A 124459-nucleotide genomic window follows, 5' to 3' on the forward strand; every position below is an offset into this window, starting at 1 on the left:
TATTTCCATGTTAACAGAAACTCTCTAAGTATCATTTTTCCCAAGATATTTCTATTTTACTAAAATCCAATATGGCCGCCGGCAGCCATTTTGTTAGGAGACCGGAAATAGTACTGACGCTTTACATTCGTTAATACCTTTCAAACAAAAAAAAATTCATGAAATTCGGTCAAAATTTACTCGAGATATTGTCAAAATACACCACGTTCACTGTACTTCCGAGTAGCCAGATAAGAGCTCACTCCAAGAGACCTAGCTCACGCTCCGGAGAACATAATTTCATAAATTTTTTTTCCCTGATTGGTACGGTCAATACCTATCTAATAAAGCTAAAACAGACGAAATATGTTCAAATGTGGCCGACCTACAAGCAAAAACTGCTTGCCGCCCTGTGCCTGTTCCACACCAAGGGGTCTAACTCACGAGTCGGTCATCCGATTTCCACAAACTTTTTTTTTGTCGATCGGTATTGTAAATTTTATTTGACGTATCACTTACAAGTTTAACGTTTAAATGTCCGGAGATATCTTCGAAAAACCGTAAAGCACTTATTGGGCCACAGCTCGGGAGGGGTCGATCCAAAATCACTCATCTTCGAACTTAGCCTGTCTTTTGACATTACCAAACGGGAAAAAGAAGAATTTTCAAAATCGGATGTGTTTTACTCAAGTTATCGTGCAGACAGACGGACAGACGGACAGACGGACATTTTTTTTCGCGGATTTGGCATCTCTAGACAACCACAATAGGTTTCCCCTTACTCAGGGAGTCCAATTCGACGTGTTACAAACGTATGCGTAAACCTATAAGACCCCAGTACTTCGTACGGGTCTAAAAAGAACTGGAAATAGCATCACAGAAGGTAAATAATTCTGCACATGTGGGGTTTTTTCTATATATTTTTGAAAGTAAAATTATCTTAAAATGTTATTTGTCGTTAAACACATCTGCCGCCACATCTAAAAGTTAAATTTAATTCTTAACAAAAACTAACTTGTAAAATTGACTTTTTATAGACGTTAGGGCGGGCATACATTTCCATACACAAATATTTGTCTTGATGCCATTTCGATCGTCTTTTTTAGCTATAAGTACAATGAAAAGTTTTCATAATTCATCAGAACGTCAAAATGTTGAGATCCAACGAATTTACTGTTTTTATATTAGCTTTAAGCTGTATTTTCGTTGAAAGCGATATTATTCCTTCGCCAGGTAATTTAAAAGACTTAAAACAGCCCCTTCTTCTGTTGGAACAGCCCTTTTCTTTGCATTTTCTCCAATATATTTGTAGCCGTTTGTGCAACATATCCAAACGAAGAGTTTGCAATTGATCTTACGAGATGCCAAAACACTTGTGAATATTATGGACGAACTTGGGATTGCCCCATCAATTATAAACCGAATGGTGATTGTTACTGTAAACCTGGATTTGCTAGACTCAAGGAAGATGGAAAATGCGTATCAGTTACAACGCACGCAAAATGTGTGTCCAGATTACCCATTCAGCCAGGTATATCGACTTAATCAAGTTCTAAATAAGCTTTATGAATTTATCACAATGAAAATAGAATCGTGCAACAAGCCCAACGAAATTTACACCGAAACAGTGTATGTGGGTGTATGTGATATAAGTTGCCGAACACATGGGTGTTTATCGACTTCCGTTTATACATATTCAGCCCAACCAGTAACCGAAGTGAGATGGGGTCCTCACTGTACTTGTGGTAGAAATGATGCGGAAACGTATTCTTATTCTTCACTAAAATACAAACGACTCAGTAACGGACAATGCGTAGCTTTATCGGATCCACAATGTGAAGCAGAATTTCAACCATCTCCAGGTATAAAATTAATGCCAATCTATGTCCCAGTCCCATTTAATTCAAAAAATATTTTCTTAGCACGTTGTGCAGCATTGGGACAAATATATATTGTAAATGCACCATGTCAAGCGTTATGCTACGGTGGACAGTATTGTCCTCCACCAGGTCCTACATGTATTTGTCCACCAAATAAAATTGGAAAACGTCACCAAACGTTTTATCAACCGTATTCGGGAAACTATTATCATATAGATATGCTCACTTGTTATAATCCAACAGCTTGTCCACCTGCAACAGCTGGTGGTGGAGGAAACGATTAAAAAATGAATCCGAATTTTTGTCTTTTGATTTCATACATTTTATGCGTATTGTTATGAAAATGAATGATTTAAACTCTCTCCCGGCAGTTAGGCATAGTTTAAATATCTTAACCGAGAATAAGTTCTGTTTACCAGCAGTAATAACAGGAAATTCTTCGAATAACTAAATCTTTTGAGTTCTCCTACAAACTTTCGGTTTGCTGAGAACATTCTCCTTTACGTCCTCTATTTTCGTCTACATAATACAGACGAAGAACCATTTGGGTCGTTTTCGAGGTAGAAATTTTACCATAAGCCAATTCAATATTTCAAAATGGGTAGAATTTGACAAATATACGCTCGCGCTTCTGTAAATTTCGGAGTTGCTGTATCTGTCGCTGAAGTTCTTGGTGTAAATCTTTTCACTGTTCCTCTTTATTCCTAATGAATTCTCGTAGCACTCCCGACAAACTATTGGAAACCTAAATTTTATTACTCATACCAACGCACTTTAAGCATGAGTGGTACACGCTAAATAGAGTGACAGTGTATCAAACGAATTTTGCCACTGTAAAAAAAATCCGGAGACATTTTTCATACTCTATTTAACAGCTCACTCGAAGCACTTTTGCTTGAAGTACGGTGGGGCTGTGTTCTGTTAGACTAATTTGCAAATCCAATTCCAAAAATACAATTCTCCGGCAGTTATCAACGCAAAGCTCAATTCAAGAATAAAATTTTTTGCGTACAGGCCAGGAGTTGCAATTACAGTCCAATTCTCCCTATTCAATCTACATGTTGACTCGGGCTATAAACTTCCCACTCGCCAAAATAAAAATTTAGAAGCAGTTCGGTAATGTAACGGCTCAAAACGCAATACTCTGAAATCATTTATCTCTTTCACTCTAACATTGTTGCCCATTGTGGCAGAGAATGAAGTGTGAGAGATGAAGAGTTTCACATTAAAGGCCTTTGATAGGACAAAACAAAGTGAAAAGACGGAGAAGGACACAGAAGCAAATGTAAGAAGTCAAGAATTTTGTTATTTTGTGAAGTCTTATGTGAAATTCGTGCTATTTTTCCCGGGAAATTTCATATCAATATTTAAAATAGCAAAGGCAACGACGCGCTGCTCAAATGTAGTTACAATGAAGCCATAACTCCTTACACCAAGACCATTATGTTGAACGATCGAATCTGTCAATTGTACAGCAACAGATCTGCTGCGTACGTAAACAATGGTAATTATGAAGCCGATCTATGGGACACCAGCAAAACGATTCAATTGACATAGTGTTCCACACAGAAATATATTGGGATGATAATAAACCGATTATTTAAAAAAAAAAATTGAATTCGAAATTTCTGAAGGGATATACACGACAAGGGTTGCCACTATTTTTTATGAATAGACATGATGAGGTCGCATATGGAAAAGGTGAGTTATTTATTATTATTATCGTCCGTTCCTGAAGGGCTGGTCGAGTTAGTCGCAACAGGTACATTGTATTAATTGAGACACCACAACAATAGTTCACGAATAATTTAGTTTTATTTTTATAAAATTTAAAAAAGAGTTTCATTACATCTAATATGACCGATTTTGAGAACCATCGTTGGTAATAATGTTAAACTAACACTTAACACAGACATTTACATTAAGTCGAATACGATAAAGTTTTTATTGTTAATTTAATTAAATATTTTCAACGTAAAAGATTTGTCATTCTTTGGTCACAGCTCTTCCTTATAAACGGGGTAAGACACTGTTGTATAGTTGCATTTTGCATGGACGGTAGAGGTGGCAATTTTTCTTTCGAAATTAATTTTTAATTAATTATGGAATGCATTTGCAATGTAGATGCCGTAGTGGTATGTGGTGTCATTGGTCTCGAACCCATCAGCGAATGTGTGGTAGATGCATGCAACGACGCCATGGTGCCCATCTACAATTAACAGTTTATTAGAACATTGTTTAATTGATCTTATCCAGAAGACGTATACTCTTAAGTACGCCAAATCCTCCAATTTCGTTAAATTTGCAAGTTCCAGGTATAGCGAATATACCAACAACCATCCGTATATGGAGCCAACGCAAAACACGCTCCAAGCCAACACAATCAGAATGTTGTACGCAAATATAAGATCGTTGACAACAGCAAAGAATATAAATGCAAACAAACGGAAGCCAATGAAAATCGCATATGTCCATAGCCAAGGTACAAACTTGTGCTCATGTTCCTTTTGACAATTTTTAAAATATAAAATTACAGACAATCGTTACTCATAGGAATAAAGCGTTGACTTTGTAGTTTTTGGTTTAGAGTTTCATAGAGATTAACGACAACAAACAATATGCTTAAATCACCTTAGTCTTAACGTTATCCTTACTAGTTATTGTATGCTTGTAATGGACGGAGTGAAATTGATTTTTTTTTGTTTGGTTTAAAATTTTTGTTTGTTTTTGTTTTAAAAAAAAATCTATTTACCATTCTACCGATGTTCACTTACCTTCCGTAGAGCCATTATTATTATCGTTGATGTTACGGTCACGACCATTGCGCCCAGCAATGAAAACATCGCAAACACTATAAGGGTATTACGAACTAACGAACAAACAGAATGGACTGGTAAGATAAGGCCATCATCATCATTAATTCTATTCGCTTACCATGAACATTTCCGACATACACGAATTGATATGAGATAAAATAATATCCGTAGTGAGTTGTGCCGGGAGCTGCCATAGCTAAGCAGTATATATCAAAAACGGCCGTTGCTATGGTGAAGAGAGCAATGAACTGCAACAAATCGAAAAAGTTTTGTTTCTTTTTGAGTGGTTTTTGTTACCGCATAGAACACCTGAATGATTATTTCTCTTCAAAGAAAAAGAATGGAAAACAAAAATTAGAATTGGTACTGATTAACCCTTAACTTTTATTACATATGGGCAGTATTTAGTTAATAGTGCCTGTGGCTAGCATGCAATCTGAGAAATTTAACGCCGAATGCAGGTATTTAGTAAACAAACCAATTTTATAACTAAATTGATTCTCGCACAAAAGAAAGTCAGTTCTTCAGATTGCCAATGCCGGATACATTATTCCAAAATATCTACACTTCTGATTTCGCCTTTTAGAAACGGCAATCGTATCGCAACACAATCATAACATCTGCTACTTCATTTGTTTTGTTATAAAAATCTATCACTTCAATACTTCTATCAGACATTTTGCTCTATATAAGAGAAACATATCCAGAGCTCATCGATTGTTCCTTTCGTCTTTGCCGATATCACATAACTAGCCGTTTCATTAAAGACTTTAAAAGTTGATGGTCACAATGTTCACTTTGTTCATAATTTTTTACACCCTTTATTGTGAAGACATCACCACACCACTGCTGTAATTTTGTAGCGGTAAATTTCTTTGATAAAATGAATTATTTGCACTTTATAGAATCATTATGAAAAGAAAGTTGCAGACTCAACTAACCAGTGAAGACACTCCAGTCCACATAGCACCTCTTTGCACATTTATCCAGTCAGAATTTTTGATAATTGGTTTCTGATACCATTTCGGTTGTACTGACTTTAGTGATCTCGTCGATCTAGACCTTTGTGACTGTATGTTATTCGAAGACCTTTACATCATCGTAGCGGAAATAAGAATTCAATGATTAACAAAGAAATTCCAACAAAATTTTCACACTTTAATAATTAAGCATACCGTGTTGATACATGAGAATAGACGGAATGTGTGGATCGTGACGACGGTGGTTTCTTTGCGTAATGCATTCCGATGAGTTAAAATATTTACGATTGACAATGTTACTGATCACAATTCGATTAGATAATTTGAAATCAACACATTTATTGAGTTATTTAGGTGAAAAAAATGGAAAATGTAAACAACAAATCTATCGTAACTATGTAACCCGTGTCAACAACGAAAACGTAAACGAATTTCCACTTGTCGATGTCGATCGTCTTAAACCAAATTGTATGTGTGTGAATGCCTAACCCATATGAATGAAGACAAAAAGCGAATGAATGAATGAATAACATGAATCACTCATGTAATACAATAGGAGTTATATTACACTTGTGTATAGATGTTTTATGAATCAAACCCATTCATTTAGGAATGCCAGCATCAACCGCAACCGGAATTCGTTAAAAATTTTAATTAATCAAAATCGTTAGGTACCGGTGCAATATTATACAAGTATACAAGTATTATGCAAGTAAATGGTAAAATGCTCAAAATGGATGATGTGATGAGTAGAATCAAAATTGGATTGTTAGCAGCATGCAAGCCCACAATGGTCAGGCGATGCCGGAAGGGCTTTTCGATTTTTGTATGAATGCCGAAGGCGCGTATCATAATCCAACTCGTCAAAATAAACATTTGGACATAGGTGTATATCATTGGGAATCTCGCGCCGCGTCATTCACAATAACTCACAAAGTGACATCTTACTTATACAAAATGTGTCAAAATGTAAATTATTGTTAATGACGCGGCGCGAGATTCCCTAGCAACCATATCATTATTTATGTGTCGATGCAAAGATAAACCCAAACTCCCTCTACGAGCTAATGCATAATGTTAGTCTTAACCACGCAGAGACATAAAAAAAGGATTTTTCGGTCCTGGTAGTTTGACCATAATAAAATTCATGTCCTTAAATTACAGACTGTAATACAATAGATACTTTCCATAATTGTTCAGTACGAGTGCATGTTGTGCTACTGATTGACTGGTTAAAGTAGGAGAACCGGTTGTGATCTTTGTCAAACAACGAAACAACAAAAAGGTACACTGTTTCATTGATACCTTCATGAATCAATACTTTAATTAAGGTGATACGTATACATACAAAACGTATGTCGCCTAATTGCTTTCAGTTAAGATAAATAATAGTATAATTACATGCAGTTACTTTCGTAGTTATATTTGTGTACCAAACGTTAATATAATGATTGGCAGCTATCATGAAAGTATTTTTACCTGTCGTCTAAGAGTGTCTATGTAATAGGGTGTAGCGGTTTTGACAAAATGTCTCAGTTCTTCTAAGGCTCAGCCGGAAATCCACTCAGCTGGTCCATCTGATCATTTTATGAAAGAAAAAAAAAAATCAAACTTTAACTTTGTGCTGCCGCCAGATCGATTTTTGAAAATTTCGTCGTTTTCGGTCCACGTCACATAAATAGATTTTTTACGGTGGGCTCAGTGTACATAAAAAGTTGGGTCCACATGGTAATCTAATCTCCAGACTTCACAGATTATTTCACAAAAAAGATCAGGTCTAAAAAATATTTTTTGAGTTCGTGACTGATTGTCAAAGTTCCCCGATGGTGATTTTGAGACTTTAATCTCGCTACAAAATTTGATGAAAATGTGCAAAAATGTAAATTAAACGTTAAATATGCTAAATGGGCCGCGGTGAGTCAAACACAACATCTGATTTGAATTGGGATATCTAAATTTATTATTTATCTGACAAAAAGTTGTGATTTTGGTACATTTTAGTACATGGAATATTGGCGACGAAAGTCGGATTACATCGAATTAATAATGTTTTAGCTAAGAATGTATTTCCTGGTTCTGACAATACGAAACCTTTAATTTTAAACGTTTTCTAAGTGTTAAATAATTTTAAATTTGAAAATGTAACGAGATGTACTCACTGGCAATAGAACTTGTCAACAGTACGTAAATGAGCTTAGAAAACGTTTAAAATTAAAGGTTTCGTATTGTCAGAACCTGGGAATACATTCTAAGCTAAAAAATTATTGATTTGATGTAATCGCTTAGAATAATTGCCGTGAGATGGACCGACCTTGTATTTTTCCCAAAACGATTTAAATTCAAAGTGAATGGATTCCATGGCCTGTTCCGTATAGAATCCGAGTGCCTTATTATACTTGTTACAAAATTGTAATACATTGAAGCGCAAGAACAATAGGCTACAGCATGTAGAGCTTTGTGTAGTTCGTCTCTTTTTCTCGTGTGAATATTGTTAACTCTTTGGTTTCATTTTTTAACATCACACATTGAAAATGGACAATAAATACTAAATTTTTGTATAAAACCAACTTTTTTTTTGTTGCAAAATGTTTGTAACTCTCTTAAAACTGCTCGAAGAAAGTGATCCTACTCCTGGTTCACAAGTTTAAATAGCGTGTGAAGGGTACTGCTATGAAGGTTAGAGTCTCTTTCTCTTGCAAAAGTAATAAGAAACCTAAAAAATTGAATTAATGAGATTTCCTGCTGTAAAACACTTTACCGAGTTCCATTATTTCATAAAAAATCGTTATTTCTCGAGAGGAAATCAGTTTCGGCTCCCTTAGTCGAGTCTTTATATGTCTTGTTTGGTATCAATCGAAAAGTATGGATGTCATCTTTATGAAACAATTGAAAAAAATAGCTCGGATCTATTAGCTAAAAAAAATACCGGGAAAACCCATATAACCATCGAAATTTCCTTAAAGTTCGTCGAAAACGGGATTCCAATCATATATCAAAGGTTCGAATATGGTGTGTAAGGTACTGTTGTAAAGGTTTGAGTCTCTACTTCTTAAAACTGTGCTTATAAAACCAAAAAAATACATTAACGAGCTTTCCTAGTAGAAAACATTTCACAAAGGACCATTTTTGACAAGATAAATCAACTTTTCTCGAGAAGGCCCGAGCAAAACATTTTAAATTTAGGAGAAAAATAATCTTTAGGATCACCCCAATCATTTTTAACAAGAAAAGCCCATGTTTACGAATTTTTCGAAAAAAAAGTTGTTCAACCGCACCGTGTAAGGTAAGACCTTTGTCAGTTCGAATAAATCTGATCTTAAAAATAATGAAGCTTAAAAATAACTAATGCCTGAGATATAAAACGCATATTTTTTGTACGTGTGTATTATAGAATCTGTAGAATAGAATTTTTATTTTTCCATTAGAACGTACAATTATTTTTTTATTTAAAATATGAATTTCAACAAACAGTTAAAATTATTGGCAACGACACGACGAGGTTGTTCCACCACATTTGCTTGGAATTGATACACAAGTTCCACGAAGTCCTTTTCCACTATTTTTCCAGCAATTTCCGTCGCCAACAGGAAAGTACCACTGTCCTCCTTTACAACAACCATCACAGCTTGACCATTGAATATTTTCCAATGATCTATCATTGCAACGACTCCATTCATCATAATTGCAATACGAAGTTACTGCAGTTAAGACGGAAAGAAAAACTAAAACTGACACAAGTTTGACGAAAGACATTTTCTTGTTATTACTGTTAATTGTACAATATACTTTGTTACACTTAAGTATTAAAATGTGGCGTAGAACTATTTATACTCACGATAAGCCTTTAATATTCTATTGATTATATGCCAAATGTATTCAAGACGCTCGTAATTATGCAATTCAGTGAGCGAATTCGGTAGTTTATTACACCGACTGTGTGCAATGTCGTTTGAACCAGTTTTATTTCATCTAACAATTTATCGCATCCAAAATGGGTGCGACAAAAAGGCTTCTCGTGCCCAAAATGCATAAACCAGTCATGTATTCAAACATTCACATTCAACAGCAGAGCGTCTCGTATATGAAATAGTCATTTGTGTACCTGTTTTGGACTATTGATTTTAGGCAATTTCGCGGATTGTAGGCCGAACGAAGTGAGGCTTACAAGCGAAAGTGCCTTAAATCAACCGTCCCAAACAGGTGCACATGTGAGTTTTCATGCAGAGGGCCGGAAACCCGAGAAAATTCGAAAAATTGCCCTCATTTTCGGCCCCGAAGCATGAAATAAAAATTGTTGCTTCTTGATCACAAATTAAATTTGCGTTCAGTTGGAAGAAAAAAAGAAGAAGTAGTATTATGGTGTACTGTTATCGATTTTAGATGTTTTAAATGAAAATTGTGATTTTTATATTTTGTTTATGTCCGTGAGGAAATCGGTCACTGAATTGCATAAAACGTTGCCATCTAGTGCGATAAAATCACTACATACGATTCCTGTTTCATAATAATGGTTATTTATGTAAGAAGAATCGTATGAAGGTATATTATCGCACTAGATGTCAGATTGCCAAACCGAGGCGAAGTCGAGGTTGGCAAGACGTCGTGTGCGATAGTATACCAGCATACGATGATTCGTGTTGCATACAACGTTTTATGCAATGAAGAAAATTGAATAAATACCGAAGATAATTTTAGTATGACTTCAGCAGCACGTGGCTTTTATCCCACTAGTGTGATAAAATCTCTTGCAAATCCTTTATCGCACTAGTGAGATAAAATACGTTCATACGACATTGACCACAGGCGGCGTAAGTGTATCGGATAATCTGGCACACGGTGCCAAAAGAACGCACTTTTAAACTACGGAAAGGGTGAACTCGCATACGCAAGTTTATTGCTGCAAATGCTTTTTAGCCATGTCATCGACTTAATGACTCCTTTTACAAAATTTTGGTATCGAAAAATCGTGTGCGAGTTCACCTTTTACGTAGTTGAAAAATGCGTTTTTTTAGCACCGTGTGCCAAATTACCCCACGCCGGCGTAAGCTACAAATATCATCACTGAATTGCATAAATAACTATTAGAACTCTTTTACAGGAAATACATTTATTTTAATTTCGAACGTAGATGAGCTACAAATAGTAAAAATAGGCAAATTAAAATATTTGCCACTCTAATTTATTCTTTTGGAGTAGCAAAATTAGTGTTTTTGTCAGTAAATTTATTCTTCTTTTCGGCAAATTTATTTTCGGCAAATTTATTCTCCTTGGGAGCAAATATATTTTATCATTTGCAAATTAATTAATTAATTAATTCTACCATTAGCAAATTTATTAATTTTTTCAGCAACAGAATTAATGTTTTTCTCAGCCATTTTGATATTTTAATTTTTTATACTCGATTCACAGCTCTGCTCCTAAAAAAATAGGCATTCCATTTCTTTCGTAAAGACAGGTCACGATTCCTTGGTGTGAATTAAAACACACAACATTCCATTTTTGGCACACGAATTCTATTTTTCCTATTCCCAGACCATCGAAATGCTCTGAAATAGTACATTATCACATACGCGCGGTGTTCGGATGTCAAAATTACTTAACAAGAAGAATAATTCAAAAATTACACTTCAGGTCTATGTTGTTGTCTCGTTTTCGCTTATGTGATAAAATAGAGTACACACTTGTCACTATCAGTCTCGGCAAGCCTCGACTTCTTCGTGACAAGTGTGTAATATATTTATTCTACCACTTTTGGCACACACGTTTTAGTGATTGGCACACGGATCCCATTTTTGGCACACGAATTCCAATTTTTCCTATTACCTTCGAAATATTCTGAAAAATACTTTCTACCACTTGACACACACGTTTTAGTGGTTCGCACACGCATTCCATTTTTGGAACACAAATTTCAAATGTAGCTATCTAAAAGTTGGCAGGCAAATTCCGTTATGTGCCAAAGTATAAAAAATGACTAAAAAAGAGCGAATTTAGCGCGTGTGCCAAATTCACCCGTTGAAGGATAATCTGGCATACGTTGGCTCGTGTGCGAGTTTGTCCAATGCCAACGCAAAAAAAGACAGACAAACTATAATCAAACTACCGATCTACACGATTTTTGCAACTACGTTGTGAATAGTTTGACGCGTTTCAATTCAAAATCGTCGCAGCTATTCCTGATTCTGAATTGATGTGGGGCCAAGACGTCAGCTCAATGGTTCTCTGGTGAGCGGCCGTTATGTCCCTTTTTTTCTATGATTTTTCATTCGTAAGCGAGAAGAGATATCAATCCACTTCCAAAGGATAAGTTATAGAGAAAAGTCTAAATTTTTTTTTACTGACATTTATTTTTTGACATTTGAATCCAAAATGGCGGAAAAAATTGGTCAAAGTTGAAAAATATTTTTTTCTCAAAGGAAAATCTATGAAACTGATAGAAAGACTGTAAATTCGCAAAAATTTTCTTCAAAACGTTTATAGAGAATTTAAAGGGCTACGTTTTTGTTTTTTTTTTTTATTGAAATCGGGCAGCTCGTTCCGGAGACATGTCCGTAACAGTGAAGTCACCACATGTTCTTCATGTAAAAATCCATTGAAATTATTATTTATTTAGAGTAAATAATCACACGTATTTCTATGACAATCGACCTAAAGTTGTATTTTCTGTAAATTTTAGTAACTCAAGGCGTAACCGAGTTTCATATGTTCACGGAAACATGCTACCTGTTCTAGAATTTAAGGATTTTGAAGGATCTTTGATTTTTTTTAAATTCTTTTCGGGATTTATTGAACTGTTGAGGTGGTAGTGGGTCAGTTCCTAAAACCTTACCTTTACATCGTAGCGGAAATAAGAATTCAATGATTAACAAAGAAATTCCAACAAAATTTTCACACTTTAGTAATTGAGCATACCGTATTGATACATGAGAATATAGACGGAATGTGTGGATCGTGACGACGGTGGTTTCTTTGCGTAATGCATTCCGATGAGTTAAAATATTTACGATTGACAATGTTACAAATTTGAACGTTTGGCCATACCTATCCATTTACTTTCATTGGTTTTTTTAAGTTCCAACAGTTCCACACTTCTATCAATATATTGCACACACACACTCTGTGCACATCTACGCAAAGCGGTAACCGTTAAATAAATTTGCTATTGAAAAATTTGATTTAAAATGAATTTCCACTGTTCAAGAGAGAAAAGAAATTTTAATTGAAATCTTAGGGGGTCGTTCATAAAGTATGGTACATGCTACGCATGCAAAGGAAAATATGATAGAAAGAGATGCAAATAGTCGTCACGCGTGACATACTTTGTCGATTGTCGATTTTGTCAATTGTCGTCGACATTCCGATTTTTTCATTCTTACAATTTGTGTGTTTATGCGACGCGACATGTGAATTTATAGAAAATCAAAAAAGTATTATCGCGGATCTATTTGCTGAAATACGATTGGCATGCAGGCCAAGAAACGAAGTTGGATTATCACAAAAAAAATGTCTACGACCGACGAGGAAATGACGAACCTAGCTTATTTAGCCATTACAGTTGATATGATTCATCCGAAATGAACTGGACAGTAATCATTACTGCCTAGTCCGTTATGATTCCCGGTGTAAACACAACGTACCGAGTGGGTACATGCTCTAAATCTAGTTGCACCGATTTCCAACTTTTAGTTTCGTTAACGACTGACAACATAATGATGTAATCAATTTTGTACTTCACACGTACCCCCACGAAGAAGTGATAATAAATTCGATTTAAAAAAAAAAATGAACGGAAACTTCCAATTAAGACCGCGTCTTCACCATTCGCAAAGAACCGAGCTATTTTCTCTTGAATCAAGCGCCACTATTCACACTCAAAAGAATTCATTATTGAATTCATGGAATTTTTCTCAATTTCTCGATCCAAATGAAAGACTTTTTAGTTAGTCGAACGTTTCGCAAACTTTATTGTTGCATCATCAGCGACGAATGTAAATAATTGAATTAAAAAGGAAAACTTTGGTCGTATGGACCAGTATCAATGTTTACTATGATACTGGTCCATACGACCAAAGTTTTCCTTTTTAATTCAATTATTTACATTCGTCGCTGATGATGCAACAATAAAGTTTGCGAAACGTTCGACTAACTAAAAAGTCTTTCATTTGGATCGAGAAATTGAGAAAAATTCCATGAATTCAATTTACCATCCCGGCAAAAACTCTTTCAGAGCAAAGTTGGACGCAGTCTACAGTCTATATGTGTGATAACTTCTAAAACAAGTGATATCGCTAGAGGTGACGCTGTCAGCGTCGTTACGCAAAATTAAATTTCACAGCCAATTAATTGAAATTAGCTGATCTAGTTTTCCAAACCATTCGCCATTTTTTTTTTCAGAAAAAATTTTAACCAACAGAATTTTGACTGAAAAATTTTCAACAAAAAATTCTGCGTCGCAAAGTGGCAGATGCTCACGGACAAACCTACGAGAACATTTAATCTGCCACATGCGACGCAGAATTTTTTGTTGAAAATTTTTCAGTCAAAATTCTGTTGGTTAAAATTTTTTCTGAAAAAAAAAAAATGGCGAATGGTTTGGAAAACTAGATCAGCTAATTTCAATTAATTGGCTGTGAAATTTAATTTTGCGTAACGACGCTGACAGCGTCACCTCTAGCGATATCACTTGTTTTAGAAGTTATCACACATATAGACTGTAGACTGCGTCCAACTTTGCTCTGAAAGAGTTTTTGCCGGGATATCAGTCGTTTTAGAAGTTAAGTCGGAAGTTGACGAAAATTAGAGGTGTGTGCCGGTTTTAAAATAGTCGGCGGCGGTGCGCCGACTGGTAAGGGATCGGCGGCAGCTAAATTATTTCAGAACGGCACATTGACTTAGTGTCAAACTTCGAAAGAACTCAGCTGATAACATTGTGATGCTGAGTTGCATAAAGTTGTTTTAGTAACACGCTAATACGTACCAATGATGAAATGGTCCATAATTGTGAACAAAAATAGTGTTGATAATCAAGGCTCCACATTTTGTCTCTTTTTATACACTTTAGGATATGCAAAAATTTCAAAAGTCTTTTTGTTACGCTAATTTTGCACATCTTTGATTTGAAATGTTTCAAGTATGTGCATGTTGTCAAAATTCGCAATAGTAAAGTCTACCTCTACACAGTAATCTTTGCATAAAATGCGTAATGTGCAGTGCCGCATCTAGTATACTCATACTCAGTGCTCCTGACCATTCTAACCTAGCGCACTTACGATCTATATCCATAGGATACCAATATTAGTTGTAAGACGCCGCTCAATGAAACACATTACAAATGCAAATAATATGAAAACCTAAATTCTATATAACTTAACGTGTAGAAACGCTTTCATAGAAGAGAACATATACATTTTTAGCCAAACGTGACCAACGTTTTGTCGTTAAGTTTGTATCATTGAGAAGGTGCCATTGATTCCGAATTGTAATGTAAGCTGTGTAGTGACCGCTATGTTGACTATTCCCTGAAAATTTGACGAAATTCGAAAATTTGACGAAATTTTAAAATTTAACGAAAATCGAAAATTTGAAGAAAATCGAAAATTTGACGAAAATCGAAAATTTGACGAAATTCGAAAATTTGACGAAATTTGACGAAATTCGAAAATTTGACAAAATTTGACGAAATTCGAAAATTTGACGAAAATTGAAAATTTGACGAAATTCAAAAATTTGACGAAATTCGAAAATTTGACGAAATTCGAAAATTTGACGAAATTCGAAAATTTGACGAAAATCGAAAATTTGACGAAAATCGAAAATTTGACGAAAATCGAAAATTTGACGAAATTTGAAAATTTGACGAAATTCGAAAATTTGACGAAATTCGAAAATTTAACGAAAATCGAAAATTTGACGAAATTCGAAAATTCGACGAAAATTAAAAAATTTGACGAAATTCGAAAATTTGACGAAATTTAACGAAAATCGAAAATTTGACGAAATTCGAAAATTTGACGAAGAAAGTAATTCTATATCTGCCACCATTCAAGAAATATCTCCAAAACCCCAATTGACCCACCCATTTCCAACTTTCGACATTTTTCGCAAATGCCCTTCTTTTCTACTCGTAAAACTCTGAGACTTTGCCGAAGAAAGTAACTCTCTATCTGCCACCATTCAAGAAATACCTCTAAAAACATAATTGACCCACCCATTTCCAACTTTCGACATTTTTCACATATGCCAATGTGTTCTACTCGTAAAACTCTGAGACTTTGCCGAAGATAGTAAATCTCTATCTCTCATAAGCCAAAAAATATTAGTCCTTTCATCCTACGCTCGAGTAGCTCAAAATGTGGTCACTCTGACCACTCTAGCTCAACCAAATCTGCACCAATTTTTCTAATTATTTTTTTGTTCGATTCGTGTGGCGAATACCTTTCATTTGATGGGTCACACGCCCCTGCAGGTTTCAATACAGCTGAGCTACAGCTGAAAACGCGTTCCCGACCCTCGAAAACCACACTCAGAAACCACTTCGAGGCCAATAAAACAAAATTCTGGTTTTTCCTGGGGTAGTGGCGTATCACATTTTCATTTTTATGCCCACCCCGAGGTTCCTGCAAAATTTCATGGAGATTGGCTGACTAGTTTCCGAGATCGACCGTCGATAGATAGACAGATAGACAGATAGACAGATAGACAGATAGAAACATACAGAGTAAGTTGAAAGATTTTGATTGTTTGGAAAACGTTAATTTGGTGCATTTTCTATCAAAATGACCAACTTTAAAACGATGTATCTCCGGCAATTTTAAAGTTACATAGTCGAGTGATAGCTCGTTTTGCTCGTATTTGAAGCGCGAATAAGATAGAATAGGATTTGTGGTGATACAGGCCAAAGGAAAGAAACTTAAATTCTCGCCTATATATAGTTGCCGCGTCTCAAAAAAATTTCTTCGTTCTTTTTTTGGAAGTTAGACTGCGTCAAGTCCTCCGCTATCGCTCCGGACATGATTCACGATCAAGAAGAACCACCAATATTTGGTCCTCTCAATTAGAATTCATTATTTCGCGTACGTTGTGAAAACTGTGCTTTCAGTTGTGAATTGGTTTCAACGAATGTAGACATAATGAGGACATTGCATCGCGCAGTTCGTATGAGAGGGTCAAAGATCAACGAGCATATTAATGAATTCCCTCATCATGAAATAAGTCAAGAGCCTGAAATCTTATTCATCTTTAAGACGGATTGGTAATATTCTATCAAGATTGTAACCTGCTGCCTAAAATTATCACGAATTCAACTACTTTGAGCTGATGTAAATTAATTTGCATGAGAAGTTTCTGTGTTTTGGCTGATTATACGTATTTTACGTATGTTAACCATTTATATAGGCGTAGCAATCGATTCCTACACCGAAGAGAAATTATTTTAAACGAGCTGTGAGAATCGAAGGATGAAAGAAAATTTAAAGATTTTTGAGGTTTATACGATTTCAGGTTTACGGGATTTTCAACTTTTCAGATTTCTCGCTTTTCAGTTGGATCGGTCATCGCGCTTTCTATGTTTTCAGAAATTCGAAATTTTTCCGTTTCAGTTATATATGTGTCTTACTGCCCGTTGCTAAAGCGTAATGAAGCATGCTACACAATTTTGGCAGCTACCTACGTTGTGAATGGTTTTTCGCGTTTCAATTCAAAATCGTCGCAGCTAACTGGAAGTAGACAACAAAATTCTGCCGTGTCGTCTAAGTTCTGAGTTCACTGAACCCTGCACGTGCACACACACACACACACACACATCGCGACGCGTTTCAGTCACACATGCACGTGCATGAAGATGGATATTGGACCTTGAACTTGGCGCTCTGTTTACACACAATATTCAGTGTCATTTTGTGAGTTGAAGGTAAAATATCCAAAAATTGACGAAAATGAACAACTCTTACCAGACGAACAAAAGTGAAATTTTTCGACTGACCCTTATGAAGAAAAAGTGAGTACATTTTTGATTCATATCATGAACTGCAGGAAATCGTGACTATTGTCACCGTGTGTGCAAATTATGTGTATCCAGTATACCGGAAATTTTTTTAAGAAATCGACAGGGAAATCGAATGATTGCTGAACAAAAAATCATGAATGTATGTAGCGGGAAATCACTTTTGCTCTTTCGGTTATCGGGAAACTTGGATCCTAGGAAGAAAACATAATTTGAACACGCAATTGTCATCGTAACTAATTATTGTTTGATCGAGAGATATGCCAAAATCTTGGTGATTCCTCGATTGTTGTGTTGACCAGCGAAATTGTGATAAAACTATAATAGCCACCGAATTGTGATAGTGGATTAAGTGCCAATGCAAACAAAAATAAAATGGTGTAAGTTCAATTGAAACAAAATTTCACATAATCCCGTTGAAAACCACTTTCATTTCAACATATCATTAAGGTCATTGCCAACTGGCAAAAGTATTGGCATCGCACACCGGCAGAAAAATAATTTCTTCCTGTGATCGGAATCGAAAAGGTTCACTCGAACACACGAATCTATCACTTAATTAATAAACAATTATCACAATTCGGTTGCTATTTTATAGTTTTTTCACAAGCTGGTCTAAATATTTAACGTTCGTATTATGGTTGTTGTTTACATTTGTCGTATGTCACTCGATCAGCAGTTCGCTAAATTCATAGTCCAGGTCATTGTGTCGTAAAAAACGGCTTCGTGCGCCTTAAGTTTTTTAAGATTTTTCTTTGTACCATGTTGTTTGACACGAAAAGTTGTAGAACAAAATTTTTTCCTGGAAATGGGAAATCGTTTTTCCGGTCGGAAAAGCTATTCATATGAAAACTTTCAAAGTCGAATATCTCAGAAATACATTGTCTTTTTGAAAAATTTCTTCTGTTTTGGAAGGTATGGCTCATTACCGATATTTCATGGAAGATTTTTTTTTTGGGGAGTCGGAATGGAGTCGGTATTAGGGTTATCCCAAAAAGTGTCGTTTGGCACCACTGACATACAAGTAGTTAGTTCTCATTATCTGCTTGCGGTGAAGCCACGACAGAGTAAAAGCGCTTGTTTGACTAGAGACCTGAATTATCTAGTAGCCTTCTTTATTTTGCGAATTAAATTTTTCATACAGTGTATTAGGTCCCTCATTTGACGTTTCAATAATGAACTGCTCCTGCCAGGTTTACTTTTACTCTGCCGTGGGTGAAGCACTAGATCTAGATAGCTTCAATGAAAATTCTGAAAGGACAGTTTAGCTCACATCTGTCTTGATCACAAAGTTAGTAACCAATTTAGAAACAATTTTTTTCGTGTACTATAAGGTAAATGATGGAGAGTTGACCTAGTGAAAAAGTGATCTTAAGTTGTCCGTGTAAATTTGTATAAAGAAAAAATGATCGGTCAACTCACCATCCAATAAACCGCGAGTTGTCTTATGACGTTTGTATATAGGACAATTCACGATTTATTGAATTTATATGAAATCGGACATCTCACGGTTCACGTAGGTTAACTCTGAATTTTTATAAATTAATTAACTTTGTTAAACGAAATCTTCAATAATTTATAAAATTTATGTTAATTAAGTAAACAAAAGATAAATCTTTAAAATAAAAGTGGTTCCATGTAACATAGTTCCAAAATCGATGAGAAATTAAAGTTCAAAGTTTGGTCTTGTCAATTTAGGTCAACTCTCCATCATTTACCTTATATGTATTTTACATGCATCGTGTCGTAAACCGTACTTTTCATGTTTCAAACACTACTTTCGACGCTTAAAGCATTAAAAAATTCATTACATAACTCGGGATAAAAAGATGAAATGTCTCGTTTTCGTGTGTTTATTGACATCGGCTGCGCCTTGGATCAACAAAATTCACACGAAAACTCTACATTTCATCTTTTTATCCCAAGTCATGTAAAATACCAATGCTTTTCTGATCTTTCAAATATGAGGAGGAAATTCGTGTGAAATGGGAGAAACATAAAACATAAAACATAATGAAATACATCTAGGTATCATTTCTCTGTTGTTGTCCCTTTGCGTAATTAGTCAAATAATATTAATTGTTGGACGATGTCCGAATGAAACAGTGACCTGTAGAGTGTGGTTATATTTCCAAATAAATTAGTCTCATAGAGGTAGACTACCTAGAGGAATTATGACCCAAAATTCATTGAAAAATTTTATCACACACACCACTAACACGAAAACGTCAACTTTGCTTTGCTTTTGACGTTATGAGTCCCTTCACTTTTGACATTAAGAGTCCCTTTTAACTGTCTGTACGTCTGTATACGGAGCTGTCACACACAGTCTCAGCCTATCTATCTCATCGAAAGTGATGACTTTGGTAGCTAGTTTTTAAGAATATTTTAATCAACAAAACACACGTACAAATGTTTGTGCTGCAAACTTCATCCGCTTCTCAAAAATCCCAAAAGTGTGTAGGACAGAACTCATAAAAACTTCATAAATCCTTGAACTCTACAAATTGAAAGAAGGTAGTCCAAAAAATACTTTGGAATACTCGAATTCTAGAACTGGAAAGATTACTCAAGTTCCTCAATAGATTCGTCCTTACCCGCCGCCTCGAATTCACAGTGTTACAAACGGCACATCAAACCTAATGAGATAAAAAATAAGTTGAATAAACACCGACTGACGATACATTGATCACACTATAACTGCAGTTAAGACTTTCCGCAACTCTCTGAACAGATTAGTCTTCTCGTTGAAGGTAACTGATGAAATTCGATTTTTTTTCTCTGCAGGTTTGACGACGAGCAATCTTCCGACTCCGAATTCTCCGACGGTTTCGATGGTCGCCTAGACGAAGAATTCAACCAAATGATCAAGAAGATGAAAAAGAAAGGCGACACATCGAAAGACACATCAGCGACTATGACGAAGCGGTTTTCGCGATCTCCGACATTTTTGCAGTGGGTCGCGCGGCCTGACGAAGTTGAGGGAACCACTCGCTCTGGTCCAAAACAGCAAAATTTATTTGGAACAGAATCGACCAAAGCCAGTGCGAGTAGTAAGCCCTCAACGGATAACGAAAAAAGATTTTCCCGATCCCCGACATTTTTAAGACTTTAGAATTTGACGCAGTTGTATGACAATGTAGGAAAAAGCGAATTTGTACACAATAAACTCCAATTGTAATTAATTAAAAGCTTGCATTTTTGATTTTTAATAGCCGCACCATCAGGAGCTGCAGGAAATTTCGACAAAAAAAGTGTCAAAAGTAGCAAAATCGAATGAAAACCGATCAATTTCGGTTGTGATCCGATAACAGTGTTTCGTACAACCAATGAAAATGTAGATTTTTAATGTTGTAGTGTTTCGTTGCAAACACCTCATGCACCTCATGCAAAGTAACCTGAAACATTTTCAGTTCATTGCAAGAATCGTAACTCTAATAAACGAATGTTTAAAACAGCATAACGTCCTAGATCTGCGTACCGCAACAGAATCAACACACAAGCTAAAATCGTGACACAGTTGAAGATCATGAATTTCATTTGAACAACTATCGTGGTAATGGAATTCCCAGTGTTGAATAGTTTGGATGCAAACTTCTTTAATCTCGTGACGAAATTTTACAAGTGCCAAGACAAGTGCTAGCTTGCCATTTGCATACCCTCTTGGCATTAGCCATTTGCTAATTGGTTAAGAGATCGGTAATGTGTGAATCGGTGCTGGCGTTTTTTCTCATATGATGGAGAGCGAGAGTGGAAAATATTTCAGTCGTTTCCGTCGTTGTTTTCAATCCAACTCACAACAATAAGTCTATTTGAACATTCTCCTAGAACGCTTCGACATTGAATTATTTGTCCTTTGAGACACAGCTGGGTTTGATTTACATTTATGCAGTTGTGCTGTTGCAACTTGTACATCTTGCTATGTTTTTCATTCATTAGAGCAGGAAGCTGTTACACAAAACAAATCTGATCGAAAATACTCATTAAGTATAACGCAATGTCGTATGTATTGCTCATTAAACACACCACAGCATTGCAAATATATTTATAATTATTACTGATCCATGTCATCAATGTAAATAAATATCTGTAACACTTCACCGTAGAGCTATGATCGTACCGAGTTCTGATTATCTATCATTTCACTCTTGAACTGCATTCATTGCATTGATATTATTTTTGCGGCATATTGCAATTAAGTTCCCAATCATACCCATAATTCTATTCAAATTTAGTCGAGTTTGCACAATTTCGCCGGTTAGTTGCGTGCATTTGCAAAGTGTATAACGTTCAATTTAAAAGTTAAATTTTAAAGTAGGTTTTGATATTCAATAAATCGTTGAGATCGTTTAGTGTGAATTAGAATATCTACACAAAATGATTGATAAGTTTTATAAAACCAACGTTTTGTGCATCGCCGACAAGCAACGGCAACATCAGGTACGAAAAGATAATTTTGTGATAAATTTGATTATAATCGAACGATGATTGTGAGGCCACCTTGACCCAAATATAATATTGTGATGACTGTAAATAATGATCTTGTTGTTTAATTAAAGAAAAAACGATCAATGTCTAAATAATAAATCATTTCATTGGAGTGTATCTAACGACGAGATGAATGGCATAATTAATACGCAGTAAAATGGCGCACTTTTAATTGACAAAATAGACCTCTTCGTTGACCTTTTGTTGTGGCGGACCTTATCAGTTCGAAGAGTTTTTAGTGATATGTATAGCTTAGAATAACTTATGACTGAGATATGCAACGCATATTTATGTATGTAACCTTGAAAGTAGATCGAAAACTAGAGTAGATCGAATAATAGTTTCCAGAATAACAGTTGAGAATTCATCGTAAGTTAAGACTTCCTAAGACTAAAGAAATTTCAAAAACCAAATTTTTGCTGCTCCATCAATTTTTTTCAATATTTTAGTAGGCTCGAATCGTCAATACTTGCGAGTCTCCGAGAACTAGTTCACGACAAATCGTTAGACATCTGAAGAGTTATGTTTCCGGGATAGACACATAGGAATCTCTTAAAAGTTACTATAAGTTGCGTATACTGATACGCAACAAAGCCATAGCCGAATTTATGGAGTTTTGATTGATCTATTTCAGATCATGAATATCCTTCAGCAGTTGATTCTGACCAAAGAAAAAACCGAAAAGGTTGACGAAACATTTACCAATGAAGTGAATTTAGCTCTAACCGAACAGCCATCCTCACTGCAAATGGAAAACACATACATACCGGAATTGCCCAATGGAACAGGTTCTTATTTCACAGAAAGTCCTTCGACCGTTTCGTCAAATTTAAATAAATTTTGTAGAAGACGGTCAATTTTTGGCATTGGATTTAGGTGGTACCAATTTCCGAGCGATCCTATTGCACCTGGAACATGGGAACGTTATTCGCGAGGAAGTTAAACGTTACCACATACCAGACGAATTGAGAACTGGCTCTGGCCTAAAGTTATTTGATTTTCTAGCTGAATGTCTAGTGGACTTTGTCTCTGAACAGGATTTAGAAGATGTGCCACTACCCTTGGGCTTCACATTTTCATTTCCAATGTCGCATCACTCGTTAGATTCTGGTTACCTGGTCACATGGACTAAAACATTTAACTGTCCGGATGTTGTTAATATGGACGTTGTTAAATTATTGCAACAGTCGTTAGAAAAGTACGGACACAATCATATTGAGGTGATGGCTATATTGAACGATACAACAGGAACATTGGTAAGGGGCGAACGTGATTTACGAAATCCATGATTCAAATAACAATTTCCATGTAGGTCGAGGGCGCACGTATAGATAATCGAACACGAATCGGTATTGTCCTGGGCACGGGAAGTAATGCCTGTTATGTTGAGCGCGCTGACCGTGTTCAGCATTGGGAAACGGAGCGTCACAACGAACATCATGTCATCATTAATATTGAGTGGGGAGCATTTGGTGATAATGGTTCGTTAGATTTCCTTAAAACTGAATTTGATCGTTCGCTAGATTTGAGATCATTGCTGGCTACGTCGTTTACGTTAGTATTTTGGGTTATAGGTTAGCGATAGACGCTGAACAATGACGTTGTTGTATTTCAAACAGGTTCGAGAAATACATCAGTGGGAATTACCTTGGAGAATTAGTCCGAACCGTTCTTGAAACGCTTTGGGACAAAAAACTTTTTCTGACAAAAGCGCCGCCCGAACTTTTCCCGCTCGAATGGAATTTCACTTCAGATTTAATTTCACTCATCGAACAGTAATCAACTAAGAAGCTAATATCAAACACTTTTCAACTTCCTCGTCATTACAGAGACACCATTGACGGTCAACAGCACCGAATCAAAAAAATTCTTAGCGATTTCGGTTATGAGCAACGTCATTACGATGACGACGATTTGGCTACCATTCAGTTTGTTTCAGCGTTGACATCATATCGAGCCGCTAAACTGGTCTCTATCACCACAGCTATTATGTTAAATCGCATGGATGAGGAAGATATAACTATTGCTATTGATGGTTCACTTTACAAGCATCATCCTCGTATGAAAACTTGGTTGGAGGACATAATCGCTGAGCGTGCTCCTAATAAATTGGTAAGTAAAGTTAATTTTTTGGCTGTTCAGTGTACTGAGTTCTGATCATCTGCAGTTTCGATTAATTTTGGCCGAAGATGGTAGTGGTAAAGGTGCTGGGCTCGCGGCAGCCATTGCAGTGAGAGTGAGCAAGTGTAGAGAATGATTCCACTAGACATGGTTTTTGCAAATTTTATCCAAAGCATGAGTTCTTAGTCACTACAACTCGAAAATTTATTGTTTTATATTATGTGCAGCCATCTCAATAATAAATACTTTTGTTTTGACGAAAACTTGCATTTTTGATGGAGTTTTTTTAATGATTGTGATTACAACAAAGTCCGCGCAAAACTTCTCATTAGAGTTACCTTTTGCAACGACTATGTCATCTACAAACTTAAAAAGTCATTTCAATATCTTTCATCTACTAAAAGAAGATGTGCAATCTCATCGTCTATTAACCCTTTCGAAACAGTAAGTATAACATCAGTTTAACTATCGGATCTATTACTTAACTCGGTCTAAGAATTTTATAATCTTAGGATTGATATCAAGTCTTGTACTTCATTTATTGAACAAGTTTTTTTTTATTTTTGATATATAAGACCGCATTAGTTAGAGCCTGTCCGTTTACTTCTGCAGTCATTGTCGGTAACAAATGATATCCGTAATTTACAGGTTACCTTCAGGGAAACTTTGCCAGGCTTGGGACTGGCCGAAAGAACTTAAATCAGTAAATTTGTGTGAATATGAGTTTCCATAATTAAGATTCCTCAAAGCGTTAGTAAACCACTTAACAAGGCACTGGATTTCAAAAGGGAAATCCGCTAAAATTTGAAAGAATCCTTTAGAATATTAACAAAATCCTCGAAATTGTAAAAATATTTTATAGAAAGTCCACAGAGGATTTTCAATAACAAAAATCTGAACTGAACTTTATTTCAGGTCGGGTCAAAATTCAATTAGATATCGTAGAGGGGTCAAAGTTTCCGAAATAAGCTTTTTCTTGTGTAAAACTTCAAATTTCTCTGTCCAATTTATGTATTTTATGGTGACTGAACCAGGTTTTGAAAGGTTGATTCAATATCTAAAATCGGTTTAACAAGAAGCCTTTTAGCGATCGGATACTTTTTAGACCCGTACGAAGTACTGGGGTCTTTCCGTCCGTCCGTCCGTCCGTCCGTCCGTCCGTCCGTCCGTCCGTCCGTCCGTCCGTCCGTCCGTCCGTCTGTCTGTCTGTCTGTCTGCACGATAACTTGAGTAAAACGCATCCGATTTTGAAAATTCTTTTTTTCCCCGTTTGGTAATGTCAAAAGACAGGCTAAGTTCGAAGATGAGTGATTTTGGATCGACCCCTCCTGAGCTGGGGCCCAATAAGTGCTTTACGGTTTTTCGAAGATATCGTTTTAGCTTTATTTTCGGTTTCCTAACAAAATGGCTGCCGGCGGCCATATTGGATTTTAGTAAAATTGAAGTATCTTGAGGAAAATGGTTCTTAGAGAGTTTCTGTTAACAGAGAAGTAATCGGTTATGTGTGGGGGGTTTTAGGAATCCCGTATGTGGACTTCTATATATATCTATATACAGCTATATTGAGCAAGATACAGGCATGTAGAGCTACATAATAGCAAATTCATTTGTGGAATGTTTATTTATTGTGAAATAGAGGTAAATATAGCGGTATATAGCTGTTTAAATAGGAATTTATGAAATTTGACTTCGTACGGGGCTGTCTATATTGCCTCCGGCAATTTAATTGTATATGATAACAAGGCAAAGAGTGGATAATGTAAGTGATTTAAAAGGAAGAATAGTTTTTCAGCAGAGAAGAAAATGAAGTAAGAGAAATGAAGAGTTTCACATTAAAGGCTTTTGATACGAATAGGTGTTTCGTACGGGTCGGCGTTAGCTATGTTTAACTGCCTGTTTGATGACTGAGGTTTCCACATGCATCACAAAGCTCACTCAAAGAATAACAAGCAATTTTACCAGTTTTTTTTTAACTTTATCTTTGATTTTGATTTGCATAAAGTTCGTGTCATTAATAAGCAAATTTGTGTCAAACACTGGGTTTGAATATTGAACAAAAGAAGTAAAATATTAGGTTTTTATATAGTGAAAAGAGACAAGGCATCCGACGAGGGGGAAACTACGCGAGAAAACTCTGACACACGTACTTCCTAGGGTCAGATATTTGTAAATTTCGTTGACAAAAGATTTTCCAAAAGAAAATTTCTTGGATTTTCGAGGATTGTCAGATCTTTCTCCAAAGATTTACAGAGGGTTTTTACGGATTCTGAAATTTTGTATGATTTTCTCAACTTTTAAGGATTATCTATTCTTTTGATTGGTTTTCTTGAGGATTTTCTATGTATTTTCTAAGCAGTGGGCGAAAACACATAAAAGTAGCTGAATTTCATCGATCATGGCAGAGAACTAGATCGAATCGAGCAACTAATAGTGCTTAGTGACATATTTTTGGCCAAGACATTCTTTAAAGCGATTTTTTACCATGAAGCCATGATAATTATGTTGTCTACTGTATTTTTGGACATTTTGACAAAAATGAGCCATCATTGTAAAAAATCGATTTAAAGAATATCTCGGCCAAAAATATGTCACTAAGTTCTACGAAACTTTCATCGATCATAACAGAGGGTTGTATCGAATCGAATAGCTGCTGAATCACATCAATTATAAATTTGAGGACTTTCTTTCTGAATATTACGAAGGATTACTTAAAGATTTTCATATTCATATCTGCCCCTCGCCTAGTTCCATTGCCGTCTATTGGCGCAGTACTTCATTCTTTTACTTCGTTTTCGTTTGAAAGATATTTGAGCTGAGCTTTGTGGAAAAATTATAATAATCAGAACACAGTCAGCCAAGCGTCGAGTGTGGTTCATTAAAGTTTATCGAAGGTACCCTCTGGTCAGTTTTCAACCAGCCCAACAATGCCCGACTTAATGCACCATACATTATGTTCATGTACGTTATGCACACACTCGAGAAACTTGTCATCACATTCTAATCTTTGACAAGTCATTCCGGTGCGTAGGTGCAGCGGATGTACCAGCTACCTTTGAAAATTCCCTTCCTGGACTATTCTGGGCTAATATAACCAAACATGTCTTGTCAACATCAGAAGCCTCAGCCAACTTTTCAACGATTTTTGGAAAAAAAAAATCAGTTTTTGGCCTTGAGCCTAATCGATTCGGATTAAAGAACACCCATGTAAAGGTTTTTTATGAAGGTACCAAAACGATTTGTTTGCTGCCCTTGGCCGCAACCTTGTCGGCACTTCAATTTTTTCATATGATTTAGGACACTCCTGATTGAGGAGACAAATAGTTGATTTCACACAAAAAAATGTCAATACAAAATAAAATCCAACGCAGAAATTTATTCAGTTTTTTTTCTTTAATCCAACGGTTAAAACGAACATTGTGTGCCGTTCATATCTTTTTAAAATGATTTTTCTTTCTTTTTATTGGTTTTTTTTTAATCAAGAAATTATTAAATATTTTTTTTATAATTTTTTTTGTTGTAACAATTTTTTTTCATTTTATTTTTTCTTGTTTCTTTTTTTTTCTTTTCTTTTTATTTTCAAATGATTACACATTTATTATAAAGTTTTATTAAAGAGAAAAATAAATAAAGGACAACTCTTCGTTTTCATGTTCATTTTCTTTCTTTTCATTTCTTTTGCTTTGTTTATTATGTTGTATCAATTAGCGTTAAGTTAATAAATAAAATCATCATCGGATATCGTTCTGAACAATTAACAGAAGTTTTTATTGCTTGACAGACGAACATAAATATAATTTTTTTTTTCCTTTCATCAACATTCAAAATGATAAGTCAGACAAGTCGCATTTTTTTTGCACGGTTTTTCTTTTATCAAATTTTCCGATTTATAGTGCCGAAAAATTAACAATTAAAAATTGGTTTGGAAACTTGATAAAAAGAAATTTTGTTTTAAAAAAGAAATTTAGTATCCTGTTGTTGTATACGTAGAATGATGTACAATACACCACATGTTACAGTATCCTAAAATGTAGCAGGAGAAATAAAATTCTTATCAAAATAATTCATAAAAATTTTCGGCGAAAAGATGTCACTCCAATATTTGCCATCTATTGTGTGTAATTATTAACTTCACTTTCGGTTGTCATTATCTTTTTTCTGGTTTTTCTTTTCATTTTCTTTCTGTTTTGTTTTTTTTTGTTTTTAGATAAAAATTTTACAATTACAAATTTGCTGAAATCAATTGTAGATTTTTATAGCTTTTTCCAGGTAGCTAAATCTGGATCGTTTCTGTGTTTTGTTAAGATGTTCCAATCCTAAAAATGATCGTGTCGATGAAGCGGCTGAAAGGAAACGAAAAAAATTTCAATTCAATTGATTGACACTCTGGCTCTGGAAACTGAAAACATTTTTCAGTGACAAGTACAAGCGGTAAATGAACCCAAGACAGCGCAAAAATTTTAGAATTCCTAGGGTTTTCCAACAATTTTTATCATTTTATCCTTCTGGGTTTTCGACTTCGCATCAACAAATCTAGAGCATCTGAGGTTTTTCATCTGCACTTTGATATGAAAATTAAAGAACACCTTCAAACTCACAACACAGAAAATCGCTGGATTGACCATTACCTGAATGAGAACATATTCTATTTACTCACGATTTATCGAACATTTTCAATAGATAATCGTTGGTAGTAGTTAACTAGCAACAATTTCAACAATTGTCGCGTAAATCAGTGCCCAGGCAAGTCTTGGATAAAAATTTACAGCCACGATATCAAGCCCCTGGTTGCACTCAAGATGGTCCAGAGAATCGTTTGCCTCAAAAGGCGGTAGTAGAATGAGGTTACACATTGAATGATTTCCCTGACATACGTGGGGTACAGCCATTACTATTGACTGTAGTTAATAGCTAAAAATTCCGTCTAATAGCTTTAAAATTGCACTAGCATTTTGGAGATCGAGGTCTCAATTCGGACAGTGTAAATCAGTACGTTTTCTGGTCATGACTTAAAAAAACTCGACTTTACATGCGGATAAAGTCGTCAACCCATGACATATAAAGTCGTTTGAGGTATGCCGAAATACGTAAGCTTATAGAGCATCCACGACAGGTAGGGCTTTTGAAATCACTTCAACAATATTCGGAAATTCTTTAATTCCGAAGCGAGTAAGAAAATTTTACTTTTAATTATCTTTTAGAGCAGGTTCCGCAAATCATGTTGAAAAAATCAGCAGAATCAGCAATTTTATCACATATTATAACAGTGACGATTCGTTATATCACCTGGACTATAAATTCAAGTCTCATTTGAGTGTAGCTGAAAATTTGGTTGAGTTAACAGGATAAATGAACCTTGGAAGTGGAAGTTTGAGACTCAGTTCCTCTCCTCGAATTATTCCGTACACTGGAAAGATTTGATAAAAAAAAACATTTTCTATACAGCAAGCTACAGCTGCTGACACACTTTTTCGAAGTCAGGGATGTACCAGTACAATTTTCAATCAATAAATGTTCGCAAACTACTAAATATGCCTATCGTTGTAAAGCTGAGGTCCTCCACATTCATAATAAGTAATAATTTAACCAAATAATTGCATTAGTGAGGTTACAGCACTCATCAAAGTTCACTGAGGTTACATCAATTCTGACAAATTTTCCGGAAGTCATATTTTCTGCCGTTTATCATCAAATTTTATGAAGATAATATTTGCCCCAGGAGTACTCGACCTCAGCTTTCCAACGAACCCATTCACGCCCGTGTCCTCGCCACCTGACGGAAATGAAATCCGGACTACGAAACCTAATTTTTCAACTTTTGGCCACTTACAACCAGCCAGGTATGGAAGATCAAAAATATATGAGACTGGTTTTGGGGCCTAGGCACCAAGGCCTAACTAGGCATATAAGTATGAAAAAGTCCCGGAAAAAATAGCGCCGATTTCGGTCAGTCGAAATTCAAAAGAATCCCTCCAAGTGTTTACAAAAAGCTGCAATGAACGACTTGGAAGATATTGATGCCGTTCGACAGGTAACAATCTCTACTATCATGTTTTATACAACTTGCTCACAAATTGACTCTTAAGTGTAAACATTTTCTATGAACTCAGCAGAAGTTTGACACTTGAGCGTATGCAAAAATTAAAAATCGCTCAAATTTCCAAGAAATGTTTAAGGCTTAAAATGTTGAACACTTCGCGAGAAAATGTGACAATTTTTGATAAAAGTCCAAGCCTGATCCATTTTCGAATGATGAATTTATTGCCACCTAGAGGATCATTGTATCCCGTAAAGCTAATCCTGAACGACAAATCAAAATGCATTCAAAAGAGGCATCAAATTATTGATGGTTTATATGTCTAAAACTATCTGGGTTTCGCACCCATTTAAGGAGTCAATATCTTGGAAGTCCTGCAAATCTTCTCCGAGCAAATTTAGTGTTCTCCCTTAGAAATTGGCATAAAACTTGTTCCGAAATTTAGTGCCGAAAAACTAAAAGAATTCTCCCAAAATTGCAAAGTCCAAAATGTTCTCCTAGCACCTAGAGCATTGCTACGCAAGATTTCTGACCCATGTCATGATCAATATAAACAAAAACTTACTTTGGTTGGGTGATTGTTTAAAGTCGGCCAAATTGATCACACAGTCGTCAGTTATATAATCAGCGCGACCCATCGAGATCAAAGCGAATTTATACTGTGGACAAAATCAATATTCGAATCAGCAAACATTTTCAACTTCATCCACATTGGTGCAAAAACAAACCTTTTCCCATTCCTTATCCGACACACCCAATTTCTTCTGTAGACGATCTTTGACAGCTGCAAATTGTTCACCCTGTTTTATTTTAATATAGAATGGAATGCCAAACGCACTAAAAACATCTTTGTAGAAATGTGACACTGGAATAAGAAGTTCGTCTTCAGATAGGTTGATTTCGTCGCGTGGTATCTCCTCAATGCGATACGTTTTTTGATTCGTCATGTTCGATTCGCCAGGCGATTGAAGATCTGTCCGATTCAAAACGGGATTGTAAATATTAGTTTTTTTTTGCGGGTGTACAACCAGCTCCAGACTGGTGCTCGACGGTCCGAAATAAAAACAAAATTTCCATCTGGTCACACTTACATTCCAGTGAATCGTCTTCGCGTGGTCCAGGCATTAACTTATGTGAAGACACTTCCAAAATACGTAGTTGACCGGATCCTTCTTCTGGATTCAATTCGATTTGCTTGGCTGCTTCCTCTAGTAACGTTTTGACCGTACCGTTTTTGTTCGGATACAGAATCAATTCTTTCTCTTCTTTCATATTAATTGAGAGCTGGAATAGTGAATTGAAGCGTGCGTTAGAAGCTTTTTACATCGGACAATAGCGGTCAACGTACCCATAAGCACTTGAATTGTTTTTTACTTTCCAATTCTGTGATGTTCATGGAAAGTCGCTGGTAGAAGATTTTCTTCGCCGATTTTAATTTGTTGTAAACTAGCAAATCCTTAAGACTACCGTCGTACGAGCAACGCAATGCATGGCCTGGTATATCTTTGTAACTGGAAAAATTTCGAATGGGAAAAAATCAAGTTAATTTTGCCCGTTGACCCCATCACAGAAAAAACATCCACTGGTCATTGACCCACACTTACTTCTGACACTTAAAAAACTGTATTTCGTATGGATTGACGTTGATCTTCTGACCAACAGCCGATGCCATTTGATCGTATGTCATGCGTTGCGACAATTCCAATGAGAAACCCACATCATTTGGGTTCGTTTTGTCGACGAACGTTACTTCGATTCGATACAATAAATCCCTAAAATAGTCATCACATGTAGGCAATTCAAGCGTTTCGTCGCGATATTTTTTCTCAAAAATAATGACATCACCGTCGGTGATGTGACGAATTTCCTGCAACAACAAAAAGAGAAGACAATTTAATGAGGACCCCGAAAGACTCACACTTCCATTCGCCGGTTTATCGATTTTCCATCGGTTACAATTAATCAAATTTGAAAAAAAAAAAATCCTCGCCACCAACAACACTCACCTTCAATACATTCTCAAGGGTGTCGTTGTGGTTATTGATTTTCTGCACAACATTTACGCCCTGTTCCTTATACAATGTTAATTCTGTGTCGGGTGGATTACCGCTGCGGTGATTCATTTCCGGTATTAAATCGGACACCTTCCGACTAAGATTATAGTATCCTAAGCCACAGTAGTTCAGCCGCTTATTTGTTGGATCGTAGAATTTGAAAAACAGTAAAATATCACGATCTTTGTCGAATGGTGGCATCTGCTGTAGCGGCGAATCGGGCGGCAATAATTCCAAAAATATCGTCCAAGGATTCTGCATGTCAGCGCAATTGATTAAATTCTTCGAAACGTCTTCCTTATAGTCGAACAGTGTCGGTCGGGTGATCTGATTGTTACGCTGACTCAGCGGCCACAAACGCATTTTGCCGGCCGGTGTTCGAAATGCATCAACAAATGTTTGCACAAGCTCCAAAATCGGCTGGGTCTTCTTCATCTTGAACGTCGGCCAATTGTTCTTTTCCAAATCGAACAAATCCGTCGTTTGGATCCCTTCGAAATAGTCCTCTAGTAAAACGTTCACTGTCATATATGTGTTAGCTTCCGCTCGTTCCCGTCGTCGCACCTGTTCCATTCGTCGCTCTTCGGCCAACCGTTCAATGAGTTCGGTCGGTATTTCGGATTCCTTAATTTCTTGTAATACAGTCGGCAGAGCCGAGTCTCTGATATACACCAACATGTACGCGTTGCTGCAATGTTTGGCATTCAAACTCAAGTCATCGTCGACACCACCGTAATTGTGCTCGATTGCCTCCGCTTTTGTGCACCTCGACACAACGTCATCATCGAACTTGCACCACTTGCCATCGCCTAGCGGGTTTATGTATACCACATAGTGACCGCCGTGATTGTCGCCCGAATGAACGAGTACGGCGTGCAGGGTGTAATTAGCTGGCTCCTTCTCCTTTTTCTGCAGATAGTCGTCCAGCTGAATGTGTTCGTAGAATTCGAAGCGGTCGTTAAACTTCACGGAATTGTCGGTGACGGAGTCGTATTGGAAACGCATCAGGTGAAGATGGAGTATCGGCGGAAATGACACAAAAATCACACCCTTTTCGGCTTCTTGTAGACCGTGAACACCTGCGTCGTACTTGTTCTCACCTTCAAGCGTTTCGGTTGCGATATAGTCTTTAAACGATTCGGCAACTGAAAGAAAAGAAAAAGAATTTGTTCAGAGGGTGGGTCACAGGAGATGGATTCGAAGACAGTTGGGACTCTACTTACTATTTTTCTTTCCTTTAATATTTAGCTGAATGTCGTAAAATGTCTCCAGACGATTACTCTTGTAGTCAACGTTCTTGCATTTGATGTACGAGGACATTTTCCCCTCGAATAAACTAGGCACCGTACCCTCGACACAAGTCCGTTTCATCTTACTCTCTAGCTTGTCGAGCAAGACTCTCAAGAACTCCTGCACATCGTGTTGCATAAACGAATCCAACGCCTCCCATCCGAAACTTTTGGTGAGCTTCTTGGTGCCGACCGGTTTATCTAAGAATTGCAAATCGTGAAAGACTCGTTGCAGTGCCAATGCAACCGATTTGCTGCTGTCGTCTGCCTCTGTTGGCATTTTATAGACGGCCTTCCGTAATTGATTCGTGAAGTACATCGTTTGGAGTAACGAATTCATGTAACACGTTGCGCCCTGATTCTTCAATCCCACGTAGCCGGTATGTTTCTTTGAGTCCCAAAACACGCCATGTGGAGCTTCAGCCACAACATGCACCTCTAATACAACACAGTCATCTTGTATGTAGCCCTTGTCCGGATCGACAATCTCGTTCCATGAAATGAAGTGCGAGAAGCCCCAATCGTTTTCTTTACTGTAAAACAAATGGTTGATCTTCCGGACGAACGGATCTTGGTCCAGTTTGAAAGACAGTAGTCTCAGTTCGGCCATCGCCTTACACGACCACGACGACGAATCACTTTCACCATTACATTGTAGGAAAAAACCGAGCGATCGATTTTCACTGCGATCGTTTCCCATAGCCATCCTTGGCATCACCATAATCTTCCATGGCAAATTCCGGACAAAGCATGGCGGTGAGAGAACGGACTCTTTGAGTTTGCTGAAATTCTCCACGGTATATTTGAATGTAGCTTCCGCACGCGTTTCCTCTTCGTCCATGGTGGCATCGATGATGGCCGGTGTGGTCGTCGTTGCTCGGGCAGAAGCTATGGTTGTCGGTGGTATGGGCTGCTGGTGATGCTGTAACAAATGCTGTGCTTGTGGTGGGCTGATTATCGGACCAGTTGTGCTGTCCACTTCGCCAATGATCGGGGTAGTTTGCTGTGCATTCGATAGCAAAACGACATTCTCGTTTGATGCTAGTACCATGGCTGTATCCTCATTCGGCGCAATTTCTTCGATTGAGTATATTGCGTTCACAGTTTGGTCAGCTGGGAAAGAAAGAAAGAAAAATTATCCAAAGGGAATGCGGAGCAACAGGAATGTATTTACGACACAGCAACAGTGATCTATCAGAAACTGCTAATGTTTCGAGGTGAAATCATTAAGTCTGTTACTTCATGGTATCGCAAAGACTTTAGAGCGAAATCTTGTATTTCGATAGTTTTAACATTAAATTTTATTTTTATTAGAGCACGGAGGTCACCGCTTGTTTTGTGTCGGTTACTGTCAATCACAAAAGCAAGCGCCAGCGAAGCGAATGATTTGTTTCATTCATCACTTATGCAAGAAAAAACGTCGAGGTGAAATTTGCTATAACACGATTTGTGGAGAGATTACTTGCAATTTTCTAGATGTACGTCAACTGCAGTAAATCGAAATCTCGCCAATGTCGACCAGCTCTTCAAACAAAAGTAACAAAATTACTAGAACTGCTGAAGTAAGGCGTTTTTCTTGCAGTTTGTAATTTTCACAATTCCTGTCACCGAATTTTAGTCAATTTATACCGAAGGCACAGTAATTTGATTAGTCACTTTATAGGCTTCAACTTTCAACTTATTTTCGAACGGGTAAAATTTTCGAATTTATTTCTCTTCCCATTCTAAAATTACGGTGGATCAATTGCCTACGACACTGAGAAAATACGGATTTGCCTTCATTAATCTGCATATTTAGGTGCTCAAGGCCAAAGATGATCTCCAAGTATATTTGATACGAAGAAAATTGTGAATTTGAAGAATTACGGTAAACCCAAAACAATACATTCGGAGTGAAGTAATAGATTTGCCGGTGATAAAAAAATGAAAATAAAATTCCCGGCTCTTGACCATATAATTACCTTCTTGTGTGTCCATGGCTTCAACAGGTAAGTTATCGTCGTCAATTGGCGGACGATTATCAACGCCGCCACCTTCGGTCTCCATTTTCGGAATAGTTGGACGAGCCAGTTGTTCGAATTTTATTTTTTACTGCTCCAGTGTAAAATCACTAATTGTTGTATCGTTGGCGTGTATCCGACCGGTGCCTTTCGAATTTAACAGTTTTTGTCTTAGAGTCAACCACAGAACGTCTTAAATACGGGTTACGAATCAGCGCTGAATTGAAATATTTGCGCCTTTCACGTAAACACAAGCTACCGTCATATACGCCTAATTACCGCAATTTTAACCTGAAACAATGAATTATCGCATCCATTAATATTGCAATCGTCGAATTGTAAAGAAAATGTGAAATGAGTTTGGTGTGTTTCGTGCGGTGTGAATATTTTCCAGTCGTATATGAATTTCTCCAACGAAATTCGATTTTTCACAATTACGCTTTATTCCGTCATATTTATCGGTATGTTAAGTACATTAGTAATCAATTTCCTTAGTAATTCACCAGTACTTCCCGTTACATTTTACTTTGTGCCGCAATGCTATAACGGGAGTGGAAATCACAAAGTAAATCGAACAAATTTGACTGAGAAAATGAAATTCATTTTCATCGTGAGCATTGGCAAAATTCCAAAAAAGAAAAGAAAAATGGAAAATCAGACAACGTCAAATCGGTGACGAATGAGAAATTGACTGCAGTGAAGTTAAAGGAAAATGTTTCATCAACAAAATCATTTTCTCAATGAATTTAATCGTTCGCAATTTCTGGTCTCTTGTGTGTTTTTGTTTTATGACTTGGTTGTGCACCATTTTTCGACCACAACAAATAAATTTACGTTTTTACGTTCAGACCGACATTATTTCGATTGAAAAGACAAACGATCGAAATAAACACGCAGAGCGGGGAAAATTGAAATTAATTTGACAAAGAAAATTGCTGAATTCTTTCAACCCGGCATGAACTAGTGAGAATGAAAATCCATGATAAAACCGCACACCGTCTACATTGCCATCACAAAGACGCAAACACTTTTCAGCGATAAAACACTTAAATTTACGAAACCCTTTGCCTCAATCACATACGAAATCCCGTCATTAGATTTCTGTTTACCTTTTCACGCGTTTATTCAAACTAAATCGAAGATTTACAACCACAAAAATTTAGTTTTCTCTTATTGTATCGTGAAGTATATTAAATTCTAAAAGTTACTCCATTTTGATTTCGTTTGATAGATGTTCACTGAACTAGAATTTTTTTTTCACTCGATCTGCGCATACATATGTTTCGAAGTACGTTCAATATTTTGGCGCGAAATATGAATGGCATGAGACAAAACCAATGAAAGTGTAAAACAGGTATGGTCTATTGTCCGCACGGAGCAATGAAAATGTAAAACAGGTATGGTTTATTGTCCACCCGGAGGACATAAAAATTTGATTTTCGTACTTAAACGCACTCATTTTTATATTATTTTGACATAAAATGTGAGTGCGTTTAAGTCGAATTCGCCCATCGACCGTACCTGTTCTAGACTTTCATTGGACAAAACGAGACAAAAACCCAAGGTTCTGAAATAACAGGTTAAGACACTCTGAGTTGATCATGAAGGCAGTGACATAAAAATTTCTTTGTGGTTTGGGAAAATCTATAAGACTATTTCAATTTAACAAAAGAAAGGTTTTCTTCAAGTTGACTTTTCATTTCACTCAATATGAGTGAGTGCGTTTTACACATTTGATGCCACCCTTCGTTAGTGTCTTAACCTACTCTTTCAGAACCTTGGTAAAACTTGCAAATAACACTCCAATTTTCAGTATTATTACGTTCTGATGCCCGTGCACACAATACACGCAATATTTATTTGAGTTTAAATGTTCGCCTATATATTGGTTCCTTAGTCCTCCCCGTAGTTGGTTGTTCTTTTTTTAGTGAGGAACACTAGCGTCACGAACTCCACTAACGCTCCGTTCATGATTCCACTAACAATAAGGTCCTAAACAAAAACACTCAACGCGGATGTAAAACATTCCAGCACAATACACAACCTTTTCTTACTTAGATCAGCTAAAGTATATTTTGAGTAACCTGTCGCTGAGGCTTTGCAATGATCCCTTTCCCCTAAAGGTTTTCTCCTAAAAGTTAGAATATACGCTGAGAATACTCACCTCTATGCATCATTAAAAAGTGCTGTAGACTTTCGAGATTTTTTTCGCGTAAAATTTCCGAAATTCTAGAAAATCAAGAAAACATCACAAAAATGCAAGAAATTTTCTTTAAATTTATGTCGATTTTCTTGGTTTTCTCGAATCTTATCTGTTTCCCGTTTACATCATTGTATCTCGTATGAATTTTTGACGCGTGAAAATATTTTTTGGGGAAAATTTATTTTTGGTAAGTGAAAATCAACCCATTAAAACATTTTCGATATTATCGTTCCTGACGATATTGACCGTGTAGAAATGTCGCCTCTCCGCTCTGGGTCTGTAAGTCATTATGAGTCATTTCGCAAAAACTTCGAACAGTCGGTATTCAAGCTGACGGCGATCCAACCGAGCTATGGCTCAAATGAATCCTCGTTCAATTCTGAAAATATTTTCTCCGGAGTTGTCGTGAAAATCGTTTTTTATCAATAGCTCCAACATGCGAGATGTGAATGATGTCAAATTGTGTACGCTTATGAAGGTCGATGAGCTGAATATTATTGACCAACAAACGCCGATGTTCGACCCATCCAGCCGCCACAACAAGTGAAAAATCTCGAGAAAACCGAAATTTTTGAAGGGCTCTTCAAAAAAGATCTATGGCTCATCTTCTGGCTGGTGTGAAGAAATGCCCAAGGAAATGCCATAAAAAATCGTATGAAGAAAGCAAGGAAGATAGGCCAAAACGGACAAAAGGTACTTAAGAGGAATCTACACATGGCTAAATTGTTGCCTACATTTCGGGACAAAATTATTATTATTTTAATGATAATTTTGGAAAAAGTACAACCATCGTTAGGTGTTAAAATGTGTTAACTTTCAGTAAAAGTTTAAATGTTTGTGGTGATGTAACCCAGTCCGAGGAAACTCAATATTTCACGAAAATTGACACATATTTTGAGTTTTCTCGGAGTTAGGTTACATCACTACAAACATTTTAATTTTTGTTGAAAACAAACACATTTTAACATCATCTCATGGTCGAACTTTTTCGAAAAAGGATGCGACTCCAAAATTATCATCAAAATAATAAATTTTGCCCCGAAATATAGGCAACAATTTAGCAATGTGTAGATTGGTCTTAATTGGCGTCTCTTCAAATTCTCGAGATTTTTCCTATCACTTTAGCGATTAAATTTTTTTAGATTTTACTTTGGCCCAATTTTTGATGCTCACAGTCATTAAGAAAATAAGAACACTTTTGAGGGAAAACATTTCGTTTACATTTATTTTTCAAGAAAAATATTGAATTTTACTTAAATAATTTATTGTCAAGTATTTTTTTAAAAAAACGATAAATAATTATCTCTTTCCATAATATGTAAAAGGCTCCCATCCAGCCAATGGGATTATCACTTTTAATTCATTTGAATGCAATTATGTCGATCACAATATTTATTCATACTTTTTTAGAAGCGCGATCAAATTTATTTATTTAATATGTGATGTAAATTGACGACTTCACGTAGAAAATCGATGTAGAAATCAGAAATTTCGCTTATTCTTCAGCAAGTTGTTGTGGATGCTACGCTTGAAGACTAGCCGAGCATTTTTATGTTGTGTGTGTTTCGGTATTCCAAAATTGAAGTCATCGTTCAACGCATTCAGGCCCTCGTATCGATTCAGTGCGACTGATTGAGGCGGTGTTTCCACAGATACTTTTTCAACATCAGTTTCGAGAATCTGGAATTGAATTGAAAGAGAAATTTAGATGTAATTGTTGCAATTTTACGATGAGCGATTGTCTCTTGTTAATGATGTTTTTACACTAAGACGTACAATGTACAGTGTACAACGTACAATATGGTAAAACATGGAAGACTTAAGTGGGTACAAGGGTACGCTTAAATTGTAGCCTACATTTGTGCGTTTCGAAATTTTTGATCGCTGATAACTTATCGGCAAGGATTCTTTTAGAAATCTTTAAACTTTGATATAAATGTTTTGCTGATAAAACAATAGATATTTACGTCACAAAGACGGAAAAGTTGCAAAGTTGGTTTCGCCTCGAATCAAAAAACCTCACGCGAAAACGCCCGAGTTCATTTTTCGAGGTACGTACAATATTTTACATGCTATGGGTATTCATTGATGAAATGAACGGTTTTCGGTGCAAAGGCATATAAACATTTTTCCATGCGTCGGGCCGAAAACGGGAGTTTTGCAGAAATTTTCTCCTGTTTTAGGTCCTTTACATGAAAAATAATATGCGTATCTGTCTTGGCTGACGTTTTCTTGGGCATTTTCGCGAATAGCCTAACACCGAAATAGACTTAAGCCGCTGGCCTAGGCAGAGACACAAATTACTATCGTTGATCGATGGCAGATAGATGTGTAACATTTTGAGTCGACTCTATCTGCGTCGTTCTTAAAAAAGCCATCATAATCAATAATCAATAATCAATCGAAGGAAAACCGGTGATATGGTGCATGAGAATAACTGCCCTGCACTAACTGGTGCTCATTTTTATGTTTTAAAATGGAAAACTTTATAAGATGACCATCAAAATCACTGTATCTCGAATAGAAGAAAAATTATAGGAATTATAGACATGAAGTTGTGGAATGTAGTTCGATTCCATGAACATAACTTCAAAATTTGGCCATTGTGCCAGGGCCTTTAATTCCCGAAAATTCCTAAAATTCATTTGCTTGTAAAACTTAGCCTGTCTCATACAGCTATTCATCTGTTATCGATAACAACGACAAAAATAATGAAAAACTAATGGCAAGCTCTGTGTAAAACGGTACTTTTTATAAAAATAAAATCTTTAAAACAATTGAAGTACAAGATTTGAAACCAACAGATTAAAAATATTTTGATCGATGGAAGTAATAGACTCGATAATAATATCGGTCATAAGCTTGCCGTCTGTAACAGGTTAAGAAATATCATTCAAAACAAGGCAGCTCTCTAGCAATATCACACCAATTGTTTACAAAATTATGAGGCCAAAAATCGTTCGGTGTCCTCTTGTAAAATTAATTACACTTCTAAAATAATAAAATTTACAGGCGGACACTGTACGATTTTTGGCCTCCTAATTTTGTAGACAATTGGTGTGATATTGCTAGAGATCTGTCTTGTTAAAAACAACTAAAAATCCAGAAGTATCCAACATATCCTCGGAAGTGAACAAGTAACAAAAACGTCTTAAAATCTTAGGAATTTTAGTGAATTTGAAATCAAATGTGCCCTGATATAGTTCACTTTGATAGTCAATTGGAAATAAATCAATTAAAAAAGAACGTTCGTTCAGGGTCTTTGAACAGGATGTACGTACTTATACGTTCTTACCATGAATGACGAAAAGAAATTATGATAAATTAGTGGTCCAACCCCACTCGGAGGTGAAATGTTTACTTTTAATGTTATTATTAGACCTTGTAAAAAATCGGTTGAGGTTTGGCACAATTCGCAAAATATTCAAGGACAAAGTAATTGGAGTGGAATTATATGTATCCATCCATCAAAAAAACAAAAAATCAATTCAACGTTCCCTCTTGTTATGTAAATACATTTTTTTACAGAACATTAATAACATCAAGTCATCAAGAAAATTGCGTACATCTCTTAACAATTCACGCAGTCGATCAAGGTTATCGGCATTTCCTCGGGTTGGTAAATAACGTCCACAGACCACAAAACCACCGTAACTTTGCACACAAATCAACGCAATGCAAATCAAATTTATGTACTTAACACTCATCATCATCATTGTCGAGTTTAACTTGCGATTGAAAAATTTGAATTAATTAGCAAAAAATTCGCAAACAATACTTTTATCTCTAAGATGTCCTTCGGAATCTTAGAATTTATTCAAATTATTTGTATTTTTTCTCTTGTTATTTTAATACTTCTTAGAGTGGTATGTTTGGCAAACTACTTGTGCGTTGAAATATTTTTCGTATTTATACAGACAGGGTAGATAAACGAAATCGTTTCCATCTCTCCCAATTTTTCTTCTATTTTTACAATTCATATTGTTATGCTGTTTAGATTGGAATAATATGAAAGGGGGCGCATGAGCGAAATCTCAGTTATTTTAATAGAATTCTTTATTTTTACCCGAAAAAGAATTGGGGAAATTACCAGCCACTGATTCATACAGATTTGAATCATCTTTTATCAATGAACTTGTAAAACACAAAATTTGTTGTTTCAATATACCCACAAATTTGGCACATCAATTCATTGCCATGATTGTTCAAATATTTGCTCAAGTTGAAAAAGGTAAAATTTTTACTTAGTCTGAAATGTGAATGATGTTATGTCGTAGGTTCAAGTAGTTAACATCATAAATCATTTTTTGTAGCTTATTACTGTACATATCTTTAGAAACTTTATGTTGAGTAGAACTCGTGAGAACCATGTCATGTCAACAGTAATTTTAACTGTTATACCAATACCTGGTAGTATTTTCTTAAGCCGAGCAAACCTCAGACAGCTTGTGTGGAAACTAAGTCATCTATCCACATAAGCTGCGCTGACCTATCCTCATCGTGAGCACGATTCCATGCTGTTGCTAACTGCAACATTCTTATTTCACGATTAAAAAAAACTTTGAATACAGTCAGGGACTGTCAGGTGTCTCGCGCGTGGTAGTGGTGAAACTATATAAGGACATATAAACAGTTTTGATTGTATCAGCTGAAAAACAGCTGAAGCAAGTTCCTGCTGAAAGTTCACTGCCTCTAACCGTACCACAAAAATCGAAAAATAGGATAAAAAACGACGGGAATAGAAATCATCAGACACGGTAGAGTAAAGTAAGCCATTGATAATCGCGTCTTTTACTTGTCAGTCCAAGAGATGTGCAAAATATGTGTTCACAAATTATTGTCATCAACCCATGGGCAACAAGAATACTTTAGAAAGAGAAAGAAACTGAAATTGAAATTAGAATCGCCCGTTCACTTTCGCTTTCAAATGTTAGGTTCAATAAAACCGGGCGCTGCCACTTCTATTTATTTTACTCTGCCATGCATCAGATCTTTGCAACTACTCTTTTGGTTTAATTTGTAACAGAGAAGCAACTTGTGGATATAACGCATATAACAATACTTGGTCTCGCCACAGTCATATATCCCTAGACTGTATTGACATAATATGGAAAACAGAATTCTTGCTCAAAGAAGATATGTGTGATAAGGCGTTCCAAACTCAAGATCTAGATTTTTAATTTCTGAATTTTGGCAACAAGAATAAAATATCAAAACAGAAAAATCTAGACTTTCATTTATTCAACGAAATTCTTGAAGAATCAATTAGAAACCGCAACAACTCCTAATAATAAGGAAATGTCGAATTTCATTTTTCTACCCCTGTATGATGATGTGCTTATTATGACACCAACTCACAAAATTCTAATTTTTCTGTGCGTTTTTGCAACGATTTTATTCATTGAAATTTTGTTTACCAGACTCACCAGACCACATATCCAATACCGAAAACAAAAAGTTTAAATTGTTGCAATTCCAAGAATCCTTCAAATTCCAATTTCATTACGTTGTTTTGTCTTGAAGATAATGAAATCATCTTGAAGCATCATTAACATTGCCAAAGGGTAAAGTTAGGTTTGAAGTTTGAGTTGAAAGGACATGTGGGTTTGCTAACAAAATATCTCCAAAATTTGTATAATAAAAAAATATCTCATTCTCCTCAATATAACAAATTATTAAATTGACTTGCTCAAAGGTTATACCCATATTTATACCCATATTTCTAACGAATGGACCATAGTTCGTCCCACACAATAAAATCGAAACGTATACAATGTTAAAGTAGCAATCCCACCATATGGATAGTAAAATAATACTACAACACACTACACGGTGTATACAATGCTGCTTCTAAAATAGTGACATCATCAGTTGGCGACCAACTATCTGTCGCCAAAGAGTGTGCTATATAGTGATATGAAAGTTGTGTGGAGTAGTTTTATACGAATACAATGGAGTTTAGTCGCAACTGTGACGTATGCAGAGCACAGAAGTAGTTTCCCAAAGTGAAACTGATTGATTTGCCTCCTCTGCCTCGTGCGTTTTACAATGTTTACTCAGCGCAGAATATATATTCAAATTATGTATACATAAATGAAAGATATTCGATAAGTTTTTCTTTATGGCATCTTGTGCATAAAGCGCACAACCACAATTTTATGGCGAGCGTTTCTTTCACATAATAATTTGTAAATGAACGAAATATATATGCGAGACGAGACGTGAGCTTATTGAATAAATTTAGTTTTAGTAGAGATTTTTATGGGCACTTACATTCTTACATACATCTAATTGAGTAGATTGAAGGGATGTGATGTGTTAGGAACTTGGAATAAGAATCTCTGATTAGTTGGTCGACATTTCAGCTAATTTATTCAAATTTAAATATTTACTTTCAGTTGGCAATAAGATGTGTCCCACCACATTATCACATAGTAGGCACCACATTATCCATAAAATTTAAACCGGAAAATTTGTTACAAAATAAAATGTTTGCTTAATATCAGACAATTATTCGTTGAAGTGTAGAAACTTGACTACAACATGAAATGAAGTCATGTAGTTTCTATCTCCTCATTTCATTTTTTCCTTCTTTTGAAATTGGAACAGAAAATAATAATTCGATATTTACTTCTGTTATTTACTCTCAAAACATGCCTTTTTGTAATACTATGTGATTTTAAAAGCTTTCTTCACCGAAACGAGAAAAAAGCTTCTGAAAGTTGTTTTTATTGCTCGTTGACCCGTTTAGGTAAAAGTGCTTCATGGCTGTGAAATTTAGTCTTAACTGGTTTCTAAAATCCAGATACTATCTTGATATAAAGCTCCATATATTGCACCAGATGCAATTGTGAGCGTAGATCTCACGATTCCGATTTTAGAAGCCTTCCCAACTCATCCACAAGACGCTTTATAACTAAAGGGGCAGATAGGTTCCAATGTAAAGCCTACGAACTCGTTGTTTATGATGATGTTCAAAGCACCTAGCAGGGTAATATAGGTTTTACCACGTCAAATAGAGTAGTTTTTTGATACCAATGATGCCATTAGTAGCGTTAATGGTAATTTTGCAATTCCATTATGAAAAAAGGTATGGAAATATTCGAATGCTTCGATTAAAGTGCGATTTTCTGAAGGAACTACGGTATCGGGGAATATGGCACACGTTGCCAAAAGAACGCACTTTTAAACAACGTAAAAGGTGAACTCGCACACGCAAGTTTATTGCTGCAAATGCTTTTTAGCCATGTCACCGACTTAATGACACCTTTTACAAAATTTTGATATCGAAAAATCGGGAGCGAGGTCAACTTTTAGGTAGTTAAAAAATGCGTTGTTTTAGCACCGTGTGTCAAGCCAGACGTTCCTGAGGTCAAATGAAAAAGAATGGCAAAAAAGTTTTCCTTCCTACCGCTACCACCTGTAGAATTCTAGGATCGTGACCATTGTGAGGACTTTTGACTGTCTTTTTGGGTTCCCTTTTCCCTTCTGGACTTTTGGCTTCATTTAAGTGGTAGTAGGTTCGTAGGGATGGGAGACGTTCAAAATTATCGATAATATCAATCGAAAGAAATTATCGATAATTGATTAATCATATCGTTATCGATAATTTAATAATTATCGATAATTATGAAAATATCGAAATTCGATAATTACCAAAATATTGATATTTTGATATTTATCTGAAAATGTATGATAATATACCGATATATCGATAAATATCAGATTTTCGGACCGAAATATCGATATATCGAATTATCGATATCTTGATAATTATCAAAATATCAATAATTATCGATTATCGATATTTTTTTGATAATTTTCGATAAAAAAAGTCGATAATTATCGATAATCATTATCATTATCACCCATGCCTATATGTTGGTTACTAAAATTCTATCACTCCACATGGTCCAGCCAGATTTTTCATATTGTTTTGGCTTCCCTTCTAGATTTTTGGGATTAGCTAAGGTGATGAGTTATGTAAATTTAAATAATAAAAAAATAAATAACAGCAAAAAACGTCTATGGCAAAAGCTAGAGCTGTTCTAGGAATGCGGTTATATTACAGGACATTGTGTGATGGGAACGTAGCGAACGTTTTTAATGGACAACAATTATATTATCTTTAAAGTGGAGCTGGGCGGAACATATTGCAAGAAGGACGGACGAACGTTGGACCAAAAAGATCATGAACCTGAGACCACCTAAAACACGACTTAGAGGTAGACCACCAGAGAGATGGAATAATGGTATAAAGAGAATTGCAAGCACAAATTGGCAACAAAAGGCAACGGATCGTTCGGAGTGGAAGAGAATTGGAGAGGCCTACGTCCAGCAGTGGATAGAAACAGGCTGAAAAAGAAGAAGAAGAATTATATGGCTTCATCTTTTGATTGAAAGCGATAGCGTGAAAAGAGCTGGCCTTTAAATATTTGAGTCTTCAAGTCTGCATTACCTCTTCTTAATTCCAAAACAAATGCAATTCTAGAGTACCGATAAATGAAGTTATATAGAGCAGTGTTAGTCTATTCAACTTCTTCCCTTTTTTGGTACGTATATACACAGGGTTACGAAATGTTAGTGATGATAATCAATGTGTGTGTGTAGAATGGTAGTGAAACGAAAGATAAATGTCATTATTCATCTGTCAAAACAATTCAGAGTTCTTTTAAGTGGAGTCATTAGTCTTAAAGAGAAACAAATTTTGTTTCAAAAACGATCTGTAAATAATGCAATCATCAAACGATCAACCCGGCAAACAGTATTCGAATCAAAATGCAACTTCATATGCAGGACATCCAGGCTATAACCAGAAAACTGGCATATATTCGTATGGAAGTGGACAGGTATGCGTCTAAACGTTCAGTCAATACAAGAACTTAATGTTGCTTCGTTGTGAATAGGATTATCAATTAAGAACAACTGCTACGAGCACAAGTGCATATACAAAACAATCAAGCTACACAATAGATAGCTGTACTATGAGCACCAATGGAGAGAGTTTTGCCACTCAGGTAAAGTGCAACACAAGTCTCCATGTTAATTGTCTAATCTTTTGTTGTCCACATAGTACGCCACCGATCCAAACGTTACATCAACCGCCAATAGTTATTTCAATTTACCTTACGGTACGGCTACATTCCTTGAAAATGGTCACGATAATCCATCAACTGGAAGCATGTCGCACAATTTGTCGTACGCAAATCCGATTGGTCTCCATCCTATGATTTCGGACAATAAAAATTCAACGACCTACATGCAGAGCAATAGCCAAATCAGTACCACCACCACACGTAGTGCAGAAACAAGTAAGGGCATGGAGCGTAGAAATTACTTTAGTTGAACTTTAGTCTTGTGCACTTGATTTTATCGCTGAACAGTCTGTCATTAGATAAATTTTGACTTCCAGGAGATATGCCACATGCATCGTACGATTCATGTGTACCTCAACAGTCAACTGCTGATAACAATACCACCGAATCTACCGCTCGAGTATCTAACATTGACCATATGTCTGGACTTAGCGTAACAATTTCCGATTTGACAATTTCTGCAGCCCAACGACAACAGTGATTGAATCCTACTGACTCACTGATTTGACTGACACCCAGTACATCGGACGGGTCTCTAATGGATCTGTCGACAATCTCTACAGATCTTGCATAACATTGTAACTTTCCTCGTTCTTTTTTTTAAATAAACGTGTCGGATTAAGAAATCAAGCTGGTAGTGGTATTGATATTGAAATTATTGGAACGGTACTGATAGATTTACCGAAGCTATACCGTTAGAATGTGGTCACTTCAACATGCTAAACATATAAACTTGAGCGATAAAATTTCCACTTCATCACTCCAGACAACATTTGTTAATATAGGTCGATTTTACCTTGACCATAATCTTATTTGAGTCACAGGTGTTCTTATTTCGAATAAAAAGTGGAAAATTTTTTAATCCACAACTTTTATCTACGACGAATCAGTCATCAACAATAAGCGGATATCGTTCACATACGGCTAATCGTCTGTTATCTACAAGATTTTGTATCAAACACTTGGCAATACTTTGAACGTCTGAAGCAACTGATCCGATAGATAAAATGTATATGGCTTGTCGTTTGTAAAACGTTAAGAAGATGAATAAAGGAATTGACTGGAATATAGTTATTTATGCAAGACGTTGCGAAATGGGGTTGCGTTGTCACTAGGCGTGAAGTTATCAAACGTCCGAAGCGACAAAACTAGTAACAAAAAGTGTAGCCACCAGTGAAACAGTAAAAAGAATATCGTAAAAAAGACGTCACCCAAGTCATGCATAATACTCCTGAATTAAACCCAAGAAGTAGGCACATCGATTATGGCCGAATCAGCGGTTAAATTAGTGTATTTTTTGAAGGTCGATGGTTACGGAAACGATGCAAGAACGAATAACCTTTGGCAACCTTTAGCTGTGTGTAGGTCAATAAACACACGAAAGCATGAAAAAGTTCACTTTTCACAGCTCAGTTGCAGAAATTACATTTTTAGCGACTCTCGCTAACCAATACTACGAATCTATTTATAGCGGCTTACCAGCTTAATATTATTTCATCGTCCTGCGAATGTTTCACGAAAAAGAAGTAAAAATTTGACGGTGGAGCGCAGGTATAATTTTATCATTTTTCCATATAAAAAAGTCGTTGATAGCGAAAGAGGGCTGACTATATATCGATGTTGGCACAAATAAAATAGACTGAAACAGCAGTACATTGGCATTTATTTCAAAATTCAAATTAGTGTAGATAAATAATATTGAGTTTATTCAAGTACAATAGCATAATGAACTTAACCTGTGAACAAGAACAGCTAGCTATATATAGCCAGCTAATCCAAGCAATTAAAGTGTAAATTAAAATCGCTGTAATGAGGACTCAATTAACGACTTAACAATTCATACCATTTCGTTGTTCATAATGTCTCGTTGTTCATTTAGAAAGCACCAGACGAAAATTTTGAATTGAATTGAATTTTCAGCTTTATCGACGGAAAAAACTTCAAATTTTTAATCGTAAAATTGTTATTGAACTTTATTGGCGATAGATTCGTTGAATTTCTTGTATTGCAGTAAGTAGGAGAAGTTGAATCTCACTTTCTAAAACAAAGCGATGAGACCACTACTCCACTTACTTCACATACTCAAAGGTTACGTTCAATAAAACACTGTCACACTGTGTCGCTGCATTGCTAATATTTTCTATGATAAAATTTTTGTTATCGTTCTTTCGTGTACACACAAATATTGCGGTTGCTTGTAATTTGCACAAAAAGTGGGTATTATTAGATCTGACATTTCGGACGAAGCAAATAAAAATTTTGTCAACGACCAATATACCCACCTGTTGGACAAACTTTAAAATCAATTGAAACTGAAGCACATAGCTTAACCCAGTATATTTAACGTGAAAACTAAATTCAGCTAACAAAGACCGAACAGAAAATGGTTTCCCCCAAAAAATAATGTCGATTTTAACACGTTAAATTTTCAATAATTAATGATAAATGAGTATAATAAGTTCACTGGTTTTATATAGGACCGATAAGACGCTCCCAGAAAAACTGACAATCAACTGATTAGAAATTGTGATATCTCATTGCGCATACACACTATGAAAAACGTATATAATAAACCACACTAAAATGGTGTGTATCACCTAGCTAAGGCTTACGTTTGCTTAAAAAAAAATAATTTTATCGAAAAGTTATATCAGAGCACTGTGAAATATTATGACACATTTTGATTGAACCTGGACGGTTTTTTTTTTGTCGTTGTATGTATGTTGGAGTTGATAACCGTACATTTTGCTTACAGCACTTGAGTTCACTTATCTTTTAAGTTTCTTTCGTAAAGAAACTTAAGATAAAGGTAAAAATGTAACAGTTCGACCGTAGTCATTCCTCCAATATTACAATATTTTTAACATTTTTTTTTATTATTAAATATGATCGGATCCCGGATTACAATGGAATAAATATATTATTTCAAAACGAAAAGGGCACAGACTGTCGTTACAATTTGACTTAGCTCACACTTTTCGATTAATCAACTCACAATTTTTGTGTGATGTCTTCAAGGCATCGTCGGTGTGTCAGTTTTAAACATTCGAATAGATAACAGAGATGTTGACTTATAACCGAAATCGCTTTGTTCCTCTAAGATAACGTTTTTTTAAAACATTTTTGATGATTGTTTTTGATTTAATTCTAGCCATGTGATCGTCTTTCATATACTTTTACAATTGAAACAACGTCACGATATATGGTAACTTCTGATGTAACGTTTGAAAGCAGTCAATAAGATTGAGAAAACCATTCGTAATTCAAAATTTTGATTTCTTTTTCTATAAACTCTTGAAATTAAAGGTATCACCGCGTTTTGGAAACCTTATATAAACTGTTAGTAATGTGTTAGTGACAACGACGACAAGAATAAGCGATAAGCTCCTGGCTAGCATTTTCTTATACAGCGAAATTTATGATAAAACTAATGAAGTAATAGATTTTGTTTTGAACACTAGGAGATAATTTGCAAAAACGAACTATCAGATTTAATGATTTTGTCTTTGTTCTAAACGTATACTTTGAGGAATCTCTTACCAACTCAATAAACCTTGAAATTATTTAAACACCAACAAAAAAGTATCGCCTTGGGTCTTCCTAATAATATTTTTTTATTGTCGGTTTTACTCTACAATTGGAAATCATAATTATCAACTTATGAAAATCGCAAGTACAGTAATGTGAGTTACTGTTCTTGTAGCATAGTAGTTATTTATGACATCCAGTGCAAAGTACTTTGTTAGGCTCTATTAAGGCGCTTTTAGCATAATTAGGTACTTTTCACTGAGATTCATACGACGTTTTATGCCACAGAGGCATCAGGCATCTAAAGTTTGCAAATTTTGCATATTATGATGCTGAGTGGCATGAGTGATGTAATGAACACAGTTCTGGATTTCGAATCGTTTACTTCATCTCGAAACGAGATACCGTTTTACAGTTCCAGCAGAATAAATATCTACTACGCACTAGTGCGTAAAAGTGACATTTTTAACAATGACGATCCTACTCCATTTCATAAAATCTTGTTCCTAACTTGTGCCAGAACTGCAATTTTTCGGCCTCGCCTCGGGTTGACAATTTTCACATCTGTTGCGCGAAATGTTGATTAAGGCACATCTCACGATAATAGTTATTCTTCACGTTTATAAAAATGAGGATTCCAATGTTGTAGTGCTGTAAAGTCTTGTTTTCAACTTGTACTTCAACTGGAATTTTGCGCATATGATGTGTTGCCAACCTTGGCTTCGCCTCTAGGTTGTCATTTTTTACATTTTTTGCTAAAAATTTCAATTAAAAAAATTAAGAAAAAAGCTATTTTAACGGCGTGTTATTTAAAAACAACCCTTTACATGCTTTTGTTTTACCTAGGGTCGGAAGTGGCTTATTACACACCTAGGGAAAACAAGATAATTGGTTTAAGTTTATTTAATAGTATTTTACATAACGATGTACAAAAAGATGAAAAGTAGAGTTTTCGTGTGAATTTTGTTGATCCGAGGCGAAGCCGAGGTCAATAAACACACGAAAACGAGACTTTTCATTTTTATCCCGAGTTATGTAATGGATTTTACATGCTGAGGGCGTCGAAAGATGTGCTTAAAACATGAAAAGTACGGTTTTCGACGCATGTAGCATGTAATAAATATTATGCACGTATGAAAAAGCGGTCGAGGCTTGCCGAGACGGCTTGTCATACGTGCATATTCTTTTTTATCGCATAAGCGAAAACGAGACAACAAGATATGCGAATGACACTTTGACAATTTACAGAAGTATAATGTTTGTTTATATATCCTAGGTGAATAATTTTTTCGGGGAATCACACCGCGTATGCGATAAAATCCATTACATACATTGGGATAAAAATGAAAAATCTCGTTTTAGTGTATTTATTGACCTCGGCTTCGCTTTGGATCAAAGAAATTCACACGAAAACTCTACTTTTAAACTTTATAACTTTTGTTATTTAAATAACTATTTATGACACCGTGTGATGATGAATTCTTTTTGGCCAGTAAAGTTACAGAATCTTTTACTTCTTTTGTAATATGATACATTCTTGTTAGTCTTCGAATTTAAGCTTTTAGCTTCGCAACGACACCAAAAATGCATCTTATGTAAGATGAACTGTTGTTGATAGAGTTTTTATTGACTTACTCGTAAATCTAGTGCCATAGAAAACGATATTAATAGTTACAACAATAGTCATCTCAATTTTTCATTAATTTACTTATTTATTTTAACGTTGGATACTCAGCGCATCCAATTTAAATGCAATTTCTTATAATCTTTGGAAATTAATTCGATTATTAAAGTATGATGTGTGAACTATCATCGGCAGAATTTGATCACAAATCCAATTTGAAACGCTCACTTTGGACCATGTGACCATGTAGTGTTCAAAGATTGGGTTATCTATTTTTCAAACCGTGTGAGGTTCCACATTATTGTACGTTCAATGGAGACAAATAAAAATTTATTTTTGTGAAATATTTGAAAATTCACTTTCAATTCGAATTGATACGGTCAACTTTCGAAAAATCCTTATCTTATTTGCTGTATCGTTAAAATTAATTCCCTTATGGATGGTGTACGTCTATAAATTGACAAAATTCCATTGAAATGAAAAACTTTAAAATAAAAAAAAATAATTTTACGAATTACATGATTCTCTGCTATTAATGTGATATCGATAACAGGGAAAAGGTGTTTATTCACTTGATAATACTTCTGTAAACAAGTTGATTTTTCGATAATACTCACAGCCTAAGATTATATATGCGAATCGATATGTAATGTCGAACCTTTTATAAGGAAAAATACAGTCCGTTCTTGGCATCAATAAATAAAATTTCATTCGTCAGGTGGGAAAATTCTTTTACAATTTTTTTTGCACTGAAAGGTGCAATGAAAGATGATACCTCAATTGAAGAAGATGAATACGTCAATTGAATTGTAACACTTAGTGATCATAGAGCCTCCCAATGACGAGTTTGAATATTTGATTTTCTCTTAAGGATATAGAGAGTTCGCTATGCTGCAACATTTGAAAGTGTTGGGTTTTTATGCTCCTGATTTGAGGAAATATTTTTTAATTTTCTTGCTACACTCAGTAATTGCAATGACTAAAAAGTCATTCAACTCCGATGAACTTGTAGGAACAGAAAAAAACCACGAGGTAAAGAGGAATCCTGAATTTGTTAAATTAATAAGGTTCACTCATCAGAAGCCAATATGGACAAATTTCCGACAAATTCAAGACTCCATTTTCCCTCGAGTTCAAATACTATTTGTAAACTTCTCGTCTAACATCTGAAAATCAATTTCCTTCCTAGCATATCTGACTCGAATGAGCTGAAAGAGATTTTACAGATGAGATCATGAGGAGTTAAAGGAGAAGAAGAAAAAGAAAAAAGTAATAAAATTAGATCGACGTTCCAATACTTTCGAGTGAACATCGCAATTTCGATTGATCGTCTGTTCGCAGCTTAAAACATTTGAACTGAAATACGTGTGATTGTTTAACATAATAAGAAGGGCTTGTACATCATAACATACAATAAAAATAAATCGATGACTACCACTTGATAAGCATTATACGTTTACACCTTAAAACACACTTCCAGTAACTGAACTGTTCATGTTGTTTAACGATAGTGTGTTGAACCAACTGTGTTCGTTCAATCGCTTTAATCTCTGAAAAAATATTTACAAATTTTGGGATGAATGACCAATGTTCAACTAGGTTAGAGTTCCTTTAACATATCTGAAAATACCCACCCCGGTTTTAGGTACCATGACGCAATTACATTGCACAATTCCGTTAGCCTCGCCGTTAGGCCAGCACAAGTGATCATACTTTTTGTTATCATTACTGTTATGTGTCGAAATTGTATAAAACAAAATATAGAAAATTGATATTTTACTGTACTCAGCACCTCAGTCTTGTGCCAATTCTATGTTATCTTATACTGAAGTTTATCTATCGATTGTTACCTCATCATAAAATTTTCAAATTTTTATCAGTCTGATTAACACTTTATGTAGAAGAATCTTTTTTTTGTTTTTCGACTTTGGTAAATACTTTAAAATTCATCTACATTTTTGGAATTAGGCAAAAATTTAGATTTTTTCATCATATCCACCTAAGTTTTTATTTCAAAAATTTTTACAAATCCATTTCACAAGTATTGTTGGCCAGTCTGCTATTTTTCAATTTGGGAAATTAACCTTTAAGAGAGGAGGCAAGCATTTCAGTAGTTTTTCTGTCGAATCTATTACCTCATTTGATCTTAGTATTTCCAAAAGATTGGTTTCAAATCTTTTACTTCTCCAATGAAAGATATTAGACCAATGAGATTAATCTTGAAATTTATCCAACAATTCACAATTGCGGACCAATAAGGAAGGAAATTTTTTTTTCGTCAGTGCTTTGATATTGTAAATAATCAATGAAAAATAAGAAAATCTTTTTTATCAGTGTGAGTGAGGTATTCCAAGGGTTGCTAGGAATCTCGCGCCGCGTTATTCACAATAATTCACTTTTTGACACATTTTGTATAAGGAAGATGTCACTTTGTGAATTATTGTGAATGACGCGGCGCGAGATTCCTTAACACCATTCCAAGGTTGGTTGCTAACTTTTGTGATGATAGATGATTCCTCTGGCACTTCCTAACTTCCATCGGATTTTTCGATGGATTTGAGCTGTTGTCGACATGAGATGCTTACAAAACTAGTGACCCTTACCCCTAAACTTCCAAAAGAACTGATAGCCACCAACAAACCCTAGAGGGTGAAAGTGTGACGCAAGTCCCTGTTTTTACTTACAAAATAACTGACATCGCTGATGGTGACGCATAAGAAAGAAAATTTTATAAAAAAAATTGCGTCACAAGTGGTAGATGTTGAGTACTGTTAAGAAAATTGTTAAAAAAGGGAAAAATATGTACTAAAAGAATAGAATTCTATGGGAAGAAAGCCGAATCATCTGCCACTATGTGAGGCAATTTTTTTTGTACAATTTTCTTTCTTAAATTTTTTGGGTCAATTTTTTGTTGATAAAACTTTTGCGTTTAAGCTCAGAATGAGTCACCCTCAGCGATATCAGTTATTTTGTAAGTAGAAACAAGGACTTGCGGCTCACTTTTACCCTTTAGGGTTTTTGCAGAGGAAAAGAAACAGAGTGAAACAACAATGCGCTAAACGTTTGCCTTACTCACTAACACCATCAAATATTACGTAGACCATGTACGCATCACAACATTTACGTATTTTTGTTTGAAATTACATCTATCTCCCTAATTAACTATTAGCTACAGGCCAGGTCGACCTGGTTCCAGATATTAAGTTTGAGGAAGAATATTGGATGTAGCTGGGTACGAAGTTTCAAGGTATTAAATTATCTATCTGTGGTGATTTACTCAGAGTTACTTTGGGAAAATGTATCCACATGTGGTAATTTGTTGAGCGCATGAACTATTCCATCTTTAGGGGTAAAAGTTGACGGAACTCCTGGACGATTAAATACCTGTGGCAGCTGATCCTAACTTTAAAACGACGACAGAGTTAAGTTAACCAGGCAGGAGCGATGATTTGACTAGGAACCTGAATAATCTAGTAGCCCTATATTTTTTGCGAATAAAATTTTTCAATTTATGTCAGTGTTCATTTGAGTTCATTTTCACACAGTGTATTAGGTCCCTTATTTGACATTTCGAAAATGAACCGCTACTGCCTGGTTTATTTTACTCTGCCGTGTTAAAACAAAATCACCTTCTACATCTAATGTCTAGCTTTCAAGCTCCTATTATAATTAGAACGTGGTTTCAAAGATGTGTAGCAAAAGTTGGACGTAATTATTCCAGATAGAGAAATTTGTCAATCATAGAAAGTAATGTTACCTTTTGAAGGCCCCTCATCCGCAATTATTTTCCAAAGCTTTCGCTCATTTATAACTCGTTAAAGAGGCTTCTTCAGTATTGAAAAAAAAGATCTAAAAAAATTTACTAGATTTCCTGTGATTTTCTAGTGATTCTTTGAAGTGAGTACCACCTCGGTTGCTTTTAACCGAAGTTATTAGTCTCGACCTCTAAGCTGTATGTTTCGTGTTAAAACATCACTTATGATGAGTCTCTGTCTCAATTTTTCAAAGATTTTGATCCATTGGACCAATGGCATTGGTGCATGTTTTGGAAGACAATATGCTGCGCCTATATTTACCATCGAAATGTTGTATACTTGCAATGGTCGCATGGATATCTTCACGAATATCATCTTGTCTGTGTTTTTTGATGTTGTTTTTAATCTAGTTCATTAGAACTACCCCTTCAATTAAATCAATCAATCTAACGTTTAAATTTGCAGTCCAGTAGCTACTGAAATGGTTGATAATTGCTTTATGTAACGAAACGAAATTAATACGTTCATAATGTATCGATTGCTGGTGCCATTTCCATTTGGGTCTGGTTATTCCGGTGAGAGGTGTCATAAAGTAGCTCGTTTGAAGAGTTTCAGTGTAGTAAAGCGCTAGTAAGAATAGTAATTGAAGGAAAGGTGGACGACGAACAATTCATGGAAATTCAAGCATTTCTAAGCATCGTGAATCTATTCACTCAAGAAGCGATTCTCATCGATGAGTTGAACAAATGCTTCAACTTCGATCACAATGTTTTCTTGGTGCACAAGTCTGCAGATATTGATCGCTTTGTGAGACCTGGAAGTCAACCGAAAAGTTTATTCATTTTCGAGAGTGTCCCAGATTTGGGAGGTCTGCAGGAGATGCAATGTAAGAATAATTTATTTATCGTCGTTCCGGAGAGCTCATCATTTGACAAGAACTTGAACGTACTGAAAAAAATCAGGAATGTTTATCGGCTCATCACAAATATGAAGATTGGGATATTCTTTCAAGTTTCTACTTCAATGTACGACATACGAAGACATTTCATATGGTTCAGACAGCAGTTTGTCATGAATGTATTTGCGGCCACTTACACACATACTGGACGCTCCTATAATATTTTTACCTATCATTCGTTCAAATCGTCAATAATTAATGTGACCAGTAGAAAAACGTGTGAGGAAGTATTTCCGAGCTTAGACTCAAACTGTCATCAACACGAATTCCGAGCTACTAAGTTCTCATCACATCTGAATCAACAGTTCTGGCTTGCAGCGTTGCGAATATTGAATGCAACATTCACTATAGAAGATGTCCACTATAAAAATACTCAAGAGTTTGTGGATAATGGGATTGACATTGTAGCTACACTCGCTATCTACCTTAATTCATCTAAGTTTCGTTTGTACCCACTTTTGTTGCTGGACGACAAGATTATTGTTCCAGAAGCTGAACCATATACCAGCTTCTACGCATACGTTCTTACGCTAACGTCGAACGAATTTTTCGCTTTTTGTGCAGGAACACTCGTTGCAATGGCTTTGACGTTAAGCGTATGTCGTTACAACAAACAGAAGAAAATCTTATTCTCTCAAAGTTTTATGGATGTTCTGAACCTCCTGGCAAACGATAACAGTTACATAAATTATCGACTCCTTTCTCGTGCTGAAGCGTTTCTAATTGGTCCACTCACATTCGTAGGCCTTATTGTTGTTAATGTCTACCTATCCGATTTGCAAAGCTACGTGACGAAACCGGTTTTGAAACCGCAGATTAAAACTGTTGCTGACATTTACAATTCATCGTTAATTATTTCAACTCCACTACCAGTGGTCGACGAATTACTTGCGACAGTAATTTATCAATCGGCTCACAAAGATTGGGAACGCAAAATTACCGTGAGTGAAAAATAGTACATTTTCTACCTTGGTGTATATTTCGAGAATAACTTCGTATGTACAATTGTATATAACGAGCGCCAGCGAGTGTATATACAATTGTACATAAGAAGTGATTCGAGAAATATACACCAAGGTAGAACAATGTTTTATCTCCTGCAAGCTGATATTTCATACATTAGCGAAATAACCACAAAAATTTGGATTTAAATTTAATTAATTAAGCATGTTGTTTTAAAACGCATTCACAACAAAAAAAAAACATCATCCTTTATTTACTTACTCACACACATATACTATCCACCTCAACATTTCGTTCAAATCACATCATTCCGACTACTCTGATTATTTGATCGAGAAGTGACTAACGAACCACTACCGACACCAATTGCACCGTGTTATGTGATTTGTTGGCGTAGTGGTCAGCATGTTTGGTTGATATGCTGCTGGTCCCGTGTTCGCTTCCGCCGTTCGGCGATTTTTTTTTTTTTCAAATATATAGATGGAAAGTAAATTTACCCTAGGTGGGTTATGTGTGAATTATCCAATCGTATAGGCTGTGGTTATGTATGTGTTTGTGTTTATATGCAGAAACGCGTAATGTATGAAATATCAGCTTGCAGGAGATAAATTGAGTTTCTCGAATTCAACACTTCGATGTCATATGTAGCGGGTAACCGTTATATTGATATAATCTCGAGAGTTCAACGTCGGTTGAACATACGTGGCTTTTACGATACCGGCATAACAGTGTTGAAGACAGGTTCTGCGTTTCCAGTTTCACCTAAGCTTCTGTTCGTTGATAAAGTGAACGAAATAACCCACTGGGTACACAGCTCCGGACTGCTTCATCGGTGGGTAGAGGAAATGCATGCTAGTGTGGAAAAGGATGTGTTAGCTAAAAACGTTAATAAATTAGAAATTCAACAGACAGCCAACGAATTCAAATTTCCGATGTTCATTGTTTATGGGTGGATAGGCAGTGCAATTGTATGTATCATAGAAATTGTCTGGTTTAAAGTAAAGACGCATGTCATGAAAAGAAAAATTGAACGTAGAAAATGGTTGGTTAAATTGACGAAAAGTAATCCTGCGGAGACTCCTATTTGCGACTCTTTCTGAGACTTAGAATGTAAAATTGTTTGATTGTTTGTGATAGTATTGGGGATTCGGTCTTTATTAAAAATGAGAATTATTTTCAATTTGCACAGAAATTTTTGACTGCCTTGAGTGGCGCACCATGTGTTGTACGTTGTTTACAATAAATAAGAGCAAAACTAGAAAATTTCTGGGTTTTCCTAATATTTCGTGTAATTTTGATAAGTGACAAATATACTCGTTCCGTTTTGGGCGACATATGGTCCTCCGCCTAGTTCGTATCTCCGCACTCAAGCTTAAAACGAAACGTTGCAAAATGCAAGACCACTAATGGATGTCAATACAGGCAAAAGCTGAATTGACGCCAAACTCAATTTTACCCCTCAAGCACGACGTGATTATACCTACCAATCTAAATGGAGCAACGAAAACAAATGCAAAGCAATTTGGTAAGTAACGTGTCACATACGGCTATTCATCTGTTATCGATTTCGACGACAAAAATAATGACAAGCTCTGGTTAATATGGTCCCTTATATAGAAAAGTGCATGGTAAAATAATTGAAGTACAAGATTTGAAATCAACCGATTAAAAATACTTTGATTGATGGAAGTAATAGACCGGATAATAATATTGGTCATATGCTTGCCGTCTGTAACAAGTTAAATGATCAGGTTTAACTTGATCGAAAAACTTCAACATAAATAACATCCGGATGATTTCAAACTTTGGACTGTGAAACAAACCATACTGCGAGAAAGTTGAACATAATAAGATCGAACGTCGATGACGCTGATGATCAAACGAAGCGAAGCCGCACAATTCACAATAACACAATGAAATTCTCAGAAAAATTTGACAGTGAGACATTTGAAATGTTAGAGACTGTATTTGGCAGCTGTCACTCGAATCACTTTTGCTTGAAGTCCGTTGATTCGAGTGATAAATGTCACTAGGTGTGTAGATTGACACATCCTGTGCTTCCAAATTTTTATTTTGACATGTGAGATTATAACCCTTGCCTTTAACGAACATAAACGTCCTAGGTATATTTTAAAAACGCATTCTAACTCACTCATTGTCATATTATTTTGACTAAAATAATGCGTTCAAGCTAAATCGACCGATTTTGAAGAATCGACCATACCTGGTTTGAACATTCGTTGCTTGCCTTCGGCTCAGGGTATAAACTTCCCATTGGCCAAAATTAAAATTTGGAAGCATGCTGAGAGCGTCGAAAGTAGTAAAATAACTATATTTAAACTTGATTGTTATTAACTGGATAAGTGGTTTTTGTGATTTTTTAGTTTATTTTGCTTAGCTTTCGACAACTAGGTTGTTGCCATCTTCATTTGAACTCGAATAAAAATAGGTAAAACTGTTCATTTCCGTTCACTTGTAGCTAACATAAAGTGGCACAGACATTTTATTAAGTAACGTAACTTCAATCACGTATCTGTCTTGCATGGTTGATGCAGAAACCAGAACAGAAACATAGAAAAGTGCATTTGCAAATTTAGAATTTTAAGCCGAAAATTTGAGATTGCTCACTGTTTTCACGAGTTTAGAAATTATGTCTTTTCTGTGTTTCCTATCAAGTGATCCAGTTGTCTAATGAATAATAGGCATATCCAAATCCAAACACAAAATTTTTCAAATGAAAGAAATTTACAAAAACGCGCGCTATATTTTACTAATCAAACATTCTAGTAAGCGAGCCATCGACATGATGGCGCTGTAGACAGCAAGTCTATTAATCTGTTTTTGATACACAAAGTGAAACGTTCTCAGTCGCACCCCAACAAATCAATAAAAATGTCTCTATTCGGCTCGCTCTGACACACAACCACCATCTTGGATCTTGATTTAAACATCTTCAACATTGGACTGCCAGAGAAACCACACAAAGATGGCCAAAAATGTACTGATGCTATTGAAAAGTGTGTTGTTTTAAAACAATTATTACCAAAAAAAAATGACAGCAAATTTGGTAGATTCATTGAAATAAGTTAAAAGTGTGATAAGGCCGTCAATTGTGTTATTTCATGTGTGACCATCTAGACAAAGTGCAACGAAAATTAAACCTCTAAAATTTCGGGTCCTACAAAGTTCAATAATTTTTCGGTTCACTTGATACCATTCCATCATCAAGTTTTTTTTTATCTTTCTTCTTTTGTTGAACAGAAGTTATAATGTTTGTTTGCTCATAGCACCGCATAATTTACGTGTTTTTTGTGTTTCGGATGAAATGTTTAACGAAAAGAAATGAAAACATTTTCGGTTTTTGTGGCAAACGGATAAATCTACATAAATAAATCGAAATTGTGTGAAATGAACAACGGACTCGGTCTTGTTGATTCCGTAATTCCATTTTAATGGAAGAGATACGAATCGTTCAAATGGTAAAAATGATTTGATGAGATATTTGATATGTACATGCCTAATTGTCAGTGTTTATAAATCGATCGGCCTCAAAGTGTTTATAAATCGATCGGCCTCAAAGTGTTTATAAATCGATCGGCCTCAAAGTGTTTATAAATCGATCGGCCTCAAAGTCCTAACACTCCGAAAAGAATGAAAATGAAAAACTATCGAAAATGTGAAAAACATCGAAATAACTTAAAGGGTGAACAAATTCCAGTATAATGGAAAATTCAGCGAGCTACAGCTATGCAATTTATACCAATTTGTCACAGTGTACATGACTAAATTGTCAACATAAGAGAAAATATTCTAAATTTAAATAAATAAAATATCTAAGCTAAGGATAACAAACAAAATAATGGAGCTACAAAGTCGAGGCAAGTGGGTGCATAACCAAATCAATCGATGGAATGTCGCCTATAGCTGGATGGTCTATGTATATATTTTGTTTGGATTACTTTCCGGTTTCGTGTGGAGCGATCAAGGTAAGTGCAAACAGATTATGGGGGATTTTCTATACGTTATACAATGTAACTTTCGTCCAGAGTCGAATGATTGTCGTCATTATGCTCTTCAAACTGCACTTGTGCCAAAAATCAAAGTCGAACATTTCCCAGTCCCTTTCAAACCCTTCAAAATCTCGCACCCATTAACACGACAGACGTTTTATTGGAAAAAGTTTTATCCCGAAAAGTATTTCCAACCGGTTGTTCGTGAAAGGGTTGAAAAGTACGTGACATCAGTGTCTTCACGCCCATTTATGATTATACTGAACATTTAGCGCAATGATAGAGCATACAAATGATAAACAGACCATTGACCGACCGGTTGCATTTATAAATATTATTTTCAACTCAACGTCTAATTATATTTCAATTTATTATATCTTACCAACAACTTGTTATTGTTACATCTGTCTACCACCGTCATTGCAACAGTTTTTTTTTGCGGTAAATTATTAGCATGAATATGATAATCAGGCGTATTACCAGTTTTTCGTTTATAATTATAGACAAGAAGTCTGACAAATTCTTTTTTTGGGATGTTCCAACCAATTATTAACAATTTGGTTTTGTAAATAGTTTTGGGAAATTTCGTTTTGTCAGAAAGGGACGAAATGTTCACCGTTGAATTACCTTGGTAATTTTTGGACATCATCGACATTTTTTTAGCATTGGAAGTCCAATTAATGTTTTACTCTGTCGTGCTTACATTAATTATTATTTACATTAGCACATGAGTGCACATTGTGCAATTGAGAATGAATCCTAAATGCGAAACTGTCGTATAGACCATTGTGTTTCTGAAATCGAGGCAGGGAAAGGAGTGCAAACTAAGAAAGATGTTCATGAGTCAGACAAAACATTTGAATTTTCATGGAAAACGATTTTTAAGCCAGTCATTAAAAGTTGAAATTTCAACTAGTCTTTAACTCTAAAAAATGTTGAAACGGTAAAATCAACGCTTTTCAAGCATGAGTGGCATTCTAAATAGGGTACTGAATCTTGACAGTGTGTCACACAACTGCAAGACATTCTAAAAAACCATTTCATACAAAATAGTACTCCATTAGACAGTTGTCGACTGTGACCTATGACTTTTGCTTGAAGTGTGTTGGTAAAACATTTGATTTCGTTCATGTTTCAAAATTTTAGGAAGTGATAAGACACTGAAAAATTTTTAGGAATATTCTTTCACATTGTTTATAACAGTAAATGAACACAGGTCAAAGTAATTTGAAAATTTAATGGAGAACTTTTCGAATTTTCTCTCTAAATACTTCCATAAATTTGGAGTAGAATTTAAGTTAAATAATAATTTTGTTTTTTTTTAAACTAAACGGTCTAAACGGAAAACCGAATAAAGAATTTTGTATTCAGGCGGACCAAAAACGTCGTAGTCATTCACCAGATAGAGAGTCAAAACAGCAACTTTCTTGCTCACTTTTTCTTCGCATTTTTTCGTCCAAGTTCTGTCAATTTTACTTGTTCCAAGTTGCATCAAGTTGCATGTGTAAGATGTTAACTCAAAAATGTGATAATCGCTTGTGATCTCAATTCGCTCCGCTCCATCCTCGCACGTCTTCACCACCTGGGTCAAAAATACACCTTTTTGGTACAAGGGACATAATATACTATAGTCAGATGACAAGCCAGGTTCAAAAAATAGCCAATAAAAACAGTTGCCTAGGAACGACGTCTCATTGAAGCTTTAGTATTTTAATTATGCTTTTTCTTTACCATGGAATCGCTGTTACAAAGACAACTATTGGCAACTGCTTCCTGAACAAAAGTAATTTGTGAAAGACTTAAAAAAATTCAAAAAACGAAAATCAATTGAAAAAGACTCGTTGAATTATACAAATGTTGATTACAAATAAAAGTTCCCAAAGATCCTTTAAGACTATCGACACAACATCATTAACGACTACTTTAAAACTTTCAAAAATTAAACGAACATTTTGCAAATTGTGCCTCTAGTACCAATGTACAGACCAATCACCTCGATATCAGAGATATTATATTTAGACTAGAAATATGGGATACATGTCTCGTAGATGTCTTTTCAATGTCTCATTGTGAGCTTCCATCCGGGTTAATAATGAATCCTTTGCCAAAGGAACGGTTGTGTGCGAAAAGGTCCGCTCTTCTGATGGTTCCATAGATAGAAGTGCAGAAAATTTCTACCTCAACTCGCCACCCTTTTTCGCGCTGATTTGAGGACAATATAGATCGAATGCTGTGGTGAGGCTCGTTTGACGCAGTAGCTCACCCTTAGGACATTTGGCAAGGATTGTCCTAATGTTTACTTGACCAATTAATAGTCTAACAGTCAATTTGATCTTTGGATAGACCAATTTCTGTCATAGTTTATGGGCACTGATAACGTATTGAACCCTGTATTCAACAATTTATTGTTCATGTCTAGTTCCTAACAATCAAAAAATTTACCGAACGATCAGTCAGTAAAGTAAATTACCGTTAGTGATGATGTATGAATAAATTACGTTTGATTGTTGCGTGTACATTAATAAAGGCCATAATGTTCTTCACAGTGTCCTTCGATGAACTGAACACTGAACCACCGTTGTATATGATAGAGAATTTGAAATGTTTTATGTGAATATGCTTTGATAGTTGTAAATATTGCAAAAACACGAGCTGAAAAACGGAGAATACAAATTTATTGCCGCAGAATTTGATTTACAAATAGAAATTGTCAACCGGAATTCACTTTTTCATTTCATAAATGTTGTATATTGGACTGAGGTTTACGGCAAAAAAAAACCCATGGATTCAGTTTTGGTTGATGATGGTACGGTCGGTATGGTTTGAAACGAATTTATATTCTACGTTGTAACGTTCTATAATTCGAAAATATTCGTTGTTGCCATATTGTCGTCTATGCAATCGTAAAAAAAAGTAGAAGGAATAAATTAGGACCGACATTATGTATATAGTTTGCCTGAATTAGCAATTGACTGCTAAGAAAAAACGAAGTAAAAAATTGTTATTGGGTAAACACAGAAGAGAATCTTGGTTCAGAAATATTTGAACAAATTATTTCGATATTTGCATCTGTTGTTAAGGCTGAAAATAATTTTCGAGAAATCTGCCATTGAGTCTTTTGAACGAATTATGCTGATTTCTAATAGAAAAAGGCCTTTTTAAACAGTTTGAAATTGGGAATATATCTCGTCTTTAATGGCAAATCAAGCTAGCTACTAAGCTATCACTAAGATTCTTACTAGATTTAAATAGTTAAGGTACGGATCAGTCAGATAAAGACTATTTGCGAGACTAAAACTCCAAACACGTGAATTTTAACCTCACATCTACATTAGCAATGATGACTAGATACACCCTTCCCAACGGTCAGACCACAAGGACGGATAGGGTCGATGAACTGGACCGATCTATTCTGTGTATATGATCGTTAAGCCTGCAGTGAGCTCACTTACAACGAGACGACCGTCACAGTTACATCCACTGTAACGCCATTTGAAACGACGAATGAGTGTTCCCAGAACTGTACTTGAGCTTACAGATTGTAGAAATTGTAAGCGCCGCTATAAGCAAATCTTTTACTTCATTTGTTGAAACATCCATAACATTACATGTCACAGCTCATCGCTTATTTTGGTTGTCAATCGTCGTCAATTACAAATGACTATTGTTTCGGAAACGTTGATGTTGCACTTGGGATAAATTTGATTGAAAAAAAATCCATCTCAGTGATGTATGGCTTTCATCAGAACATATGAGTGCCTTTACCGTACATTTTCTGATTTTCGCGACTTTGTGAATTGTTTGGAAATTCTACAACGTTTCAATTACTTTGATTTCAAGTCTCAAAACTTGCACTTTGATCCTGTTCTATATGAATCGGTTTAAGAAAAGCTTTTCAGAGAATATCGAGAACGATTTTGTTAAACTTTTTCAGAGTTCAGAGAGCAAGCTATTTGACTATTTGACGAAAAAGACTACTTCTATACACAACATACGACCATGCATCACCTTCAATTTGATTCACTTTGTAATCCTTTGAAAGACGTGATGTTCAAAATCTTTTCGTTCCGATCGAAATATTAAGCATCCAAAATATTTGTCTGCGTAGAATCCTGTCTCTTGGCGGTAAACATTTTTTTTTGGTACTTTTTAGTCTTCTTTTTTTTAAGTATCTTGAGTCGTTAAATCACCATCAACACGAGATGATAATAAAAATAGCGACAAATCAACGAGATTCACGTAAAAACAACGTTGAACGACCAGTATTTCTGTCCAATTTCTTGTGCCTGTTTGGCTTTAAATCTAATTCCAAACTTTTTGATTTATTTCTTTTTCCAACAATTAACGACCATCATTAAGAAATCCAATGAATTTTAAATTTTTGGACTTCGAATCAAATTCTTTTGTAAATAGCTAATCTGCAATATGTCATACTGCCCACCAGAGTTCTAATTAGAACATTTTAACATAAAGACATTATGGTGTCTCTCTTCATCAAACCCAGCGAACCTCTTTTTTTATATTGTTGATTATCGAAATGAAACGGTGTGTGATTCAATAAGAACACGTTGTTCTGGTGTATATTTTGTTTTATAGGCAAAGAAACCTGTTTCTTGTAATATAATACCACGTATACGTTAAATATTATGTTTTGTGTTTGGAACTTGGAACAAAGGTAAATGAATGGTTGGGATTTTATTAATATGACGACGAAACGTTTATTTCATAAAAATTTTTGCGATTGTTCGTCCATTTGAACTGCATCATGTTTCAAGGAATTCATACCGACTGACTCGTAGCCTAGCCTATTTGGTTGAACCGACTAGCATATTATGTAGTTCAAGTTAATCTAATCGATTTACCGCAAAACTGTTGAAGTGGAATTGGTTTTTTTTTTGGTCATTTTCAAACGCAATGTTTTTGTTTCGCTGTTCCATTGTATGATATGTGTCTAATGGGAAGGATGACTTTTTTCCGTTGTTTTGTTTTGTTTTGTGGTTTCTTAAATGTTGCATCTGCGCGCACCCTTTTGAATTCGTATTTATATCGATTAACGTTGGGTTGTGTATATTCCCCGTATACGGTTCTGTTATCTATATGAGTGTGGCGTGATTAGATTAGGTATCCAGATACCGAGAACTCTTTCGACAAATTATGTTTATGTTATTTACTTCCAAAATATATCCTTTTTATAGCACACGTACCTATGCGTACAACTACTATATATGTATTGATGTACTCTTGTGATAGCGTTATTGTACTACAGGGGTGTAAATGTGGGCTTAATAAAATGTTGGTTGATTTTAGTTGAGGTGACCCGAATTGCCGAATGACTGAGATTTGAGCAAATGTTTTTAGTCTTCAACGAGTCATAAAAGCACCAGCAATAATGTGTTACTTCCCTACCGTATAAATTTAACAGCCGAAACATAAAAGCTTACAGCTGATTTTTTGTTACAAAAATGTGAACGACCTTAATTCTACCGTTTGATGAATTTCACTGAAGTTAACTTTTTTTGCAACAACATTTTTTTGTTTTGTTTTACACAAAACATAAATCAACAAATTCCTAATCCCTGTTTACATCTATACCTGATGATGGTGTATGGTCGGTAATAATATGTAAAACCTTCAAATTCGTGCCAAAAAATTTTCTAATTAATTTTTTGATTCGGTCTTAGATGTTGGATAAATTTGTGAGTTCCCATAGCATTCACATCAAGGCAGTACCGTAACTAGGTGGAACCGAGGGGAGTGACTTGTGTACCTTAAAACTTAGTCAAAATGAAACACTTTTTCAGAATTCTGATCTGAATCAGGGACTATTTTCTTCACAGTCATAGGCAGTGAAATTTCAGCATGAATTTGTTTCAGCTGTTTTTCAGCTGATCCACACATAGAAGCTGAAATTTCACTGTACATTTTTCAAAATTTTAACAAAACATTTTTTGGGAAAATCTAAGAAAATGCATGAAAATATGGAGAAATGTTTTCCAAAAAAAATAGTTTCGAATTCTGACTACATTTTTCTATCATTAGAATTTTAAAAATTTGCAACTGTTTTTAACAATAAACCTCATGTAACCATGGCCTCAGCTCTCAGTTCAAAATAGTTGCGGAAGCCATTTCGGAAGACAGTTTCATAATTTACTAACGGCTGCCTGCCCCGTGCTGCTTCTTCTTCTTCTTTTTCAGCCTGTTTCTATCCACTGCTGGATGTAGGCCTCTCCAACTTCTTTCCATTTCGTACGATCCATTGCCATTTGCTGCCAGTTTGTACCTGCAATATTCTTAATTCCGTTTGTCCATCTCTCTGGTGGTCTACCTATAGCTCGACTTTTATATGGTCGCCAGTTCATGATCTTTTTGGTCCAACGTTCGTCTGTCCTTCTTGCAATATGTCGCGCAAGGTTGTCGAATCCATTGATTCGTCATTTTGTCTCTGAGTGTTATTCCAAGCATACTCCGTTCCATGGCTCTTTGTGTCACTCTCAATTTATCTTCGGATGCTTTCGTTAAAGTTAACGTTTCCGCTCCATAAGTGAGCACTGGAAGGACTGCCCCGTCCGAAAGTTGAAAATTACATAGCAATTTACTCCCTGTGAAAATGATTGATTACATGTGGAATATTTTTCGAGAATTTTTATGTGAAATTCAACTTTCACATGGCACAGGTAGTAAACCAGAACACATTAGATGCTGCCACTTATTTCATTATTTCGGAAACAACTTTTTGATACAAACCAACTCCCGAGTATGTTTTTGAGCAACTTGTTTGGGTAACTGTTTTTCGACAAGTGTAGTTGTGTAGTACACTATGTGTACATCGCCTTCGACTCGGATATACCAACTCTACACTTGTTGAAAATACAGTTACCGAAGCTTGTTGCTCAAAAACACACTCGGGATTTTTCTTTTATTACAAAATTGTTACCTCATGCAATGAATGACTTTCGCTCCATTCAATGTAACCTACTATTGTAATTGTCCTGTAATTGTCACTGATATCGAAATTTACTCAGTTAATTCGTCCCAAAACTTGGCCAAGTGACTTCGAAAATTTATGAGACTATTTAACAAATGAAGCAAACTTTCGCGAGGGTCGCTAACGAAGTGCGAATATTACTAATCAACGCATAGAATTGCTTTCTATTTCCTTTAATAGCCAAATGTCACAAATCTAGCACTTCTTCAGTGAGAACGTGTGTTTTTCTATATAGTAGAACCTTAGCTGGTAACTTATTATTCATTGTTGACGTCTTGTCAATAACAGATGGTTAGCCATTTATAAAACTTCAAAAATTCACTTTGGACTAGGGAAGGGAAGCCGGTAAATCCATTACCGGTAAAACCGGTATACCGAAACCGGTTCTACTAGTTCCAATACATGTTTTCTGCAGAAATAGAAAAAGTGGTCGAAACCAATGCAACTTTCTTAAAACAATATCAATAAACTAGATAGACAGAGGAAAACGAATAACTTTGCCTTTCAAATTTGCTAGAAGTATCTGTTTTACAATACTTCAGAGTATAATAGTGACAGCCCAAATTTAGACACACAAAATCTTAGGATATCTAAGAATTTGCGTTCTGATGATGTAGATTTCAACCTAAAATACTTCGTATTATAAATTCTAGTCTAAAATGAAGTGATCCCTAGATATTTGTTAATGATGTGACTGATTCTCTTGACAGACGGTCTAATAGTTCTCCTAAAGAGACATACTTTTATCGTGCTGTCATTTACAAAATGTAAATCTAATTCTCGCTTTCACTAAAATTTCCCTGCTTGTTAAAAGTGATCCACTATCTCAGTTCACAATTTCTAACAGCCCTTGACAATAATTGACAACGCATTTCATAACAAATGTAGACGAATTAAAAACAGAATAATAATCTGGTTCCTCAATGTCAAACATAAAAAAGAACGTATGGGCTAGTGAATAATGCCTGGTTTTCTATACATGATCACATTGAAGCCAGAAGTAATTCTGGAAGATTTGAAACAGTTCTGGGTATAGGGAAAGACCGATCGGCTAAGAATTTTGTCCTGCATACGGAATGTTTGGAAGCAATAATGGAGACTTTCGGAAAAGTCAACACTATTGATTTTATACCAAGCGTCTCTCAAGCTGTGATACAAAATGGAACTATGTCAGATAGAGGTCTTTTTTCATTGAAAATTACATGAGATATTTTCTCGTTTATTTTTTGTAAGTAGAAAATGAGGACTTAGACCCATCACGAAAATATTAAAGAATGAATGTATTCCCTCTCTGTCTGTATTTATAGAAAGTGTCCTAATAATACTTTCTCGAGTTGATTGTGAGATTGGATCGGCGTTCAGTGTTCTAATAAAGTAATGAAAGCAATTTTCAAACTAAACGAAGTATTCAAAATAGAAATCTGCATTGAAATGATTCTACACATTAATTTCTTCGATTATATTTGACATTTAACGAGAAATAGAAATTTGATGAAAAACCGGTAATACCGGTATTACCGAAAACCGGTATTGCCAAAAGTCTTCCGGTTTCCTTTCCCTACTTTGGACTGGTTTCACATTTAGTCAGAAAGATTCATGTGGCACCAATATTTTTAGGCATCCTCAAGCCCTCGTTTGGTGTTCTAGCAACGGCTCTGTACCTGTAGCAAGTATGATACCTATCTGCTTTTTTTGAAACACAAATTTCAGCGGAAATCTAACCGCATTTCTTTAAGTTATACCTAGACCCGAGACTCTTGTTCGAAAACGCAATATAATAATTATAAAATTACATTTTTTCAATTTTTTTCGTTTATTTGTTTTTGTTTTACCATTTTAATTCTTCATAAGCAATCTTGGTCATGTGAGAGTTGACTGACAAATGACTGAAACTGGCTTATTATTATAATCACTGCGAATACTCCGAATCTCAATTGTAAATAAAAAAAGTAATAAAATACTGTTGATCTGATGACTGAAATTAAATTTAAAAGAAAAAAAATTTTAATCGCTTAATGAGTCATATTCACAACACGCAACCTTTAATATGCAATTTTTTTTTTAAATGTAAAGTTAACAAACAAAAAATAAAATTGAGGCAATAAAATTCGTACATACCTCGATCGCCAATAAATTTATACTTCCAACGACTTGGTGCTGTTAAATTGAGGGATAACAACTTGTGTGTTTTGTATCATTTGACGAAGCAGAAATGAAAATGAAACACGAAAGGATTTACATTCGTTTCGTTCTCAACTCCTGTGCGTTCATCAAATACTCCCCCCGAAAAATCTTTATTCAGGACAAACCAAAAAGCTCTGAAAGGGTGATGTAATCTGAAATTAAGATTTTCGGCAATTTATTATGGGAGCGTATTAATTATGCACACCGGCAAACTTTTATTAAGCCATTATGGTCTACATCTCACTAACTTTTATCGACTTAAAAGAACAGTCTGCCCAAATTTGTCATTTTAAAATGAGATTAACAACGTGTTTAACGATTTGGGTCGCATATAAAAACATTTTTATCTTAGAGAATAAATTATTGGAGAACCAAATTTGAACGAACATCTAAACCGCACACGTTTCACAGAAGCTTGTTGTGTTATGTATCGTCATTTACCCTAAAAAGGTTTCTGAATCGTTTCGGAAGCAAAGATTTTTTACATTCATTTTGGCATTTTGTGGAAATAAAATTGAATTTTTAATTGTTGTTTCAGTGGTACTGTTGGACACCACAAAGGAAGCGACGCTGGAATGGACGAGATATCCGTATGGGCCACAAGCACAGACGCCTGGGGTACGTATAGTTTAACGAGTTTTAGGTAAATTATTAGCTCCAATGACCGATGATCAAATTATGAATTTGATTGACATCTGGAGCAAAGATTCAGAATATTATTGTAGTTCTCGTTGTAGTCCTATAGACATTGTTAATTTTCCCACTTAAATTTATCTTTAAAAAATGGCCTTGCTGGTACAAAAGGAAACCAAACGACTCATATTACAGTTAGAAAGATAGATAAGAGTTTTTGAGAGGCTTCTTCAATTGGGAAGCAGAAACCCACATCAAAGATCTTTTGTTCCCTACTCTCTGACCTTACTCCTTCTATCTTTAAATGGAAATTTCCCTGTTTTCGATAAGATGTCGTTAAGGCACTTGCTATCTAATGATGGCAGATCGTCATCTTGGAGTTCATAATGAGGGATTCTTTTGAATTTCGTCTGACCGAAATCGGCGTTTTTTTTTGTGTGGTCCTCCACATTCATAATAAGTAATAATTTGACCAAATAATTACATTAGTGAGGTCACAGCACTCATCAAAGTTCACCGAGGTCACATCGATTTTGAGAAATTTTCCGGAAGTCATATTTTCGGCCGTTTATCATCAAATTTTTAGAGGTTAATTTTTGTCCCAGTAGTACTCGACCTCAGCTTTCCAACGAACCCATACACGCCCGTGTCCTCGCCTCCTTACGGAAACGAAATCCGGACTGAAAAATCCCATTTTTCGACTTTTGGCCAGGTATGGAAGATCAAAAATATCTGAGACTGGTTTTGAGGCCTAGGCACCAAGGCCTACCTTGGCATATATAACAAAGTCCCGGAAAAAATAGCGTCGATTTCGGCCAGTCGAAATGCAAAAGAATCTCTCAATACACGAAGGTGCGAAACCTGAGATTGGTATAGAGTGAACAATACCTACGAATAAGTACACCCGTCTCAAGGGCCAGACCACAAGAACGAATAGGGTACTATTCTGTGGAGATGATCGTTAAGCTTACAGTGGTTCGTAATTTACCTTATTTCCGATCTCGTAAGTTTAAGGAGTTAGTTACTCCAGGATTTCGACGATTTTAGTTGGTATATTTCTTTGTGAAAAGTTGGTATGGAGATCGGATGACATCAACAAAAATATTTTTAAGACAATTCCCCAATGTTTTGACCGAATACCACACCACCTAATCTATCAAACTAAAGGCAAAGACAATTTTCATACATCCATCAATGAAAACATTCGACAACAACAACCGAAATGCTTCCCTCGTCTGTTACGTACGTACACAAATCCCTTACGGTTCAGTTTAAAATATCAATTCAATCACGCACTAATTAATTTTTCATTGCTTATGATGGTCCATTGTTATTTGTTTGTATACTCCAGGAAGAGATTAATATCTTTCGAGTAGCTGGTAAATTGCAACTGGAAAAGCACGTCTGTCTGATTGTATATACTCACCATCAGTGTGTGTACACGCATGACAAAAGGAACAAAAAAAATTATGATTTACAGTATGGATAAAGTGGATACGTACAATACTGTCCCTCGATTTTAATCCCCGGTATCACAGATTCAATAATAAACCATTGCATGGAGATTAAATTTTCGTTGCATTCATCGTTATGTATAACTTATAGGAAAATGAACCCCTCAATTCCAGCTCATATTTACGTGTCGTCTTCCTCTTGCATAATGAATATTTCGTACACCGGTACCAACATACAATTAGAGCGAATTTCTTTTTTTCGTTGATGAAAATGTGCTGAAAACACTTATTTCGTCATTACGTCGAATACGTTTCCTACTCTGCTTTTAAGTTGTCTCAGCAACAAAACAAATCATAGGTCTTGGACAAAGAACACCTTAGCAACAAAAAAAAAATCTGCAAAAAATACACAAAGTCATCTTATGCATGAAAAACAAAAAAGAAACAAGAGGCACTCTCTCTCGCTCTCTCTCTCTGTAAGCAAAATTTTTTTTGTATGATGAAACCAGCACCAACTACAATATACGGTATAATTGCATCTACTAACTCACACCACCCTCTGAGTCGCTCATATTTCGACCACATGACATTCAAATCTTAACATATCACCCGAGACTACACGGTGGGTTTTATGGTGTTATGCACATCATTCTTATTACTTTCGATAGAGTTGAGTGTATTTTGGTATATAACTATTTGGTTTATAAAATACGAAACTGTCTCTGGTTATACGCTTGCAGAATATAAGGCTGAAATTTTTCACATTTTTGAGGTAGATGACACTAGAGAGTCATGAGTTAATTTTGTAATTTTTTTTTTCCTCATTTCTAATTTCTGCAACGGGTGTAGAGACTGTGTATAATGCGCGCCATATATAAGTATAGTTACCTTTATAGCTAAAGTTCTATTCAAAAAGAATATGCCGTAGCGTCTGTAGATTTTAGACTGAGTTTTCAGATACCGAATGGGGTTGATGAAATGTGTGAAACATGAACTAAAAATCGAAAGATGCTATCTAACGACAGTTTTATATTGATTTATTGCCTAGTTTATTGTAAGTAATTAATTGGAAATGAGATTTCGGGTGGAAAAATTATTGTCTGAAGTTGGAATTGTGATTAATGGTACGTTGTACCCATCTAGAATTTAGACTCAACATTCAAACCGTTTTGGGGCCGAAACTTTTCACCCAAAGTTGTATAATAAGTCTGGCTCTGTTAAAGAATTTTCTTTCAATTTATTTCACAGAAAGCTCTCGACATTAGAAAAATGCGGTATCTCATACCAACCAGCACACACCTTCTTTTTGTTCTAGGCAATATAAGTCACAATGTCCATTTTAAACACTGTACAATGCATCATCATACACGTTTATATACAGTGTATACGTACATTATCTAGCATTGACCATACATATTAAATGCGACCATCTCGTCTCGTGTTATTTTCCATAGGGGATTTGTCAGCTTTATTAAGATTTCGTACTTAGTGGTCGAGTCACGGGTTCATAACGATATAATAAGGGAGAGGAGAGAATATATAAATCTATTTCTAGCTGGTCATGCTGTGGATAACATTGAAATGAAATTTTCGAAAATTTTATCATTTCGTTTTGAGTGTTGTCTGCATTTCGATTAAATAAATGAGATAACGTAAATAACGAAAATATTAGATTTATGCTTAACAGTGACAAATTTTCCGTGTTCCGTGCGGAATTAAGCATTGTGACTCTTCGGTTTATCACAATATATTCGTTTTTCGTCCCTCTTTGGGACGTATAGTTTCACCCATGCTGTTGCAAGATCTCTAATTTTACCCCAATCCGAAGGACCAGGGAGCTTTTACTACATTCGTTATGTGGTCTGTGTTTTCAGATTAAAGGCAGTAATGGGAAATATATCCTATCCATCCTATCCCCGCATTATGTGCGGCTTCTATTATATTCTTCGGGTATCACCCTGTTCCAGTCACGTTGATTTACTATAATAGAAATGGGTGCCATCCTGTTTTTGTCACGTTGATTTACTGTACCAGCAGTGTCGGAAAAGAAACTAATTTAACCATTGTGCTCACAACGAAATTCAATATCTAAATTTTCTTCTTCTATCTTTGTCCAAATAGTGGGTAGAGGAATCGTTTACAAATTTTGGCAAAGGCATAAACTGGCGAAGTTATGTGGTATGTGATGTTGCATATCACAACGTTAACAATTGGTTGTGGTCGCCATTTATTGACCGTGGGCCAGCTAATCGACTGTACATTGAAATACAATTTACGATTCGAGATTGTTCGCTATTTCCGGGTAAGCAGCTAAGCGACAATTTTTACATAGATTCGGTTGACAATTTTCTCTCATTGAATTTTTAATCAACAGGAAATGCATTGTCATGCAAGGAGACATTTAGTTTACTTTTTTACGAATTTGATGCAGCTACAAGAGAACCCCCACCTTGGCAACCGGAAAGTTACAAACTGATTGGTACATTAACTACGAGATCTCCATCTCTATGATCTATTTACATCAATTCTATTTTGTTGTAGCTCGGATCGCTGCTGGTGAAGGTCGTTTCAATCAGAACTCAGATGTTGATATAAATAGCGAAGTGAAAAGTATTGCCGTAACGAAGAAAGGGGTGTACTTTGCCTTCCGAGATCAAGGTGCCTGCATCAGTGTGTTGGCTGTTAAAGTCTACTACATCACCTGTCCAGCAGTTACCGAAAATTTTGCTCATTTCAATGAAACTCCAACTGGCCGTGAAATAACAATTATTGAACAGCAGACTGGTGTTTGTGTTGAGAACGCCGAGGCTAATGAGCCTCCAACGTACTTATGCAAAGGTGACGGTAAATGGACTATTCTGACAGGTGGATGTAAGTGTAAGGTCGGCTATGAGCCCGATTACGAAAAGCAGACATGCAATGGTGAGTCATTTGTGTTCAATGCAAATTTTTTTGAATTTTTTTTTTTTCAAAAATTAATCCGATTTCAGTGTGCCCACCCGCTACATTCCGTTCATCTGAAGTTACAAAATGCACAGCATGTCCATTGAACTCTAAAACATCAAAATCAGCAAGTGCTTCGTGTCCTTGCAAGGAAGGATATTATCGTCATCCTCGTGACGGCAAACATATGCCATGTTATCGACCACCTGGACCACCAACCAATTTAACGCTTCTATTTATCGATCAAACCAGCGCCATTTTCTCGTGGAATGCACCGAAACGATTATCGGATGAACCGATGGACAAGAAGTATCGCAGTGACATTGTGTTCAGAGTGAAATGTCCCACCTGTAATTCGAATGCCGTTTTCAATCCGTCGTCAGACACATTTAACGATACCAAGCTGACGTTGACGAATCTGGAACCGGTGACAACCTACACGATTCAGATCCATTCGTTGAACGGTGTCTCGTATTCCGTTCAATCGGATTCGAACGAAACTTACGATTCGACGTCATCTGATGACAAATCTGGTCAACACCATTCGTCGAATACCAGTCCATTGGATGAGAGCTTATTGAAGACAGAATATGCCGAATACACATTCACCACGGAGTCGGCAATTTTGAGTACCGTCATCAACATACGAATCGATAGTGTCACCAGTAAAGAAGTGGAATTAGCTTGGGACAAGCCCGCTCATAGTGATTCACCGATCGAATTTTACGAGGTGCGATGGTTCCCCAAATCCGAATCGGACTCCATCAACAAGACCACCTTTAGCACGAAAGATTCGAAGGCGCGAATCGACAATTTATTGGAGAATACCGAGTATGGATTCCAGGTGCGATGTAAGACGGTGAATGGTTACGGTACCTACAGTAACATTGTTTACACGCAAACACCACAGAGTGTCAGTCCAGGTATGTTGCTAGCGTTCTATTGTGAAAATGTGGCCAGTTTTTGTTCAATTTTTCTTTTCTCTCTACTTAGTATACGATGATTCTATGCAAATGCGAATCGTTGCCGGTGCAACAGTTGCCGTTGTTATTTTATTGGTTCTTGGTAAGTTTCAAAATTATTCTTTTGACATTCAATGAAATATCAGCCATTGCCTCCGATGTCGATAAAACCGCGATGTCACTCTCGGCTAAAGATACATGGAATATGGGTAGTGAGTTTTAGCTTTAATAAATCCTTTGAAAGATCTGGAAAATGAAATTAAATTAAATCGGATGATTAGTAATTAGATTGAGATGAGGAGATATGAGGAAGCAAAGGATGTGCAGTGACCACTTTCCGATATGTCCAATGTGTTATCGGAAATTATTCATTCGAGAACGTAGGAGCGGTTTCAATACTTACTTTCGTTTTACCTTTGAGGTAAGCCACAGGAAAATACGAAAATTTCTTCAGAGTTTTTCGAAAAGTCGTCTGATTAATCCGTTTGAATAAGAGTGAGATGCAGTGATGATCCTCGTAATAAGCAAGAGAATTCGCATGGAATCTCAAATTTCCTAAGTGGTTCCTCAGCGCTAAAGGTCAGCCGACAAAATCATTGGAAAATCATTTCATCAGAAAATCGAAAAAATGAAAGAAAATCACAAAAACAATTCTCAGAACTTAAAAATAAAATCTGTAATAATCGATGGAAGTCCTTGAAAATCCTGCAAAAACGGTGAAGAAGATCCTCAGAAAATCATTCTCAGTGGATTTTCTTCTTGAAAATCCTTTGTCAACGAAATCAATAAAAATCTGTCACTGTTCTGGAGCAACATTTCCTACAACATTAACCTAATTTACTATTTAAGTCATTATTTCAAAATTCATTCATTTCAAAATGTTAAACCCCATTCAATCACGAGAAAGTTTGTGTTTGATTAAGGAGTCAAAGTAGATATTTGTTCAAGAATGGGTGAAAAATGACCTTCCAATGTAAGTTTGCCGTTCCATTGGGAGCACAAGAAAAAGTAGTGGTCCCTCGTGTCTCTGAGAGAGTTGAAAGAAATTCAATATACTGCACCACCTCGTCTATCCAGTCTACGTTTCTTCAACTAACCGTCTGACTGATATGTTTTATAGAGATCTATATTCAATAATCATGTTGTTGAGTGAGACAGACAACTTATATGAATTATCCGACGGAAACATTGACTTCTGATTTACATTTTCTTCATATCAAATTTCAGTTATTGTTGTAACCGTTCTGTTCTTGCGATCGAAAAACCAAGACGAATTGGATAAGAAAACCAACAACCATTTGCCATTACCAATGGATTATGCCAGCAACGAAGGTATGTCATATTGTCATATTCGAATGTTTTTATGTTGATTTGCTCGATAAGTTTCATGTTCATTTTGCCATTCACACTATGTTTTACATGAAAATCACAACGAACATTGAAATTTGGATTTTTTTTTTGGTTCAATTTTCGTTTTTGCCACATTGTGAAATTGAAATTAATTTTTGGTTTAGCGTTGACATCATTCACCAAATTTTTTGTTTCAGACGAATCGACATAACGCTAAATTGGAGCCTAGATTTGTGCGAAATTTTTTTATATTTTCGATGATAGCTCCGTATCCGCATCCTTTCTGGAAAAAAAGTCTGACCATAGTTTTGTGTCAAGAAGTGGTGGCCTTCTGTAATAATGATAAATGCTTGTGGTGATGTAGTCTAACTCTACTATGAGAAAACTCAAAATTTTGTGTCAATTTCAGTGAACTATAGCGGCTTCTCGTAGTAGGTTACACCACCACAAACATTTTTTATCATTATTCAAAGCCATTTTAACACAAAACGATGGTACCACTTTTCCCAGATAGGACACATATCAAAAATACATCATCGCTTCGCACAAATTTAGGCTACAAATTTAGCATTGTGTCGATTCGTCTTAAATTTTTGTTTTCTCAATTTTTCACATTTTATTGATTGATTCATTTTGTTACATTTATTTTGCGTGCCCTCCACATTATCGTTTTTCCGTTCCTGAACGTTTGCTTGAACAATACTTAAATTTGAAATAAATTTATTACAAACAAAAAAATTATTACCTGTTACCAACCTGTATGCGGCATCTCAACCCCCCTTCCAGGACTCGTAGTTACCTATAGTAAGTGAACAATGAAACATTTTAAATGCAAAATTTTTTTTACACAAAACAAATTTAATTCTCAGTTTAATTTTCGGAATTTGATACAAAAAAAAATGTTTCTATGAGCATGCTTGTCGTTTATTGTTGCATGGAATTTAAACGATACTCAAGTGTTGAAGTTTTCGTTTTTGTTAAAGTTTAAACTATTTGCCAGCACGAGCGGAATGTATTTGTTTTATGTCAAGTCTGATTTTTCTTTATTTGCAAGAGAAATTCGTAAGATTTCTTAGCTTGTATATTGTGTTTGAGTGGGGTGTGGTAGGAAAAGATTATACAGATAGGCGTAATAATAGCTGACGGAGTGAAACAGAGGAAATCCAAGGCACCACCTTAACATTTACTTCACCCTAATACAGTTATGTGTTAAACAACAACTTGGAAAGTTTCAATATTTCATTCTGTAGCGAATGAAACTGAAACCTATTTAATTGTCATGTCTGTTCTACTCATTATGCCTAGAGCAAAAAGGCTTGCATTTAAACTGATCGTAAGAAAAAGGGGAATTGATCGCCGAAAAACAGGAGTCGATCGAAAGGTGAATTTGATTGCAGTAGAAGACAATCTTTCTTAATAATGTAAAAATGGAAAATATTTCTCTGTTTTCAGGATTGCACGAATTTCTGATCAACTTTTCTATTTTAATCATTTTGTAAAAGGAAAATGTATCCTGCGATCTAATTTTCTTTTACTGCTTCTCCTTCAATTCTTGTTTGTCTGTGATCAATTCCTCTTTTTCTTGCGGTCAATTCTTTTTTTTTAGAATTATCAGGTTTTAAAGATAGTCTGATATGGGCTATAACTATGCAGTACAGGATCTGCACTGTTTCATGAGGGATTTTTTGAAAGTGGACCAAGCTCCGTTGGAGCTATTTTTGGCGACACTTTGTTTACATGCCCAGATAGCCCTCGGCCCCTATAGTCTAAAACTGCAGTCGTTTAATTTTAATATTCTTTTATTGGCTGGAGAACTTCCACCAAAAGTCGAAAATTGGTGTTTTTTGTATGTGATTTACTGCTAAAAATAAACATTCGCCAGGTGCGAGATATCACCTTTTGAAGCTCATCAAAATTTCCGGCCTTTGATTGAAACATTATTTTTGTTATTTTCGAACAATGGTACAGGACATGGAAGATATCTATGCTTGCCCCGTATTTCCTGGACAATACCTATCCAATGAACCCTCACACATGTATGTATATAGCCTGTAGCGGCAGTAAATAACATACAAAAAACACCTATTTTCGACTTTTGGTGGAAGTTCCCCAGCCAATAAAAGAATATTAAAATTAAACGCCTGCGGTTTTAGACTATTGGCGCCAAGGGCTATCTGGGCATGTAAACAAAGTGTCGTCAAAAAATAGATCCGACGGAGCCTGGTCAACTTTCAAAACAATCCCTCAAATGTTTTTTAAAGCTGATGAAAAAGCTGCGAAATCCCTTCAAACCTCCGTTGAATTCACTCGAACAGCATAGTTGATTATTTACTAAGTTTAATAACCAGACATTGGCTGGAAGAAAAGCTTCTTCGCAATCTTCAACAACTCAACCATTACAATTTAAACTTTATTCTTCATTCTGGCAACAAAACCTGTGGTTTATGCTGTGTTTGCAGTGAGCGACTTTACGTTTTCTTGAGTTTTCTCTTTCAATTTTGTACCTTTTAAAATGCTAATATTTGCGACCGAGGGGAACTCACTCCAGTAAATTTCTAATAAATCAACAAAGTCAACAGAATCGTTTTAATCCATCAGCTTGGGTCAATTTGCGTCAATTTGTGATAGTGCACGAATGTTATTTTATACGTTCTCAGGCAAGACGATTAGAAATGACGGCGATTTACTTGATTTACTAACTCCGAAGTCGGTCCCCTCGCGTGCCACCCGAATGAAATTTGGATCATCTGCGGAGCAACTAATACTTCCCTTGTTTGTACTTTATAGAAACGGCTAATCATCTGTTGTGAACTGCAACGACGAAACTAAACAATGGACTCACATAAATGTGGTCTCATAATAAAATAAATGTTAACGTAAATGAAGTACTAGATTTTGTATCATACACTAGACAATGCGTTGAACAGCATAAGTGACAGATTTATACACTAGCCGTTTCTAAAAGGTCAACTATACAAACTACTACAACTACTTTCGTTGTAGACCCAGAGAAATGACATAACATTAAGCCAATCATACAGTTATCAGTTCTATGTTGTACATAATACATTGGAATTGAAATGCCTTTACGCTGAAAATGTATCATTTTTTTCGCTGTGTTTTTGTACGTTTTGTTTTGTTTTTATTTTGTTTTAGTTCATGCCATGGATACAACACCGATTGTGAAAACTATTCAGAATAACGGTAAATTTGTGCATTTGTTCGAGTATTTTTTTTTTGATCTTTTGATCTTCGAAATGAACTTTATTCTTCCTTTCCCTTATTGCATGCAAAGGCGTTTCCTATTTTGTATACTAATTCTAGTTTACGCGACAGTTTGAATATTGTTTCGAAAAAATAAAGGCTCTGACTGAATTGCCTTACCGTCTAACTGTTCATCTTTAAATTCTACTTTGAAAATTGACCTTTTCTCAGCAAAAAAAAATATCTAATTTCATGGCTAATCGACTTCAAAAATAATGACAAGCTGTGGGTAATATGGTTCTTTATGTAGTAAAATGCATGTTAAAAAAATTGAAGTAGAAGATTTGAAATCGACTGATTAAAAATACTTCGATCGATAGAAGTAATAGACCTGATAATACTACTGGTCATATTCTTGTCGTCTGTAACAGGTTAAAAGATTTTCTTACGAATTAGTTTTCGGGTTGGTGTGTAATTAACATAAATTTCTGACTTTCTGTCGTGTCTCGCTCTCTTTCTTGACTAGTTACGTATAACAACTAATATTAGTACGCATGTGTAGTTTGGACGATTTGTGCATGTGACCCATACCTACAATCACTATTTAATTTCACCTGCTTATGCGTAATCACTTCTGGAACACCAACGTTCTTATCTTTTTGTGCATGCCTTTGTTTGTTTTATTCGTTTTCATTTCAAATTCGCTTTCCAAATTTAAAACAAATCTGACGAACCAAACGAGTAAATTCGTCTGTTGCCTTTCACAGTGACGACACCACTATTCGGCACCAGTCGCAGCTACGTCGATCCACACACGTATGAGGATCCGAATCAGGCGATTCGAGAATTTGCTAGAGAAATCGATGCCAGTTACATTACGATCGAGGCAATTATTGGTAGGCACAACACATAGCCGGAAGCATTTCATGTGCGCCGATATTAATAATTGGTGTTTTGTTCTCTAAGGTGGCGGTGAATTCGGAGATGTGTGCCGTGGACGACTCAAAATTCCACCGAATTTCGTGCAGGACATTGATGTAGCAATAAAGACACTGAAGCCGGGATCGTCGGAGAAAGCTCGCTGTGATTTCTTAACAGAAGCCTCGATTATGGGACAATTTGATCATCCGAATGTGATTTATCTGCAAGGCGTTGTCACACGGTCGAATCCAGTTATGATCATCACTGAATACATGGAAAATGGCAGTTTGGATACGTTCTTGCGAGTGAGTTGTGTTCATATCATTGTTCTTATATACGACCGACGAGATCCAGTTCGCCGTTTTGGAATTTTACATTTTTTTCGACTGAAAAATCAATTATTTTTTCGCAGGCAAACGACGGTAAATTCCAAACACTTCAATTAATTGGTATGCTCCGTGGTATTGCTAGTGGTATGGCGTATTTGAGTGATATGAACTATGTTCATCGAGATCTGGCGGCACGCAATGTTTTAGTGAATTCACAATTGATTTGTAAAATTGCCGACTTTGGTCTATCTAGGGAAATTGAAAATGCGAGCGACGCATACACAACAAGGGTAAGAATACGGTGAAAACAATGTCATGCACAAGCGATTGCCACACGAATTTCTTCTCATTTACCAAAATGTAGGGTGGCAAAATACCGGTAAGGTGGACAGCACCGGAAGCTATCGCATTCAGAAAGTTCACATCCGCTTCAGACATTTGGTCATATGGTGTGGTATTGTGGGAGGTATTGTCGTACGGTGAACGGCCATATTGGAACTGGTCGAATCAGGTAAGCCATTACTCATCGTCCAATTATATCCATGTGTTCTAACTCTTACCCGTTTCACATTCAAGGATGTGATCAAAAGCATTGAGAAGGGGTATCGACTGCCCGCTCCAATGGACTGTCCCGAAGCATTATACCAGTTAATGTTAGACTGTTGGCAGAAGCAACGCACCCATCGGCCTAGTTTTACCAGCATCGTATCCACATTGGACAATTTAGCCCGACAACCGCAAACATTATTAAATACGAGAAACTCACCGGACAACGATAGTACGCAAATGATTGAAGTACCACGGGGTCACAACATATTTATTAGCACTGACATGTGGCTTGAAAGCATCAAAATGTCTCGATACTCGCATCATTTTAAAGAAGCAAATTTGGTGACAGCTCAACAGGTGAGTCCGTTGAAAATGTATTATTTTATGGCAGACCATTAAGGTTGGAATTGATGGAACTTTTGAGGTGTCACGGTAAAACGTTTTGATCAGATGTTTTAACATTAAAAATGATTCGTCTAGGTATCTCGCCTGACAGCTCAACAACTCTCCGACATGGGTATTACGTTAGTGGGTCATCAGAAAAAAATTCTTCATCAAGCCAGACAGTTGGACACAATAATATAGCAGTATTTTTAGGAAACGATCGTTCTATTAGGTACTGAATGGGAAGTGAATCATTGATTTGATTGTGTTTTGGAACAACAACAAAAATGAAAATTTTAAACGAAGAGGACAAACAAAAAAGAAAAATCTTTTTGCCTAGATGGTGAGACAATTATATTCATTAGCTTAAATGAAATTTATTAAAATTTGAGATTTTAATATGCGAACAGAACAAATTACATAAACAAACAAAAATTTAATAAAAGAAAATTTCTACTTATAGTTAACACAGTGCTTTTTTAGCAAAAATGATGAAAATACAAAAAAAAATCGGATGGTTGATTCATTCGTCGTATAAATTTTACGTGTAAAAAAATAGTGAACGTTAAGCAATTCTGCAATTTAAAGTTTTTTGTTGAAAATTTTTTAATTTATTTTTTTTTTACTCCGCACATGTTCAAAGTTCAAGGCAAAATTGGCACTTTTATCGCTGCATAAAAATATGTAGCTCTTTTGGTCAGTAGAACTTTTACTTTTGCTTTCATTGTAATGCCCGAAGTGTAATAGTAGAGCATCTAATAACGTAGAAAATGCGTATAATGGAGGGAATTCGAAAAGATTTTCCGCGTTTTTTCAGCTCTGATATCCCCTACCCGGTGTCCTATTTAAAGTATTTCCCCAGTGGTTACTCGAATATTATTCATTATATGTTGACGAATGATTTTCTGTATGCTTGCCGGTTGAAAATCATTCTTTCAATCTAATTTTTTGAATTTTCGACGCTCGCAGCATCGAGTAAAATCCATTACACAACTCGGGGTAAAAAGTTGAAAAATGTCGTTTTCATCTGTTTATTGCCCTCGGTTTCGCCTCAGATCAACAAAATTCACACGAAAACTCTACTTTCAACGTTTTGGCTCTTGTTATGTAAATAACTATTACACAAAGCTCAAAGTTGCGCGAAGAAGATGCTATGCATAGCTGTTGTTTTTAAGACGTTTATGTTTTAACGATTCAAAAATGTCAACAGTTGAGAGTGACGTGCAAGTTAACGGTGCAATTTTCGTAGAACATTTCTCAATGTAATCTAACGAGAAAAATTTCAATTACTTCTCTCAATGGGCATCCAAATTACAGACACTTATGCTGCCGTCGTCCGAATCCGTTCACTTAAAAAAAAAACGCTAGTTGCTAGTGTCCATGTCCATTGTGTCATCTTATACAATAAAAATTGCGCAGTCGATTTGAGAAATTGTCACTCAACGATTTATGTGTGATATCTCTGAGGCATCTGGTAGTCGACTGAAATTTTTGGGATGATTCAACTGGATCATTTGAATGCTTAATTGTCCGAAAAGTCCTTCTGTATCCATGATTGAAACCGAGTAGCAGATATTTGTAGAAAGAAAAACCTCAAAATCGAAGAAAATTCCCAAAAACTCCTCAGAAAACTGAAAACGAATCCTTGGAAATAGAAACTCATCAAAACTTAAAAAGAAAATCTTGCAAACCCCTAACAAAATCTTTGAAAATCCCCCAAAAATCATTGAAAATGCGGTGTCAACGAAATTTACAAATTTCCGCCACTCGACTGAAAGCGTGTAAATCGAAAGCAATAGTTTTGCTGACTAGAAATATTTGTCGTCACTCGTCACAGCTTTTTGCTTCAATCGGAGCAAACCCACATAGTTGTTGCGAGGAATCACACAATTTTCGAAGCACTGAAATCCCACAATTTCAACAATTAAAAAGGACAACAGAGTCAGACGGTAATGACTCACCGATTCATCGAGTTAATTGATTTATTCATTCTGCTGAATCTTAGGAAGAAGGAATCGATTGTCTTAAAGTAAATTTTCGGCTCTTTTATCGTTCTGCAAAGAGAACTTTGTTTTAATAAATTGAACCTTATGCCCCCAGTCTCCTGACCAGAAAATTTGTACTTATTATGTTATACGAATGAAATGAACAATTTACTTAAACAAAATGTCAACGATTTTGATTTGATTTATCGAACACAGAACACAGCTATCTATCTCTTTATACAACGTAATTGAAATTGATAATTTTTATGTGATCTTTTTTAACATTTATTTTATGCTTTAAAAATTGTAAATGATATTTATATGAACGTTGAGTGAAAAATCTGTAAAGGAAAGAAGAAGTCGAAGGAAAAAAGACCTACACAAAGCCATACACAGCACGTCTGCCGAATGTTTCCGGAGAGTTAATGCAACTCATATTTCGGTCACAAATTAATCTAGCTACGGTGAAATTTGACAAATTCAACAAATGACTCAACAGTCGATCAAATTCCAAAAATAAATTGACTGATAGTGCACTCCTGGTTTCTTTCGTCAGTGAGCCGTAAAACCTGACCATAGACCATTCCTCATTCTACTACATTGTAACTTCAAATGATCAGAAGAATAAAACTGAAAACCAAACACATTCCATTACACTCATATTTATCGAACGAAACATTCCATTCCATCAGTTTGACGATTTTTGTTATTATTTGAAGTTACAATGAAATTATGCCTAAGTAGCACAGTGAATGCAACTGAATTTCCGTTTTGACTTTGTTCATCTTAGCCCACTTTATCAACATCTACCACCGAAGAGTTTCATTGGTAGGGAATTGAGCGAACGAATGGATCGATTTTGGAGAATAGATATTCACGGGATGTAATTGAAGAGTTTTGAATATATGAAACCGGAACTGGAAGATTTGGTCTTAAATTTAGAATATTTCTCATTTTGGACTGTGAACCGGGCCGTATTATTAAAGTCAATAAATACAACACAACACCATCAACGGGCCTTCCGCCTAACTGACTGAATAAGACATTACTAACGAACTGGGCATATAACCCTAGGTACATCAGGTGTTTGATGCTTCTTATATCTCCACCTTAAGTTAAACTCATATGTTAAGTAAACACAGCATTCAACGTATATGGGTGAAGTCATACGTATGTCATTCTTCATGTTGTGGCACCAAACACTCCCAAAGATTGGGTGTGCTAACGGACATTACTTTTATGCTTCACATTGGAGAAAAATCTCATGGGAAATTGTCCCCACCGGGATTTGAAACCCGACATTCCTGGTTAGAAGGCTAGTAGAAGGTATGAATGATCTTAAATTTAGAAGAAAAAAATCTTAAATTAAATTCAATTCTGATTCTTAAACGGGAATGACCAAGGTTGTTCATAGTCTCAACACTTCCAACGAATCGAAATCATTTGCCTGAAGTAGTTAAAAAGTAGCTGCAAAATTGGTATAAGAAAAACTTTCTCTACGATTTTGTACAGCAATTTATGCAACTACTACAATAGGCAACTACCTGACTGAAGTAGTTGTAAACGTAGAGTGAAAAATTTTCCTGAGTACAGTGTGTTCATCTTCAGAATACTCAATTTTAGATTTCGAAGAGTTTTAAAAGTCATCGATGTTCCCAGTCAATAACGTGCTTCTCAGTCTATGATATTTTGGTGCAAACTTTGAATTCGATTAGACGTTTGAAACTTTGCGTTAAAATATCATAGACTGGAAACACTTAATGGACTGGGAAAATCGATGACTTTTAAAACTCTTAAAAAACTGTCAAATGTGTTTTTTTTAGAATGAACCGACTGTAACTTCATTTTAAAGATCTTTTCTAGTTACTTCAAAAGACTGTCGCAATCTGAGTATTCGTTCGCTCAATTTCTCTGCCCTTTTCTGATTTTTAAGAAAATCAGAAATTTATCCGATCGAAATGCTTTTTAAGGTGCTAAAAAACAAACAACGGAATATTATGACTCAAAGTCTCGATAACATGAAACATTCGTGCAACTGTAAATTGGTGTTAATTGAAAACCACTTCTATCTCAACGATGGCATTTCACTCACAAAAATTAAATTAAGGATAATTTTCGTCCAGTATCTCCATATCAAAATGCAAATAAATTAATGATAGCCAATTAAGGTCTCTAATTATATATTGTAAAACCCTTTAACGAATTTTTAAAATTTTATTTCGAAATTTATCTTACCATTTAAGAGAACAACAACAAAAACGCTACGATATTTAGATTTAAACGAAATGAAAATGAATGAAACACACACACATTGCGATTTAAAATTATAAAACAACAAAGAAGAAGAAAATGAAATTAAACAAATTTACTCAAAAACAAATAAAATTAAGAAAAGTGGAAGAAATGAAAGAAAGCGATGGAAAATAATAAACACAAAAAGTATATTTAACAGAAAAAAAAGATCTAAAAAAAAACTAATTAATTTAAATGATATTAGGTTCAGCATTATAATGATGATTAGATATTAAACTTGGAGGAAAATAATTTAAAAATATGCCAATATGTAAAAGACTGTATTTAAATGAATAAAAAGGAGGAGAAGAGAATAAATAAAATAAAAAAACAAAAATGAAGAAGTAAGAATAGCAATAATGTTTTGTTAAAAATGAATAAAAAAACGAAAACAAAAGTAATAAAAAAAAATTATTTATTAAAATGCTAAAGCAGTAGACACACACGTATCATCATTAATGTAGTTGAAGGAAATTGTATAAAAAAAAAAACAGAATTCATAATTGTAATTTCACTTGCCTAAAAAAACAAATCGATGTACTTAATCTTCATCTTCTTAATTATTTTTTTTATTATTATTAAAATGATGACGAATTTTAAACGAATTTAGTTCAGTCATTCATTCACTCCTTGACTTCACCAACCTTGTCCGGATCGAGTCAACAATTATTTTTACGTTTTCTCTAAACTTATCCTTTAAATGACACTATGAAGACAGCACTTGCATTTATCCTCGTTGCATCTCACTGACTGAAACTGAATACAAAACGCAAAATTGCTACCAGGTGACGAGATGCTGAACGGGTCCCTTTAACCTTTTAGAAACGGCAGACATATCACGACATTATATAGATTAACAATCTACTATTTCATTTGATTGAAGCATCCGTTAGGGTTTAACACAAAATCTTTTACTTCATTTGTTTAACCATTTATTTTACTATGAAAGGTAGTATAGGTCGAATGTCATTGTTTATTTTCGTCGTTGCAGTCGATGTTTGGCCGCTTTTAAAAGGTAAATAAACAGTTACAACATCAAAATAGTTATTTATACAATCGAGGTGCAAAGTACTTAATTAGGCTCTAGATGTGTAATTGTGACACGAGGCCGCAGGCTGTACTAATAATGGACTTTGCATCGAGTTGCATACAACGTTTTATGCCACAGAGGCATCTAAAGTTTGCAAATTTTGCATATTATGATGCTGAGTGGCATAAAGTTAAATTTCACCTATCCTAGGTCAGTACAGCATACCATTAAAAAAAGCCTAGATTCAAGGCGACGTGAAATGCCTTCGTTTTACCACAAAAACTGATTGCATCATGACTATTTTGCTCGATATGGCGGTCTCTAAAAAGCTTACGTTTTCATGTTACCTTGCGGAAGGAAAGTTTTGCTTTGAAGTTAGAATCCCAGAAACAGAGTCTTTTTGTTTCGGTAATAGAATTTCCAGCAGTTTCAACCAAATTTTAGGTTTCTGTAAAAATGACATCCCTACGATTCTGATATTATGACCTTCTCTACTCGCGAGAACAACAAATTAACTCGTTTTGTCGGCTGTCTTCCTTTCAACAGCAGGAGAAACACCAAATGTTTATTCTACTAATCCGTTTCCGGTTCAATGCAGATCTTGCCACTTTTTCTCTGTTCCTCTATCAACGATATTTTATCCATCAAACTTTTCATTTCGATCCTTTACAATGACTGAACTTTTAGACTTAAACAAAAAAAAAAATATTGAAATTTATTGTGTAATTATCTCATCATTCATCATCGCCTCAGAAGTATACTTCCACATAAATATTGTACTTAACCAAAATTAGTGAACATTTTTTCATCGATTTAGACCAAAACGTTTGTTCAAAGAAAAACAAAATCATTTAAATTCTTTTTCCGATACACTACACACCCTGTCCGACACTCTTTTTCGAACATAAGAATGCAATGAAGTTGAAACGACTGTTACAATTATTAGCCGTCCTTTATTTCAACCTAAATGAAAACGAACCCTTTCTGATCAAATATTTTTAAAATAAAATCGGTCTAATTAGAACTGAGTTCCTTTCGAGATCATTTGACTGAATAGGTTTAAGCAATATTTATAACAGACAGCTATATGTCATCTGTTAACGATAACCGACGACAAACATATATTTCCGATTAGCTTTGACTCATTATATGGTGAACACTCAGAATATGTTTAACATAAATGAAGTAAAAGATTTTGTATCAATTTGTTGAAATTTGATACAGATTAAGTGTTTGTCGTCTGTGAAATGTTAATTAAAAATTATTTGATATTTGACCGGCTCAGATTTTTACAAAAATGACTTCATTGCCAAAAGAAATTAATTTAAAAAAAAATCTCAAAACATTTCGATACCGGAGTGTCAATGAACATAAGAACGTATTCAACAGTTTCTCATCATCAATTTTATTTCTTTTCTATTTTGAATAAATCGACAAAATTTGTATAAATTTTTAAATAAAATCGAATGAATAAAATAAAATTAATAAACCAACAAAGTCAAGTTAAAAATTTAAAATAAATAAATGAACAACAACAACAAAAAATAATAATAATAAATAATAAATAAAAAAATGTTTTTCTACTATAAATGCTATTTTTTCTAAATAATACAAAAAAATAAATTAAATTTAAATGAAAAATTGAGAAATAGAATCGCATCGCATTGCCGGTGTGAAAATTAAATAAACAAAAAAGAAAATTTAAAAACAAAAAAATTATCTTTTTTAAAATTAAGTGTAAATAAATTATGAACCTATTATATACAAAACACATAATGTATATTTAAAGTATTTATATAAATAAAATTTCAATCATTAAAGCGTTGGCTCTTTTAATTATTTATTCTATTACGTCTCGTTTAATTCGAATATATATGGTGGTCGAGTAAAGGCATTCATTTATTCGATAGACAAGTAGTAGCAAATCATGACTGAAGATGGTTAGACCACGCTAACCTCTGACCGCCACTGTATCCGTATGTCGAAACAGCATTTTATCTCCACTTTCGCTTCACGCGACCAATGGGAAAGGGAAGAGTAATTATGCTCTGTTTGTTTAGGTGTTTGTTCTGCATATTAGATAACGCCACACCTGGAATTAGTACGTTTTCCAGGTAAAATAAAGTTTTGTACCATCGGTCGATTACAATGCATATTAGATAACGCCACCCCTGGAATTAGTATGTTTTCCAGGTAAAATAAAGAGTACCATTGGTCGATTACATTGGTCGATTACAAAAGTGGAGACGACTGAAGATGGTTAGACCACGCTAACCTCTGACCGCCACTGTATCCGGAGTTCGAAACAGCATTTTATCTCCGCTTTCGCTTCACGCGATCCATGGGAAAGGGAAGAGTAATTATGCTCTGTTTGTTTTGGTTTTTGTTCTGCATATTAGATGCCACTGGAATTGGTATGTTTTCCAGGTAAAATAAAGTTTTGTACCATTGGTCGATTACAATTATGTTTTCGCATCAAAAGCATTTCGAATAATTTAGGAATTTGGTCCATGTGCAGGAAATTTGTTCATATTTTAAAGAGAGGAAAATTTTGAGCGCAAGCAGTGAAGCTCATGAAGTTGGCTCATATCCCCGCTGCGACTTAGACTGAAGAACCACTAATGATTTGAAGAGAACCTGTTCAACACATGAGTGAGGCCAAGCAAGTTTTGAGGCTTAGACGCACCAGACAAAGGTGATGTCACGCCGATGACGTAATAACCAATTCTGTCATAAAAACAGTCGCAAAACGAAGGGAGGACAGGTATCTATAGAATGAATGAAGAGCAGCGAAGGAATAACTGACAAATGAGCGATCCAACAATAACTTGTACGGCTACATTAATGCCATTCGTCGTATTCATTCGCATTGAGAAGGAAAGGCATTGGGTTAACCTCCCTCATTGTAGACAGCTTGGTTCTTCAACAGGATCAGGTGCATTTTTCAATTTAATGATAAATCAGATTAGAATCGGAACCTATCAAGATTTTCTTACCACACGAAGTGCAATGCGAAAAATAAAGTCAACCGTGGACACAAGTGAAAAATCATTAATGAAGGAACGATGTATGAGACAGGACGATTATGGCAGGAACTAAAAAGATACAGAGCGTTACAGTATCAGAAAAGGTAAAGACAAGTTGGGAAGGTAATTGATAAAAGATGATAAAGTAGCTATTTACAAATTACATAAAGTAGCTGGTCCGACCACATAGATCGTGCGACGGTGGTTGAGTTTGTTACCACTGTAAGTACTCTGTGGTATATAAGGAAAAAAGTAGACCAGAGTGGTGTTCCCTACACTGATATTATTCAGAACACACATAAATGTCAATGGGTGGTAGTTGAATTGTAAAGTCAAGACATTTAGTGATGTATGCGTTGAACAGTATCAAGGAGAACGAAAAGGGAGGATTAGGGTATGACTCACAATCATGCCAAAGTCCTCACGTACAATGTTCTCATGGGAGCGCTCACAGGAGCACGTTTTGGTTACTCAAGTCAAGTCAAGTCAAGATAGACAAGTAGTAACAAATCAGTCGAAAAACCCTAATGGGTGAAATTGACGCAAGCTCTTGTCTATACTTACAAAATAACTGATATCGCTCAGGGTGACGCATTTTGCGTTTGTACGCAAAAGTTTTATCAACAAAAAATTTTAGAAAAAAAAACATTGCGTCATGTGTGGCAGATGTTGAGGAAACTACTGATAGGAAAATTGTTAAAATAGGGAAAAATACGTCCTGCAAGAATGGAATTGAAACGGAATAATAGCGTTAAATACGATAGACAAGTAGCAACAAATTAAAGTTCACAGACAAAAGGGTAGAGAATTATAAAATTCCTGTGGAACGTGGAACCCATAGGTTTTTTTTGCAAGGTGAAAATGATTTGATACACGAATTTCGTTTTTAAGCTATGGAAGGTCGCCCTGTGAAAGTTTATGTCAGTTTAACAGTAAGTTTATCCTTTCATTGGTGGTAGATTAGTTTCTGTAGATGAAATATAAGCTCAATCAACGCACTTCAAGCGTACTCAAAAAGGGTTCTGAAACTTGACTGTGCACGGTTCCCCTCAACCGAAATAAAGTTTTATTTTTGGGTACCCAATAAATGAGTCTTGATATGGATGAAGGGACCCCTAAGGACTATAAAACAGGTTTCCTTCACTCCAGGTCTGCTGATCTCCCCATAGTAAAATTTTCAAAATTCGTTTTTTTGAGGCATCTATGGTAGGTTTTCAATCTTTTTTATTTTATATTAAGATCCCTGAGCTCAGAAACAGCTCAGTGAGTCCGTCAATGAATTTTATGGAAGAGAAAAATAATGCATTCATACATTAGTGCCGCAACACTAATTTTTAAAATTTCGTCGATTCCGTTCTGCGACTCATAAATCGACTGCAAACCATTGACTAACATCTACAAACAAGTTCGGAATGTGGCTTAAACTAATCTACAGATGTCTAAACTTAAATACAAAGAAAGAAAATTTGCCAAAAAAATGTTTTGTGGTCGTTGCAGTATGTCAAACTTCGCCGATGCTGATTTTTCTTACTTTTTTCCCAAGAAAAGAACCTTCGAAAGTAAATAAAATGTTATGGGAGTGTTTAAATAAGCTGAATGGATCATGGATACTAAAACAAGAAACAGAATACGAGTCTAAAGATCACATTTCTAAGTTTAATCAATTAAACAAAGAAATTACATTTTCATGTAAATTTCAAATCATCCAGCAAAGAGTGAAATTATCTCGGATTATTCAAAAAACGGTTAGTAAAATATTCCTGGAGTTACCACATATTAAAGGGACTCATTTGAATTTGGCTTAACATAAAAATCAAAAAGATGGAGTGAGAGTACTTCCCGGTATACTAATATTACACTCTAGAGGTAATTAAGTAAATTTGTCAAAGGTTTACAAGGTTTTTTCAGTTTTATTGGTTCAAAGCAACATATTTAATTTGAATTTTAATAAAAGTTACCGAATTTCCTTCCATTTTAAGTTTCGAAGTTCGGCATACTAAAGAGTAAATACAATTTAGGAAAGTTTAATATAATTTATTTAATTGTGTGAGCGTTTGTGTTCGTTTGTATTTACTTCAAACGTCAAATTGCGACTTTTAAAACACTCCAATAACATTTTATTTACTTTCGAAGGTTCTTTTCTTGAGAAAAAAGTAAGAAAAATCAGCATTGGCGAAGTTTGACATACTGCAACGACCACAAAACATTTTTTTGGCAAATTTTCTTTCTTTGTATTTAAGTTTAGACATCTGTAGATTAGTTTAAGCCACATTCCGAACTTGTTTGTAGATGTTAGTCAATGGTTTGCAGTCGATTTATGAGTCGCAGAACGGAATCGACGAAATTTAAAAAAAAAATAGTGTTGCGGCTTCGAATAAATTATTTAAAAAAAAAGTCTCTTCCATAAAATTCATTGACGGACTCACTGAGCTGTTTCTGAGGTCAGGGATCTTAATATAAGCTAAAAAAGATTGAAAACCTACCACAGATGCCTCAAAAAAACGAATTTTGAAAATTTTACTATGGGGAGATCAGCAGACCTGGAGTGAAGGAAACCTGTTTTATAGTCCTTAGGGGTCCCTTCATCCATATCAACACTCATTTTTTGGGTACCCAAAAATAAAACTTTATTTCGGTTGAGGGGAACCGTGTGTGTCTAACTGTAAAACACTGTAAAAAAAACCATTCCATACAAAATAGTACCCTTTTTTAGACATTTTTTGAAATACTAGAATCGATTTGGATTTGAAATAAAAATGTGGATGTGCACGGGTGAGACACGAACTAACAGACAACCTTCAACTAGCATGTGAGTTCATGTCTCACCCGTGCACATATCAAAACAATAGTACTATGTTAGGAACTAAGGGACTATGATCACTTTTGCTTGAAAAACGTTGGCTCCCGTGCTGCTCAATTTAACTCATCGATAAACTGCTAAAACTATAGTTTCAATGCCACAATACCCGGATAAACGTAATTGATACTGCTAAATTTGAAAGCGCATAGCACTTCTGTGATCATCATCAATAAACTCTGATGGGAATTAAGCTATTCAAATTGGATAATGAAATGACTTACGCTTACGTAACTAATCATAGAGTGGTGGCACCTATATCCTGTCTACTTGATGTTCCCTTCAATTATTATCATTCGTTTTTTTTCGAAGCCCTGTCAAATATTGTCTTCGATTAAACATAATCATTTTGTGTGGCCTGTCTTGAAACAATTTTACGTGGAAAACCGTGAATTTAAAAAATATGGTTTAGATTCTAGACAAAAAAGAGGAGCCCAACTTTCGGGTGAATTTCCTATGATGACAATACATGTACAGATATGTATCGATGCCTAAAGTTCTGAATGTATTAATGGACCAGCCGTAAAACAGCTGAAGCAAATTGTGTTAAAGATTTGGTTGGGGGGCTGGGTTAAATCTATGTGTGTTTATTTAAATTTCTCTTTGTGGTATGTGTCACAGATTTTTTAAAATACTTTTGGATATACTTTGCTTTGGTTTTCATTTAATTTCCAAGTACCTAGGCACCTAATTTTTCTTCTGAAGTAAAAGAGATCATCTATGTAGTTACAATCATCAGCCCTATCAGAAGGCACAATGCATTTTAATGAATTAAACTCCTGATTGCCAATGAGACAGATAAACCGATAAGTCTATTAAAAATGTTGAAGATGGTTCAACAACTGAAGATAAATAATTAGAAAATCATTTCCGTTACATCTTTTTCAATTGTTTGAACTTGATAGTGACATTATCATTATGTCGCTTTTGACACAATTCCTAATCTAATGATTTGCGACAATTTTCTTATAAATACCATACCGCGGTGTTGATGATTCAGTTGTCAGGTTTTGAGGAGCTATCCGAATACTAATTTTTTACAATGTTTAAATTTATAACAATAATAGTCGTACTGCTGCAAATATCGGCTTCGATGTCTGAATTACAAGGTAATTATATTCTAAAAGAAAAAAAAAATATTCGGATGGTACATACGTCAGGAGTCTATGATATACTAGGAGGAAATCTAATATATTATGGGAAGATGATGGAAGTGGTGGAATTTATGAACTGATCAATACTCACTTCAGCAATCCTAGAAGTACAGAAGTACAGAGGCAATTTTAAGAACAGAAGTATATTCACCTCAACAATCAAAAAGGGTGAAATTCGATTAAATTCTTCAAGAGGGAATTTTTTCCGAAAACAAGGACTCTTTCCTAATATGAATTATATTTCGGATATTTTTTATAGATTTCATGCCATCTACGAGAATGGGAAATAAGGAATTCATTTTGGGAATTTTCTTTAGGGATGCAATAGAATGCAATTGGCCAGTATTGAGTCTCAGTCAGAGAATGACGCTGTTGTGGGTAAAATTACAGACTTAGGTACACAAATTGACAATATTGAACTTGTGATGAATTAAGGATGCATAACGTTGAACACACATTTTAGGGATGAGAGGTGAAAGATTCTGGATATCAGGAAATGATCTTGCGTCCGTAGATGATTACTTTTGGATGGCAAATGGAGCGCTTGTTTGACTAGGGACCTGAATAATTGCAGTCTCTTATTTGACGTTTCGAAAATGAACCGCTCCTGCCTGGTTTATTTTACTCTGCCGTGGTAAATGTAATTCTGTCGTGCCTTGCCTATCATGCCCTCTACTAAAAAATGTTGAAAAATTTTCTTTTAGTGATCAAGGAACATATCCCACTCTGTGATGCAGTCATATTTTTGGGTCCATTAATTTGTTTACAAAATTTTTGCGTGCAGCCGGTACAGGCGCAAAATGAGTTACCCTCAGCGATATCATTTATTTTGAAAGTTGACACAAGGTGTTGCGCAGGGACTTACGTCACTTTCCCCCTTTAGGGTTTTTTTGACTGATAGTTTATGCATCGGGAGCAAGTCTTTTGCAATTGTACAATGCGTTGGTTAGAGTAGAAAAAAGATAAACTCAGCTACTCTAACCAAAGCTTTCGTGCTAATTCTAGAAAAATACGGATCTAATATTTTAGCTAGTTAAGTTTAATGGTTAACGCATTTAGTAGACCAGTGAAATATCCTGCTTTCACTTGTACGTAAAAGGGTTTTTTTTGCAGAACAAGATACAAGGACACAAGTTAATTTATTATTTTAAAGTGATTTTAATGACAAAGATTAAAAATGGCCGGTAATTGTGGGTTGACCGGTAACTAGTGCAATAAATAACCCTACATCTGGTGTAAATAAGGTTTAAAAAGATATTTTTCGTGGCTTAACTTCCAATTGTGCATTTCCTTCGCCATTATCGTCTGGATTAATAATTATCAGCCCATCAGAAAGCAAAATGAATTTTGATGACAGCTATTCGATAAGTTTTTTGTGAAAATGTAGAAGATAAACTGAAGATATATAAAGATTGACTATAAAAACAATACCACGGTAATTTAATAATTCAGTTTTGAGTTTGTGAGAAGCCATCAAATTTTTTGAAATGTTTAGATTCATAACAATAATAATCGTAGTTCTGCAAATATCGGGTTTGATGGGTGAATTACGAGGTAAAACTTATAAAGTCTGACTTCGAAGTCCGTCCTATTTCAAAAATATTCAGAAACTATTTTTAAAAAAACGTTGAAAGAGTTTCAGTCTAAATTTCGAAACCCACAAATCTTCGGTACACGAGGATACCAGGACAAATAAATGTCGGAATTCGATTACATTCTTCGATATAAAATAGTTGGGAAGAAATAGTAAAAGTAGGTGTGAAATCTTCTTCACATTTCTTCCGCATTCGGCTTCAGGAATTCAATTCTAGCAAGAGAGCTCTAAAATCTCTCGGATAATGACTGTTCTGACACTGTTCCCATCCGTAACTCTTCAATATTATGAAAAAGTTTCTTACGTAACTTTGTTCTTCTCGGTATCCTGCAGCGACCAAAGATGCACAACAAATCTCAGTCAAATTCTTTGAAAATTTGCAATAAAATGCGTACTGCCGTATTACCACATACAAAGGTACGGCCATGATAAACGACTAAGAGGCAATTGTTTCTGAAAGCAAGGACTCGTAACATTTATGCCTCCCAACATAGATAACACTATCTCCCAATATGACTTTTATGACGGATATTCTTACAGATGCCATGCCATCTACGACAATGGGAAGTAAGGAATTCATGTTAGGATTTTTCTTTAAGGTACGTAATGACCTAAATCTATCACACGAAATTTTCCATTTATTTCCTACCCTTAGGCTAATTGGTATAGAGCGATGCAGTTTTGTCGATTCCATGGAATGCAACTGGCCAGCATTGAGTCTCAGTCGGAGCATGACGCTGTTGTTGGTTTAATGACAGACTTAAGTAACTAACATTTTGAACTTGTTGGTGGGATCGATTAACATTGAACAATGAACATACATTTTAGGGATGAGGGATGAAAGATTTTGGATATCAGGAAATGACCTTGCGAACGAAGGTAACTTCTTTTGGATGGCAAACGGTCGACCGTTAACATATACGAATTGGTTTAATGGTGAACCGAACCATATTGGCATTGAACGTTGTGTTGAATTATGGAATAGGAACGTTGCAACAAATCCAATTATGTGGAACAATTTTTTCTGCACCAGTGAGCTATTTTTCATCTGCGAAAGATTTGTTTAGAATAAAGAGCAAATAAGAACAAAAATCAAACGAGCCAAAAGTTATTTACACAGAAGGGAAAAGGGCGTCGACTCGTCAAGTATATTGTCGGAAGTGAAACTATGAAACTGCGACATGTTCTACAGCACAATAGTGAAGTGTTTCAGGAAATAAGTGGATGACTTCGTGTATGTGAAACTATTGTTGTAAATCCGAGTCTGTTGTGCATTGATTATCTCAGTACAATTATAGGTGGCCATGGAGTCCTATAATCCCCTCTGTTATGAACAGGTGAATTAATTGGGTTAGTTGAGAACTCAACAAAATATACGACACAGGGCGCATACATCAGTGCGTTAGTGTAAGACACCTTCGACGGTCAAAGAGGTGGCGTGAAGAAGGAAACATTTTCGTTTGATCACAATTTACACATTTATTTCCATCATGTCAACCAGTCGCCTGATCTCCCGTCTGAAAATAAAATTCTCGTTAAATCCAACACAACGGAAAGACGTCGAGTCAAATCGTTAGCATACATTCTTGTAGATAGCTGCACAGTTGGCCGCATCGCATTCGATATCTCTTCCGTTTTAGCCATTATTGTGTACATACTCTTAATGTTGCTGTCCATGCAGTCCGTTAGTTTATTTACCGAGTTTTTATAACATTCGACGTTGTCAGCGGTTATCGACGATACGGAATGCAGCAAATTGCACAGATTCTCGGTCAAATTATCGACAGATGCAGCCAGATATTGAGCTTCGATTTCAATGTCGTTTAGACAATCGATGTCGATTTGTTGCTGTTGATTGAACTGAGACTGTTGGATGAATTGACGCGGCACGACATGGGATTGACTCGGGGTGCTCGTACGAGAATTTGTTAGACTCGATTCTGAGGAAGGATTTTTGTTAAGTAAAATTGGCTCGTGCCGATCGTGTCTTCGTACCTTTTCTCAACACCGGACTTGCCAACTTAATTTTGTACTCGAGATTTTCGGCTACAAAACTGGTCATTGATCCGTCTACACTCACTGTTCCATCCAAAGGAAACAGAGCTGAAAAAACATGTAAAACGTTCTGTTAATGAACACGGCTGGCATCTGCAGTTGTTTCGTCATATCGGGTGTACAGAAATTTGGAGGCCTACATTATGAACCACATACACGGTCCAATCTCATCCCACAATAATCAAATTTCAGACATCTATTATCAATTACATACGCTCCCGATTACCGTATCCCAATGACGATGGCCGCGGTGGACTCTTCATCGTATCATCCAAATAGTCGGTGGACGAATCCAGTATCGATTTTTCGTAGTTTTCGGGAACCCCGTGAAATGAGATTTCGCTGTACGATGCTGACATTTCTGGTGGTATGTCGTCGTCGTCATTATCATCGGCGGGTTGAAAAGGATTCGAATGGGACGTGGTCTGAGATTGATTACAAAAATTATTTTCTATTCGAGGAAAATGGTAGGAAATTCTCGCTTGCATTTGATTCAGCTGAATTTGATGGAATGTCCATTGTCAGGTTCAAATTGAGATTGATTTAATTAAACAAATGAAGCGGAAACACAATCGAAACCAAACACTTTTTTGTTGATATATTTGTAAACGAGATTAAAATAAACGACTCGATTCAGTGGTCTATTTGTGTTTTTGATTTACTTTTTTTTTGAATGACAGATATGTCAAAATGAAAAATTTCAACGATCCGAACGATATGAGCATATAGTGAACGATAGTCGAACTACTTCAAAAAAAATTTGGCGCACCCGTATCGTAGACGCGTTTAGAACCAAAGCACCTAGCAGGGTAATAGAGGTTTTTATTTTACACGTCAAATAGAGTAGTATTTTGATACCAATGATACCATTAGCAGCCTTAATGGTAATTTTGCAATGACATTACGAAAAAAAAGGTATGGAAATATTCGCATACTTCGATTAAAGTACTACTCTATTTTTTTCTATTACCTTGCTAGGTGTTTTGTTAGAACTGAATTTTAGCAAGGCTGTATACTTTGGGGCCAAAGTATACAGCCTTGAATTTTAGGCACTCGTGATGCTAGTTTAGTGAAATTGAGATGCAGGACATTCGATATTTTTAACGTTGTGAATTGGCAACGGACCATTTGAATAACATATAATTGAGTGTAACATAGAAAGCGAATGAAGGAAAAATCATCTTGCCCAGCCGCGGATTTGCACACCTGACCTCTCGATTATGAGTCTGGACTAAGCCTAATCTGTCCTTTTTTTAGTTCTATATACTCAGTGAAGAGTATAACCTGAAGTTAATCACAGAAAGCTGGCGTCTCTTGTCTTCCATTCCACAGCCTATCAAAATAAAGCTAAAAACCCAGGGAAAAAAAGGTCGGTTTCGACTGGCGGCGGTCCAAAAGTCAGGGTAGACTGACTATCTTCAGTTGTTTCCGTTAGCCTCTTGCACAAGACAGCTATAAAATTTTCATATAGGTTTCTTGCGAGGGGTAAACGACTCGGGTAATTGACTACACTACTAAAGGGATTGCCGGAGTATCCGGTAAACAATTGTAATTGATGGAAATACGAGAAATTGATGGAATTATAAGGAATTGACCGGAATTGGCTGGAAATACGTTAAATTGTAAGGAATTGAAAGTAATAAAGGATAAGTATGATGATCGGAAATCCCTGGCACTTTTTTCCGATCATCATACTTATCTGTATTTAGTTTAATTTACTTTCAATTCCCTTACAATGTATTAATGTACTTCCAGTCAATTACGTATAATTCCATCAATTTCACGTATTTCCGGTCAATTCCTCATAATTCCATCAATTTCACGCATTTCCAGTCAATTCCTTTTAATTCCTTCAATTTTACGTATTTCCAGTCAATTCCGGTCAATTCTTTATAACTCTATCAATTTCTTGTTTCCATCAATTACAATTATTTACCGGAGTATCCGGAAAGCTGCAACATAGCTGTTCCAAATTTTAGTTTCTCCGAAAGCGATTCAAAATAATCTGTTCATTACAAAACGTTCCTTTCACTTTGACTTTAGTCTCTATTTGATAACTATATTTAAAGTGAGTGACCAACTATTTCCTACAAAAACATATGTCGCAATGGAATAGACCGTGTGCAGTATACTAAATTTATTTTTAATTGATGTAGATTATTATTCTGTAGAACAAAAGTGTAAACAGAATATCTGAAAAATGTCTGCTTGATTTTATATCTCACTTTAAAAGCAGTAATTTGAATGAAACTAAAAGGATATACGAACCATTCTAATTCATTCTAATTGGATTCTTACTAAGATTCTAATAAGTGGGATGGCATCGGGATGGCAACAATATTTTTCAATAATTTCTATAAAAAAAATTAAATATTTTTTTCAATGGTTTTCATAGTAAATCTTCTTTTTATTGAAATATGAAACTTTTTTCTCAAAATCGCACACGGTCTATTGAATAATAACCGAAAATATCGTGGAATTGTAGAAATTAATTGGAATTAAAGGAATTGAATGGCGAATCCGACAAGTATAGGTGTTAAGTTAATCCGGTAATTGAAGTAATAAAATGAATTAAAAGGAATTAGTAATTGATTTGCCACCATTTAGGCCACTAGGTTACCCCTCGGTTTCTTCCAAGGCCGTTCAAAATGTCAATCGTCATCCACAGAGAAGCCAACACAACCTCATTTTGAAGTTTTAACGAACAAATTTGTTTAGGTTGCGGTTATGTTTGCTTCTGTGGATGACGGTCGGTGGTTTTCGGCCTGTCAAAATTCGTTTTTACCGTACGATTGAAGAAACCTATTTAACTTGTAGTTGAAAATTAACAAAAGAATTGCCATCGTTACGTGGGAAAATCGGAAAGGCTGCAATGAAAACACCCAAACGTAGCAAAAACACAATCTCGGGCAAAATTCGTTCAAAAACATTCAACAAAAACACCGAACATTAGTTCAACAAAATAAACTCACTGTAATCGACCGATGGTACAAAACTTTATTTTACCTAGAAAACAAACTAAATCCAGGAGTGGCGTTATCTAAAACATAAGAAAAATTGAGCTTGAACTTCGAATAAATAATATCAAACAAAATCAAAGAACAAACAGAGCAAAATTACTCTTCTCTTTCCGTTTCGACTTCCGGATGCAGTGGCGGTCAGAGGTTAGCGTGGTCTAACCATCTTCAGTTGCTTCCACTGGTCCGTTATACTAGACAGCCGTAAATTTTCTGATTGAACAAGTTTTTTGAAAATTTACAATACAAGTTTTCCAATCCTCTGATGGAAAATGAGAAGTTTAGATAGATGGAAAAAACAGTCTTTTACTTGCCACCACAGGGTTACAAGAATACTTAAGGAGAAACTTGAACTCGTATCCTGTCACTACACTAATGAACACAACCACTTTGAACTTGTTTTGAACTTTATTTATTCGAAGTTCAAGCTCAATTTTTGTTACGTATTAGATAACGTAACCCCTGGATTTAGTTTGTTTTCCGCAGTTTTGTAATATCGGTCGATGTAAAGTGGAAGCAAAATAAAATGATCAACTCTGAGTGTATCCAGATTTGAAAGCCAGTATAGTCTTACATACCACCCATTCAACTGTTTACATTACATTTGGTAGGTTTATTATTTGTAAACATTTTCAATGCACACGCATAAGCTCGACATCGAAGTACAAACGTTCGCGCGCAAGCTCAATACACCGAAAAAACATGGTGAATGTTATACAAATTGGTCGAAAGCTTGTTATTTAGTTCTATACTTGTTTTCAAATCACGATACGCTAAAAATCTTCATAATCGATCATTTTAATTTACCCTGCCTTTAAATCACATAGTCCTCCAGATTTGTAAGCCAGAAAAAAGCAATTATCTTAACACACTGTCCAGTTTCAGTGCCCTACTTAGAGTACCACTCATGCTTGAAGTGCATTGGTTATATCGACGATGTCGACGTTCTAAGACATCATTATCATCGATTTTCTCTGTGAATTTTTTACAGTGTCTTTCTGTTATGTTTCTAAAAATGTCAAAATTGACGTTAGAGGTGATGTAGAAATGCAATGTTACGGAAACTACCGAAAATGCTTAAAATGCACAAATTCGATTGATTAAATTCCGTGGCAAAATAATTAGTTGTGAATATTCGTGTGCGGCGCTTAGAGAAACTGAATTCGACTTTAAAATGAATCTTGGCGGTTCGGTTAAAATAAACAAATGTGGAATGTTGATTTTCACATTGGTCATCGTTCTACTCATCTACTACATGAGCTTTAGCAAAAAAGACACATCGCACGGTAGTGGCATACACAAAAATCCAAATTACATCAACTTAAGAAAGTTGCTAATTGGATCGATTCAGGCTGCTGAAAAAGGTGGCATTGAAGTGTTGGCTGTGTCGAAAGACAAAAACATTCATGAACGAAGTAAAGGCAAAACTCTCGAAGGTGCAAACGATCCGGTAGAATTGTCGCTAAATCGATCGTATTTTCTGAATAAAATAAATGTTTTCAGGTGACGAATGCAGACTTCCGTTCCCATTGTGTAATGCAACAAGGCTTACAGAGACTGTTCCCGAAATTAAAAATTATTTCTGAAGAAGATGCTGAAACGGTCCGGTGCTCTGATGTACCGCTGTTCGATTTAGATCCAACTGTTTTACATGCAGCCACATTGCCCGACGAAGACGTGCGCGCAGACGATATCACCGTCTGGATCGATCCATTAGATGCTACCCAAGAGTATACAGGTGCGAGTATAATCTGATCTTACTGCAGAGACCAACGGTACTAAAAGAACCATTTAATTTCAGAATCCCTTTACGAGTACGTAACAACCATGGTATGCGTGGCAATTAAAGGATACGCAACGATAGGAGTGATTCACAATCCGTTTACATTGAAAACAGTGTGGGCTTGGAAAGGCAAATCAATGTCCGAGGACCTGGCTAAAGTCAAACCGGAAGAGTCGAAGAATCACATAATCGTTGTGTCGCGGTCACATAGCGGTGATGTGAAGAAAATGACCAACAGTATCTTCGGCGATGATGTGCATGTTATAGACGCAGCAGGAGCGGGTGAGTAGACTCGGTTGAACCAAGTCCACTGGATTTTTGTTAATTAAAATCCTCATGTAGGCTATAAAGTGCTTCAAGTGGTGTTCAACAATGCCACCGCCTACATCCACACGGCCCACATAAAGAAATGGGATTTGTGTGCCGGGAACGCTATTCTAAATTCGTTAAACGGTAAAATGACGGATCTCTCGAATGAAGAAATTAAATATTTGAGCGATGAAAATGATGTTGTACACACGAAAGGACTGGTAGCTACACTGACAAATCACAGATTTTATATTGACAAAATTAAGAAAGAAGAAAATAAATTGAACGAAAAGTGATATTAGAATGAGGCGACTTGTTGTTTTGGTACTCGATTCGGAACTGGAGTCCCACCGGCCACTTTACCATTAGCAGGCGCCCTATGAACCTATGTGCCTATGAAAGTACAATTTATCAAAAAGCGCCCGAAACAAAACATTTTTAAATTTCAACAGCCCAGGAAATTTTCTGAATTTGCCCCTTCATCATGGCCTTCGTTTTTGTAAATTATTATGAGGATGTCTCAAAATCTGCTAAACACAGGGGCGGTTGATTCGATTAGAATTTGTTGGCAAACACCATGCTTAGATAAAATTGTAGCCTACATTTGCTTGTCTCGTATTTCATTCTTGATAATATCTTTCCACCAGAATCTTTTTTTTTTAATGTACGACCGCAATAACGATCAGCAATTTTCATAAAGTGCTTAGTTTTCTCAGAGCTGATTTAACTGCTACAACCAAATCTACTTTCTGTTGGAAGCTAACACATTCGTGGTCGTTATTGCGGTCCTATATTTTTGAAAAATGATTCTGGTTGAAATGTATCAGCAAAAATAAACTAAAATCCAGAATTAAAAAAAAACGCCCAAATGTATGCTTTTCAGCAAAACATCGACGCCTCTTAAGAAGTCGTACATTTTTCAAAAAGGATTCTGGTGGAGAGATATCATCAAAATGAAATATGAGACAAACATATGAAGGCTGAAGAGGCATCGATGCTTAGCTTGGTCTGTGAGAAGTATTAAGTACGTCATTCGACGTTTTGCATTAAGATGCATCGGTGTTTAGCTAAAATTTTAGCCGACATTTGTGTGTCTCGTATTTTATTTTTGATGATTCATCCTAATCCTTTTTGAAAAATGTACGACCGGAATAACGTACCACGAATATGTTGGCGTTAAATAAAAATTACTTTTGATTGTAGTTGTTTGACCAGCTCTGAGAAAACTCAGCAAAATAACGAAATTTTCATAAACTGCTCCATTTTCTCCAAGCCGGTCAAACTCCTACAACCAAATCTATTTTTATTGAAAGCTAACACATTCGTGGTCGTTACTGCGGACCTATATTTTTGAAAAAGGATTCTAGTGGAAAGGTATCATCAAAAGTAAACTTGGGCAGACACTTTCGCACCATCATACGTTATCAAAACGGCACGTCAATTCAGGGGTCCTGGTACAGAAAAATTATAAAAAATGACTTAGCGCAGCGCCACCTATTATCATTTCTCTGTTCAGGAATGTTCATATGGTTCTTCTTAGTTCATAAGTCCGTCCTTCATAAGAATACGCAAATTATGATATACATACACACCGATATAAGAGAGTGATCCTGAGCAAGCACCACTATTGTTTTCTCAGGTCATAAGTTACGTGAACAATTTTTCGTTAGGCCTTTTGAGTCTTTTAAGAGCTTTCGCTAGTTTCCTAGTTTTATTGAAATTAAATTACTATTGAGTCTAGAAGCTAGTGAAAGTTCAAGACACCAGAGTGTCATGCTTTTGCTTGGTCGAGCACTACTTATGAAGTAAATGTTTACAGAACCGAACGAACGAGTTGACTTTGGCTATTCATGCTCTGTGTTCCAAAGGCGAGGACGTTGTCCGATCGCTTTGTCAAGTGACTCTGAGCCCAACCCAGACGCTGTTTGTTTATATACTTAAATTAATATGAAGCGCAACCGACGATCGTAGGACATGGAATCGTACATCATGGAACTCATTCCGACGCTGCCACAACTGGAGGGATTAGAGCGACCGTTTCACAGTTTCTATGTGTGCACAGCCGTTCGCAAGTTTTTCTTCTTCTTGGACCCGTTGCGAACCGGAAAGATTCGCATTCGAGATATTTTGTCGTGCAGTTTCCTGGACGATTTGCTGGAAGTGAGTAGAATGCAGTCGATGCTGACTGAGTCGACTAGAGAATCATAATTCACATTATCGAATACAGTTGCGGGACGATGAGTCGCCGAAGGACTCACAAGAATTGAATTGGTTCTCGGCACCGTCAGCGCTGAGTGTGTACGGACATTATTTGAATTTGGACAAGGATCACAATGGTATGCTGAGCAAGTCAGAACTTTCCGGGTTAGTATTGACGCTTCTATATATGGAGACTTTGTATGCGACATTTCATGAAATTGGTTTTAATCGAAAAGGAATTAAATTCGCACGGTTAAGTTCGAAGAGAGTCTATGTTGGCCTAAGGGTATTGAAACTAATCCAGAAAAACAAAATTTTACTCTGTTGATAATTAACAGAAAATATTGAAAAATTTAGTTTTCCAAAATTATCCATTTGACTTTTGGAAGGTCAAGTTCGACGATGACCAATATAATTGATGTATAATTGAAAAAACACAATCAAGTCTAACATTAGACAACTCCGACGAGTGGGAATTCACATGAGTCGCGGTATATTATTGCAATATTAGACAGTTCGGGCGAGTGAGAAGTTTGTGACCAGAGCAAACCTCCTAACATTAGAGAACTCCGATCAGTGTGAGCGGCCCGAGCGAAGCGAGAGTCATAATTCACACGATCCGTGGTATCTTATTGCAATATTAGACAGCTTGGACAATTGAAAAGTTTGCAGCCAAAGCGAAGGGAAGGCCGTAATTAACATGAGTCGATGTATCTTACTTCAATAGTAAACAACTCTGGTCTTACTGGAACATATTGGACAATTTGAACGAATGCGGAGTGACAACATTTCATTTTTGTGGGGATAAAAATTGAGGGGTTGTGTTGAACTGTTCTAAATAAACAACCTAATATAGTCGAGAATGTTCATATAATAGCATTCTAAATTAAATTGTCTGTCGCTAAATTATTATTTGGATCACTATTGGAATCTTCCCGGATCCTGGAATACTAACACGGAGTTTAACGCGAGTCGTGATATTTTGTTTACGAAAAAATAAATTCATAAATAAAATGAGATTTTTTTCAGATGTGATAGTTGAGTTCAAATAAATATTTTGAGGTCAAAATACTGTCATTTGTTTGGACATCATGAATTGTCTCAACCAGCTGAAAAAATCAGTAAAATAAATTCAGATGTTTATAACAGTGTAATTAATTGATTAAGAAGTTTACCAATGCAATGACCAAATAACAACATTATTTTGGGAAAATTATCAGTCAAGGGACCTGACCCGCCCAAAAGGTGGGACCTAGTGACTACCTAGATTACTTTGCACCCATCCAAGCTTCGAACAATGAAAAATTGTTCGCCACTGTGAGCAACTTTAGTCGAACGAACCTCGGAACGAACCAATCCCGCCTCGTTTGAAATAAGACCAGTAGCATCCATTGAACTGTAAGTGGTAAAGGATGAAATCGCATGGTAAGTTCATTTCGTTTTTTTGCATGCGTTCGCAGCACTGCTCCATCAACATAATTTCACCGCAAAGGTCACGAATAATTGCGTTTTGTACTCTCAGTGTTCATTGATTGTCTGTCTGATCAGCATATTCGTTCCTAAAACTTACCGGAGTTGACCAATAACATTATAGAGTAGATCAGGAATTTCCGTAGGAGGTGAAATAGGATATTTGAAACTGACCAACGAATTTAATATCGAAATTTGATGTAAACCCTTTATGTCGTACGAGGGACTCCATACTTTAAGTTGACCGTTATCCGTTATAAGAAAAAAGCGTTTTGATATTTATTTGCAACGACACTCAACCACGAAGTCTGAGGCATAAGAGTGATATTGTGGATGAAATAAGTAATATTGCAACTGTTCGGCGACATTTTAGTAAACAGACCTGCTATGGAAATGGAAACATTTGAGACTCCCTTCCCATACGGATTGATACAGGCAGACTATGGTGTGATAGTCTTTCCAAATTCATACAGCGAATGGGACATCATTCGAATTAGCATTAGCATCCGCGAAGAGGCAAATTGGGCGGAAAAGATGAATGATCCGACTGTCGTCGCTAGATGGAAAGATGAAATAGCCAGCCCCATGAGTCAGAGCGAGAGGAAATTCGAATATGTTTTGGCCGAGCTGGGTAAAGTTGCGGAATGAGCGTTAATGAAATCAAGTTTTTAATTTGAAATTTCACGACAGGCCATTATTTGTCCATCAGAGACGGTTCAATTGAAGTCGCTGCTGTGGATGGCACATGGCAATCAGATGCGTTAATCGATGATGCATTACGAAACGAGTTTATGGGAAGAGTCAGCATTTTAGAAAACATTCCGGATTCAAAGAAGGATTGGTGTCCAGGTTCAAACAATCAAGTGTTAGATTTGATCAATCCATCGCTGTTTTGTTTTGTTGCTGGAAGGGTGAGTTTTTGCACTAATAGAACCGAAGTTTAAAAAAATAATAAACGCTTTTTCAGTCAAGAGTTACATTAGAACCAATGCCACCTTTTTGTGATGAGGTGAGTGTCTGATTTATTAGTTGTATTGTGTTAAATGACTTGGATCTTGTGGAAACAAATGAAATTATTCCTGATTACGAAAATACTTCTTTATTCTCCGATGAGAAACGTAACAATTTAGATTACTGTGATCGAAAGTTCTAATTGGGATCTGTAAATGTCGACAACCAACACTCCTCCTCATTTTCGTTTCCCAATAATCCGTCTTCTTTCCTCCTCCTTAAACTAATTATATTTATTTTGATACTCCAAATCTTTTCATTGCGTACAATCCGTTTGAAGTTTTGTCCGCAAAGCCCATGATTCCGTTATTGTATCTCAATTTACCAATTGACTTGTTGAATTCAACTTTATAGTTTCGATCGGTTAATTTGGAAACAGACAGCACGCTTCCAGTCAATGATGACACATGCAGAACGTTATCTAATGTCTACAATCCATAATTGTCTTTCTTCTTCTTATTCTTCTTTTTCAGCCTGTTTCTATCCACTGCTAGATGTAGGCCTCTCCAACTTCTTTCGATTTTGTACGATCCATTGCCATTTGCTGCCAGTTTGTACCTGCAATATTCTTAATTCCGTTTGTCCATCTCTCCGGTGGTCTACCTATAGCTCGTCTTTTATATGGTCGCCAGTTCATGATCTTTTTGGTCCCACGTCCGTCTGTCCTTCTTGCAATATGTCCCGCCGAGCTCCATTTCAGAGATGCTATTCTTTCCATGACATCAACGACCCTGGTCTGTTGTCGAATCCATTGATTCGTCATTCTGTCTCTGAGTGTTATTCCAAGCATACTCCGTTCCATGGCTCTTTGTGTCACTCTCAATTTATCTTCGGATGCTTTCGTTAAAGTTAACGTTTCCGCTCCATAAGTGAGCACTGGAAGGACACAAGTGTCGAAAACTTTGCGTTTCAGACTATTATTCATTTTGCTTTTGAAAATTAGTCTGAGTTTTCCGAACGCTGCCTATGCAAGACCAATCCTACGTCTTATTTCTGCAGTTTGGTTGTACAGACCTAACTTCAGTTTATGTCCTAGATATACATAGCTGTCGACTCGTTCAATGACAGTGTCACCAATTTTGATCTCCCTATCGTCCTCGATGTTGGTCATGACTTTTGTTTTCGATAAGTTCATCTTGAGGCCAACTTTGCTTGCCTCTTCACTTAACTGTTGTAGCATAAGCTGAGCCTGACCTAGATTCGCTGCTATCGGTACAATGTCATCAGCGAAGCGGAGATTGCTCAGGTACTCTCCATTTATCTTTATTCCCATTTTACTCCAGTTTAACTTCCTAAAAACACTCTCGGTACAATGTCATCAGCGAAGCGGAGATTGCTCAGGTACTCTCCATTTATCTTTATTCCCATTTTACTCCAGTTTAACTTCCTAAAAACACTCTGCAGAATCGCCGTGAATAATTTCGGTGAAATGGTGTCACCCTGCCTTACACCTCGGCCAATTCTGAATTTTTCCGTGCTCTTATGAAGTTTTATACATGAAGTAGCATTTTTGTACACATATCGAATTGTGTTGGAGTACCTTGAGTCTACTATACATTCGTCTAATGCGTCCAATATCGACCATGTTTCCACTGAATCAAAAGCTTTTTCGAAGTCTATGAATAGCAAGACTATGTCGATGTTGTATTCACGACACTTCTCAATAAGCGTTCTCATCACCTGCAAATGGTCGTTTGTGCTGAAACCAGATCTGAAAGCAGCTTGTTCAACAGGTTGGTAGAAGTCGAACTTGTTAGTGTTCCTCTTCGTAATGATTTTCATAAACAACTTGTAGAGTGTTGACAATAGGCTTATGGGTCGGTAATTTTCCAGCTTTGTTATGTCTCCTTTTTTATGCAGCAATGTAATTACCACATTTTTGCAGGCTTCTGGTACTTCTTCCCATTGGAGACATTGATTAAACAAAGCCGTGATTGCCTTTAATAAGGTGTCTTTAACGTCGATTTGTGCAACGTTGGCTACTGCTCCCTCTTCTTTGTCTCCGCCGTTTTGTTTGTGCTTAACATTTTCGTTCTGTGTATCACTTTCTGCAAGAATTTCTTGAACTGATGACAATACGGTTTGATATGTCCAGGTTTCTTGCAGAAATGACATAAATTGTTCTTGTCAATTGTTGAGCTTGATGAAACCATTGCAGTGCCGAACTCGTTGGAATTTTCGAGGCGTTCTGACATACCACTTCGTGCCATTTTCAAACGAATTTCAGAATCGACTTCATTTCAGGGAAAGTTTCAGGGGCAAACTTAACTGATCCTCATCACCGGCTTCTTTGCGTGATTGATTCATCGATCTCTGTCACGCCATGAGTATCTCGTCCGGAAGAGCCGACTCGACTAATGGGTAGAGCATCGCGGCGTACTTATCTATTGTAACTTCGAGTGATTCTAGTGCTCTTAGTTGGGTTTGCAATTTATCCTGATAATGTCGATGTTAACGACCAACTTTAATAATTCTCGCACACACATCTATGAAAAACTTACCGTTTCCGAATCGAGATTTCATGTATTCGATCGCTTTAGGATAATTTTCGCTGGTCGACGGAAAGCTCATAACGACATTATGAGCTGGTGGATTTGCCGCAGTCGCTTGGATGAGATTGAAATTTGTGTTCCGCCGACAATATTTTATCATCATCAATTCCTTTGAACTGGCTCCACCATCCCAACCATTCTATTGGAGCATCGCTGAATTTTTGAAGTTCTATTTTCGGGAGCTGATACTTTGACCGAATTTCCTGAGTAGGTGTACGAACTCCGTCATCTACTTCACGTCCCGCATTGTTACCGTATTCATCTTTATCAATCAATTCTTCCACCACAAAGTTCATATCGCCAAACTTGTCTCTGTATTCAAGTATCGAATTGAATTCTTCGGTGAATTCTTCCTCAAATGTGTCTTTTTCCAATAGATCAGATTGAATTTCTTCATCAGCCTTTTCCAATAATGAAAAACGATCGCTTAGTTTTGCTTGCAATCGCTTTAATACTAGCTGGTCGACCTCCGGTTGACTAACTTCGTTTTTCGATTCATTTCGAATGCGCTTAAAAGCTGCTCCTATGGGTGCTCGTTTCGCCTTCAATGACGCCATATCTTTTATGTTCACTGTGCCTGGGCCATATAACCTGTTAAATGACCAGGATCTTGTGGAAGCAAATGATTTTATTCCTGATTACGAAAATACTTCTTTATTCTCTGATGAATATGAACAGAATGAGAAACGTAAGAATTTAGATTAATGTGATCGAAAGTTCTAATTGGGATCTGTAAATGTGGACAACCAACATATTGCCCCTTTGAATGGAAAATTTAATCAAATGAATTTGGTTTTTCTACAGAAACTACTGCAATTCGCTGATGACGACAAATTTATGTCTTTGGATGATGGATCAAAATTTGCTCTCAAACCAACGGCATCCCTACCCACATCATCGGCGAAATTCCAATGGTTACCAGCCGAGTTTCATGTTGACGAGTCAGGAGAAGTGAAAATCACTTCCTACATAAACAATTTACACCCCGAATGCCATCCGACACTGTACCGATGCATCGAGAAAATATTCGAAAAATTTGTGCCGATGTTCAACAAAGTGCTGACCGACTTAAGAAATCCTCGGAAAAATCGAATCAAGACCGATTTTTACGAAAATTTCGACTTTGGAGTAGAGAGAGAAGGTCAAGATGCGACGCAACCGATAAAAATACACAGTTTTGAATCACCACCGCCTCCCAAAAAAATTGTTAAATTAAACGGAAGAGATCTGCAAGTCATTGTTAAGCTTGCCAACATTCATCTTACTCCTGATCGGCCAGAATATCCAGGTAACTCAGTTGTGTGTTACGGGGGAGGGGAACAATGACAAAAAATCATTTCTGACCATAGGCGGTTCATGGCACGTCGAAGGAATGGCTAATGAAAGGATTGTCGCATCGGGAGTCTATTACTATTCATCGAATAACATAACCGAATCTCGCTTGAATTTCCGACATGCCGTCCAGGATAATTACTATGATCGGAACGATCACGGACGAGTTTTCCAAGGACAATACCAGGTTATTGGTTCGATTATTACAAAAGAGGGCCGGTGCATTGCTTTTCCGAACACTTTGCAACATCAGGTGACTCCATTTAAGGTACGCAATACAATGTAGCAAATTGTTTCAGAGTGGATTCACGGCGCTATAAAATTTTCAATTTCCTCCTTTTATCGATGAACTAGCTTGAAGACCCAACCCGTGATGGTCACCGAAAGTTTCTGGTGTTCTACTTAGTCGATCCTTCGGTAAAAATACTGTCAACGTCACAAGTGCCTCCGCAACAAAAAGCTTGGTACAAGCTAAGAATTGAGAGCAAAAAAGTTGATTTTCCTATTGAGCTGGTTCGCAGAATTGTTGATTACATGGAATGGCCGATGTCACTGGTAGAAGCCAAGCGACACAGAGATGAATTGATAAACGAAAGGAACGAATTTGCCAAAAAACCAATCCAGGAATATTTTGCGCGTCCATACTATCAACCTGATCCATAAAAACGAGAACGAGAATATGGAGCTTTAGGGCAGAATTCAATTCAAACTCGTAGCGTACTCGTCTCAACGAGCCAAAGTGCATTTTTTATTAGGAATAAATGACGAAATTATCAATTGAAGCTCGTATTTAACTGTCTCAACGCACCAATTTGGTCATTTGAATATAGTGCGTTACAAAAAACAACGTTAGCACCTATGAAGGAAGTGGAATTTAGTCGAGCGGATCCGCAACTAATACTTAAAACGAACGGTGGGGAAAGAATTTTTTTAAATATCTAGGCAAGTACAGTCCAGGTGGTTTTACTTGAGTGAGTGTTTCAATTTTAAGACATATTCAAGATTGAAAGTTAGACATTTGTATAGAAAAGGCAAGTGGTTCAGTTCAACGAGGAATTGATACAAAAAATGTCCTTCTATGGAGTCCCTCATCAGTCGTTATATTTCAGCAAAGTGTAATTGAGACTCTACTGCTCTTCTGCTCAACGAAACTTTATTCCAATTTGATCGTGTTCTTTAACTGAAAATGGGCGAATTGCGCTTCATTTCAATATCATCGGACCACTTAACCCCACTGAAATCCGTTATTATGCGGCATAAGAATCAAATCAAATCAATACAAGTCAGGCAAGTGTTTGTTTATCGTCTTCAACAGAAATTTTGTTTATGAATTTTAGCCGGATGTATTGTAGGAATTGATCAGTAAGAGTACTATTTACTGATCACATTCAGAGCAACTTCAAAATTTAAAGTAAATCCTATTTTCGAACAGATTCAGTAGGTGTGACTGTTATATGCACATACTCAGCCTTTTACTTATTCGGACATTTGTACAAGACTGGAACGTGACGCGAAGATGTGATTATTGTAGTTAATATTAGTAGTTGAATGTTCGTGGCACATCCGTGAACCAAAATTTCAGATTTCGATTTAATTTCATTCTTTACGGATTACGATTCTAATAGTATCAGTTCCAGTACTTTAACTAGCCGTTAGTCTTAAGATAATATTAGTAGATGCACCCCCTAGACACTTCGACAAAAAAACATATGTGAATAGAGTGAATAGGGTCACACCCGTGAGTAGATGTTACTTTTAGTATACTTATACAAAGCTCACAGGACAAGAATGTCGAATGACCTTACATAGCAAAACCATTCGATTTAGCCAAATCGGTGGGAAAGGATGAATGATCGTTACAATCGTCGCTAAGTGAAACTCAAAAAAGCGACAAGAAATTCGATTATGTTTCGGCCGAGCTGGTAAACTTGCGGAACAAATGAGAAAAGTTTCCAATTTCAAATTTCAAGGCGCTTTTGTGGATTTCGACAGTAAATTAAAGGACGAATTTGTCGAATTTTTCTACAGCGGTAATTAAAAAAAATAGTAACAAACAAATAACGTTCCAGACTAGGGTTCTATCGAAGCCAATACCATATTTTTTGTGCCATGATCACTTGATGTAGGCGCCTAATGTCTCTTTACTGGCATTTGGAAGCTTTACTTGATAGATACAATGAACTTTCTATCTTTAGACAGCGGTTAAATTTGGCACTTGAACCACGTACTACTTGATCGACGTCTCAACATTCGATTATTACGATTGTCGTAATACGACACTTTTGAATATGAAGGGAAGATGATGTTGAGATTATTATAAAATTTCCATATTTTCCACCACTTGCGGCTCCCAAGAAAATTGTTTAATTGAACATTAGGAGGGATTCTTCTGATTTCGACTGACCGAAATCGGCGCTATTTTTTCCGGAACTCTTTTATATGTGCCAAGTTAGGCATTGGTGCCTAGGCCCCAAAACCAGTCTCAGATATTTTTAATCTTCCATCTCTGGCTGGTTGTAAGCGGCCAAAGGTCGAAAAATGCATTAGTGAGGTCAAAGCTCTCGTCAAAGTTCCCCGAGGTTCCATCGATTCTGAGAAATTTTCCGGAGATCATATTTTCGGCAGTTTATCATCAATTTTTTTTAATGGAATATTTGCCCCGAGAGTACTCGACCTCAGCTTTCCAATGAACCCTCTCCACCTTACGAAAACCAAATATCCGGACAACGAATTTTTCGACTTTTGGCAGCTAACAACCAGCCAGGGATAGAAGATTAAAAATATCTGAGCATCTAAAAAGTCCAGGAAAAAATAGCGTCGATTTCGGGCAGTCGAAATTCAAAAGAATCCATCTAGTTAAGCTTACCAAAATTAAAATCCTGGTGTACTGGTTACATGGGAAAAGAATATTGAAAATAATCTAAAATCAGGCGGTTCATGTACTACAATAGTAGGATTTTTACATCAGGAATCTATAACTGTTCAAGTAAGATAACGGAATCTCGATTGAATTTCCAGCAGGCTAATTTGCCACCTATATTTGAAGATTATGATGGCGAAAGAGTTGAATTACTTTATAATCTGCGTAGTGGTGGAGCCCTGAATCAGTTTCGTGGCTCAATCATTACTGAAGAATGCCGATGTATTGTTTTTTCGAACAATTTACAACACCAGGTGCTCCCGTTTAAGGTATTAAAATGAATGGTAATAAACAAACGTTATTAGTTCTTGGTTGAGACATTGCACAGTGCTATGTTTGAGCGGTAAAAAAATTCAATTTACCAATATCTCCGTTCAATAGGTACCAATTTTATGAAAATAATGGTCGAGTGCCATAAAATATTAGTAAATGGAAGATATCTAGTGGTAATTACAGAAATAATTACACTCGAATATAATTTCTCGTATTAAAATTTACGAACTGGCTAGAAGACTCAACCTATGACGGTCATCGAAAGATTCTAGTGTTCTTGTTGAAATACGCAACAACAAGCATGGTTTAAGGAAGACTTTGATAAGCCAAGAGACACAGAGATGAAATGATGAGCGAAAGGAGACATTTTATCTGAGAATCTAACGCACAATTTTCTTCAGACATCCAATCAGTCTCTGCGATCACTAAAATTGTGATGAAAAGATAAATCCAAAAGCCACAATGTACTCAGTTGTACACGTACTGTAAATAACATAAAGAATTTTAAATTTCCTTTAATTTCATATTGAATAAAGAAACGATTTTCGAACTACCTAACAGATCGAACATTTTCAATTTTGCATGTGAACAGAAATTGCCTACGTTATCTGCGGATGTTAATGATCTGATCTCGAAACTGCCGTCACAGACAGTAATAATTAGGAGATAAAAATTGATTGTGTTTCATGATCAATAAGTTTTAATTGGAAGCCTTGCAACAAATTAGCAAAATCAGCATTGATAAGAGAACACACTCCGCTTATGTCCAGCGTTTCATAAACACACATTCAAGTTACGTTTATTCACGCTTTTTATGAATGATAAGATTTCATAGAATCATCAAAAATCGACTATAAAAGCTCCGATTTGATCAATGATCGGCACACACTACTTCTGTGTCCAGTTGAGTATCTATCAATAGAGAACATGAATTGGACTCCACTATTGACTTTAGTTTTGGGTGAGTGCTTATTTTCTGCCGATTAATCACTCCAACAAAAGTAAATGTTAAAATTCGAGTGTAACTAATTCAACTCTTATCTTTCCCGAATAGTTGGCCTTGTCGCCGGAGAAGGTGCATGGAAGCAAAACCAAGAGTACAGATACAAGTTGAAGACCAGAACTTTAACTGCATTGCCAGAATTGAACAACCAATGGGTCGGTATTGTTACCAAAGCCCGTTTGTACATTCGTCCACAATCCGACAATCTTTTGATCGGTAAAGTCGCTCAAGCCGAATTTGCCGAAATCCACCAACAACTTCCTCAAGGATGGGACTCTGATTTGGATGACAAGCAATTGGCCTACCGTAACTGGCCATTGAGCGAGAAACCATTTGAAATTCATTTGAAAAATGGAGCCATCCGCTCATTGTCTGTCGACCGTACCATGACCAACGATGAAATCAATCAATTGAAAGCCATCGTCAGTCAATTGCAAGTCGATACCAATGCCCAAAACGAAATCAAGTGCAAACACAACCAATTGCCAGAAAAAGACGGCAACAATGCTGTTTACAAGACAATGGAACCAACTGTTACTGGAAAGTGCGAAACCATCTACGATATTTCACCTCTACCAGAATATTTGACTCAATCCCACCGTGACTGGGTAAGTTGACTGGACAAACAAGACTGTCGAGAGCTCTTGAGGACTAATTTATATTTTCCTCTACCAGGTTCCTATGCCACAATTGAAAGGAACAGGTGAATTCATCGACATCGTCAAGACCAACAACTACAGCAACTGTGATGAACGTATCGGTTACCACTTTGGAATTACTGGCCAAAGCGACTTCAAACCAAACACCAACCAAATGGGTGAAGCTTTGTCCCGTTCAGAAGTTAGCCGCATCATTGTCAGTGGATCATTGAAACAGTACACCATCCAATCGTCTGTAACAACCAACAAAGTTGCTGTCAGTCCAGCATTGTACGATGCTCAAGCAGCAATGACTGTGGCTTACGTCAATGTTACTTTGGACTCCATTGAGGAAACATCCACTCACCCACAAATTCCAGCTGGTAACCTTTTGGATATCGGCAATTTGGTCTATACTTACAACTTGCCATCTGATTCGCAAAACCATGCTCGTCCAATGAACGACACATCCGATTCGTCAAGTTCATCGAGCTCATCCAGCAGCTCTTCTTCGTCATCGTCCTCATCGTCTTCGTCATCGTCCGAATTTGGTTCCAAATCCGATTCGTCTAGCAGCAGCGAGTCCAACGATTCATCAAGCGATTCGTCCGACTCAAACTCAAACAGCTTAGAGAGCCAAAAGAACCAAAAGAGACAAGAGAAATTGTACAAACAAAATGAAAAGAAATCTCGTTCACGACGAAGCATCTTAGACAACGACAAGAACAAGAAACGCCAAGAACAAGCCCAAGCTCTCAACCAAGACGATTCGTCTTCGTCGTCCAGCTCATCCAGCTCAAGTTCTTCCAGTACCGATTCTTTGTCCAACCCAGATGATTCCAGCTCATCCTCTTCCTCATCCTCATCGTCGTCTTCTTCGTCTTCTTCGTCCAGCAGCAGTGACTATTCATCAGATTCGTCTAGCTCAAGCTCCAGCTCAAGCTCTCAATCAATTGACAGCAGCGAAGAATACTATCAACCAAAACCAAACATGAAAGACGCTCCAGAAACACCATTGTTGCCAATGTTCGTTGGTTACAAAGGAAACTCCATTCAAAATTACAAACAAATCAACGTTGTTGTTGAAGCCGAAAAGATGGCAATGGAAATCGGACAAGACCTTCAAAATCCCAACAAAATCGCCGCTTCAAACACTTTGGAGAAATACGTCATCTTGACTCGCTTGTTGCGCACAATGAACGCTAAACAATTCAATGAAGTCTACCGTCAATTGTATGCACCAGAAGAAGAAACTGATTTCTACAGCAGCAAGTCAAGTGTACGCAACGCAGCATGGAAAGCATTCAGAGATGCTGCTGCCGAAGCTGGCACTCCAGCATCTGCCAACCAAGTCATGGAATGGGTTGAAGAGAAGAAGGTTAAGGGAGAAGAAGCTGCACAACTTATTGCCAATATGGGAAAATCGATCCGATTCCCCACTGAACAATTAATGCAACGTTTCTTCGTAAGTATCATTTAGAAGCACGGTCGATGCGAACAAGCCTAATTTTTCTAATTTTTGCAGCACTTTGCAACCAACGCTCAAGTCCAAAAGCAACAAAATGTTAACACAACCGCTTTGATCTCACTCACTGAATTCTTGAACAACGCTCAAGTCAACAATGAATCCGCTTACAACTATTATCCAGTTCACAGCTTCGGACGTTTGGCTAACCGTCATTACGAAATCGTTACCAAGAATGTCATTCCATACTTGGCCAAGGAACTCAAACAAGCAGTTAAAGATGAAGACAGCCACAAAATCCAAGTCTACGTACGCGCTTTGGGAAACCTCGGTCATCCACAAATTTTGGCCGTTTTCGAAACCTATCTCGAAGGTAAAATTCAAGTTACCCCATTCCAACGCTTGGCTATGGTTGTAGCTATGGATAAACTTGCCCAAAACAACCCACGATTGGCTCGCTCGGTTCTCTTCAAAATCTACCAAAACGTTGGTGAAGCTCATCCAGTTCGTTGCGCTGCTGTATTCCAATTGATGCGTGCTGCCCCAACCACTTTGATCCTTCAACGTATGGCTGAATTCACAAACCAAGATCCCAGCACACACGTAAACTCTGCTGTTAAATCCGCCATCAAGAGCGCTGCCCGTTTGACTCAACCCGAAAACCAAGAATTGGCCAAGAATGCTATTGCTGCTGAAAAATTCTTGAACGAAGATGTTGATGGTATCCAATACTCTCGCTCGTACTTACGCGATTATGCTGTTAAGGAAATGAACTTGGCATACAACCGACAATTCGATTACATCGGTAGCGAAGACGAAATCATCCCCAGTGCCGTATTTGTAGCTACAGAACGCAACATTGGAGGATTGAAACGCTTCTACGAATACTACGCCATGGTTTCAAGCATCGACGATTTAACTGACATCTTGAACGATAAAATTGATGACTCAAAACTCAACAACCAACCAGAACATCCACGCAACACCAGAAAACACTGGACCAAGGAACATGAGAAGCAACGTAACCAGAACACCAAATGGTCGACTGAGAAAATCGCTCAAATGTTGAACATCCAAACCGATGATGCTGAACAATTAGAAGGACAATTGATGATGAACATCATGAATACTCGTCGCTTCTTCGCTTTCGATAACCAAACCGTTGAACGTATTCCATCGTACGTGCAACATGTTGCCGCCCAATTGCAAAAGGGTCAACAATTCAACAACACCAAATTGTACAACGACGGTGCCGTCACCATCAGCTTCCCACTTTCCACCGGTTTCCCATTCGTCTTCACATACAGAAAACCAACTTTGGTTCAAATTGGTGGAGAAGTTCGTGCTCAAACCAACCCATCGATGGCTCGTGGAAACGATGACGAAATCGTTCTACCCAAATCCGTAAACATCACTGCCGAAATCGAAATGGTCTACTCAACATTGGTCATGGGTAAAGTTGGTTTCATCACCCCATTCAACCATCAACGCTACACCGCCGGTTACGCTAAGAAGGCTCAAGTTTACTTGCCACTTCGCATCTTAGCCGATGTTGACCTTCGCAACAACCAATTTGTTACCGAAATTCAACCACTCCGTATGAAGCAAAACCCAACTGTTTGGCACTTGAGCAACTGGCCCTACACAGGTAAAAGCGAGCCCTTCAACTTTGGAATTTCTCTCGCTAAAATTATTTGTTTTATGTGTTCACAGCTCGCCAAGATATCCTTCAACTTCGCCCAGTCGCTGAAGCAAAGGATCTTAAGCTTGTCCATGTCCGTGCTCCACAAAACGTCGACCAATATTACGGTGAACACAGTACCGGTTTGGCCTTCCGTGTTCAAATTCAACACGAAAAACGTTTTGCCGATCTCGCAGCTCTCCTCCAACAAATGAGACGTTTCGACTTCACCACCCTTCGCATGTTCCCAATGAAATCGGTGTCAGCCGAACAATATGACATCAATGTTCAACTCGACGGTCAACGCTCTACAACAAAATCGGCCAAGATCACCGTCACTTATGATGATGATGTTGAAGATAACGGTGCTGAACCAAGTGATCCAAAACACCCACGTTCCCAAGAAGTTCAAAACAACCCCATCAATGCTGCCAATCCATCATCAAAATCGCCAAACAGCCAGAAGCGTCGTGAAGAATTCCTTCGCAACGTTGCTGCCGGTATCACACACAGTAAGGCTTACGTCGTTGATATTGCCGTTGAATACTTCGGTAACAACCAACAAAACGCTGAATACATCGCTACCGTCGCCTTCGCTGACAGTCCAATCCATCCAAAGACTCGTTTGTTGTTCTTCGCCAGTGCCTTGAATGCTAAACGCTCTGCTGTCCCACTCCAAATTTGCATGACCGCCAATGGTAAATGGCCAAACACTCCTGAAATGAACTTCAAGAACGCTTTGGAATATGATGCTACCTCGTACGTCGAAGTCATTATGGCCCATGGTGTCGGCAAATGCCAACAAGGATCTGAAATTAAAATGGAAGCTAAATTGAAACAATCCGAAGAACGCAAGCAATACCTTCGCAACCATGCCGTTGCTAAGCAATGTTACGAGCAAATGAACCAAGGAGACTATCAATTGCCTGCTTGCCAAGAAGCAACCACTCAAGCCAACAAATTGGATCAAGTCCAAATCAACATTGACTACCAACACGTCCCATCTCTCTTCGTTGACGCTACCCAAAAGTTGTACAACGTTGCTCGTCATGTTGGATACGAATACATGTGGGAAGACTACAATAACTCTGGCAAACAAGGACGTGTCGAAATTGACGCTCGTCTTGCCGTTGACTTGAAATCTGCTAACGTTACCATCCAATCTCCATTCGCCAAATCTCGTTTCGAAAACATTCGTTTGAACAAAATGCAACAAACCACTTTCGCTGTTCATCCATCAATGTCGCTAATGGAACGCTGGGAAAATCGCTATTACCAAAACAGTGATGTGTGCGTCGTCGACAAGAACCACATGAACACCTTTGACAACAACACCATGGAACATTTCTTCGGTAAATGCTGGCACGTAATGATGCAAACTGCCGAACAAAACCCAGCTGACCAAAACTCCCAATCCGATGAAATCAATGAAGACGAACAAGTTTCAATTTTGATCCGTCACATTGACAACGACAAGAAGGAATTGTTGATCATTTTGGGTCAAGAGGACGGTGGCGACTATACTGTCAGATTATCTCCAGGACAAGATGAAAACTCCACCCCACGCATGTACGTCAACGATTTGGAACAACACCCAACTGAGAAACGTGCTTACGAAATCTACTCCAAGGATGACCAAGAACAACCCATATTACGTGCTTATGCTTTACCTAAAGGCGAACTTAAGGTCGAACTCCGTGACGATACTTTGGAATTGACATACGATGGCGCTCGCGTCAAATTGCAAGCTGATAGCTCATACCGTAACAATGTTCGTGGTATTTGCGGAACTTACACTGGTGAAGAAGAAACCGATATGAAATCCCCAAAGAACTGCATTCTCCGTCGCCCACGTCACTTCATTGCTTCATGGGCCTTAGTCGATGAAAAATGTGAAGGACCAGCCAAGGACTTGAAGCGTGAAGCTAATGAAGCCACATGCTTAGAGGAAAATATTTTGTACGGAAACGTCATCAGTGAAAGTGAAGCCGGACGCAAACGCGCTGCCAAACAAGCCAGCAAATTGATGACATCCAGCTCAGACTCATCTGACTCGTCTTCATCCTCCTCCTCTTCGTCATCGTCCTCGTCGTCCTCTTCGTCGTCGTCTTCGGAAGAATCGGACGAACTTGAACGCAACATGAACAAGAACAACAAAATCTACAACAACAAGAACGAATGCCGCACTCTCCATCAAACCCAATACGCTCGTGTAGCTGAAAAAATCTGTTTCAGCACACGTCAACTTCCAATTTGCTCTAAGGGATGCAAGTCTGTTGGCAAAGCACCACGTAAAGTAGCTGCATTTTGTGTGCACGAAAAGGAAGCCGCCGCTCAGTTGTACTTGAAGAACATTCGACTAGGCGCCAATCCACGCATGGACCAATACCCAGCTAACGCTGAAGTTTCGTTCAACTTGCCACAACAATGTGTCTCAGTCAACTAAAATTCGAAAACCCCAAAAAATTAACTGGAATGTCTCGGCATACAACCAATGACCAAATTTAATTTATTTCTTTTTGTATTTAAATGTAGATTAGCAAGCAAGCAAGACGGGATGAGTTAAATAAAACAAATTTTCTTCATTCTAAATCAAGGTGTTTTCACAATTGTTTCTCTCCCTCTTGACCTTTGTCAACATTCTACCATCGGGAATCCTTTGCGTCTGACGGTGGGTGCTTACAAGAAACTCAAATATTTTGCTTAGATTTGTGTTTCTTTGTAGCATTCTATTTGCAAGAGATCAAGTAAGAAATACTCAGATTTGAAGCAAGGAATTGACAAATCAATTTAGGTTCAAACAATAGAAAGTTCATCGGACAGTTTACGTTTAAACATGGCACTTGCATGGCACTATACAATGTTCAACAATTTATTCGGTCTATCCTGTTCATGGAAACTAGTAATCTTATCCGATCTACTTTTCCCGTAAGCTTTCAAGTTGTAAATGGTGCAGTTGGGATTGGCAACATACCACTCAGAATTTTGAGTAACTTGATTGAAAATGCTATAGCATTTATTTAGGATGCATTCGCATACAGTACGTAAGGACTTAGACTGAGCGGTCCACAGAAAGAACACAATATTTGCATTTAAGTTCTCTTCAGGGTGAATGAGTCTTAAAATCACTGTAATGC

At 36.3% G+C, this 124459-nt stretch overlaps 11 protein-coding genes and 3 long non-coding RNA genes across 18 annotated transcripts; 10 read left to right on the plus strand and 4 right to left on the minus strand.

The window, feature by feature from the left end:
* The first annotated feature begins 1072 nt into the window (after positions 1-1072).
* On the plus strand, positions 1073-2144 carry LOC119079532. The gene is made up of 4 exons (XM_037187517.1): positions 1073-1212; positions 1292-1510; positions 1569-1841; positions 1902-2144. The coding sequence occupies exons 1-4, from the start codon at positions 1131-1133 to the stop codon at positions 2141-2143; spliced, it is 816 nt and encodes a 271-aa protein (XP_037043412.1). The 5' UTR covers positions 1073-1130; the 3' UTR covers position 2144.
* A 1792-nt stretch (positions 2145-3936) lies between these two features.
* Positions 3937-6321, minus strand: LOC119079529. Of its 2 annotated transcripts, XM_037187512.1 has the most exons (7): positions 5851-6321; positions 5617-5764; positions 4794-4923; positions 4634-4728; positions 4491-4526; positions 4127-4363; positions 3937-4068 (listed from the first exon to the last, which is right to left on the minus strand). In XM_037187512.1, the coding sequence occupies exons 1-7, from the start codon at positions 5916-5918 to the stop codon at positions 3952-3954; spliced, it is 831 nt and encodes a 276-aa protein (XP_037043407.1). In that variant the 5' UTR covers positions 5919-6321; the 3' UTR covers positions 3937-3951. The 2 variants fall into 2 exon arrangements, with proteins under 2 accessions (XP_037043407.1, XP_037043408.1); XM_037187513.1 differs by lacking the exon at positions 4491-4526 and having other exon boundaries at positions 5851-6319.
* An 11156-nt stretch (positions 6322-17477) lies between these two features.
* LOC119079560 lies at positions 17478-20536 on the plus strand. Its single transcript, XR_005088186.1, has 2 exons — positions 17478-17650; positions 20444-20536. It is a non-coding gene; the product is annotated as an uncharacterized LOC119079560 (long non-coding RNA).
* A 1238-nt stretch (positions 20537-21774) lies between these two features.
* Positions 21775-24532, plus strand: LOC119079496 (hexokinase type 2-like). Its single transcript, XM_037187445.1, has 7 exons — positions 21775-22096; positions 22779-22932; positions 22991-23400; positions 23457-23698; positions 23764-23919; positions 23974-24256; positions 24312-24532. Exons 1-7 carry the CDS (start codon positions 22034-22036, stop codon positions 24399-24401), a joined length of 1398 nt encoding a protein of 465 aa, XP_037043340.1. The 5' UTR covers positions 21775-22033; the 3' UTR covers positions 24402-24532.
* A 3592-nt stretch (positions 24533-28124) lies between these two features.
* LOC119079463 (ubiquitin carboxyl-terminal hydrolase 7-like) lies at positions 28125-36874 on the minus strand. The gene is made up of 10 exons (XM_037187391.1): positions 36752-36874; positions 35604-35933; positions 33577-34755; positions 32306-33498; positions 31904-32166; positions 31648-31810; positions 31391-31583; positions 31028-31272; positions 30865-30958; positions 28125-28605 (listed from the first exon to the last, which is right to left on the minus strand). The coding sequence occupies exons 2-10, from the start codon at positions 35686-35688 to the stop codon at positions 28502-28504; spliced, it is 3519 nt and encodes a 1172-aa protein (XP_037043286.1). The 5' UTR covers positions 35689-35933; positions 36752-36874; the 3' UTR covers positions 28125-28501.
* Positions 36875-39132: 2258 nt separating this feature from the next.
* Positions 39133-41793, minus strand: LOC119079554. The gene is made up of 2 exons (XR_005088180.1): positions 41412-41793; positions 39133-39525 (listed from the first exon to the last, which is right to left on the minus strand). It is a non-coding gene; the product is annotated as an uncharacterized LOC119079554 (long non-coding RNA).
* Positions 41794-46454: 4661 nt separating this feature from the next.
* Positions 46455-47575, plus strand: LOC119079538. Its single transcript, XM_037187526.1, has 4 exons — positions 46455-46694; positions 46752-46862; positions 46919-47156; positions 47258-47575. The coding sequence occupies exons 1-4, from the start codon at positions 46578-46580 to the stop codon at positions 47419-47421; spliced, it is 630 nt and encodes a 209-aa protein (XP_037043421.1). The 5' UTR covers positions 46455-46577; the 3' UTR covers positions 47422-47575.
* Positions 47576-60630: 13055 nt separating this feature from the next.
* LOC119079563 lies at positions 60631-61152 on the plus strand. Its single transcript, XR_005088189.1, has 2 exons — positions 60631-60835; positions 61056-61152. It is a non-coding gene; the product is annotated as an uncharacterized LOC119079563 (long non-coding RNA).
* Positions 61153-61353: 201 nt separating this feature from the next.
* On the plus strand, positions 61354-84196 carry LOC119079465 (ephrin type-B receptor 1-B). Of its 3 annotated transcripts, none has more exons than XM_037187393.1 (15): positions 61354-61754; positions 71486-71565; positions 75156-75336; positions 75409-75513; positions 75576-75956; positions 76025-76900; positions 76971-77042; positions 78167-78271; positions 79076-79093; positions 82261-82389; positions 82460-82719; positions 82827-83033; positions 83108-83254; positions 83320-83649; positions 83773-84196. In XM_037187393.1, exons 1-15 carry the CDS (start codon positions 61628-61630, stop codon positions 83875-83877), a joined length of 3123 nt encoding a protein of 1040 aa, XP_037043288.1. In that variant the 5' UTR covers positions 61354-61627; the 3' UTR covers positions 83878-84196. The 3 variants fall into 3 exon arrangements, with proteins under 3 accessions (XP_037043288.1, XP_037043287.1, XP_037043289.1); XM_037187392.1 differs by lacking the exon at positions 79076-79093 and adding an exon at positions 81446-81493; XM_037187394.1 differs by lacking the exon at positions 79076-79093.
* An 11682-nt stretch (positions 84197-95878) lies between these two features.
* Positions 95879-98725, plus strand: LOC119079546 (lectin subunit alpha-like). The gene is made up of 4 exons (XM_037187534.1): positions 95879-95975; positions 98155-98213; positions 98270-98378; positions 98443-98725. The coding sequence occupies exons 1-4, from the start codon at positions 95909-95911 to the stop codon at positions 98679-98681; spliced, it is 474 nt and encodes a 157-aa protein (XP_037043429.1). The 5' UTR covers positions 95879-95908; the 3' UTR covers positions 98682-98725.
* Positions 98726-99073: 348 nt separating this feature from the next.
* LOC119079533 (BLOC-1-related complex subunit 6) lies at positions 99074-100355 on the minus strand. Of its 2 annotated transcripts, none has more exons than XM_037187519.1 (5): positions 100156-100355; positions 99896-100094; positions 99610-99717; positions 99197-99554; positions 99074-99131 (listed from the first exon to the last, which is right to left on the minus strand). In XM_037187519.1, the coding sequence occupies exons 1-5, from the start codon at positions 100186-100188 to the stop codon at positions 99086-99088; spliced, it is 744 nt and encodes a 247-aa protein (XP_037043414.1). In that variant the 5' UTR covers positions 100189-100355; the 3' UTR covers positions 99074-99085. The 2 variants fall into 2 exon arrangements, with proteins under 2 accessions (XP_037043414.1, XP_037043413.1); XM_037187518.1 differs by having other exon boundaries at positions 99884-100094.
* A 3339-nt stretch (positions 100356-103694) lies between these two features.
* Positions 103695-105090, plus strand: LOC119079520 (putative inositol monophosphatase 3). Its single transcript, XM_037187487.1, has 4 exons — positions 103695-104136; positions 104190-104424; positions 104488-104751; positions 104812-105090. The coding sequence occupies exons 1-4, from the start codon at positions 103861-103863 to the stop codon at positions 105072-105074; spliced, it is 1038 nt and encodes a 345-aa protein (XP_037043382.1). The 5' UTR covers positions 103695-103860; the 3' UTR covers positions 105075-105090.
* Positions 105091-108456: 3366 nt separating this feature from the next.
* Positions 108457-114124, plus strand: LOC119079487. Its single transcript, XM_037187430.1, has 6 exons — positions 108457-109078; positions 109138-109358; positions 109415-109456; positions 112815-113298; positions 113360-113610; positions 113697-114124. The coding sequence occupies exons 1-6, from the start codon at positions 108835-108837 to the stop codon at positions 114003-114005; spliced, it is 1551 nt and encodes a 516-aa protein (XP_037043325.1). The 5' UTR covers positions 108457-108834; the 3' UTR covers positions 114006-114124.
* A 3299-nt stretch (positions 114125-117423) lies between these two features.
* LOC119079453 (vitellogenin-A1-like) lies at positions 117424-123914 on the plus strand. The gene is made up of 5 exons (XM_037187366.1): positions 117424-117496; positions 117590-118146; positions 118214-119641; positions 119702-121289; positions 121355-123914. Exons 1-5 carry the CDS (start codon positions 117463-117465, stop codon positions 123766-123768), a joined length of 6021 nt encoding a protein of 2006 aa, XP_037043261.1. The 5' UTR covers positions 117424-117462; the 3' UTR covers positions 123769-123914.
* Positions 123915-124459: the final 545 nt, after the last annotated feature.

The sequence above is a fragment of the Bradysia coprophila genome, unplaced genomic scaffold (assembly GCF_014529535.1).
Source record: "Bradysia coprophila strain Holo2 unplaced genomic scaffold, BU_Bcop_v1 contig_324, whole genome shotgun sequence".
Lineage (NCBI taxonomy): Eukaryota > Metazoa > Arthropoda > Insecta > Diptera > Sciaridae > Bradysia > Bradysia coprophila.

Bases quoted from the DNA above. Each gene is read 5' to 3' on its own strand.
- LOC119079532 (XM_037187517.1), top strand. From the start codon at position 1,131: ATGTTGAGATCCAACGAATTTACTGTTTTTATATTAGCTTTAAGCTGT. The intron at 1,213-1,291 runs GTAATTTAAAAG...ATATATTTGTAG, and splicing joins CGATATTATTCCTTCGCCAG to CCGTTTGTGCAACATATCCA. The intron at 1,842-1,901 runs GTATAAAATTAA...ATATTTTCTTAG, and splicing joins AGAATTTCAACCATCTCCAG to CACGTTGTGCAGCATTGGGA.
- LOC119079529 (XM_037187512.1), bottom strand. From the start codon at position 5,918: ATGCATTACGCAAAGAAACCACCGTCGTCACGATCCACACATTCCGTC. The intron at 5,765-5,850 runs GTATGCTTAATT...GATGATGTAAAG, and splicing joins TATTCTCATGTATCAACACG to GTCTTCGAATAACATACAGT. The intron at 4,729-4,793 runs GTAAGCGAATAG...TTTGTTCGTTAG, and splicing joins GTATGTCGGAAATGTTCATG to TTCGTAATACCCTTATAGTG.
- LOC119079496 (XM_037187445.1), top strand. From the start codon at position 22,034: ATGATTGATAAGTTTTATAAAACCAACGTTTTGTGCATCGCCGACAAG. The intron at 22,933-22,990 runs GTTCTTATTTCA...TAAATTTTGTAG, and splicing joins GGAATTGCCCAATGGAACAG to AAGACGGTCAATTTTTGGCA. The intron at 24,257-24,311 runs GTAAGTAAAGTT...GATCATCTGCAG, and splicing joins AGCGTGCTCCTAATAAATTG to TTTCGATTAATTTTGGCCGA.
- LOC119079463 (XM_037187391.1), bottom strand. From the start codon at position 35,688: ATGGAGACCGAAGGTGGCGGCGTTGATAATCGTCCGCCAATTGACGAC. The intron at 31,584-31,647 runs GTACGTTGACCG...TCACTATTCCAG, and splicing joins AACAATTCAAGTGCTTATGG to CTCTCAATTAATATGAAAGA. The intron at 28,606-30,864 runs GTAAGTTTTTGT...GTTTCCTTTCAG, and splicing joins TAAACAATCACCCAACCAAA to CCGCTTCATCGACACGATCA.
- LOC119079538 (XM_037187526.1), top strand. From the start codon at position 46,578: ATGCAATCATCAAACGATCAACCCGGCAAACAGTATTCGAATCAAAAT. The intron at 46,695-46,751 runs GTATGCGTCTAA...CGTTGTGAATAG, and splicing joins ATTCGTATGGAAGTGGACAG to GATTATCAATTAAGAACAAC. The intron at 47,157-47,257 runs GTAAGGGCATGG...TTTGACTTCCAG, and splicing joins CACACGTAGTGCAGAAACAA to GAGATATGCCACATGCATCG.
- LOC119079465 (XM_037187392.1), top strand. From the start codon at position 61,628: ATGGAGCTACAAAGTCGAGGCAAGTGGGTGCATAACCAAATCAATCGA. The intron at 71,566-75,155 runs GTACGTATAGTT...TTGTCCAAATAG, and splicing joins CACAAGCACAGACGCCTGGG to TGGGTAGAGGAATCGTTTAC. The intron at 75,957-76,024 runs GTGAGTCATTTG...ATCCGATTTCAG, and splicing joins CGAAAAGCAGACATGCAATG to TGTGCCCACCCGCTACATTC.
- LOC119079546 (XM_037187534.1), top strand. From the start codon at position 95,909: ATGTTTAAATTTATAACAATAATAGTCGTACTGCTGCAAATATCGGCT. The intron at 98,214-98,269 runs GTACGTAATGAC...TCCTACCCTTAG, and splicing joins TGTTAGGATTTTTCTTTAAG to GCTAATTGGTATAGAGCGAT. The intron at 98,379-98,442 runs GTAACTAACATT...CATACATTTTAG, and splicing joins TGGTTTAATGACAGACTTAA to GGATGAGGGATGAAAGATTT.
- LOC119079533 (XM_037187518.1), bottom strand. From the start codon at position 100,188: ATGGACATTCCATCAAATTCAGCTGAATCAAAT. The intron at 99,718-99,883 runs GTATGTAATTGA...ATGTTTTTTCAG, and splicing joins GGGATACGGTAATCGGGAGC to CTCTGTTTCCTTTGGATGGA. The intron at 99,555-99,609 runs GTACGAAGACAC...ATCCTTCCTCAG, and splicing joins AAGTCCGGTGTTGAGAAAAG to AATCGAGTCTAACAAATTCT.
- LOC119079520 (XM_037187487.1), top strand. From the start codon at position 103,861: ATGAATCTTGGCGGTTCGGTTAAAATAAACAAATGTGGAATGTTGATT. The intron at 104,425-104,487 runs GTGCGAGTATAA...ATTTAATTTCAG, and splicing joins TGCTACCCAAGAGTATACAG to AATCCCTTTACGAGTACGTA. The intron at 104,752-104,811 runs GTGAGTAGACTC...ATCCTCATGTAG, and splicing joins TATAGACGCAGCAGGAGCGG to GCTATAAAGTGCTTCAAGTG.
- LOC119079487 (XM_037187430.1), top strand. From the start codon at position 108,835: ATGGAAATGGAAACATTTGAGACTCCCTTCCCATACGGATTGATACAG. The intron at 109,359-109,414 runs GTGAGTTTTTGC...ACGCTTTTTCAG, and splicing joins TTTGTTTTGTTGCTGGAAGG to TCAAGAGTTACATTAGAACC. The intron at 113,611-113,696 runs GTACGCAATACA...TCGATGAACTAG, and splicing joins ATCAGGTGACTCCATTTAAG to CTTGAAGACCCAACCCGTGA.
- LOC119079453 (XM_037187366.1), top strand. From the start codon at position 117,463: ATGAATTGGACTCCACTATTGACTTTAGTTTTGG. The intron at 119,642-119,701 runs GTAAGTATCATT...TAATTTTTGCAG, and splicing joins AATTAATGCAACGTTTCTTC to CACTTTGCAACCAACGCTCA. The intron at 121,290-121,354 runs GTAAAAGCGAGC...ATGTGTTCACAG, and splicing joins GAGCAACTGGCCCTACACAG to CTCGCCAAGATATCCTTCAA.